This window comes from Coffea arabica, chromosome 10c (assembly GCF_036785885.1).
Source record: "Coffea arabica cultivar ET-39 chromosome 10c, Coffea Arabica ET-39 HiFi, whole genome shotgun sequence".
Lineage (NCBI taxonomy): Eukaryota > Viridiplantae > Streptophyta > Magnoliopsida > Gentianales > Rubiaceae > Coffea > Coffea arabica.
Window position 1 is genome coordinate 16,269,618 of NC_092329.1, and position 109,567 is coordinate 16,379,184.

The window sequence follows — 109,567 nt, forward strand, 5'->3', positions numbered from 1 at the left end:
TCACCTGACACGAAAAACTCATCACTATTAGAGTCTTTTGTTGCTTGGAAATTAGGTTCTTTTGTTTTTTTAGGACACACGCCACACCATCTAAAGAATATAATTCGAATCTAAGAACCACCTAGGATAATGTATCAACTGATGGATTTGTGAGAAAGTTTCCACTGATTTATGTTCAAACTCAATAATGGATTTCATTTTTTTTTCAGTCTTAAACCATCTGTCTAGATTTATACCGTCAAATATCTTCATGCTTTCTGACTTCCCATCCTACACCATCAATACTTTTTGCCAAACCATTGAAACAAAGATATCAACCAATAAATTGTTGAATTGGTAACAGTCATCAACTCACTTGATTTCAATAGTCAACCAGGATCCAACCACGAACCTGGCTCTGATACTAGTTTGTTGGGATCCAAGCGTGAAATATATGATTATTGACATATCAAGTGCACAACAATTTAATGACAAATAAGTCATCAGTATGAAGATAAACGACACATGAAATTTAAAGTGCTTCAACTCTATCATTGAGCCTAAAAAGAAACTCATTCTTTATTATGAGAGGAAAACCTTATACAAAAATATAATTTGAACCCAAGTCCAACCCTTATATACCATTTCTCATCTTCCAAGAAGTTCCTCTCACCCCAAGTCGCTCTTGCGTGCTACCTTGTAGTATGCCAACCCCACCTATTTATAAGTTACATTACTTGGCCAACATCCAAGTAATAATAGGAAATAACTACTAATTTCTAATCTCATATGAAATAGGAAATAACTCTTAATTTCTAAATTCATATAAATAGAAAATTTCTTGACTACTATTCAAGTAATTAAAACTAATTAGGAAACTAGTTATTTCCACACAAATTAAGCAATCTCCTAACAAAAATAAAGCAATCTGCTAAAAGAAACTAAACCAATTCCGTAACAGTTTGCTGCTCTCAACTTGAAAAATAAGCATTTTGACCGGTGGTCAAATCTAAAAAAGTATACTCAACTATATTCTCATGGTCATATGACCAATTTACCCATTACTAACTATTATACCCTCATGGTGCAGAATCTAAAATTTTCCTCTCTATTATGTCCTTGTTTGGGTGGGATTACAAATACGTACAAAACACATATTCTTTAACGAAAGGTCTTCTTTAGCTATTTATTCTGTGCCAATATTTAAAACTAAAATTTCTCCATTGTACATAATTGAATTGGGGAGTGGTAATGTGAACACTTGTCCCCATGAGAATATCCCTCATTTTATACCCATAAAACCCTGAAAATAACACAATTCAAAAACCTAAGTTGAAGATATAATGCACAGATTGTTGTGAGTGGATCCTGTGACAGCCCCACCTCCCCCTAAGGCGAACCAAAGGGTTCAACGGACCGTCTACCCAACTCTCGCCAGGACTCAGTCAATCACTACAAGAAAAGATGATAAAACCCACAAAACAATTGAAATAACAACAATTCCAAACTTAAACGTAACTTATATACATATCCATCTCAAAAGCAATACCACTTAAGTACAAAGGTTCTCCATTCTCCATACAACCAGCCCACCAAACACTGGAGCGAGAACCATTACAAAAGAATCAAAAGTACTAGATTGGCTAGTCTATACGGCGCTCTCGTCCTTGCACGCCTTCCCCTGTCAAGGAAAACAAAACTAAAGGAATGAGCTGGAAAGCTCAATAAGGTTCCGAACACATAAGCAAACAATAAACTCAATGCATTAACCATATACAACTAATAATTCAAGTAACATTTACAATATAAAGCGGTAACACATTCATTAGAAGGATACGAGCTCATGAGGAGCCATTCATTCATTCGTTCATTCATTCATTTTCCTTTCATTCCCTTATTCCTCCAATCATTTGAAAATGCATTTTAGTAAGTAAAACCCCTCGTTCATTCATTCATTAATTCATTTCATTCACCCCCTTCCCGGACATTGGCCAGGCTCCACCAGACTTCAAGGTAATACTCGAGTATACCAAACGTTCACCCAAATCACCTAATCGCCCGACCGAATCCGCTTCTGGCTCGAGTCGACCGGTAACAAAGGGCAGTGGCCAGTTCAGCCAAAAGGCTTACACTCATGCACAAGTAACATTTCAATCGTTCAATCATTGAAATTTCACAATCATTTAGGCTGAATGCGATAAAGTACACACTCGCCTAGAAAACTCGTTTTGGGCAATCATTGAAAGCACTTAACATGTTATCAGTCATACATACAAGCCATATAATCAAGAAACATAACAACAAGGAACACTCACCTAGTTATGCAAAATAACGTGCAAAATATCCTTCCGGATATTACCCTCAGTCACCAATGAAACCTAAGATTGAACAAGAGAACATATTACAGCTCATCTAGCTAAACAATTAAATGTAAACAAAGAAATCCAACGAGTTACGAGTAAACGCATGAAAATGAAGTTAAAGTGAAGAAAGGCATTTGGATCGGAAGATGGAAATAACTAGGGTTCCACAAACCAAACGCAAAACTAAACTCAAAAGGTTGTAAAATTTCCAACGGAAAGCACTTGACCAAAGACAAATCAAAATCCAAATCGATAGGTTAAGAAATATTCTTTCTGAATCGTTTATGTGGCTAAAAGTCAAGATATATACAAGTAGATGTTATAAACAAAAGTCTTGATAGAATCATGTGAAAATAGTTCATTTGGGCCCGGGAAAACCTTAACTCCTATCTCTTTATTCTGGTAAGGAGTGAGTAAACATTCGGCGTTTTAAATTGAAAAGGTATTATATTTTAAAATGGTAAATCAAGCATAATATTCGCCAAGCGGAAAATATATATAACCAAATAAACATGTAGCCCCTCAAACCCCCTTTTGAAAGAACCGATGACATTTTCAATGAAATACGTCTAACTTGACACAAATTACATTTCCAAAACCACTTGAACTTACTCACAATACAAGAATATAAACGGACGGCATTTTCCCTTAAATTTTACATTTTCCTCCTACAATCCAAAAACCCATTACTCATAGCAATTAATCAATATCACATGTATAATTCACAAGCAATAAAACACACTCGATTAGGCCACAAAACCTTTCAATCAAGGCCAATTAGAAACTTATAAGCCAACCATAGAAAATTCCCCAAATTAAAACCCTAATTCTGAAATTTATGCCCATAAGCGGAAATTTTCCGCAATTAACGCCGATAAGCTTCAATTAACACCATATCATGTCACCATTCCAAGACTAAACAAGAGTTATCATATAAAATCATGAAAATCACCAATAAATCAGAATTTAGCAAAACTCTACTTCCCACCATAAATCATCCACAAAATCACCTATTTAGCTACTATAAGACTCTAGTTTACCATTATTTCAACAAAAGAAAGTTTTCCAAGTAAGTTACCTTTTTAACTCAAGAAAGCTAAGAGCTTAGAACCAAACCTTCAAAAATCACTCCACCAAAAGCTTTACACCTCCTTGGTAAACACTTGTACAGAGTAGTTTGCGATTTCACCGGTTAAAACTCAGGATTTGAACCAAAATTGAAGATAGCAAATGAAGAGCTTTTGTCTCTTTTCTCTCTAAGACAACCGGCCAAGAGGGAGAAGAAAAGAAGATATTTTGGCCAAAAAGTGGGATAAGAAGGAAGGAAACAGCCGGTCAAAGCTCATGACCGACTGTGACACGTCAGAATCCGGCCGGAATCTGGCCGGATACTGGCCAGAGAGGAAATCAATTTTTTTTTCAAAACTCCACAACAATCCGACCAACAATCAGGCCAAGAACTAGCCAGATCATAGTTATTAAACCCAACCCGGAAAGGAACCCGACGAAGGAGGTGGGTCAACGGGTTACTGGTTGAACCGGTGGGTGAGTGGTTGAACCGGTGGGTCACTACATATATTTAAATATTATATTTCATAATTATTTATATAAGATATATGATATAAATTGTAATAAATAATGTCATAACAAAAGCTCATTTAATTTAATTTGTTATAAAATAATTAATTCATATAAGAATCAATCAAATATAAAGTTATTTATTAATATACCAAACTTCAAGTGTAAAATTTTATCTATATTTAGTGTAATTATCTAGCTTATTTATGAATTTTAAGTGTAAAAATTTATTAAAAATAATATTTGTCTTTAAATGAATTATGTAATATGTTATTTTTGGAATCCATTTTATAACTTATAGAGTTTGGAGGGTAATAAATTTTTATTAAAAGATTCCAAATAAATTTGTTTTAGAGAAAAAAAGATAGAATTGAAAAAACATTTATATATCATACTAAAGCTACTATATCAACATATTTGGAAGTGGTTTGGTGGTAAGCAAGCGGTAGTGTGAGGGCAAAGGTCGGAAGTTCGAGTCCCAACAACAGCAATATAATTTTTCCACAAAATCCGGTTAGTGACAAAACCGGTCAAAACCGGCCGGGTTTCCGGTTTAATCCGGTTCGACCGTCGGGTCGTTGACTAAGTCAACGGTCTCTGTGCACAAACGATCTGATTCCAAATCCGGCCCGGTCCAATGACCGGTCCACCGGTTTGACCGGTTCGACCGCCGGGCCGGGCCGGGTTTAATAACTATGAGCCAGATTTGCGGCCGGATTCGGCCCTTCAGTCTTTTCGCAAAATTTTTCCTCTTTTCCGGAATTCGATTGCCGCGCTCAACCGTACTTCTAACACATGCACATATATATCTCTCTCACTCACAAATACACATAACAATAAAGCCTTCCTTTGTTTAAAACGATTAGTTAACAAATTTTCACTTAAGAGGGAAAATGAGAATAAACAATAGACTAAGAAAATATGAAGATTCTAGGGTTCTCACTCTCCCCCCCTTAGGAAATTTCGTTCTCGAAATTTTTACTTTCATTTGCCTCAGACGAGTCCGGAACTGTTTGGTTATCCAACGCATACACCTTTGCCGGTACACTTGTTCGGTTTCCCCTTTCATTTGCTTGTTTTGATTTGGCTCCATCCCATTGCGGAGTACTACTTTCACGTGACTGTCTCCTCGGATAGTTGCTAACTTGATGCTCACCACTTCCGCAGATTAAACACTTCCGCCCTTTCCGCCAACAAGCATCCTCGGTGTGGTTGGCCTTTCCACAATAGCCACAAGTCAAGTGAGAAGTCATCTTTTGGCTTTCTTGAGAGATCTCCTCAGGTCCGATGTGGCTTCCTTTAGTAGACCTTTCATCTAACGCCCCTAATATCCATGGTGGGCAGGATAACTGGCTCACATTCTGCACTTTAGAAGGCGCCATCGTTTCACTAAACTCTTCCAATCCACTGCCCGATGCACCGCTTTTTCGAGTTTGGGAGGTCTTTATCTGTGCTTTTGCCTCCTCAATTTTTTGAGTTTTTTCAAGAGCCTCCGTAAAAGTATTTACTTGTGCCGCCGCTAATGCCTCCTGGATGTCCAAATTCAATCGTTGTATGAACCGTCTTACTCTTCGCCGTTCGGTGGCTACTAGTTCAAAAGCAAACTTGGATAATCTTGTAAATTTTGTTTCGTAATCGGCCACACTTAGCGTTCCCTGGCGTAGCCCAATAAATTCCTCTTCTCTCCTCTCTTGGACTAAAGGTGGGAGATATTTCTCGTGAAACTCTCTTATAAAGTTCGCCCATGTCCCAATAGTCTGTTCTCTTTCCCAATTTGCTCTAATTACGTTCCACCATGATCGGGCCGGTCCCTCAGATTGAAACACTACAAAGTTCACTTGCCTTTGCTCAGTGTAGTTTAGGGCTGTGAAGATATTGACCATGATTTTTATCCATTGTTCAGCTACGTCCGGATCGGACCCTCCAAGGAATTTTGGAGGAGCAAACTTCTGGAACCTTTCAAGAGCCTTATCCTCACCCATCTCAGGGTTCCGGGTTTGGTTTACGGGTATTTGGCCTTGTTGATCCACCAGTCTTGCCAAGATATCCGTCATTTGTTGCATTGCCGTCGCCATTGGGTCTCCAGTCACCACTCTTGATCCCTGCTGTTGCTCGGCTGACGTTTTCCTTTCTTCTCTTGGTTCCGGGGCCCGCTTAGTTCCACGGCCTCGACCACGTCCACGACTACGTCTCCCGTCCATATATATATATTTTTCCCTTCTTCCTCTTTTTTTTTTCCAAAAGTAATTTAATGAATAAATGCAATAAGGTGACTAAAGTAACTAAAATTGAGGCTCCAAATACACAAGTAAACATATACACACATAACACGCCACATATCAAGGAAATAAATGCTCAACTACACATGTACGTATCAAGTCAAGCAAATATTCATATACACAAGTACACAAATTGACATCATATAGTAAGAGTATACGGGCAAATCAAAAGAAAAGGTGATGTGTCATCCCAGTCTTAGCTAAGATAACCCTGTCTGGTCCCTCAAGTCACTTACTATCCCAACTAGACGTCCCTTAACCTCTGGTACTCATTCCAGTCGAACAAAGCCTGTTCATGTTTCCTAAATACAAATCTCACATACTTAACACCACTTCAACTCTGGAGTACTCGGGTACGGAAATCTGAAATAAGACAATTCACATCTCGAGCTGGCCAGTCCCAAGAGTGAACTATTTACAATCGAAATTCCTACCAGACGTACCTATTTATGGCCCTTAAATGCTATGAGAAAAATTTAAGGCCTTTAACATTCACAATTCAAAGCTTATGCTCAAACGAGCACTTAATCCTTCATACCTATTCACCACTCAGTCCAGGCTCACTCCGCGTAGAGACCACGCGAAACAGGCTCTGATACCAACTGTGACAGTCCCACCTCCCCCTAAGGCGAACCAAAGGGTTCAGCGGACCGCCTGCCCAACTCTCACCGGGACTCAGTTAGTCACTACAAGAAAAGATGATAAGACCCACAAAACAATTAAAATAACAACAATTCCAAACTTAAACGTAACTTATATACATATCCATCTCAAAAGCAATACCACTTAAGTACAAAGGTTCTCCATTTTTCATACAACCAGCCCACCAAACACTGGAGTGAGAACCATTACAAAAGAATCAAAAGTACTAGATTGGCTAGTTTATGCGGCGCTCTCGTCCTTGCACGCCTTCCCCTGTTAAGGAAAACAAAACTAAAGGAATGAGCTGGAAAGCTTAGTGAGGTTCCGAACACATAAGCAAACAATAAACTCAATGCATTAACCATATACAACTAATAATTCAAGTAACATTTACAATATAAAGCGGTAATACATTTATTAGAAAGATACGAGCTCACAAGGAGCCATTTATTCATTCGTTCATTCATTCATTCTCCTTTCATTCCCTTATTCCTCCAATCATTTGAAAATGCATTTTAGTAAGTAAAACCCCTCGTTCATTCATTCATTCAGTCATTTCATTCACCCCCTTCCCGGACATTGGCCAGACTCCACCAGACTTCAAGGTAATACTCGAGTATACCAAACATTCACCCAAGTCACCTAATTGCCCGAACGAGTCCGCTTCTGGCTCGAGTCGACCGGTAATAAGGGGCAGTGGCCAGTTCAGCCAAAAGGCTTACACTCATGCACAAGTAACATTTCAATCGTTCAATCATTGAAATTTTACAATCATTTAGGCTAAGTGCGATAAAGTACACACTCGCCTAGAAAACTCGTTTTGGGCAATCATTGAAAGCACTTAACATGTTATCAGTCATACATACAGCCATATAATCAAGAAACATAACAACAAGGAACACTCACCTAGTTATGCAAAATAACGTGCACAATATCCTTCCGGATATTACCCTCAGTCACCAATGAAACCTAAGATTGAACAAGAGAACATATTACAGCTCATCTAGCTAAACAATTAAATGTAAACAAAGAAATCCAACGAGTTACGAGTAAACGTATGAAAATGAAGTTAAAGTGAAGAAAGGCATTTGGATCAGAAGATGGAAATAACTAGGGTTCCACAAACCAAACGCAAAACTAAACTCAAAAGGGTTATAAAATTTCCAACGGAAAGCACTTGACCAAAGATAAATCAAAATCCAAATCGATAGGTTAAGAAATATTCTTTCTGAATCGTTTATATGGCTAAAAGTCAAGATATATACAAGTCGATGTTATATAACAAAGGTCTTGATAGAATCATGTGAAAATAGTTCATTTGGGCTCGGGAAAACCTTAACTCCTATTTCTTTATTCTGGTAAGGAGTGAGTAAACATTCGGCGTTTTAAATTGAAGAGGTATTATATTTTAAAATGGTAAATCAAGCATAATATTCGCCAAGCGGAAAAAATATATAACCAAATAAACATGGAGCCCCTCAAACCCCCTTTTGAAAGAACCGATGACATTTTCAATGAAATACGTCTAACTTGACACAAATTACATTTCCAAAACCACTTGAACTTACTCACAATACAAGAATATAAACAGACGGCATTTCCCCTTAAATTTTACATTTTTCTCCTACAATCCAAAAACCCATTACTCATAGCAATTAACCAATATCACATATACAATTCACAAGCAATAAAACACACTCGATTAGGCCACAAAACCTTTCAATCAAGGCAAATTAGAAACTTATAAGCCAACCATAGAAAATTTCCCAAATTAAAACCCTAATTCTGAAATTTATGCCCATAAGCAGAAATTTTTCGCAATCAAACGCAATTAACGCCGATAAGTTTCAATTAACACCATATCATGTCACCATTCCAAGACTAAACAAGAGTTATCATATAAAATCAAGAAAATCGCCAATAAATCAGAAATTTAGCAAAACTCTACTTCCCGCCATAAATCATCCACAAAATCACCTATTTAGCTACTATAAGACTCTAGTTTACCATTATTGGAACAAAAGGATGTTTTCCAAGTAAGTTACCTTTTTAACTCAAGAAAGATAAGAGGTTAGAACCACACCTTCAAAAATCACTCCACCAAAAGCTTTACACCTCCTTGGTAAACACTTGTACGGAGTAGTTTGCGATTTCACCGGTTAAAACTCAAGATTTGAACCAAAATTGAAGATAGCAAATGAAGAGTTTTTCTCTCTTTTCTCTCTAAGACAACCGGCCAAAAGGGAGAAGAAATGAAGATATTTTGGCCAAAAAGTGGGATAAGAAGGAAGGAAACAGCCGGTCAAAGCTCATGACCGACTGTGACATGTCAGAATCCGGCCGGATTCCTGGCCGGATATTGGCCAGAGAGGAAATCAATTTTTTTTTCAAAACTCCACGACAATCCGGCCAAGAACTGGCCGGATTTGGGGCCGGATTCGGCCCTTTAGTCTTTTCGTAAAATTTTTCCTCTTTTCCCGAATTCGATTGCCGCGCTCAACCGTACTTCCAACACATGCACATATTTATCTCTCTCACTCACAAATACACATAACAATAAGGCCTTCCTTTGTTTAAAACGATTAGTTAACAAATTTTCACTTAAGAGGGAAAATGAGAATAAACAATAGACTAAGAAAATATGAAGATTCTAGGGTTCTCACAGATCCAATTGGTAAGACTTATTTGTTTTGCTTAAAAAAAAGCTGAAATTCAACTTCCATTATCAACAATCTCTTATTAATAGGCAATATGTAAAATCCTCTATAATTATTTGAAAGATGCGTCATTGGCCTACTCTAGCTTAGAATGGAATAACCTTCGCTTCTTCTAAACTTTATTATTCCAAAAAAAAAAAAAACTACATGCTATTTTTGGCATCTTGTCACTTGTCAGGACCTGTTTGCAGATCAAACCAATTGAAACGCCAATTATGTTTAGATTTGTTGCTCAACTACTAACCTAGTGAAGTAATGCTTACCAAGAAACTCCGACTGTGTCTTTATGGACCAAGAACACCAACAGTTATCGGGAACAATCATTCTCAGTAATGTAATATTTTTTGAACAAGATGAACTATTTGTAAAACTTACAATAGAAACACAATTATTATATAGGGAACCCATATAAACAGTAACAAAGTATCACATATTTGTTGTAACGATGTACAAGACGTTTACATAAATTTACAAAACATTCAAAAAATGTTATACTGTTCAATGACGGTTGATTTGAACCGTCCTTGGCCCACTCCCCTAGTTTATAACTTCCAAGGGGATGAAATTTAGGTGGCATTTGGTTCGCACAGCGGAATCGGATTCGGATTCGGAATCGGATATCTTGGGTTTGGAATGAGGTCATTCATTCCAATATATTTGTTTGGTTCAAGTACCTGGAATGCGTATCATTACTATAGTTGATGTTTGGTTCATCGACTCTTTCGGAATGGAATATAATAAATATATTATAAACCACATCGTAAATGCTAGTTATTGGCTCTTTGTAAATGAGATATAAGAAATTTTCACTAATTAAATATATTAGTATAAATGTATTAGTAAATTTAGTCTAACTAATTAATAATTTCTATTAGTAAACATGTATAATTATTAGTATAATTGATAATATTAATTATATTACATAAATTAATGTACATTATATAATACATATAACTAATAATAATATTATTATAAGTTTGTAACTAATTAAATTAAATATTATATATAATATAATATAAATGTACAAATGTTATAATATAAATATAAATATATAATTATATAATATATACAAATATTAATTATACTAATATTTTATATAAATATAATATATATTACATATTAAATATAGTTATTATTATATATTATTATATTTAAAATAATAATTATAATTATAATTATATAACCGATTAATATTACATGCATGTATATATTATAATTATATGCACATATAATATACATTTATAAATATAAATATATATTATAAATATAATATTATATAATATTAATAAACTTATAATATATATTATATAAGTATAATTATATTTAATTAAATAATTATAATATATAATAATATCATTATTATTTTTTGTAACTAATTAAATTAAATATTATATATATAATTAATTATAATTATACAAATATTATAATATAAATATATAATTATAAATATTAATTGTACTAATATTTTATATAAATATAATGCATATTAATATTAGATATAGTAATTATTATATATTATTATATTTAAAATAATAAATATAATTATCATTATTTAATTTATTAATATTATCTACATGTTTATATTATAAAAATATGCACATATAATATGCATTTATAAATATACATATATATTATAGATATATTATTATATAATATTAATAAATTTATAATATATATTATATAAATATAATTATATTTAACTAAATAATTGTAATATATATTTATATAATATATTAATATTATAATAAAATATTATAATTATAATTATGTATATATTATAATATATCTAATATATATAAATATTAATTATACTAAATATTATGTAATCGGTAAAGATTTTGGAATCACACTTGGGTTTTGGACAAAACCCACCCTTTTACTAAGGAATGGAGGGATGCCAAGTTTTTAGAAATCATTCCAAGATTTCAATTCCCATTCCAGTGAACCAAACACCAACTATGGAGTTTATTCCATTCCTTCATTCCGATACCCTTTTACCAAACACCCCCTTAACTTACTTAGCTATCAAATATCCTTTGTACAGACGACAAATAGTAAAAAAGAAGCTAAGTTGCTTCTCTACAAACTCATCTACTGAAGACACCGCAGAAAAGTTTTTTTTTTTTTTTTATTCCGACTACCAAAATGATTTCAGTAGAAAATTAAAGCAGGGATTGAGGATTTAGTCCCTCTTGAATTTTGTCTTTCTTCTTAATTTCTTATCGATAAATTCACCTTTTATCACATTTCATACCACCAATCCACCAGAAGTAGTTATAGGGGGCGCCATGAAAAGAAAGTGCATCCGTTTTCCTCCTTTCAAGATTGAGAAATACCTGAATCGCAAAAGAAGATCAGCTTGCTGTATATTCTTCTTTGGATTGTTGTTTTCAACCTAAAACAAAAAGTTGAAAATAGCTTTCCTTTGTTTTCTTTTCTTGTTTGTTTAGCACTGTAAAAGCGAGATTAATGTAGAGGAATACACAGAAGTTTGGCTTTTCACGGGTTGTTGGGATCAATTTGTGCTTCCCTCCTGAAGTACCTGAGCTGCAAATATTTCAACAAGACTACTCAAAAATCACAGTGGTAAAAAACAAAAAAAAAAACTTTTTATGTTGATCAATGGAAATGATTTTCGTAATCCATACTTTAAATTGGCAATGTGATTGCACTATATTAAATCTCCACCGGATGCTACTGTTGGAAATTAGTTTGTAGTATGAAAATTGATCATGACTTGTGACATGAACTTTCTTTTCATGTCTAGAAGTTTGATTTATGAATTTCCTACAAGATTCATTGGTACATTGAAGTATCTTCTCAAGTCCATTAGTTCATTTATGGAACCACTCAATTTATGTACTTGGTGTACTAAATTCATAAATGGATATTAAGTGAAGATACATTGATATATCTTCTCAAGTTCATTAGTTCATGAAACTACTTAATTCATGAATTTGAAATACTAAATTCATGAATGGACATTAAGTGAGAATACATTGTTGTATTTTCTCAAATTCATTAGTTCATGTATGGAACTGCTCAATTCATGAACTTGGTGTATTATATTAAAAAATGGATATTAAGTAAAGTTCATGTAGTTTTGCTCTTGAATTGCCTATAAATAGAGGTATTTTAACCTCTCTTGTGGACGAATTTCTTAGAATATTGCTAAAATAAAAATTATCCAAAAATTGGTGCGATTTGAAGGGTTGTTTTGATTTAAGGGTCGCCGCAACTATGAAATGAGGCTACCAGTAAAAATAATATTAATTTAGATTTATTTTGGCCACCTTCATTTTAGTCAATTTTTTGCCCCTTTTTTTTTCCCAATGATTCGCCGCTAATCAGATGAGCGGCGAAGCATCAAAATTCCATTTCCACTTTTTGACTTTTTGTTCACATGTGCACTTTTTCACTTTTTGGTCATTTGCAGTGTACTTTTCATGCGCACTTTGTTGTTCATTGGCTACTTTTTTCAATTTTTTATTTTTCTGACATCGCAAATTTCATTTGTGACGTCACTTTTTTATTTTCCTTCCACCACAAATGTCATCAATTGGATTGCCGCTAAATTTGCCACAATATGTGGCTGGTTTTAGTTGACCATTTCCCCTTACCCCTTCCCCCTAGATTAAGCTAGATTAGATTATAGGACATCTACCGTTGCTGACAAAAAAAAAAAGAAAAAAGATTGCGGCTAAAAATTTTTTTTAGTGAAAATATTTTTTATAATGAAAAAAATATTTTAGTGAAATATTAAATGCTAAACCCTAATTAAGCCTAATTTATTATCATTATTACATTCTATAAATATTGTTCAATGCTACATTATTTATCATTATTTAAATTAACATTAACATTAAAAAATTTCAAAACTATGACTTAGTCAAATTTTATTTGTAATTTAATAGCACATTTGATTATCATCTTAATTTATAAAATTAACATAATTCTAATATTATATATTATATTTTTTATAATTCTAGTTTATAATAGGATTTTAGTAATACGATTTACAAATTTTGATTTTAAAATTACGGTTAAAAGGTTACACTGTGAGGGGTTTGAAAATTAGGGTTTCATGTAAAATGTTAAATCCTAAACCCTAATTAAGCAAGAACAAAAATAACTTTCGTTGCTATTAGGTTTTGGTAAAAAATAAAAGGAATGTATTGCTGCTCATGAGATGATCGGCGGCGCAGAAGAAAATTAAAAACTTTCGAAAAGTGAGAACAAAAAAATTCCTTCGCCACTCATTTCTTTTGCAAAAGTGAAAACAAAATTAAAATAAAAACATCGCCGCTCATCACATGGACAATATTGCAAAATTAAAAAAAAAAAAAAGAAAGTTAATTTTACCAAAGGTGCTTTTGGACTCAAAAGCTTTTCTAATAGGATAGGAGTAAGGCTTTTTTTTGGTCTTTTGTTTGAGAGATGTCAACCTGACTCGGAGTAGCAGAAGGCTTTTTTATATGGAGATAATTCGTCAACCACAAATAAAACTTCTAAGGAAACCCCAACATGCCAGAAGTGTGATTCCTTTGCTTGTACTTTGGTTCACTTCGTTAGCTTGTCCTTGAACATGAGGCATGAGACAATCGGCAATAATTGAAATAGTACTACTTTGACGTGAACATGACATTTTCGGCAATAATTGGGATAGTGATGCTTTGATGTGAACATGGATTTGTCGGCAATAATTGGAATAGTACTACTTTGACGTGAACATGACATTTTCCGGCAATAATTGGAATAGTACTACTTTGTCGTGAACATGACATTTTTCGGCAACAATTGGAATAGTGATACTTTGATGTGCTACTTTGACGTGAACATGGATTTGTCGGCAATAATTGGAATATAACTACTTTGACGTGAACATGACATTTTTCGGCAACAATTGGAATAGTGATAACATGGTTTGAGACATTATTGAGTAAATCGGTAGCTTTGATTTTGCAGATCTAAAAAGTTTGTTGTGATCTATGGTGAAAAAACTAATGCCGCAAATTCAAATTGTGGCTTTAGTTGGCCGCTTTTTTTTATAAATTTTTTATAAAAAAATTAATAAGAGGTTGAGCACTTTTTTTAATAAAAAATAATTAGAGGTTGGGATGGTAGGAAAACTATCGCCGCAATTCCCATTTGCGGTTTTACTTAAAAAATTGCTTTTTCACTAAAATGTTTTTTTCATTATAAAAAAATTTTTCACTAAAAAAATTTTTGGCCGACAGTGCACGATTAAAAGAAAAATTGACGACATTTGTGGTGGAAGGGAAATAAAAAAATTGACGCCGCAAAGGAAAATTAAAAAATTGAAAAAAAGTAGACGCAAATGAAGAAAAAGTCGAAGAATTTTGATGTAGATGAGCGGCGAAACATTGGAAAAAAAAAGGGCAGAAAATTGACTAAAATGAAGGCACTCAAAATAAATATAAATTAATATTACTTTTACTGGTAACCCCGTTTCATAGTTGCGGCGACCCTTAAACCAGAACAACCCCTCAAACCAACTTCTTGCATCTCTTTCTTGTGAAAACTAAACTTGTTATACGATAGTGTCGCGCCCCATTTTTCGCGATGGAAAAGAAAAATAAAGTGTGAGGTTTATAAAAGATATGATTTTATTTTTAAACAAGTTAAAAGGGACCTAGAATGGGACTTAAAAAGAATGCGACAATTTGGGTCCAAAATTTAGTCTAAAAGGGTTTTTAAGAAAAAACAGGAGTCGCCACTTGGTATGGAGTTTTGGTGTACCAAGTCACCCAAAAAATAAAGTAAAACAAAATAAAACCCTTTTTGACAACTCCAGGTCTTTGAAAACAAGAGAAAATGGATTCGGGAGTCACGGTTGAAGAAAGGGAAGGCAAAGATTCGATTAACTCAAATCTAAGGCACTCTTTCAACCTAGTCTAAGCTAGTTGCGAGGTTTAGTCAAAATTTTCCTAATCTAACCCTTAATTTATCACATTTGGATGTTTTCTATATGAATGCAAATCTAAAAAATATCGCAAGGGACAACATGTTCATTCAAGGGTTTAATTGAACCAATCGCATTAATTGCGAAGGTCAAAATAAATCCTCGAAGGTGTCACAAGGATGCAAATGATGAAAAAGAAAAGAAAATAAAATAAAAGAAATTAAATTATATACATATATATAAGTGATCAAAGAAAAAGGGAATGCAACATAAAGGGTACGGGAGGCAAAAAAATTCGTGACATAATTTTCTTATACATGGATTAATAGGGTATTTAAACTAGAAAGTTATAATCACCCATTTCCCATGTTTGAAAAATAATTATCCTAACATGAACAAGCAAATGAACTAGCTTAAATGGGATGCAATTCTAAATGACATGATTAGCACCTATAGCGGGTAGGGGATAATAAAATAGGGAATATCATGCAAATGAGAAAAGATCCTAAAAATGAAAATATGCATGAAAATGTGGTGAATAGCATACAATGATGAATCTAGCGCAAGATGACCTAAAGGGTCTAGCGTTGGACTAGCCCATTTCTAAAAATCCTTGCTAGCGTTGGACTAGCAAGTAAGCGGAGGGAGAAACCACAACTAGCGTTGGACTAGTGTGGTGACGTCATGCATTAACAATTCATTGCGAAACAAATAAAACATAAATTAAAACAAATAAACACATAAGAGCACGTAGCACATAACACGTAAACATAATATCTAGATGCCAAAATCCTAAGAAAAGCGGACAAAACACATAACACATAAGCCACATAAACACGCAACCTATCTATTACATCGGGGGCGCCTAACTACAATCTAGAAGGGAAAAATATAATAAAACAAATCTAATTATCCTATCTATTACATTTTTGAGGTATTTAAATGCCTCTTGAATCATTATAAAAATTAACTAAAACATATATAAGAAAATTTGAATGAATATTTAAATCAAGTAAATAAAGCATATAAAAATATATAAACACATAGGAACAAATAGGAGCACATAAGAGCACGTAATTGACATTGAAATAATAAAATAGGGGTACCTCCCGTTTGAAGTGGTGACTAAATGGAGTCAAATTGTCCTATTTATACTCACAATGAACAAAAGAATCATGGCACCACTTTAATTGAAAATAATAATAATGTTAAAATACTAAATTCACATTAACATGTCAAACGCAAAGAAATTTAAGAACATCTAAAAATTGCAAGTTGAATATGTTCAAAAATAACATAATTAGTTATTAAAGAAAAGAAACAATCATAATAAAGAGAGTCAAAATTCATCAGGGACTGAATTGCAAAGATTGAAAACTTTTAGGGACAGAAGTTATATTTTTCCAAAGTTTAAGGGTCAAAATTAAATGAAAGATAAAATTCAAGGACCAAAGTGCAATTAAATTAAGTACCTAAGTGAAAGGAATTTAAAATATTCTGGGCCGAAGTGAACTACTCCAGAGATCAGGGGCTAAAGTGCAAAATTTGATTTCTGATTGGGGAGAAAAAGGCCATTGGGCCATTATTTATTTCTTTGGGCCGAAAACTACCTAAGCCCAACAGAAAATCCATAGAAACGAGCAGGCCAGCCCGTCATTTTATCACTCAAACCCGACCCAGAAATGCATGGGCTCCAGCCTCTTAGCCCATCCGAAACCCAAAAGAAAAAATAAACCAAAGCCCATTTCCAAAACCCAACCAAAACTAACTCCTGGCCCAACCGAAGAAAAAACATTAGCCCAAACCGTTTTCTTTCTTTTCTTTTCTTTCCTTTTTTTTTTTTTTCTTCTTCTTCTTTCTTTTCTTTCTTCCCCGTTCGTTCCGTCTCTTCTTCTTCCCAGGCGAGCTGAAGCTTCAGCTGGCGGCCATGGTGGTCGCCGGTGGCGCCGCCGCCGCCGACCGCTACCGCCGGTGACCTCTCCGGTTACCAAAAATCCTCAAAATATATCCCCTCACTCGATTTTTCGCGTAGGTTCCATTTCCGGAGTTAGTTTTTACAAAAGATGATCTGAAAGTGGCCAAAAAGTCAAAATACAGTCCAGTTTTTATTTTTTAAAACACCCAAATCTTTCACCAAAAATCATAAAAAATATATTACAATACTCCTTATAACCTCTATAATACAACTATGATTTTAACTAACCAGAAAACAATAACAAAAGACTACATTAAGGCAAAACAGTCCCTAAAAATCTTTTTTTGGCATTTTTTCAAACAATTAATATGCATTCACAGACATCATTTCCTTTTCCTTCATCTAGTTCATGCCATTTCCCAAATTTCAGCAATGCAACAACAACAATACGAGGCAGCCAGCAGAAATGAGAGAAAACTAAACAATGAAGCATTGATTTAATGTGCTAGACAAAAACTAAAAAAAATACCTCAATGTAGGTGTATGTGAGGTTGAGATGGAATCGAGAGGAGTTGGGGAAGATTTTTTTTTTCTGTTCTGTTTGTTTCCTCCGCCCAAGTCCGAGAGAGGGAGAGTGAGGGGTCAGGCTGCAAAATTCCGAGAGCTTCCCTTCCTCCTCTCTCGTGCGTTTCTTTTTTTCTGCCTCTGCCAAGTGAGTCCAGAGGGATTGGAGTGCTTTTTTTTTCTTTTTGTGGCTTGTCTTTTTGGTCTCCTGAAACTAGAGAGAGCCGAGGGATGTCTTTTTGGGGGAGGAAGAGTGGAGTGTTTTTGTGTGAGTTGGCCTGTCCGATTTTTCAGAGAGAGCCGAGTGAGGAAATTTTTGTAGCCAAAGTAGCTTTTTTTGTCTGTTTTCTCCTCTGCAAAATGTTGAGTGTTGGCAGAGCCGAAAGAGTACATATTTTGAGCCCCAAAGCGCCGTTCCCCCTTTTTTTGTCAGTCCCCCGAGAATCAGGAGAGAACCAAGGGATTTTGTCAAATGGGTTTAGTTGTGTTTGTTTTTTTTTTTTTTTTCAAATCATGGCTTCTCTCTCTCTCTCTTTTTTTTTTTTAATCTGCAAAAATGAGACAAAAACATACTTAAAAATGCAAGAAAATAAATTGCTCATCAAATAGAAAATATTCGAAAAAACACAAAATTTGACAAAAATTTGGTGTCTACAGCTTGCCCCTCTTTGTCTAGAGTTTCAAAGAAACTCAAGACAAAGACGTAGACACCAAATTGCTTACCTGTCTCTTCTAACCGCACCTGAGCTAAAATAAAGAAAAGCAACACTTGGCTGAAATTAGTGAACAAAAGATGTAATGAAATTGCAAAACATGTGACCGAACTCATGTAGAGTTGCCTACGTATCCCACCATGGGAATCAGGTCAAACGTAGTTCGAATGCAAGTGAACCACAATGAAACAAGTGCATTGACCAACTGCGATCTTTGCAAAGTTGAAAAAGTTTGAGCTTCTTAGAACTTCTAAACATGAAACACAAAATGAATGAGAAAGCACAATTATTAACTAAAACAGTCAAGAAAGGTAACTTATCATAACTAGAAAAAGATACGCGGAGGGACGCGGTTACGCTCCAAGAAGGGGGATAGAAGGGTGCGCGGTGGACGCTGAGACTCACCAACAGGAAAATTAAATTTGTATTTTTGAAAAAGATGCGCGGAGGGACGCGATTACGCTCCAACAGGAAATTAAATTGTCAAGAAGGGGGATAGAAGGGTGCGCGGTGGACGCTGAGACTTACCAACAGAAATTTAAGTTGTCAAGAAGGGGAGGTAGAAGGGCGCGCGGTGGACGCTGAGACTCACCAACAGCAAATTAAATTTGTCTTTTAGAAAAAGATGCGCGGAGGGACGCGATTACGCTCCAACAAAAAATTAAATTGTCAAGAAGGGGATAGAAGGGCGCGCGGTGGACGCTGAGACTCACCAACAGCAAATTAAATTTGTCTTTTAGAAAAAGATGCGCGGAGGGACGCGATTACGCTCCAACAGGAAATTAAATTGTCAAGAAGGGGATAGAAGGGCGCGCGGTGGACGCTGAGACTCACCAACAACAAATTAAATTTGTCTTTTAGAAAAAGATGCGCGGAGGGACGCGATTACGCTCCAACAAAAATTAAATTGTCAAGAAGGGGAGATAGAAGGGTGCGTGGTGGACGCTGAGACTCACCAACAGAAATTTAAATATGATCTTCTGATTTGAATTTTTTTTTTTTTTTTAAACAGGTTGGTGGGATTGACCCGAGCCCAATTAAACACTGAAAGAAATGAAAATGCAAGTTCAATACCATCAAACTGAAAGATTAAAATGCATGTTGCTCAAGTAGTAATAAACCAAGAAAACTTACTTGGCGGACTTGCAACTCTTTTGATTTTTCAAACTTTAAAAGGAAGGGAATAATGATGATTTTTTTTTTTTCGGAAATGTATAGCAACACTTGGAGCTCAGTCCTTTTACCGTTTGCCTCAGTGTGAATCATGTTTAATTAAGCCAGTATTGTGTCACATAATTTCCTGCAAAAAAGGAAGAAACGAAACAGTGGTAATGAAAATACTGCCGCCACCATGTGATCCCTTCGCCTTGAGAACCATGTAAACATGAGTTTCAGTATCGCCAAATCGCTCCCTTAGGTTCGGTCGGTAATCCCCTTCAAAATCCTTGCAACTGTTGAATGTCAACTGACAGTACTTTATTATCACAGGACTTTCGATTTCATGACTTCCGTGGGATAAATTATAAGGGATTGTCTTTTGAATAAGACCCAAAGAATGAGAAACATTAAACAATTAATTAAAAATAAAAAAAAGTATTATGCAATAATGCTAATGTAAAATAAGTAATGATACAGAATAAATAAATTGCAAATAGAATAGTAAAACAAAATTGTTGAATTTTTGAATACAGACCCAAGGATCAAAATTTGGATTCGTATTTAGAGGATGGTCTTTGATGAGGAAAAATGTTCCATCTGACCCTTTCGTAGTCATCCATTTTGGAATTCATTGTCGGCAAAAGAACAACAGTATAAACGAGACCCAAATCAACATAGTCACCAGCTTTCAGACCTCAACATCTTCTTCTCTGCCGCTGATTCTCTTGTACTCCAAAACCCTACCTCAGCGCCCTTTCGGGTTTTCACTAAGGTTACCCCCACCCTTTTCATTTTTCAATTTTTTTTCCTTTTTTTTTTGTTTTTGTTCTTGATGTTTTTTTTTTTGTTTCTTTTTTTTTTCTCTTTTTTTTTTTTTTTTTTTTTTTTTTTTTTTTAGAAGGTGCCCTTTCAGGTTTTCACCCAGAGACATAGACAAGACAAGTTTAATCCCAACTGTATCATTGCAGTCATACTCTGATAATGAGTAGCATCAGTGAGACAATCTTCTCTGACATGTTTCAGAAAAGTTTGTATTTACATCATTTGCTAGTTGAAATTTTTTTTTTTTCTTCAAAGTACTGCAAAAGACGAAATTCGGCAATTTTGGTTCTTGTGATTAGGATCGGATAGAGTAGCAAAGGAAAGGTTAAGGCTTGAAAGGCTTGACAGCGGATCATATGATGGGTTTGCAATCATTTGAGATAGCATTCTTTCAAAACTTACCCCGATCTAGGGTGAGAAAGAGATAAAATTTGCCCCAGTTTAATTCTGACAGAATCTCTATTTTCTCTCTCTTTTTTTTTATTTTCTTCTTTTTATTTTCTTTTTTTATTTTCTCTTTTTTTAAGAAACGAATTGCCCCAGTATGGGGTTAGTGATCTTAAGGGACAACCAAGCGAAAAGGAAAATGGTTATGAAAAGTCAAAAGGAAAGAAGAAAAATTAGGGGTAGAATATCGAAATGGAAAAATGAGAGGAAGTATGCCTGAAATCCGTCTCTTGCAGTGTTTTTTTTTTTTTTTTTTCAAATGAAAAACTTTTTGCACATGTCTGCATTGATTGGTTGGGGAAAAACTTGACCGTCCATTTCCATAAGAATAAGCGCTCCTCCGGATAGCACTTTTTTAATAATGAATGGTCCTTGCCAATTGGGAGCAAACTTCCCTTTAGCCTCATCTTGCATTGGAAGAATCCGTTTCAAAACCTTATCTCCAACTTCAAATAAGCGGGGCTTGACTTTTTTGTTGTAAGCCCGAGCCATTCGTTGCTGATAACATTGTCCATGACACACGGCATTCAACCTCTTTTCATCAATCAGAGACAACTGCTCCTGACGTTCTCTGACCCATTCAGCTTCTTCTATCTGAGCTTCCATCAGAATGCGCAAGGAAGGAATTTCAACTTCTGCAGGCAGGACTGCTTCCATTCCATACATAAGAGAGTAAGGAGTTGCACCAGTAGAAGTTCTGATGGTAGTTCTGTAGGCCATCAATGCGTAAGGCAGCTTCTCATGCCAATCCGGTGTGCTTCAGTCATCTTACGAATGATCTTTTTCAAGTTCTTATTTGCGGCTTCGACGGCTCCATTCATTTGAGGCCTATAAATGGCAGAATTTCGATGTCTGATCTTGAACTGTTCACATAATCCATCCACCATATCGTTGTTGAGGTTTTTAGCATTATCAGTGATCAACGTCTCTGGTACCCCAAAACGACAGATGATATTATTTCTTAAGAAATCCGACACCACCTTCTTAGTCACATGCTTATAGGACGCGGCCTCAACCCACTTGGTGAAATATTCAATCGCCACTAAAATGAATCGATGCCCATTTGAAGCAGGAGGATCAATAATTCCGATCACATCCATTCCCCAGATCGAACATGGCCATGGAGCAGTCATACTATGCAATTCTGTAGGAGGAGCACGTATAACATCACCATGCATTTGACACTTAACACACTTTCTAACAAAATCTACACAGTCATGCTCCATGGTAAGCCAAAAATATCCTGTTCTCATGATCTTCTTAGCCAGTAGATGCCCATTCATGTGTGGCCCACAAACCCCACTATGCACTTCTTTCATCATATAATCGGCTTCCTCTTCATTGATGCATCTCAAAAGGCCCAAATCAGATGTTTTCTTATACAGCACTTCTCCATTCAAGAAAAATCTTGCTGACATCCTGCGTAAGAAACTTTTTGCAACAGAATCAGTATCAGGAGGGTAAGATCCCGTTTTCATGAATTCCTTAATATCCTTGTACCAGGAGCGACTATCAGTGACCCTTTCTGTAACCAGACAATGCGCTGGCCTATTCTGAAGTTGGATATGTATAGGTTCAATCACCAGCTCATCTGGATGTTGGATCATCGAAGACAGAGTAGCTAAAGCATCAGCAAAGGCATTACGAGTGCGGGGAATATGTCTGAGTTCCAAATTCCTGAATTTGCTAGCCAAACTAAGCAAGTTACAATGATACAACATAATTTTTGAATCCCGAGTTACCCACTGTTTAAGCGTCTGGTGCACAAGTAAATCAGAATCACTGAATGCTATCAGTTCTTTGATCTCCATGTCCAATGCCATTTTCAATCCAAAAATACAAGCTTCATACTCAGCCATGTTGTTAGTACACGGAAACTGTAATTTGGCAGTAGCAGGATAATGTTTCCCTTCAGGCGACACTAAAACTGCTCCAATTCCAGCTCCAAAAGAGTTTGATGCACCATCGAAAAATAACCTCCATCCAGGATGCTGCTCACTCATGTTCTCAACTGCTCCAACGAATAGAATTTCTTCATCAGGAAAGTAGGTATGCAATGGTTGGTAATCATCATCTCTTGGATTTTCTGCCAAATGATCTGCTATAACTTGACCCTTGACTGCCTTTTGTGTTGTGAAGACAATATCGAATTCGGAAAGGATCATTTGCCACTTAGCCATACGTCCCGTGGGCATCGACTTTTCCAACAGGTATTTCAGAGGATCGGAACGGGAAATCAGGTAAGTGGTATAACCGAGCAAATAATGTCTCAACTTCTGAGCTGCCCATGCTAAAGCACAACAACTTCTCTCAAGAAAAGAATAGTTGGCCTCATATGCTGTAAATTTCTTACTCAGATAGTAGATGGCTTGTTCCTTTCTCCCAGACTCGTCGTGCTGTCCCAGAACGCATCCAACAGCCTCATCAAGAACAGACAAATACATAATCAGAGGTCTCCCTGGCTGAGGTGGCACTAAGACCGGAGGATTTAACAAATAATTCTTGATCTTATCAAAAGCCTGCTGACAATCTTCATTCCAATCCATTGGCGCATTCTTTTTCAACAATTTGAATAAAGGCTCACAGGTAGAGGTTAACTGTGCAATGAATCGGCCAATGAAATTGATCTTTCCAAGAAAACTTTTCACATCTTTTTGACTTTTCGGAATGGGCATATCTCGAATTGCTTTTATTTTCGCAGGATCTATCTCTATACCCTTTTTGCTGACAATAAAACCCAATAACTTACCAGCCAGAGCTCCAAAAGCACATTTTGCAGGGTTCAACTTCAAATTATACTTCCTCAACCTTTCAAACAGTTTCTTTAAATCAACCAGATGGTCCTCAACCTTCTTGGATTTAATTATGATATCATCCACATAGACTTCCATCTCTTTGTGAATCATGTCATGGAACAAGGTAGTCATGGTCCTTTGATAAGTGGCTCCAGCATTCTTCAACCCGAAAGGCATCACTCTATAACAAAAAGTTCCCCATGGGGTGATAAAAGAGGTTTTCTCTCTGTCTTCTTCTGCCATTAAAATTTGATGATACCCAGCAAAACAATCACCAAAAGATTCAATTTCGTGTCCAGCAGTATTGTCCAAAAGAATATGAATGTTTGGCAAAGGAAAATCGTCTTTCGGACTGGCCTTATTCAGATCTCTGTAATCAACACATACTCGCACCTCCCCAGATTTCTTAGGCACTGGCACAGGATTCGACAACCAGATGGGATAATGAGACACCATGATTATCTTAGCATTGAGCTGCTTCACAATTTGTTCCTTTATTTGGAGACTCATTTCTGGTTTGAATTTACGTGGCTTCTGCTTTACAGGTAAAAAATTTGGATCGGTTGGCAACCTGTGAACCACTATGTCTGTAGAGATCCCTGGCATATCATCGTATGACCATGCGAACACATCTTGAAAAAACATTAAGAATTCAATCATTTCCTCCTTTTGTTTCCTATTCAAATGAATGCTGACTTTAACTTCTTTAACCTCCGTCTTAGTGCCAATATTGATGATTTCTGTTTCTTCTAAGTTGGGTTTGGGTTTCTCTTCATACTGTTTTAAATCCCTTGAAATAGACTCAAATTCTTCCTCGGTATCGCTCTCGCTTTGAATTTCAGATTGCATGATTTCAAGCTCATGAGAGATATCGAGATTGCAGCCATCGAATTCCAAAATGGTGACATCCAAAGGGTCAAAGGATTTTATTTGTGGCCATCTGAAAATAGAATAGAACATAAGTAATAAACAAATAGCAAATACTGGAGAAGCCTTTCATTTCATTAAGTTCAAAATGTATCGAGACTTCACAAAAAGATAGATATACAGACATGATTGCTATTTGAAGACATATTTAACTCAAACCTTTATTTTCATTTCAGCAATTTTCTTGAACAAAGCAAGTTATATTAACTGAAACAAGAATAAAGGTTTAAAAGATGAAAGCAATTTCTTTTAACAAAAGATCCAGACTACTGTCCTATCTGGATGTGATCTAGACAAAAGACAATCCCCTTAAATTTACCGAAATTCCCTTCGAGAGGGAAGATAATCAGCAGTCCAGTTCTGAATAGCTCCTTCGGTAATTGGCAAAAATTCTGCATTCTCTGATGGCTCCTCCTCACAAGTAGCCCCGACAAATAGCTGAGACAGGTCCACTTCAATCTCCTCCACAGGATTCTTCGTTTCAGGCATAATCACCTCCGATGGACGAGGAAAAATGTGATATAGCGGAGGGATATATAAGGCAGTTTGCTTGCCCTTCTTTTCGGCTTGTTTCCGAGCTTGCATTTCCTTTCTATCCTTAGCAGTTGGATGAAATCCCAGTCCAAATGTATCCTTCTGCGTCGGGATCTCTATTGGCTCCAAAATTCCTTGCAATTCCCTCCCAAGACCTTTTCCTATTTCGTATCCGCCTCGGATCATCTCCCTAGCCATCATAATACTGGCCTCTGGCAAATTTGATTGAGTGAACGACTTATCCCTAGATGCCCATCCTACAGAGACTATGTCAGCAACATGATGAGATGAAATTGGAGTCCCTTTTCTGTCTTCACCTTTGAATTTTGCATCAATGATCATGGTACAGTCATCCTCAGCAAATACAGTAATGAGCTGATCATTCACAATAAATCTCAACATTTGATGCAGAGAAGATGGCACTGAATTGGAAGCATGTATCCAAGGTCTTCCAAGTAAAATGTTGTAAACACTGGAGAAATCCATGACTTGGCAAGTAACTTGGAATTGAGCAGGGCCTATCTCCAATACGAGATCTGCTTCACCCATAGATTCCCTCCTTGAACCATCAAATCCTCGAACCACAGTTGCAGATGGACGGAGTTTAATATCAAAAAATCCAAGCTTGGTGAGAGTGTTCCATGGACAGATATTCAACGCTGACCCATTATCCACTAAAACCCTCGGCAACAGCTTTCCATTGCAACGGACCGATATATACAAAGCTCTGTTATGCCCGATCCCTTCTGCAGTCAGATCATCATCGGAGAAGGTAATATAATTAGCAGCAAGTACATTCCCCACAATGTTAGAAAATTTATCCACCGGAATATCTTTAGGGACTTGAGCTTCGTTCAGAATTTTGAGCAATGCTTCTCTGTGCAGCTCGGAAGTCAAGAGAAGATTCAGAAAAGAAATCTGAGCAGGCATCCTATCCAACTGCTCCACTATTTTGTACTCGCTTCTTTTCAGCATTTTCAGAAAATCTACAGCTTCATTTTCAGACACACGAGGCTTGGGTGTCGGAGATTTAACTTTGGCCCTGGATTGAACATCAATATCGGAGTTTCCCACAATTTTCCCAGATCTAGTAATAGTAGATATATCTTCCTTCAAACAATCTTTACCCCCAATTAACAGACTGGGCTCCTCGTAGTTCCATGGTACCTCTTGCAAGTTATTGACAGGCATTTGCTCTGGAAATTCGAGAATGGCAGGCTCTGATATATCCCATTCAAAAGAAGGAAGATCCAAAATAAAAGGAACCTCAGAATTGTCAACCTCGGAGGGCCCTCCTTCTACCATAAACGGCTCCTCTTTCTCAAACACAAAAGATTTTAATTTTTCCTCAGTACTATCCTTAGTTATGGACTCTTTAACAGACAGTAGTTTCCTCATCTCCGCATGGTCAGTCTCCATCACGCCAAATACTTCAGTTTCATCTACAATGTACTGACTGGGGTCGACAAAATCTTCATCAGCGATGATAACCCCCACAGTGCTCCCATGCTCAGGAAGAGGATTCTTACTAACATTCGGTCCCTGCTCTCCCTTTCTTCTGAGAAGGATGTCTCCAGAGTCAATCATGTCCTGAATTTTATGTTTTAAAGCCCAACAATTGCCAGTGGTATGACCTGGACTTCCAGAATGATAAGCACAGATTACATGCGGATCATAACCGGCAGGAGGACCTCTAGGATAGATTTTGGGAGGAACAGTGCCAATTTTTCCAGCTGCTTTTAATTGCTCATACAACTGATCAATAGGTCGGCCCAAGTTGGTGAAGGTTCGAAATTGCCTCTGAGTTTGAATTCCACTGGTTTGCAAAGGATTTTGAGAAGGGTTATTGTTTTGCAGGGTTGGTCTGGAATGGTAAATGGGACGAGAGTGATTTTGAAAAACAGGTTGTGGAGTTGGAGGTAAGGGCGAGGTATTCAAATGATTTGGTCGAGAATGATGGAATTGGGTAGTGGTGTGGTAGACTGGTTGAGGATTGGTGTAATACGGGTAAGGAAAAGAATAGGTGGGATGGTTTCTGGGTCTGAAAGACGGGCCCTGATCCCATATAAAAGCAGTTTCTCCTTCTTTCTTCTTGAATGGGGGTTTTTTCCCATTGTTGCTTTGATTTTGTAGAGCATCTAATTGCAACTTTAATGCAGACACATTAACAATCTTTCCTGCTTTGACAAATTCATCATACTCCTCCAATTTGTTAATGATAGCAGCAAATGGACTTCCAGTCATGCGAAAGATCTCTTCAAAATAGGGTGGATCGTGAGCCTTGATGAAAGTACGAACAATCTCCTCCTCAGTCATAGGAGGCTCCACTTTGGCAGCTAACTTTCTCCACCGTTTTGCGTAGGTCTTGTGATCTTCCGACGGCTTTCTTTTCGTACCCTCCAGTGTGGTTCGTGTTGGTGCCAACTCACAGTTAAATTCATACTGCTTCACAAAAGCAGTTGATAGATCCAACCAGGTTTTGACCTCTTCAGACTTCAAATTTGAATACCAATCTAGAGCATCTCCCTCCAAACTTTCCGGAAATAGACGCATAGGCAAACTCTCATCATCCACAGGTTTACCTAACTTGTTGGCAAACATTTTGAGGTGCGTCTTAGGATTTCCAGTTCCATCATACTTGCTAAATTTAGGGGTTTTGAATCCCAACGGTAGCTGAATATCTGGGAAAAGACATAATTCATCGTAGTCCAAACCACCATGCCTGCTCAACCCTTGATTCTTTCTCATAAAATCATCGAATCGGTCCAACCTTCTTAACAAATCTTTATCAATGGGTGTAGGTTGTTCTTCCATCGCCGCCTTCCCTTGAGATCCAGTATCCAGTACAAAAGGCTCTGCAGTATGGTGGTGGGGTCCCTGAGGGTTGGGGGGAATGTTCAGATTGGTTTGTGGATGGGTTTGAGGGATTTGACTACTGGTTGGGTTCACCAATACATAATTCGGATGCATATAGGAAAAGTCTGAATTTAGTCGGGTGAAGGTATTTTCAAGTGGGTTAGCGCAAGGAGGAAAGAAAGGTGTTTGGGTATTGGATGTATGGGGTGGTTGATAGTCTTGTGCAGGTGGGTGATTATCGATAGGTTCTTGGTCGTTTGGGACCCCACCACCATTGTTGCTAGCGACCAGCTGATCAATTACACGCCTTTGTGCGGCCATTTCAGCACTTAACTCATTGAACTTGCCAAGTACCTCATTTAACTGAGCTCCCAATGCTGTGAAGTCCGGTGATGTAACCATAGCAGATCTTTCCGAAGCTTCAGGCGCTGAACTCATGTTTACAGACTGTCTCAAGGCTCTACTTCGGGATCTGGTGATGATGGGGCTTCTTTGGATAGCAATTGTGAAAAATACCTGATAGGGGGGAAAAGAAACTCATTTAGGGTTGGACTTTCTGTCAAATTGCTGTGATTTATTCAAGAAAAAGAAAAAAGAAAGAAAAGAAAAGAAACATGAGTTAGTAGATATCTAAATAATTCGGATGCATGTCCTATGGGGGAGCCCTTTTCTGCCAAGGGTAGGCCTAACATGATGCAACACCTTCGAAGTGAGACCTGTTTATCAAACCTGTGTTTCGAAAAATAACTTTGCAACAGATAAGGATCATTTCATTGATGGATTTCAAAATATCATACATCATCTACATCATTTCTCGAAGTTGATTTCGTACAAGATCATTAAACTTTTTCAATCTATCTATCACAGCATCTTTTGGCTCTCTGGAATAAGGATTCTGCATGCGTTCAGTTTGATCATACAACCTGCCACACTTTCTCTTCAATTCCTGGTGTCTTTCTTGCATTTCTTCACACAGTCTTTTATTCTTCTCTGCTAGACCCTTATTCACTTTCACAGATTGTCTTAATTGTGCATTTTCTGTGTCTTTCGCCTCAATGATTGCCATTAGTTTCTTGACTTCCTCGGACTGTTCCATCAATGGTCGCCCAGCACCAGATTCTCTGAGCCACTCCTCGTATTGAGGGGTAACCAAAGCCATTTGTTTAAGTTGCGGAACATAAGCGATATCCTCATCATCGGACAGTGTTTCCCAAGCTTCGACAATTGATACTTTCATCGGAATTTTGTCTGGACAGATCCCCTTGCCAAAACTGATGGTGAAATCGGTCAAGTCAGGTGTGAGTGGTACTCCTTGAATGCGTCCTAACTGTCTGAGAAACCTTTTCGGAGTGTATGCCATGATGCCTTGAGTTCCCAATAACGGTATCAAATCTGATGACTTGGCGCGCAGAACAGGGTTAAAACAGTCGGTCCAGTCTAGTACCCATCTAATCTTTTGATCTGACAATACCCTCAAAAAGTCCAGCCATTCCGATGCACTTCTTGGCAAATTACTTTGGTCAACTCTCTTATGATGGGTAGAGATCCAATTATACCCAATCAATGGTAGACCATCAAGAGCAGGCAACTGTCTTCGAAAATGTTCCATGGCCCATATATGCAAAATTCGATTTGATCCATAAAAGAACTTTGACCCCCTTTGGCAGTTGGTGCACGCAACAAAAATGTCAGCTAACACAATCGGTACTATAGAGGCTTGTCGATCCTTAATTCCAAAAAACAAGTCAGACAGGAGTTTAGTGATTTTGAAACCAATTTTCTTATCTTTTCTAGGAAACAAATAAATCCCCGCCATCACAAGTCCATACACCAGCGGCCTCTTACATTCCCATGTTACCTTAGATGTAAATGAAAAATCCTTCGAATACTTATCAAACCCGTCTTTCATTGCGAATCTGTCAAACAAAAATTTTACATCTATGCTCTGATCTGATCCTCGCACTACAGACTCTTTTAGTCCAGTAAAATGACAGAATTCAACCTTGCCAGAAGCAATCGGAAATATCACTGCTGTACCCTTTACTGACAAATTCAGAAGACCGGCTACCTCTTCAATGGTCGGAGTCAACTCCTTGCTTCCTATCCGAAATGTTGAACCATCGGGATCCCACAATTGAATTAAAGCTTCTACCAAATATCCATCTGACTCAATGTCTTTGAAATCCCCAATTGGTCCAAGGTAGGAGGCGACCTGATTGATCTCACTAAATGAAAGAAGCCCTGGCCATCTTCGAACCTCCATTGGAACTGTTAACAGCTGACTGATTTGTTGAGGCCTGTCCATCTAAAGCATGTAATGTAGATTAAATACCTTACCTACAGGCCTCACTTCTCCAGTTTTACAAGGATTTAAACATGAATATCCCACAGAGGGTTAGTTACCCAGGGACAACAAGGTTATTATATTCCTAAAATGGGATTCCCTAAACGGCATTCCCTCTAGGGTTAATGCATGATGCCAATTTATCAAAGCGACTAAATATGCATTATACAAATGAAACATGACCTAAAAGAATCCCCTTTTGTATGCCGGGGTGAGCCTAAAATGAAATGTATTCATGCTGTAAATGCGAAACATTGAATTTAAACGTGTCATATCACATAGGGTAGGCTCTTAGAGAGTACCATGCCAGGACTCTTATTTTCTAGGGCTTATGAATGCAATGGAGACAAAAACCAAGAAAAGTTAGTTCAATCAGACAAATACACAACACATTGTAGCAAAACAATACAAAGAGAGAAAGCAATAAAAGGAAAAGAGGGGTTGGATCCCTCCCCTCGTGAATAGTGTCACTAATAGGGTAAGACAGATTCTACCTTAGGTAAACTATCATGGATGCATGAGGTATCGGCTCACTAATGCATCTAGACTCGATAGGTTTTAGGTCCCCGAGCCTTCAGACTTGGAAACCAAAGGTCATCAACCCCGAGGTTCTTTGTCGGTGGCTCGAGCGATTCCCCAGACATTGCTACGCGCACGTCGTGCCACGGCCACATGTCCAAGTGAATCTATCAAAAATCCTCAATCTTCGACTAAAAGCTAAAGGTCATCAACCCAAAGCTTAAAATGGAAGATTGAGTGACCCCTCGGATCATGCTACGCACACGTCGTGTCGCGATCACACGTCCAAGTGGGTCGCCTAATCCTAACAGGGAAGAGTGGCGTGACAAGCCACTAAAAGAAAAATAAATGAGGGACAAAAGATAAAACGTATGCACGTATGCTAGTGCTTGGTTTGGAGGGGAAGGATCGAGAACCAATGCGAGGCTCTAGGGTAATATTCCCCACCCCCCAAATGCAAAGCGCGAAACAAAAGTAAATAAATAAATCATTCATCACATACACGTAAGACGAGGAACAATTACGAGTGTGAAATGCAAAACATCCTAAAAAAGAAAAATGCAACCTAAAACATCCAAATATGATAAATATAAGGGTTAAAGAGAGAAAAGACGACTAAACCAAGTGCTTGGACTCTCTAACGTCCCCAGTGGAGTCGCCAAGTTGTCGCGCCCCATTTTTCGCGATGGAAAAGAAAAATAAAGTGTGAGGTTTATAAAAGATATGATTTTATTTTTAAACAAGTTAAAAGGGACCTAGAATGGGACTTAAAAAGAATGCGACAATTTGGGTCCAAAATTTAGTCTAAAAGGGTTTTTAAAAAAAAACAGGAGTCGCCACTTGGTATGGAGTTTTGGTGTACCAAGTCACCCAAAAAATAAAGTAAAACAAAATAAAACCCTTTTTGACAACTCCAGGTCTTTGAAAACAAGAGAAAATGGATTCGGGAGTCACGGTTGAAGAAAGGGAAGGCAAAGATTCGATTAACTCAAATCTAAGGCACCCTTTCAACCTAGTCTAAGCTAGTTGCGAGGTTTAGTCAAAATTTTCCTAATCTAACCCTTAATTTATCACATTTGGATGTTTTCTATATGAATGCAAATCTAAAAAATATCGCAAGGGACAACATGTTCATTCAAGGGTTTAATTGAACCAATCGCATTAATTGCGAAGGTCAAAATAAATCCTCGAAGGTGTCACAAGGATGCAAATGATGAAAAAGAAAAGAAAATAAAAGAAAAGAAATTAAATTATATACATATATATAAGTGATCAAAGAAAAAGGGAATGCAACATAAAGGGTACGGGAGGCAAAAAAATTCGTGACATAATTTTCTTATACATGGATTAATAGGGTATTTAAACTAGAAAGTTATAATCACCCATTTCCCATGTTTGAAAAATAATTATCCTAACATGAACAAGCAAATGAACTAGCTTAAATGGGATGCAATTCTAAATGACATGATTAGCACCTATAGCGGGTAGGGGATAATAAAATAGGGAATATCATGCAAATGAGAAAAGATCCTAAAAATGAAAATATGCATGAAAATGTGGTGAATAGCATACAATGATGAATCTAGCGCAAGATGACCTAAAGGGTCTAGCGTTGGACTAGCCCATTTCTAAAAATCCTTGCTAGCGTTGGACTAGCAAGTAAGCGGAGGGAGAAACCACAACTAGCGTTGGACTAGTGTGGTGACGTCATGCATTAACAATTCATAGCGAAACAAATAAAACATAAATTAAAACAAATAAACACATAAGAGCACGTAGCACATAACACGTAAACATAATATCTAGATGCCAAAATCCTAAGAAAAGCGGACAAAACACATAACACATAAGCCACATAAACACGCAACCTATCTATTACATCGGGGGCGCCTAACTACAATCTAGAAGGGAAAAATATAATAAAACAAATCTAATTATCCTATCTATTACATTTTTGAGGTATTTAAATGCCTCTTGAATCATTATAAAAATTAACTAAAACATATATAAGAAAATTTGAATGAATATTTAAATCAAGTAAATAAAGCATATAAAAATATATAAACACATAGGAACAAATAGGAGCACATAAGAGCACGTAATTGACATTGAAATAATAAAATAGGGGTACCTCCCGTTTGAAGTGGTGACTAAATGGAGTCAAATTGTCCTATTTATACTCACAATGAACAAAAGAATCATGGCACCACTTTAATTGAAAATAATAATAATGTTAAAATACTAAATTCACATTAACATGTCAAACGCAAAGAAATTTAAGAACATCTAAAAATTGCAAGTTGAATATGTTCAAAAATAACATAATTAGTTATTAAAGAAAAGAAACAATCATAATAAAGAGAGTCAAAATTCATCAGGGACTGAATTGCAAAGATTGAAAACTTTTAGGGACAGAAGTTATATTTTTCCAAAGTTTAAGGGTCAAAATTAAATGAAAGATAAAATTCAAGGACCAAAGTGCAATTAAATTAAGTACCTAAGTGAAAGGAATTTAAAATATTCTGGGCCGAAGTGAACTACTCCAGAGATCAGGGGCTAAAGTGCAAAATTTGATTTCTGATTGGGGAGAAAAAGGCCATTGGGCCATTATTTATTTCTTTGGGCCGAAAACTACCTAAGCCCAACAGAAAATCCATAGAAACGAGCAGGCCAGCCCGTCATTTTATCACTCAAACCCGACCCAGAAATGCATGGGCTCCAGCCTCTTAGCCCATCCGAAACCCAAAAGAAAAAATAAACCAAAGCCCATTTCCAAAACCCAACCAAAACTAACTCCTGGCCCAACCGAAGAAAAAACATTAGCCCAAACCGTTTTCTTTCTTTTCTTTTCTTTCCTTTTTTTTTTTTTTCTTCTTCTTCTTTCTTTTCTTTCTTCCCCGTTCGTTCCGTCTCTTCTTCTTCCCAGGCGAGCTGAAGCTTCAGCTGGCGGCCATGGTGGTCGCCGGTGGCGCCGCCGCCGCCGACCGCTACCGCCGGTGACCTCTCCGGTTACCAAAAATCCTCAAAATATATCCCCTCACTCGATTTTTCGCGTAGGTTCCATTTCCGGAGTTAGTTTTTACAAAAGATGATCTGAAAGTGGCCAAAAAGTCAAAATACAGTCCAGTTTTTATTTTTTAAAACACCCAAATCTTTCACCAAAAATCATAAAAAATATATTACAATACTCCTTATAACCTCTATAATACAACTATGATTTTAACTAACCAGAAAACAATAACAAAAGACTACATTAAGGCAAAACAGTCCCTAAAAATCTTTTTTTGGCATTTTTTCAAACAATTAATATGCATTCACAGACATCATTTCCTTTTCCTTCATCTAGTTCATGCCATTTCCCAAATTTCAGCAATGCAACAACAACAATACGAGGCAGCCAGCAGAAATGAGAGAAAACTAAACAATGAAGCATTGATTTAATGTGCTAGACAAAAACTAAAAAAAATACCTCAATGTAGGTGTATGTGAGGTTGAGATGGAATCGAGAGGAGTTGGGGAAGATTTTTTTTTTCTGTTCTGTTTGTTTCCTCCGCCCAAGTCCGAGAGAGGGAGAGTGAGGGGTCAGGCTGCAAAATTCCGAGAGCTTCCCTTCCTCCTCTCTCGTGCGTTTCTTTTTTTCTGCCTCTGCCAAGTGAGTCGAGAGGGATTGGAGTGCTTTTTTTTTCTTTTTGTGGCTTGTCTTTTTGGTCTCCTGAAACTAGAGAGAGCCGAGGGATGTCTTTTTGGGGGAGGAAGAGTGGAGTGTTTTTGTGTGAGTTGGCCTGTCCCATTTTTCAGAGAGAGCCGAGTGAGGAAATTTTTGTAGCCAAAGTAGCTTTTTTTGTCTGTTTTCTCCTCTGCAAAATGTTGAGTGTTGGCAGAGCCGAAAGAGTACATATTTTGAGCCCCAAAGCGCCGTTCCCCCTTTTTTGTCAGTCCCCCGAGAATCAGGAGAGAACCAAGGGATTTTGTCAAATGGGTTTAGTTGTTTTTTTTTTTTCAAATCATGGCTTCTCTCTCTCTCTCTCTTTTTTTTTTAATCTGCAAAAATGAGACAAAAACATACTTAAAAATGCAAGAAAATAAATTGCTCATCAAATAGAAAATATTCGAAAAAAACACAAAATTTGACAAAAATTTGGTGTCTACACCTTCGAAGAAAATTAAAAATAAAGACAGGAACAGCAGAAGAAGAAGCTTTCTTTTTTTGAGATGCCTGTATAGTAGAGATGAAGTAGCCATCAACAATTAAGGGAATCAAGACTGTTTTATAGTTTAATGTTCACGTGATTAGACACGTAATCAACTTGCCTTTGCCTTTAGTTAGTGGGCTACCAAGAGAGATTTGAGAGAGATTTTGCAAGTTCCTCTTATCCCATACACAAGTTCCATTAGCTTCCCCTTATCCTCTAGCTAGGGAGTAATATATAGTAGGAATGGTACATGAATTGTTGCATGAAGGAACGAAAAATAAAGACGAGTATCCATTTTGACTTTCAATCTGCAGATGCAAACCATTCGACAGTGTAAACATAAAATATTAAAATCTCGTCATCATTAGTGTAAACGACAATAGGATCAAGAACTGTATCCATATGGCTAAGCAGGAAATGGGCCAGGAATGGTTGTCAGAATATGGCTAAGCAGGAAATGGGGCCAGGAATGGTTGTCAGGAACCGTTCCTAGCAATTGACGGCCATGATTTGGCCAAAAAATTTTGTGCGACTCAAATCACGTCTTGTAACTCGATTTTCAAGCCATGTGTGGGGCCCACAAAAAAGTGTTGTAAAATTACGTCGTGTGCAAAGAAAGTTACACCGTGTGCAATGAAAATTACGCACAGTGAAAAATGAATACAACCGGCAGAAACGGTTGCACCTGCAACCGTTTGTGCCCCTTGTCCGGCTAAGCAACATATTAACAGCTTTTTAGCAATAGGATGTTGAAAAGTAGAGGTGGCAAAATGGGCGAGATGGGCGTGATTTGCTTGGGTTTGAAATGGAACCAAGTCATATGGGTTCGGGATCAATCTTACCCATATGTATTTTGGGACTAATTTGGGCGGGATCACTTTGGGATGGGTTTAAATTGATCCCGCCCAATACCCAAATCTATTTTCTACATATTTTTTTCCTTTAATTCATTTTTTATTTTTTAAAATAACTTTAATATTTTTTATTTATTAAATTTCTTTTAGTCTTATTTTGAATTTATATTTTCATGAATTCATTTTACACTCTAGAACGATCAACAGTTATTTTAAAAAGACGTAACATTTTCATAAAAATGAACATATCTTCTCCCTTATCAGGAAATGTTAAAATGTCTCAACAAAATAGAGGAAATAGTACAGTGCTTTTACAACGTCAAATTGTAGCAAGCCTCAGACCTGCAAAATCACGAACTATGCAAGTTCTTAGGACAACTACTCAGCAGCCTTGATACTCGATAACATAAAACATTTGATTAAAGTTATGCAATTGAACAGAAAATTACAAGACAAGCTCACAGCAAGAAGGGATCCTTCTTAACCACTGGGCCTTTGGCTCAGTGGCCACCACCTCTTTGGTCCCACCAAAAAATCGAACCTTGCCTCCCACCAAAAATACCACATTTCAGTGGCTTGTCTCCAAAAAATTCAGGCGGGTGTGCTGTGCACCTGTCTGGTCCGGTGGTGGTTCAGTCCCTCCGACTTATCCTTGGGCCTTCTTAGGCCCGCCCCCTTCCTCTTAGTATAGGATAGATTAGGTTTATCGTCTCCGGAAAAGAAAAAAAAAAGAAAAAAAAGAAGGGATTCTTCTTTTTGATCACCCAAAGAGAAATTGGCATTCCTAGATGTAAGTTAAGCCTATGTGAACGCTGCTTCAATTTCTTTGTGCAATATTGGAACATTTAAAATACAAAGAAAATGACAGAAGAAAAATCTATTGAGATCTACTATGTAGAAATTTTGTTAACCTCAACATTTCCATTGTTTTATTTCATGATTCTAATAAGGGGTTTCACTCTAGATACAATAAAAAGTATTAAGTGGAAGTCGTGTCAAAGTACTTGTTTATACACCATTAATTCCATTCTCAATGAGTAGGATCCGGATTAAATTTTACAGATTTCCGCCAAATGAACTCCTTGATGTTCTCTTCAGTGAAGGATGGCTGCTCAAAATCGAAAACAAAAGGCCTAGGACAAACAGGCTCCTCATTGATATCATGAAGAGGTGCCAAATATGGGTGGGGAGATATTTGGGCTCAATGGGTACCCAAGTATTTCCCAACATTTTCCATCAATTAATGGGTACAATTAGGATATATTCCATTTTAAACTCAATATCAAATTATAATACCCATTCCACCCAAAGTCCTTTTGGGTATGGATAGCTTATTGGAACTTGGGACAAATTGCCACCTCTACTGAAAAGTAACTTGATCGAGCAGGAAAAAGAAAAGTTAACCATCGGGCTTTGGTCCAGTTGCTAGAGACAGTCTCTTAGAATTTATTTTTTCTCATGTACTAATATTTGTTGTGGGATTTTATCAAACGATAAGCATGATGCCGTGCGCCTTTTAGTAGTTTTCTTTGATTTTTTCTTTTCAAGATTTGGGTATTGGGTAATTTTGAGATGTACTAGAGTTCCAAAGCTTACCCAATGCAAATCTGAAATTTTCATTTCCTTTATAATTTACCAGTACTTATTAGCTTCGGATCATAGGCATAATTAGTTTGTTATATCCTAATTAACTGATTGCCTCACTATTCAAGGTTAATATGCTTATTGAAACACCACACTTTTTTTTTCATATCCTATGGACGGTTGTGGTCCCAATCTATTACATTATATAGCATCCAATCCGAGTATAGTTAAGTCCATGACATCTAAATTCAATAATTTTCTAAACTCTTCTGGAGGTGCGTCAAAGAATTTAAGTCTTAGGATGTGTCTAATAAAACTGAAATTTGAAAACTGAAATCTGAAATCCGAATTCATTAAGTAATTAAATTGTTAAATATTAAATATGATACATTTGGGTGTATTTGACATTATGTGATATTTTGGTTAGAAAATTTAGTACTACTTAATTAATTCAAATATTCTATTTTTGATTATCAAATGCATCTGAATATATTACGATCTGAATTCATTAAACTTAAGTGCTCAATTGAATTATTAAATGGAATATTAGTTTTGCTAAATAATCCGTGCACTTGTTACGCTCGTGCCATTCATGCTTCAATTCCCACTTCCATTGTTTCGCTAGCCAACTGTTTATATGCTAAATTAGAGTGTAGTGTGGGATTTCCTCAGGTGCCTTGTCATTCAGCTCCCTGCCCCATTTCCGCTCCAAACTCACGTTTTAGTCTAATTCAATGATCATATTTCTGCAACAAATATCCCTTGCCATACTCAACCCATAAATGATGGCCCATAGTTCTACTACCATGTTATTTGTAGTTCCCAACCTGACACCGAACCCATTCAACCAGTAACCCCCTTCATCTCTAATTAGTACTCCTGCTCTTGCTTGTCCTAAACCGTTGCTTGATCCTCCATCAACATTTAGTTTCACCCATCCAATTTGGGCTTACTCCAATTGATAGACTTCAGCTCCTTCTGTACCGCTCCACAATACTTGGCGAGAGATTCTTGACCGAAATCGGCTTGGGCTGTCACTGCTTGAGCATTGATTTTATCTTAGTTGCAGTAACATAGGTTCCCAGCATACCAGGCATAATAAAAAAAGTTCTTGAATCAAACACTTGCAATCTGCGTCTTCTATCTCTACAATGTCATATTATTGTTTTAAGCTCCAATCTAGCCATTCTTCCAAATTTGGGTTCCTAATATTCATAATTATTGAATTACATTTGACCAACTTTTTTTTTTTTTTTTTATATAAAACATCATCATAACATTAAATCCATACTAATAGCACAAATTACATCAATCATACACAAATACAAATAGATCTGAAAAACAAATACTTGATATTACAAATCTAAAAAATTAATAGAATATTACACTGTGAAACTCCAATAATATCAAAAGATAAAACACTTATTGCCCCAATATCATTTATGCATGCTTCCAACTGTGTTGCTTCTTTTCTCCCAGATATACTAATTAACTAATTCAAATTTAGATGTTAAAGTGAGATCTAATGAGGCAGATATAAAAGATTTTAGATTCGACAACCAAATATGAGAAAACTTAGATCTAATACAAAAAATAGAAAAAACTACAAAAGCTGTAATTAGAAATCTCTATGAGAGGAGAAAACATCACTAAAAATCCTTAAGAGAGAATAAACTCTCACTAGGAAACTCCATGAGAGGAGAATAACATCTTTTGCAACTAGAATAGCATTGCCCTCAATTTGATGAGTACAATAGTTTCAGATACTGTCCTCATCCACCAAGCTTCACAAACAAACTGAAAAATAGTAGAACACAAATGCATCCATACAATGGTGAAGTACTTTTAAATTTCGACATTGCAAGACAAGGTATATGAACGCCTAGGATGAAATATGCAAAAAGATTCTTGAAGACCACAGGCTACGAGTCTTGATTAGGCACTTCTCTGCTGTAAAATTTTCCCACTACTCTGGAGTCCAGAATTTCAATGGCTTTCTCAGACTTTATGTTCTTAGGTGTCTTGTACTGGTTTAAAGAAGTTCCTTGAGAAAGATAAAAGTCCATGAGGACGTTGAATGTTCCTTGTTTCACAACTCTAATTTCCAAAGGACCAATGGTACTGATGCTCTGATTCTTCAGCATCTTATATTCCTGGTCCAGAGATTGTTCCACTAGACTACAGCATTTTTCCATTTTAACCTGATCAAGTTCAGGTATATCATCATTTGATCTGAGTTGAAGCTCCCAAAAGAGTACATAGTGACCAGGAATAGAAGATGTATCAGCATAGCTACTGTAATCCAAAAGAAAGAAGCCAAGTGGTTCAAGGATCTGAATTGCTGTTGCAATTGCTTTCTGGAGGTCTTGTTCAGTTGTTTTATCTGTGTGAATACTCAATACCACATTTGTCCTTTGTCCAAATTTGAATTGGGGAGTGGAATTGTGAAAACCTGTCACCAGGACAATATCCCCCATTCTGTACCTGTACAAACCTGAAAATGTATTCTTCCATCAATATTCTAGACATTAGAGCGTTTAAGCATTTAAACTGTCTAATCATCATTGGATGTGTGTATCAGGATAATAAATGTACCGAAAAACAGAATGTAATAAACCTATATTCGACAAATTTGAACATCCGAACAAGTAGTGCACATTAGATGTCCAAGGCAATTGTTAAGTAGAAATTAATGGAACTACTATCCATTTTAGAACATGATAAAGGGTTTAAAATGGAGACCAGTAGACACCTTCAAGATGCACTTCTGTGTTTTATCGAATACTTTTTCATGGGACAGACTAAGAGAATTATAGTTCATATCTGTGGTACACCACAGTCAGTTAGGGTCAATTCAAAAGTACAGTGATCTCACCTGTAAAGGTCGTGACAAGAAGTTCATAATGCTGGCCAACCTTAACATTAGCAAGATCCACGATGTGATCTTTCAAATGAGCATCTTTCCTGTTGGTGCAGTTTGGATCTTGATGATTGTCAATTGGTAAGAACTCATAGTAGGCCATGTTTGGTATAAAAGTATAAGAGACATCATATGGACTGCACAAAGGTTTCATGTTAATCCCAAACAACGCCTCTGAAGAACCATAAAGTGGTGAAACTACAGGTAACCCACCCATATAGAACTCAAGCGCAGGGATATATTGTGCCATGGACCCTGTTATAATGGCCATGACATACTTGGTCCTTGGCCAGATCTTCTTAATTATCCCTTCCCAAGACTTCTCTTGGCATACAAGATCAATTGAATCAGCCAAATCCGGCATTTGTTTGCTCAAAATCAAGGAGACAGCCCTTTTGCAGTTAGGGTCAGTGATCCAATCACTCATTTGTCCAGTTCTTATGTTGGAAGACATTTCTTGCCAATGTTCCTCGAAAAATTTGATTATCCTTAGCAAACCCGAGGCGAAAAATGTACCAACGCTTACTATCGCATCTCACTGCACAAGGCCACAAAGTAATTGACTATACAAGCTCTGATTGGTATCTTCACACAATATAAACTGAGGAAATCTGTCTTTTCTGTTCTTTATCTCGCTTTCTGAGGCTGTTCTTAAAAGTAAGCCACCAGGAGTGGCGATATCCGGGTTGATAAGGACAAATAACAGCGCTTTCCCATCGTTCAAGCCCTGGAAGTACCTTAGTTCAAAGCTATACGTTTAGCAATTTTTGTTTGACTCTTATAATTCTACTGAAGAAATAACAACTGTATATTCATTGCATTAGACTTTACCTGTTTAAAACAGTATCACAGAGACAAGAAAAAAAGGCCCTGCGCTCTCCCTCTTCAGAAGTTTTTGGAATCCACTTTTGCTTCCCACCTGAAGTGCCCGAGCTGCCAACGAAGTTAATGATTTCAGTTAAGAAAAACAAGAAATTCATGAAAAAGAACAGAAATGACTCGTGCTTCAGCATTATTGATCTCACTCCATTCAGGAGTTTCCTTTCATCTAATTAGAACGAAACAAAAAAAAAAAAAACTGCTTTACCTTTTGAGTAGCTCAGTAATGGATTCATTAGTTAAAATCCGAGATGGCTCTCCATCCAGTGCAATTCGATCGATGTAAATCTTGATATCTTCATAATCTACCACAGGAACTTTATTCTTGAATAGTCCCTTATCAGATTGACCATTAAGAAAACCTTTCAAGTAATCAGTGCTTGCATTTTTAGTTAAAATCTCCTCCAGGACCTGTTCTTGTATATGACCAGCATTGCTGGTTATATCCTCCAAAATCCTCGAACCAGCTTCAGTATCTCTTGGATCAAAGGTTGGCAGCATTCTGGTAAAGAAAAGAAATGCAGAATCTGAGTTTGGGGATGGGAAATATGCAGGGAATTAATTGATGAATAAGCACGCTCAACTACATTGTCTTGAGGAAAAGATTCACGCCATGGTTAAGCTCTTTTAAACCCATTGCCCAGGTGATCCATCCTTTCATCCTCATTCCCTTCTCCAAGATGCCTAGTTAGCGTGCTGTATGTTACCATTGTTAATTTGTAATTTTGTAAACAGAAAAACTCATTGAGTTGCTTAGTCTCCTTATGCTATGCTCATCACTTGCACAATCCAAAATCACCAAATGATCTTGAATGTACCTTCGTTCGAGCTCTTATGGATCTATATCCATGCTTGAGTTCAGTCAAAATCGAATTCAAATTGAGTTCGAGTCATTTGAGTTGCTATATGAATTGAATTGGATCTCCATATAATTTCCTTATTTAGCTTATATAGTTTTTATGTATATTTTGTCGAGCAAGCTCAATTTCGAGTTTCAGCTTGTCCTCATAATTTTCTTGAGTTAAACTCAAGCATGAACACGTTATATTCATCGAACTTGAGCTCGGACTCAACCTCAAATTAATTTTCTTTGATCTTGAGTTCTAGTACCTCAATATTTGGTCTTGATTTGGCTAATAACACCCCCTAGAGAGGTGATCCAAAATTTAAATGAATGGCACACTTCTAGTCGTAAAAGGACGCTTATTCGTATGCATCTTCCAAAATATGGCAAAAATATACTAGATACCAGTTGCATTCTGCAGTATAATTAGTAGGGCAAATTATACTTTACCCTCTGTGATTTAATACTTTTCCATGTAACCTTCTTATAGTTTCCAAGGCTATGTATAAACCCTCATGTTTGGACTAAAGTTTCAAAGCGACAGAAATGGTACTCTGTAAGGGAACCAACTCATAGGGCTAAACAATGAACTAACCTACTCAATGTTCGAATCGAGGTCGCTTGGTAAGAACTCGTTCGAGTTTGGTTAACCAACTAGTTAAGCCAAATTTGAACTGCATTTTATGCTCAATAACATTCAAACTCAATAAAAAAAACTCGTTCAAACTCGATTTGGGAAAAAACAAGCTAAGTTTGAACAAAATTTCAAACTTGTTAAACTAATCAAACGAACTTGAACATTATGGTTTTCAACTTAATTAGGTTCGTTTACACCCCTATCAACTAAAATGTTGAGATTACCCCATTTAGAAATAAAAATGTTTGAAATGATCAAAATATGTAAACATAGTGTGCATGACATTTTAGTCCCTTATGGTTTAATGTTTTCCACATAACTACCTTTTGTTTTCAAAATCTATACATAACATCCCTCTGGTTAACAAATAGTTTTCATATTAACATAGGGGTATTTTTGATATTTTAGTATGTTACAGAATGCAAATTCGATCATTTTAACATTTTAATCCAAATCATGATGGAGTTACGTATAGTTTTTGAAATGGTAAGAGGTTTATATGGAAAGTACTAATTGCAGGAGGGTAAAATGTAATTTACCCTAATTAATACTGAAGTGTTGATTTTGGGGGTTTCAAGTAAACGGAGTTTGCCAGATAAAAGGTGAGTAGTGTTTTGACTACCAATTTACCACAGCTTCGTCCTTCAACCATAGGCAACAAATATCAACAAACTTATCAGCATGATAAGTGATAACCAAAGCTCTGAAAAAACTGAACTCGAAGAATTGCATATTAAGACAGGATTAACAACTTGACTGTATGAATCGTGTTGACCTTCGACCTACAAATGCAAACCATTCAAAAAAATTGTAAATATATGGCCAAGCAAGCGTATCTCATAGGTAAAAAGGAAAACCTATGAATCACATCAGAAACAACAGGAGGAAATTAATCAAGGAAGCCAATATACCTCACCTAAAAGGAACTTGATTGCATATAATCCTACGGCGCAAATATACCTCACCTGGAAAAAACTTGATTGCACTTTGATCCCACAGCAAAAATTTTGCAGAAAATGAAAACTTTGAGACCTAATTTTTGTCGACTGCTGTTCAGTTATACCAGCTTAATAGCAAAGAAGTGGATCTCTCAATAATAGGGCATGTGGTAGACAAAGTTAGAAACTTAGAGATGAATTCGAAGAATGTCGGATTGCACATGTCTGTAGGACAGGAAATACTTCAGCCCACTTACTGGCTAAGATATCTTTATTTGTGGAGGATAGAGTTACATAGTGGGACAACTTTCCACCTTGCATTGTAAATGCTGCGTTTTGTGATATGACTGGATAGAAAGTTATGCAGGGACTAGGGAGCAGTGAAGAAGCTGTCTGACCTGGTTAGGTTGAGAAATGTAAACGAGTTTGAGTCAAGTTAAATTTTGACCTAGTCGAGACGAGTTTCAATTTAAGTTTATGAAACTCAAATTCGTGATCGAGTTTGATGAGATCAAAATATCAAGTCCGAGTTTAAAAAATTAATTATTTTATTTTAAAAAAATAAATAAAATAATAAAATATTAGGAATATATATATAATTTTACTATTAAAATAAAAAAATAATATGTATATATATTAATATATATAAATATAATCGAGCTCGCGAGTTAATGAACTTAATATTTTTGAACTCGAGTTTAACTTGGTTAGTTCGAATTCGACTTAAGTCCGATGTTGATCGAGTCAAGCTCGGACTTGAGCCTCTTGCGATCGGCTCGCGAGTGGTTCAATTTGTTTACAACCCTAGTAAAGGTGACCAATTACTAGTGATATAGGAAGTTGTTTGCATCGGTCCATATTCATCAAATGTTGGCCGGAAATTGTCTATATATACAGGGAGAGTTGCAGTTTTAGTACCCAATGTTTGGCCCATATATCAAATTAGTCTTAAATGTATCGATTAAAACAAATCTAGTCCCCAGGTTTACAATTTTAGACAGATTTATGACAATTAGCGGAAATAGACCAATGAATAATGGTCAACATCAAATTGCTGCTAGTCAACAATTTTTACTTTACACTTCTAGTCCTCAATGTTTTGATTTTGAATTATTATCTTCTTTTAAATTTTAAACAGTGATATGAAGGATTTAGTATTTAATGAGATGTAAATTATAGGGTGATAGGAATTCTAATTAAACTTCTCTTTCCTTTTCTTTTTATTTGTTTATTTATGCCAATAGTATCCCATATGTTTCTTTGATTTTGCACAATTAGTCTAAAATTTGTTAAAATATATATACGTCTTTGTTTCTCACTATTAATAATTAATTGACTGTGAGCTTTATTAATTTTTATTTTTTATGATAACTAAAAAACTTAATTGTTTCCTTTTGAATATATACTTTTTGTAATTAATTTGATTTTTTTTACATTTTAATAGGTTAACAATTGAGTTTGAAATGAAATTGATATTTTGTAGATGTTAAAATAAATCCTTTAAATCTACAGTATTGGAACATTGGATTTTAATTTATGGGAAAGAAAACAAGAAATAAAAGAAAGTTTTCTAAAGAATTCAATTATACTTCACATTGATACTTATTTTCACTAGTTTTTATAAGTACAACAGCTAATTACAAAAATTTGAAATCTACATGCACAAAACATGCAACAATTTGTGTAGTAGTAATTATAATAAAATTAAACTATAAAACTAGAATTCTCCTTTTCTTCCACTACTTTATATTTTATTTATTATTGGTATATTGTCATCCAAATTATAATTTATTTAACAAAGATATATATATATATATATATATATATATATATATATAGGCTACCATCATGCTATGTCAATATAATGTGTTTTCATGAAATTTTATAGAAATTTAGAACATATTTGTTGTGTATTTAATTTAATTCATATATTATTTTATTTTAAAAGCTCTAGTTGTAAGTAAAAACCCATGGGACCTTAATGATCCAAAATTGAAATACTAGGAACTAGAAATACAAATTCAAAACTTTCGACTAATGCCAATTTGATGTTGACCATTAGTTATGATGATTTACCGTTAGTTGACCTAAAGCTGTCTAAAATCATGAACTTTGGGGACTAAATTTGTTTTATCAAAATATTGAGGACTAATTTGGCATATAGGCTAAACATTCGGGGACCAAAACTATATTTCTCCCAAATTGATAATCCCTTGTGTTATGAGATTATTAGATCTTTCTTTACCTTATTTGCCACATGTTTTACTTTCCATTTTGAATGTATAAATTTCATTAGGTAAATTCCATTTTGACCTCCTAATCTATACCCAATTTCCTACTTCAGTCCCTAAATTTCAAAATAGAACACTTAAGTCCCCAAACTATTGAATCCATCCCAATTAAATAAAATCGTTAACAAAATCCACAAAATCGTCAGGGTTTTTCGAGCGTGCAAAACAAGCGCGGTTAGTGAGACTAAATAAGCAATGAAAACTAAAATAGTCAGGACATAATTGCAAATTAGTCTATTAGGTATAAGGGAAGAAATAAGTCAAAACTGCTTTGTTTCTTTCTTCTTCACTTTGAATTATTCGATTTGAACAGAGAGAGAGAGAGAGAGAAGGTGTGAATGATACATTACCCAATTTCTACTAACAAATACTTTGAAATGATCGTGATTGTGATTTAGAGGTGAATTTTTGTAAACATCGGAAGGAAGAGGGTTGGTGGAGAAATGAGATCGCCATTGACGAACAACAAGAGAAAGACCGATCCGAGTAAGAGAAATGATATTAGGGTCATTGTTTGCTTGGTTATTGTGAGAACCCTAGAATTTGCATATTTCCTTAGTTTATTGTTTCTTCTCATCTTCTCCTCTTAAGAGAAAATTTGTTAACTAATCATTGGAAACAATGGAAGGCCTTGTTGTTATGTGTATTTATGTGCGAGATATGTATATAAAGTATATTAGATTGAATGAGTATACAAGTTAAACTTGAAGATAGGTATGTTTCATGGTTTGAAAATGATTAAGTTAATAAGTTTTGATATAAAAGGATAAACGAATATTAAGAATGTTAAATTTATATATTAAGGTCAAACTTGATTTTAATAGCTTAAATAATAAAGTAAGAATGATAAGTGATCACTTACGAATTATAAATTTACCATTGAAATTATTAATTTGCTCAAGAAGTAGCTGTGAGCCAGGAAACAAACTCGAAGCTCGAGAGTAATTTACTTGGATAATTGGTGGGTGATTCCGAATTTGTGTGTTTAATTGTTTATGTGTACTTGAGCGACATTATGTGACTCTTCAAAGTAGGCTGTCCTACTTGAATGTCTCGTTTCCTCAGGAAAATGAATTTTTGTCTTTGAATAAGTATGTAAAAACAATTTTAAAGTTTCAAACACGTTAATCGTGCAAAATATTGAGTTATTTGACTCTCGCCAAGTTAGAATAATATTTCTTGATGTAAACTATTTTATTGTTTTAAGATTAATTCCTTGAATTTCCGATAGCTAGTTTTAAGCGTTAATAACGTTAAGTGTTAATAGGAACCTTAGAATTAAGATGAATCGATATATTTTTGATAAACCGTTACAAGTACATTGGGTACACTTAGGAGGTTAAAATCTCGATAATTGAATTTTGCGAGATTAGTATTCTAGTAGGTATTCAAATTGCATTTGGGGATAAATTTTGGAATTGAGTTAGAATCGAGGACGTAAGTGGATATTAGGAGGAAATGTGAAAGACCAATTTAGCCTCCACCATCTCAGAAATAACCATGCAACCATCGAGCTGCATTGGCCAGCCTTCAAATCCAAACATTTCATTGCTGCCGGATGCATTTGTCTCTACTCAAACACTCCCCCTTCCTTACCGCGGCTCACCTCCATTTCACCTAAAACCTCAGACCACTACAACATTCCTCTCCACCTCGTTAATATGGACCAAAGAGAGAGCTGCATTCTACATACGAGAGTAGGAAAAGAAAAGAGAGAAACCGCGAGCTGCAACATTCCTGGTTCTGTCCGTGAGTGTGAGGGAGGAAAGAAAGAGTCACTGCATGAGTTCCATCCCTTGCTGCACCTTTAACGAGCTGCAATCATCTTCCAACCCCAACACCACTACAGCTGCCACCACCGCGACCAAAACCAGGACCAACACCTCCAGTTCTTACGCGAGCCGAGAGAGGAGAAGAATTGACAGCTTGTGTGTTGCGTGAGCTGAGCTTCTAGCTGAGGTAAATTCTAGACTTAGGCCAGCTAATTATGGTTAGATGAAGCTGCTTAAGAGCTTGCATGTGAAGTTTATGCTTCCGGATGATGAAATCAAAGCATTAGAAAAATCTGATTTGGAAGGAATGGGTTTGCCGAGAAGCTGAAATGGAAATGCAGCTTTAATTTTGTTTCCCTGAGGCAATCTGAACTTATAAATGTGATTATCTAACTTAAGACAAGATGATTAAGCTTTGCATGCAGCTCATTAGCTCGGTTAAGCAAGAAATAAAAATAACAAGAAAATCTGCTGCATGCAAGATCATCCGAGAAGAGCCGAATGAATTTCTGGATTTTTGGGATATTTGTAGTTGTTAATCGAATCCGATTTTGAGCTAAAAATGTTAACTAGCTAGCTAAGTGTTTGCATGTCAGATTTGAGTACTTAACACACTAATTTAGCCGAGGAAAAATTGAACCTAAGACTAATGAGCTGCTGGAAATTTTCTTTGGTAATCCGAGAGACCTGAGTTGGAAATTTTAGATGATTATAGTTGTTGTTTGCATATGATTTTGAACTGGAAATGTTAATTGGTTAGTTAAGAATTTACATGTCGAATTTGAGTACTTAATACCGTGTTTTAGCCGAAGGAAAATTGGACATAAGATTAATGAGTTGTTGGAAAATTTTGGAAACCGAGAGGAGGAGCTGGAAATTTTCACTTGCTTCTGGAAATTTTTCTTTGGAATTAAATGGTTTAGAAATGCATGAGAAATGTGCGTTTTTTTTAAGCCTAGTAAGCTGCATAGATGTGAGACTTTTGATACAATTGATAATTTGGTTGAAAATGGTGAAGCAAGGTGCTGGAAAATCTTGTGAATTGCCGAGGGAATGAAACTGAAATTTGTAGTTGTTTCTGGATTTTTCTTTTTCTTGGAATATAATGGTTGGATAGGGCTGTCAACGGGCCGGGTCCGGGCCGGAATTCATTATTCCGGACCCGGACCCGAATTACTATGCCGGATCCGGACCCGACCCGTTTACCCGACGGGTCTTTTATTCTACGTTCCGGATCCGGATCCAGCGGTCCCGGATCCGGATCCGGGTCTACTCGAACAAATTTACCAAATTTTATAATTTCTAATAAAAATGAGAAAAAAATATATTTGTAAACTAATTTCTAACTAATGCAAAGAAAAAATCAAATAAAAAAAGAAATCGAATTAACTTTATTAAAATACATCACCCTAATCAAATTATATTGATAAATATATATTTTTTAAATTATTAATTCATTTATATCCGGATCCGGGTCTAATACGGGGCGGAATACTATATTCCGTATCCGACCCGTTTTTTTGTTTGACAAAACGGATCCGGATCCGGATCCGAGAAATGGAATTAAATCCCTACCCATATCCGCAATAATTTCACGGATCCGATCCGGATCCGGGTCTAGACCCGACCCGTTGACAGGCCTATGGTTGGATATGCTTGAAAAATGTTGTTTTAAGTCTTGTAAGATACTTAGTAGTGAAACATTTGAATTGTTGGCTATATTGCAATAAGAAATGATTGTTGGATGCTAAGGGCTAATGATTGATGAAGCCCTTGGTCATTTGAGTAAATGTTACGAGCATTACGGTTTTGATGAAATTATCTGCTGGAATTGCTTGGAGGCCTTGCATTTATTTTGTTCAATTGTGATCTGATATGAGAATGTTGGAAACCAAGAGCTAATGATTGACGAAGTCTTGGTCATTTGTTTCATTTTTTATCAGAAATGAATCTGTTGAAACCTAGGGCTAAGGATTGACAAGCCCTAGTGAGATTTCTATTTGAAATATGAGTTTGCTATATTGACAAATCTGAAATATTATGTGCTTGTGAATCGGAATCGTAAGAAATTCGTTTTGGTCCTGTGAACTTGAGAAAGTTTTACGCAAGTTATTTAAATAGATCTTTGCCCTAGTATTGAACGTTAAAATTTAGTTTTGGACGTTACGCTAGAAATTTTTGTGTAGGGATTTTCTAAACTTTGCCAACTTGATATTTCTTCCTTTAGCTTAAACTAGCCTTAGTATTTTAGAAAACGATCTCACTAGTTTTCAAACCCTAAGTTTTATTATATTTCCTTTTCTTTCCTTAAAATTTGTTCCAGGCTAGTCGTACTAGAGGAAAACTGGCTCGGCAAGATAACGTATTCCAGTAAAGTAGTTCTAGATACATCTTTAAAAAGAAAAGTATTCTATTTTAAAAGGAAATTCCCTGAAGCATTTAAGCACTTTTACTAGTTTTAATCTTAAGTAAATTGTTGAATTACTTTTGAAACGATAAACTAGTTATATACTAGATAACCCTTTATAGTTATAAACCTAGAACTTGAATAGAAAACTTATAGTTTTTAAAACTTGATTTTCTAGGATTTAGCCGAGGACGCGGATTTCGATTTCCAGCGTGAGTTGTGACTTCACTCTTGGTGAGTGTTCCTTGTTTGTTATATTTCCTTGACTTATTGGCTTGATCTTATTGCTTGATAATGTGTTAAGTGCTTTCAATGATTGTCAAAACGAGTTTTGAGACGAGTGTGTACTTTATCGCACTTAACCTAAATGATTGTGAAATTTTAATGATTGAACGATTGACATGTTACTTGCATATGAATGTAAGCCTTTTTGGGCTGAACTGGCCATTGCCCTTGTTACCGGTCGTCTCGAGCCAGAAGCGAACTCGGTCGGGCGATTAGGGACTTGGGTGAACGTTTCGGTATACTCGAGTATTACCTTGTAGGTTGGTGGAGTCTGGCCAAAAGCCAGGGACAGGGTGAATGAGAGGAATGAACGAATGAATGAACGAGAGATTTTACTTATACAAAATGCATTTGCAAATGACAGGAGGAATAAGGGGAAAATATCAGGAGAACGAACGAACGAACATATGGCTCCTTGTGAGCCGTATCCTTTTCATGAATGTGTTTATTGCTTTATTTGTGCTTGTATCTTGAATTATTGGTTATATGTAATGAATGCATTGATTTTCTTGTTGCCTATGTGTTCGGAACCTCACTGAACTTTTAGCTCATCCCTTTAGTTTTGTTTTCCTTAACAGGGGAAGGCACGCAAGGATGAGAGCTTGGCATAGAATAGTTTGGTCTAACTCTTTATTTTTGTAATGGTTCTCCCCCTAGTGCTTGGCACGGGCTGGTTGTATGAAAAATTGAGAACCTTTATATATTCGATGATTGTACTCCCTTTTGAGATAGTGATATATATATAAGTTTCACTTAAGTTTTGGATTGTTGTATGTTATTCCTTTGGTTATATTCCAGACTTGATTAAGGATTGACTGAGTCCCGGCGAGAGTTGGGCAGACGGTCCGCCGAACCCTCTGGTTCGCCTTAGGGAGAAGTGGGGCCGCCACAGTTATTATAGTAGTGTATCTAGTAGTTGGGTTATTTGAATTGTTATTGTTGTCGGCTAGGTTTTGTAGGGATATTGTGGAATGTAAAAAAGGCCAGATTGACCTTTATATTTTAGTGACAAATTATGGTAGACAAAATTGTTTAATGTCGAATATATGGGCCTGAAAATGATTTGGGGTATTTTTTAAGTCAATGTTTATGTTGTCCAAACCCTAATGTTCCCTATATTGAAGACATTGTGGTCCTCGATCCGTTGTAAAAAGTGTAAAAAAATTAATTATTGAATTACAAATTTTTTTTCTTTGAACCAGGAAATAGTGATAGTGGAATTTGGCCTGAACCTTTCTCGTTATAGACACATCATCAAGGGACCATCACAAACTTTCCTAACAAACAGTATATAGGGGGAAGGGTTGATTTTATAGATGGATGCAACCCGAAAATGTGGTCATTAGTAGCTCTAGACAAATGTGGAGAGAGGCTTGAGTATGACATAGAAGATGGTTTTGCGTGGTATTATCCGTTACCAAGGATGACATTGGATACAGGCTTGTTCTTTTGTTTGTGTGATAGGAATTGTGAGGTCATGGTGAACACATTGCCACCACATAGGGTGGCAGAAATGTTTCTTAGAGTCGGACCAGAAGGTTGTCCACAGGTTGCTGAACCCTTAAGTCAAGCTAAGGGAGATGAGGCCGAAAGGGATAAAGACAGTGATGTTATGATCATAGAAAAGGATGTCAACACTGATGAAGTGGAATAAGATGGAAGAGAAAATGTTGACATGAAGCCAGCAAATTTAGACACTAGGAAAGGGTGCAGTAGCAACTAGTCATCGAAAGCACCAAATCTATTTTCTACAAGTTTAGACAGTAGCAATGGGCCTGAAGTAGGACCAGAAACTATAGACAAGCAAGGAAAATATGCTGAAATTGGACCAGAATGTCAGGATTTTCACTATGCTGCTACTGAAGATGAATCAGAAAATGAAGACATGAATAGCAAAACGACTGAAGCTGAAATTGTGGTAGAAGAGAAGCTGATAGCAGGAGTGATGCTGCAAAGGAACCAGAAGATGTTGAAGGCTATGATGAAGCTTCAAATGCACAAGTCAAAGAAAATGATGAATGTAAAAATTGTAATGAAAATGCACAAAAGGCAACTAGCAATGAAGGTGGTGTAGGGGAAACATCGTGTGATAATGCCAGACTAGAAGAGGATGAAAATGGAGTCAATGCTGATGAGAAGTTGACAGATTCAAACTATGAGGATCAAGGGGGAGACAATGATATAGTAGATGAAACCATAAGAATTGGTCAAAGTATTGGAGGGGACCTAGGTGCCCATGAAGCAAGCCCTTAGTCAGGAAGCAAGAAAGACCCATCCATTGAAATTAATTGCTGTGATGACCCTGATATGATTAATATTGATGACATGGAATCAGAATATGACTCGAATGGTTCATTTGAATTGAAGAGTCAAAGTGAATCTGATGAAGATGGGAACAGTAAGACAAGGATGCCTAAATTTTCAGATTTCAATGACCAAACAGACATGAAGAAACCATAGTTTGAAGTTAGTCAAAAGTTCGCATCAGTCATTACATTGAGGTTGGCTATAAGAATCCAGGAAATTATGGATGGGAGAGATGTGTAATTCAAGAAAAATGATACATGGAGGGTGAGAGTGAAATGCAGAAATTGTGACTGGCAGCTATTGGGGTCTAAAATGCAAGGTGAAAATACCTTTCAGATAAAAACACTTAGTGATGAGCACACTTATGGAAGAGTGTTCCACAATAAAAACAAGACATCTAGGTTGGCCAGCAAACTATTTGTTGATGGGGTCAGGAAAGCACTATCTATGAGAATGTATGAGTTGATGATCAAAGTAACTGAGGAGTTAAATGTTGATTTCAGTCTTAAGCAAGGGTATAGAACACTTAGAAAAGTGAGAGACGCTATTCAAGGGTCTCATGACAAACAGTACGCCATGTTGGAAGCATTTTGTGGTGAATTGAGGAGAGCAAATCCGGGATCTAGTGTGCTTGTTGAGACTGATGCAGATGAAGATGATGTTTCCAGGTTTAGAAGGCTATATATGTGCTTAGAACCAATAAAGAGAGGTTTTTTAGCTGGCTGTAGAAAGTGGATTGGGTTAGATGGTTGCTTCCTAAAAGGTCCATATGGTGGGCAGCTTTTATCAAGAGTTGGAATGGATGGTGATAACAAAATGTTTCCATTGGCTTTGTCAGTCGTTGGGGTAGAAAACTATGATGACTTGAGTTGGTCTTTAGGATTGCTTGTATAAGATTTGAAAATTTCGGACTCTAGTATTTGGTGCATTATGATTGACAAACAAAAGGTAGTATTTATTAGCTATATTACCATATCAAATTTTGTTGTTATGTTAAACTATTGATATTAATGTGGCATATGTGATTGTTGTGCTGTGTTGCACAGGGTCTAGTTCAAGTAGTTAGGGACAAACTTCCACGAGTTAAACATAGTTGTTGTATCCAACACCTTTACACCAACTTCAAACAAATGCACAGAGGCCTTGCTCTTAAAAAAAGGCTTTGAAGATGTGCAAGGGCTTCATATATGACTCAATTCAAAACAGAAATGGAGATGATGAAGCAAGAATCAAAGGATGTATATGCACGGTTGGATGAAAAGGACCCCAATACTTCGTCTAGGGCTCATTTCAAGACTGGATTGGATTGCGATATATTGGTTAATAATATGTGTGAATCTTTTAATTCAATTATTTTAAAGACATGATCACTGCCTACCATAGGCATGTTGCAGACGATTTACTTATATTTGTTGAAAAGAATGGAGAAGAATAGAGAGACAATGTCCAAGCATGAAGGTTAAGCTACTTGCTTACTATTTTTTATCACAATTTTTAAAGTTACACTATGTTCAATATCTAATTTGCCCTTTATTTGTCAGGTCTCTTATGTCCAGCAATTTTTGACATTCTTGAGAAGGCCAAGAAAAAGCAATACATGTGCAGTTGCTACTATGCTGGCACAATGAAGTATCAAATATGTTGTCCTTTCAGTGCCCAGTTTGTTGTTGATTTGGGGAGCAAGACCTACATTTGTAGAAAATGGCAATTGAAGGGAATCCCATGTGGCCATGCAGTTGCTGCTATTAATAGGAGACATGCCAAATCAGAAAAAAAAAATATGGCACCCACCTACTGGAAGAGTACATACAAGAAGAGTTATGAACCTGTGTTGAATCCAATCAATGGTCCTAATCTATGGGTCCAAGTAGATTTACCACCAATAAGGCCTCCAAAATATGGGAAATCACCTGAAAGACCAAAAAAGATAAGGAAAAAGGGACCAGATGAAGATAGGAACAAGCAGTTATATGTGAATCCATCTAAACCTCACAAAGTCAGCAAGATTTGCACTAAGATGAGTTGTAGTCTGTGCAAGAAATACGGACATAATAGGAGGAGCTACCTTAAAAAAACCAGCAAACTGCTGCAGTAGAAAAGGGACTAGATGGGCATATGGATAAGGAATCTAGTGGGAACAACAAACATATGCCATCAGAAATGAAACAAGGCATACTAGTACTAGTCCAAGTACTGCTAATGTCACTCAATTAAGTACACAAGAGAGCTGCACAGCTGCTCCTCAAAATTAGACTGAACAAAAAATTGATAGAGAACAACCAATCAAGGGCACAAGAAAATGCTTATTTTGCAAGAAACCTAGCCATTCAAAGAAAGGTTGCAAGCTGAGGCAATGGATCTTTAGAAACTCACTAGACATGACTGGAGAACTTGGACTCAATAGTGTTGCATCTGATTAACCCATATGAGACAGCTTCAAAGGAAATTGAATTTGGACATGTCAGTGCTTGAAATTTACATTTGTTGCTGTGTGAGATACAAATATGTTCACTCTCCTATTAACTACTTGTTATCTCCTGACATGTAGTTGAACTCCAATATTGGTGACAAACTTTATTCATATAATCTAGGGATAACAATGAAACCACCAAACTCATACATTGATGATAGGTAGACAGAAGAGGTGGGTTCAACTAGTTGTGTCACCAGACGACTTCAACCAACCCCTTTCACTTGAAGGGGGAACATGTGTGTAAATCTGTCTACATTGCAGGCAGTAGCAGGTCATATGAATAATTCAACTAGCATTGGCCAATGTTTAGCTCTATAGCAATGCAAATGAAGTTGTGAAGTTAGAAAATTTAAATCACACAAGAAAATAGTTGTGTTTTTGTAAATGGCAATGTGCAGCTCTATGTTTAGCTGGGTTTTATGAATTTCTATTGCTATAAATTGTTCACATTATGTTTTGGGGAGTTGATGTTTTGTAAATGGCAACTGATGTTGTAAATACCAAGAAATTTCTGCCGTTGTTTTGTAAATTTGTGAAACGTCTGGTCTTTTGGTGTAAGGCTAAACATGATCAAATTCAGTCCATTTTCAATTGCATCTATTGTCTCAAACAGTTGGTGGTGTTACAAATGTTTATAGGTTTATCATTTATTGCCAAAAGTAGTTCAATAAGTTGGGAGACTTTAGTCTCTCAACTATACAAAAAAGGATAGTTCAATCCCAATGCTTCATTCGCTAGGGACACTTAGGTCCCTAAAGTTCAAACAAAAAGCACGTAATCCCCTAAACTATAAATTGTATCCAAAATTAGTGAACCTAGTGCTCCTTCAAGCATATGCTACATTACACCAGAACCGCAGCTTATACAGAGAGACAAAAATTACATCTTTTCCATCCCAATTACATAGCCCCATTGTGCATTGCATTGCATGTTGCACTATGTTATTCTACTACACCATTGCTTCTTTTCCTACATAGATGGACATGTTTCTTGTCAAACTCCAATGATGACATTTATGGCCCAAATTTGAACAAAAGGATCCATACAAGAGCAACAACCTAGTGAAGAAACAAGTACATCTTTAGCCTCCTTAGTTTTGCTTCCTGCAGCTTTGAGTTCTCTTGCAACCTCTCAATTTCAAATTTCAATTTGTTTTTTGTTCTTATCAGTCCAGGGATTATATCCTTGGACCTTTGACACATCTCAGGATCCACCCAATTCCAATACCTGCATCCCGCCGATTCTTACATTAACAACACCATTGAGAGAGTAAATACAAGTTTACTTAGGTGCATTGCATACAAATCGGAACCATAGGGGAAAAAGTACAAATAGATATAATGGAAACGGAATTACCCTGTAATTTGGACATCGACAAATCCTTCTTCTTGGGTTTAAATCTGTCTATGATGTCATCATCAATGCTTGTTTTCCACGGTTGCATGTGTCCCTAACCATCTCTCCTTTGTCTTCTTTCTTATCTTCAGATTTTTGAAAGCTCTCAATCTCTTGGTTCTTACCCCTCATTTGGATGCCAATTGCTCTCTTTTTTATTAGGGCACATCTCTTCCCTTTTATGAATTAGATCCGGTCAATTATATGACCCGAATGTGCCTGATAAAAGGAGAGAAAGTTTCCCTCCTTTTCCCTCCTTTGTGCTAAATAAATTTCTTTCTTTTTATATCTTTTCTTTGAATTTGCATCCCTGCCCCTTGGTCAATGGCTCTTGTTTTGAACGCTCGGAAAACCCTAACCATTTTATGGGTTTTGTCAACAATTTTACTTAATTAGGATGGATTCAGTAGTTTGAGGACCTAAATGTCCCATTTTAAAGTTTAGGGACTGAAGTGGGAAACCGGATATAGTTTAGGGGGTCAAAATGGAATTTACCCAATTTCATTTGGTAGTCAATTGGGGAAAGGGACTTTCTAAAATTGCTAGGCAATTGCATCATACAATCGATGACCCAAATGGTGGTGGTGAATTTGAATTGGATTGATAGAATTGCTTGTCAAGACACAATTAGTTGCACTGAAGAGAAACATTCATTTTAATTTTGCATATTATTGTATTACCAGTATTTTTTAGAGTGGGTTCACTTGGTAAGCTTTGTTCACATCATCTAAGGAAAGTTTTTTTATTCGAAGCTGATCTAAGGGAAGTTCAAATACAAGTCTCGTTACTAGCAGTCTCCCATTAGTAAGTAATCTATAAGAACCACTATAAATCACTCCATATGACATACAGAGGATTTCGAGGTGCTTCATATGACATATGGAGAATTTCAAGAAGAATTTGTCGTGCAATTTCCTAGCATTGTTTGTACTGATAAATACGTCATTAGCCTGCTCTAAATTAGAATAAGATAATATTTTTCTCCACCCAAACTTTATTATAACCAAAAAGAAATTAAGACTACATCCTTTTTGTGGCATCCTATTAGGCCTTGTTTTGATCAAATTAGTTGAAAAAAATGGTTGTGTCTGGATTTGTTGCTCTGCTACTAACTTAATGGAGCAACATTGTATTCCTACTTTATTCTAAAGAGGCTGATGAACTTCAAAGTTTATGATGGCTAATTAATGGTGGGGCAAATACAACGAATCCATTTATGTTTCGACAATCAGCTTGAAACTGCTGATCTATAGAAGAAAGTTATAATGTTTTTAATGTGAATGAGCTATGGATCCAGCCTTGATAAGTTTAAGTTAATTAAAGTAGCCACATGCAATGAGGCACAATTATAATTCAGCCCCTTTATTCACCAAGTATGAAGATCAAACCCCCATGACTAATAGTCAAAGTCATGAAATGAACTTTGGTTTGTGTTAGTAGCTGAAAAGACAATTATGCCATCAGAATTTCTAGCCTTGATAAGTTCACCCTTCTCATGCCATCGGATAAAAATAGCATTCTCTTATTGGAGAAACATGTCATTTGAAAAAGTTATATGCATGACCCCCAAGTTTTTACCCCTTGAAGTTTGCTAGTCTCAACTAAGCATATTGACAGGTGGTCAAATCCAAAGGAGTAGGCTCAACTCTGTTCTCAATGTCATAACGACCAATTTACCCATTACTAACTATTATACCCTGTCTGGGTATAATAGCAACCAATCTGGGTATAGTTACATCCATAACATCTAAATTCAATAATTTTCTAAATTGTTAACTACTAAATATGATACATTTAGGTGTATTTTACATTATGTGATAAGTGAACAACTTATCACTTATTTTTTAGAATTAATCTTTCCTACAGTTTTGGATGAATGACAACTATACAAAATCTGAATTTGAACCTAACTTTTGCACATGTGTCATGAATCTAACGGTGATAGTGTATACAGTGTATAAAAAATTTACTCTATTTTTTAGAGCATGTTTTGACCAGAAAATTTAGTACCATTTAATTAATTCAAGTGTTCTATTTTTTATTATCAAATGCATCCGAATATATTACGATCTGAATTCATTAAATTTAAGTGTTGAATTGGATAATCGAATGGAGATTTAGTTTTGCTAAATAATTTGTGCACTTGTTACCCTCGTGCCATTCATGCTTCAATTCTCACTTCCATTGTTTAGCTAGCCAACTATTTATATGCTAAATTAGAGTGTAGTGTGGGATTTCCTCAGGTGCCTTGTCATTCAGCTCCAAACTCACGTTTTAGTCTGATTCAATGATCATTTCAGCAACAAATATCCCTTGCCATACTCAACCCATAAATGATGGCCCATAGTTCTACTACCATGTTATTTGTAGTTGTGACAGCCCCACCTTCCCCTAAGGCGTACCAAAGGAGTTAGCGGACTGCCTGCCCAGCTCTCGCCAGGACTACTAAAACGGTCAAACACTAACTCAAGTCGTTCGGGAAAATATTGGCGCGCTTAATCAACCCAATAAATGAGAAACGGGAAAACAAAAGGCAAAACGTAAAGCGAATAGTGGCTGCCACGTCACAATCCGCCAAGATCCCATTGATTACAAGAAATTTCCAACAATCACTGAAAAGAGTATATACAAGCCAAGTACAATCCATTGGATAGGAATACACCCTATTACAAACCACTTTTGTATGGTTACAAGCCAAAAGAAAGCATTTAAATCCAAGTACAACAAAGGTTCCAACTATTGAGGAGCTATACAAAATCTCTCGACTAGCTCCACTCAACTTACTCATCACAGTCAAAAGTCCAAAAGATAATTCCCTGTAAGGAAAACAAAGTTCACGAAGTGAGCTTTCGCCCAATGAGGTACAGTCACGTACATATACCCAGATCACATAAACTCAAGAGCATTCAGTCCAAATACGTTCGTCAAGTAAGTAAAAGCAATAACACCCAAATGTAAGGAATAAAAGGATACGGATGGCTCTCAAGAGCCCTTTTCCTCTTTTGCCATACTTGATCTCATCTCATTGACTCTCCGTCAATGTATACCAGGTAATCATGACCGTAGACCCCTCTTTACTCCAATTATCCGTCCACCTCACTTTCCCCTTACCGGGCCCGAACACCACACAGTACAGAATTGGTATTACTCGAGTAAACCGGAATCTAGGGTCTCATACCCAAAGATTCTCAAATACAGTCCCCATGGCTTGTCAAATGTCCCCGACCAAGTCCTTACTGGCTCGAGTCCATTGACTTCCAATGAGGTAGAGCTCAAAGTAAACAGTACAGATCCAGAGTTACATTAAGGATCGGCATCCAAGCGACACCAAATCAAACACAGTCAAGAGTATTCAAGTTATATCATAACCAAACAAGTAGGCCAGAGAGTACGAGAGTGGTAAAGTACACCCTCGCCTCACCTAGTCCAAACAATCATCACAACTAGTCCAAAACACAGAATTCAAGTACAAGAAAGCCACGGAATAACAAATATGTGAGTAGTACACTCACCAAGTCAAACAAAGAAATTTCACAAGTTTTCGCCCGACGTGAGCCTCGGATCACCGGCACGCCCTATAATAATCAAGAAAGTACAATTAAGACTCAAACACGAGTCGAATACCTTTTAATAGGAACTATTAAGGTAAAACCCAAATATAGTTTGGAAATGAAAAATACATAATATTTAGGGTTAAAAGTAGAAACAACCCTAAAATTATCCATTTCTAGTCAATCTCAACCCAACTCACAAGGATCCAATGCCCTAGACACTCGGACAGCATTTCCCCTAAAATTTCAGCTTTTCCAACCTACAAGACACCAATAAAAACCATCCAACACAACCACAAGCACCCAAACAATTCATAAGGCATTCAATATACTTCATTAGGGTCACAATACCCCTCAATAATAGCCAATTAGAAGCTCAACAATCAACCATAGCAAAGCCCCAATTGAAACCCTAAATCTGAAATTTTCCGCACAAGCGGCAATTTTCCGCAATTAACTACAATTAACGCACAAGTGAGCTATAAAACACCATTTGGAACCACCAAATCAAACCCAATCATATCCATCATATGAAACCAGAAAAATTCCAAGAAAAATCAGAAAATTAGGAAACTTCACTCCAATCCACCAAATCTTCCGTACAATCACGTATATAGCTACTATAAGGCACCATTTGGCCAAAATTAGAAACAAAAGATGAGTTCCAAGCAATATACCTTAGTTCTTCAAGAAAGGTTGAAGCTTAGAGAGTTTTCTTCCAAAACAACACCACCAAGGTCTTCAAACCCTCCTAGCAAGATGATTCTACGGACTAATTCAAGAAACAATCGGTTGATTTTCAAGATTGAGCAAGGATTTGGAGATGAAAGGTTGAAGAATGTTTTTCCTTCTTGGCTGGAGAGGTTCGGCTATGAGGAGGTGAAGAATGAAGAGGTTTTGGTCAAATTTGGACTTTTATGTAATGACAAAGAAAGTTAGGCAAAGTTAGGTAAGCTTGGTCCAACCACATTTGGACACGTGGCACCTTGTTTTGTTTAGTGTTATCCTCTTGTCCCTCCAGAGTTAATCCATCTAGGTAACCTCTAATCATCTCCTAACACCTAATAATGAAATCCCTTTATGAACAATTTAACCGAATTGGTCGAATTTCTCTCACTAAATACACTAGCGGGTCCCACGTCCAAAATACGTTCCAAATTTCTCACGAACTACCTGATACTAGAAAAATTATTTAAAAACTATATTTACTGATAAAATGTTGATAAAATAAGATAATAAAGAAAATACAAGAAAACGGTGCACAGGAATAAAATAATAAATAAATTTTTTTTTTTTTTTTTTTTTTTTTTTTTTTTTTTTTTGTCTGGGTTCTCACAGTAGTTCCCAAGCTGACACCGAACCCATTCATCCAGTAGCCCCCTTCATCTCTAAATAGTCCTCCTACTCTAGCTTGTCCTAAACCGTTGCTTGATGCTCCATCAACATTTAGTTTCACCTATACAATTTGGGGCTTACTCCAATTGATAAACATCAGCTCCTTCTGTACTGCTCTATGATAGTTGGAGAGAGATTCCTAACTGAAATCGGCTTGGGCTATCACTGTTTGAGAATTGGTTTTATCTTAGTTGCAGTAATATAGGTTCCAGCATACCAGGCAAAATAAAAAAGTTCTTGAATCAAACACCTGCCAATCTGCATCTTCTATCTCTACAATGTTATATTGTTTTAAGCTCAAGTCAAACCATTCTTCCAGATTTGGGTTCCTAAATTTCCCCATGTACTTGTAGATTAGTTTCTTCCATATTGTTGATATCCAGTCATAGCCTAGCAATCCATATTTATAATTATTGAATTACATTTGACCAGCTTTTTTTTTTTAATAAAACATCATCATAACATTAAATCCATACTAATAGCACAAATTACATCAATCATCCACAAATGCAAACAGATCTAAAAAACAAATTCTTGATATTACAAATCTAGAAAATTAATAGAATATTACACTGTGAAACTCTAAAAATATCAAAAGATAAAACACTTGTTGCCCCAATATCATCTATGCATGCTTCCAACTGTGTTGCTTCTTTTCTCCCAAATCTGCTAATGAACTGATTTAAATTCAGACATTAAAGTGAGATCTAACGAAGTAGATCTAAACGATTCTAGATCCAACAACCAAATATGAGAAAACTTAGATCTAATACAAAAAATAGAAAAAAACTACAAAAGCTATCATTAGAAATCTCAAGAAGAGGAGAAACGGTCACTTAAAATCCCTAAGAGAGAATAAACTCTCACTAGGAAACTCCATGAGAGGAGAATAACATCTTTTGCTACTAGAATAGCATTGCCCTCAATTTGATGAGTACAAGAGTTTCAGATACTGTCCTCATCCACCAAGCTTCACAAACAAACTGAAAAATAGTAGAACACAAATGCATCCATACAATGGTGAAGTACTTTTAAATTTCGACATTGCAAGACAAGGTATATGAACGCCAAGGATGAAATATGCAAAGAGATTCTTGAAGCCCACAGGCTACGAGTCTTGATTAGGCACTTCTCTGCTGTAAAATTTTCCCACTACTCTGGAGTCCAGAATTTCAATGACTTTCTCAGACTTTATGTTCTTAGGTGTCTTGTACTGGTTTAAAGAAGTTCCTTGAGAAACATAAAAGTCCATGAGCACGTTGAATGTTCCTTGTTTCACAACTCTAATTTCCAAAGGACCAATGGTACTGATGCTCTGATTCCTCAGCAACTTATATTTCTGGTCCAGAGATTGTTCCACTAAACTACAGCATTTTTCCATTTTAACCTGATCAAGTTCTGGTATATCATCGTTTGATCTGAGTTGAAGCTCCCAAAAGAGTACATAGTGACCAGGAATAGAAGATGTATCGGCATAGCTACTGTAATCCAAAAGAAAGAAGCCAAGTGGTTCAAGGATCTGCATTGCTATTGCAACTGCTTTTTGGAGGTCTTGTTCAGTTGTTTTATCTGTGTGAATACTCAAAACCACATTTGTCCTTTGTACAAATTTGAAATGGGGAGTGGAATTGTGAAAACCTGTCACCAGGAGAATATCCCCCATTCTGTACCTGTACAAACCTGAAAATACATTCTTCCATCAATATTCTAGACATTAGAGCGCTTAAGCATTTAAACTGTCTAATCATCATTGGTTGTGTGTATCAGGATAATAAATGTGAAGAAAAAACAGAATGTAATAAACCTATATTGGACAAATTTGAACATCAGAACAAGTTGTGCACATTAGATGTCCAAGGCAATTGTTAAGTAGAAATTAATGGAACTACCGTCCATTTTAGAACATGATAAAGGGTATAAAATGGAGACCAGTAGACACCTTCAAGAGGCACTTCTGTGTTTTATCGAATACTTTTTCATGGGTCAGACTAACAGAATTATAGTTCATATCTGTGGTACACCACAGGCAGTTAGGGTCGATTTAAAAGTACAGTGATCTCACCTGTAAAGGTCGTGACAAGAAGTTCATAATGTTGGCCAATCTTAACATTATTAAGATCCAGAATGTGATCTTTCAAATGAGCATCTTTCCTGTAGGTGCAGTTTGGATCTTGATGATTGTCAATTGGTAAGAACTCATAGTAGGCCATGTTTGGTATAAAAGTATATGAGACATCATAAGGACTGCACAAAGGATTCATGTTTATCCCAAAAAATGCCTCTGAAGAACCATAAAGTGGTGAAACTACAGGTAACCCACCCGTATAGAACTCAAGTGCAGGGATATATTGTGCCATGGACCCTGTAATAATGGCCAGGACATACTTGGTCCTTGGCCAGATCTTCTTAATTATCCCTTCCCAAGACTTTTCTTGGCATACAAGATCAATTGAATCAGCCAAATCCGGCATTTGTTTGCTCAAAATCAAGGAGACAGCCCTTTTGCAGTTAGGGTCAGTGATCCAATCACTCATTTGTCCAGTTCTTATGTTGGAAGACATTTCTTGCCAATGTTCCTCGAAAAATTTGATTACCCTTAGCAAACCCGAGGCGAATATGTACCAACGCTTGCTATCGCATCTCGCTGCACAAGGCCACAAAGTAATTGACTATACAAGCTCTGATTGGTATCTTCACACAATATAAACTGAGGATATCTGTCTTTTCTGTTCTTTATCTCGCTTTCTGAGGTTGTTCTTAAAACTAAGCCACCAGGAGTGTGGATATCCGGGTTGATAAGGACAAATAACAGTGCCTTCCCATCGCTCAAGCCCTGTAGGTACCTTAGTTCAAAGCTATACGTTTAGCACTTTTTGTTTGACTCTTATAATTCTACTGAAGAAATAACAACTGTATATTCATTGCATAAGACTTTACCTGTTTAAAACAGTATCACAGAGACAAGAAAAAAAGGCCCTGCGCTCTCCCTCTTCAGCGGTTTTTGGAATCCACTTTTGCGTCCCACCTGAAGTGCCCGAGCTGCCAACTAAGTTAATGATTTCAGTTAAGAAAAACAAGAAATTCATGAAAAAGAACAGAAATGACTCGTGCTTCAGCATTATTGATCTCACTCCATTCAGGAGTTTCCTTTCATCTAATTAGAACAAAACAGAGAAACTGATTTACCTTTTGAGTAGCTCAGTAATGGATTCATTAGTTAAAATCCGAGATGGCTCTCCATCCAGTGCAATTCGATCGATGTAAATCTTGATATCTTCATAATCTACCACAGGAACTTTATTCTTGAATAGTCCCTTATCAGAGTGACCATTAAGAAAACCTTTCAAGTAATCGCTGCTTGCATTTTTAGTTAAAATCTTCTCTAGGACCTGTTCTTGTATATGACCAGCATTGCTGGTTATATCCTCCAAAATTCTCGAACCAGCTTCAGTATCTCTTGGATCAAAGGTTGGCAGCATTCTGGTAAAGAAAAGAAATGCAGAATCTGAGTTTGGGGATGGGAAACATACAGGGAAATTAATTAATGAATAAGCATGCTCAACTACATTGTCTTGAGAAAAAGATTCACGCCATGGTTAAGCCCTTTTAAACCAATTGGCCAGGTGAGCCATCCTCTCATCCTCACGCCCTTCTCCAAGACGCCTAGTTAGTTTGCTGTATGTCACCATTGTAAATTTGTAATGGTGTAAACAGAAAAACTCGTTGAGTTGCTTAGTCTCCTTATGCTATGCTCATGATGGAGTTACATATAGTTTTTGAAATGGTAAAAGGTTAATATGGAAAAGCACTAAATCACATGAGACTAAAGTGTAATCTATCCTAATTAATACAAAAGTGTTGATTTTGGCGGTTTTCTAGTAAACGGAGTTGCCAAATAAAAAGTGTAACTAATGTCACCAAACTTGTCAGCTATAACTTGACTGTATGAATCTTGTTGACTTTCGACCTACAAATGCAAAGCATTGAAAAAATTGTAAATTAATCAGAAACAACAAGAGGAAATTAATCAAGGAAGCCAACATACCTCACCTAAAAGGAACATGATTGCATATAATCCTACGGCCCAAATATACCTCACCTGGAAAAATCTTGATTGCACTATGATTCCACCGCAAAAATCTTGCAGAAAATGAAGCCTTTGAGACCTAATTTTTGTCGACTGCTATTCAGTGATGCAGGCACTAGGGAGCAGTGAAGCAGGAAGTTGTTTGCAGGGGAGTTGCAGTTTTAGTTCCCAATGTTTGGCCATGAATCAAATTAGTCTAGATTTGTACCTTCTGATAGCTTGTTGCTGCAGCTCAGGAAACTCAGCTTCTAAAATTCCATACTTGGAGAAATATCCGGACGCAAAGTAATTCAGCAAAGCTCCAATAACTCCACTGCCTATGAACTCAAAAGTTGACAAGCCATCCCCTTTGCTGGCTTCCCCCAAAATTTTCAGTATGACTCCAACTCTGCTGGCTGGCTGAAACATCAACAAGAATACCTCTTTCTCCCAAGAATCTGTTTCAGTATGATGATATTCCATTAGTTGTCTAAAGCTGTCTAAAATCACAAATTTTGGGGAGTAAATTTATTTTGTAAAAATATTGGGGACTAATTTGGCATATAGGCTAAACATTGGGGACCAGAACTATATTTCTCCCAAATAGATAATCCCTCCTGTTGTGAGATTATTAGTGGGCGTTTGGTAAAAGGGTATCGGAATGAAATAATGGAATAAACTCCATAATTGGTGTTTAGTTCACTGGTATGGAATTGAAATTTTGAAATGATTTCAAAAATTTGGCATCTCTCCATTCCCTAGTAAAAGGGTGGGTTTTGTCCAAAACTCAAGTGTGATTCCAAAATCTTATAATTACATAACATTTAGTATAATTAATATTTATATATATATAATATATATTTATATTTATATATTATAATATATACTAATATTTAGTATAATTATTTACATATTATATTTACATAATATTTAGTATAATTAATATTTATATATAATATATAATATATATTTATATTTATATATTATATTATAATATGTACATATATATAATATATTATAATTATAATATTTTATTATTTTATTATTATATTATATAAATATATATTATAATTATTTAGTTAATTATAATTATACTTTTTATTTAAAATATAATAATATATAATAATAACTTTATTTAATATGTAATATATATTATATTTATATAAAATATTAGTATAGTTAATATTTGTATATATTATATAATTATAATTATATATTTATATTATAACATTTGTATATTTATAGTTAATTATATATATAATATTTAATTTAATTAGTTACAAACTTATAATAATATTATTATTAGTTATATGTGTTATATAATGTATATTAATTTATGTAATATAATTAATATTATCAATTATACTAATAATTATAAATGTTTACTAATAGAAATTATTAATTAATTAGACTAAATTTACTAATACATTTATACTAATATATTTAATTAGTGAAAATTTCTTATATCCCATTTACAAAGAGCCAATAACTATCATTTACGATGTGGTTTATAATATATTTATTATATTCCATTCCGAAAGAGTCGACGAACCAAATATCAACTATAGTAATGATACACATTCCAGATACTTGAACCAAACAAATGTATTGGAATGAATAACCTCATTCCAAATCCAGGATATCCGATTCCGAATCCGAATCTGATTCCAACGTGCGAACCAAACGCCACCTTAGATTTTCCCTTACCTAAAATCCCACATGTTTTACTTTCAATTTTATATGCATAAATTTCATTTGGTGGTCAACTAAGGGAAGGAACTTTCTAAAATTGCTAGGCAATTACATCATACAATTGATGACCCACATGGGTGGTGGTGAATTTGAAATTGGATTAATAAAATTGATTGTCAAGACACAATTAGTTGCACTGAAGAGAAACATTCATTTTAATTTTGCATATTGTTGTATTACTGGTTTTAATTTAAGTCCACTGAAGAGAGTGGACTTAGTTGGTAAGGTTTGTTCACATTATCTAATGAAATTTTAAATACAAGTCTCGCTACCAGTAATCTCTCATCAGTAAACAATCTATAAGAACCACTATAAGACACTCCATATTAGGGATGCAAACCTCAAATTTTGCAACATTGTATTCTTACTATATTCCTAAGAGTTTGATGAACCTCAAAATTTATAATGGCTAGTTGACGGTGAAGCAAACAAAACAAATTAATATATGTCTCGACAACTAACTTGATTTATAGAAGAAAGTTATAGTGTTTTTAATGTGAATGAGTTATGGATCTAGGCTTGATAAGTTTAGGTTAATTAAAGTAGCCACACGCAATCAGACTCAATTATAATTTAGCCCCTTTATTCACCAAGTATGCAGGTCAAACCCCATGACTAATAGTCAAAGCCATGAAATGAACTTTGTTTTATGTCAGTAGCTGAAAAGACAATTATGCCATCAGAATTTCTGGCCTTGATATGTTCACCCTTCTCATGCCATTGGATAAAAATACCATTCTCCCATGCAAGGAAATATGTCATTTAAAGAAGTTAAATGAATGACCCCTGAATTTTTACCCTTGAAGTTTGCAATTCTTTCTCCTTTCCTTTCCTCATCATATCCCTCGTCTATGTAGCCCCATTTTAACCTCTTTCCCTATTGTGCCACTCTCCCCTTTGTTCTAGTATTCTTGCTCTTCTGTTATTATTCACGACTCAATCCTCAACTTTTCAGCCATTTATTTGTACATACTTAAGGCCAACTTTAGATTTCAAAGAGCCCAACTTTTTTTTATTTCGGTAGGAATTGTGTATTTTAACTAATTGTTGTTTCCTTTTTCAATTAGTTAGTGAATTTTAGTTTTTTCTTTTAATTATTAGTTCATCTTAGTGATTTTTTTTTGTTTTGATTATATATAATTTTAAATTTTAAATGTGCATAGTTAATTATAGTGTAATTAGTCAATTATTATATTAACAGGGTCGAATATTGTGATATGCATGATATTATGCCTAAACTAGGCATGAATTTAATTTAAAAAATAATTTAAAACTTAGGTTATTAGATAATGAAATGATCAATTATTTAAAACTCAAATGGTACCTCTTAAGGGTTATTTACTAGAAATTTGTTGCTATATATGGGGTAAGAGTTCAAAATAAAGCCAAACTCAACCATAGTAATAAATATTTCTTATCTAAGTATTTAATATAATCTGTTAATCATACAAAAGTTTCAACTAATTTCAAACTTCATTTCTATTTTTATTTTCATTTATAATTTGAGAAAGCCCTGGGAGTGGAATGCCAGCCCTTTCATTTTATTTAAAAATAATAAAAAAATAATAAAAGGAAGGGAATAAGAGCAATACCTCTAGTACATGACAAATAAAAAATAAAAAGTAAATCTTTTATGCACTAAAAGTATACACGTTTACGGGGTCTAATTGCATGTCATATAAGCAAAATTTGGTACTTAAATTTAAAGTTAGATGATGTGGCATACAGGTATACCCGTCAATTTATATATATACTAACAATGTAGGAAAAATCAATCTATAATGTGATATCCAAGTAGTTCTTTTGCGCACACAAATTTAGACCGTAATAAAATACTAAAGCTTCAACTTCAATCACATTAGCGTCTCCAAGCTCTATGAAGAAAGTAAATATCACCATACCCTATTGATCTCTAAGCGAGCCACCACCCGAGGCTCTTTCCTGACACCAGCGTCAGAATTCAATTTAAATTTGCCATTAGATGGAAGACTCTAGGAGATAGCAATGGCCTCCTTCTTAATAGGACATATACAAAAATTTAGCCACATAAAAGTTTCTTCGTCCCCTGACCAACTAAGGACCAGACAACATAAACAATTTACCTAAGAGAAATAAAATTTGTCAACTGCAAAAATGATTCTAGCAACCTGAAAAGATATTCCCAAGAATCGAGCTTCATTCCTGGCACCCCAAATAAACCATAATGCCACTATCGAAACAAGAAAGCAACCATGCCCAATATATTTTTTTTTTTTGTCAGCGACGGTACATTTGTACAACCTACTCTATCCTAATCTAGGGGGAGAGGGAGCCTAAGGAAGCTATTTGTAGAGGCTAGTGGATATATAGATCCAACTAGACCAAGAGAATGCTATGGCACAACCCTTAAATTTTTTTCGCTGCTGGTAAGGTTTGAACCTTCACCAACAGCTCAGAGAGGGACTTAAAGTCCCTCCCTGGTGGCCACTGAGCCATTGGCCCAGTGGTTACTGTGCCCAATATTTTCCACTTAGCAAGAAAGGAACCACGCTATCAATCTGGTAGAAATAAACGCACAAGACTAATGTAAAAAAACCAAATACTCTCATGTAACGATCCCAAACTGCCACCGCCATGGCGCCATAAAATATTCAAGAAACAAATGCCCAATGGACTCAGAATGAAAGCAACCAGCGTATCACGAGGCCGAAGACAAGCCTTTAGATTGCAATAAATCATTGGTGGGCAAAAAAAAAAAAAAAAACCCATTAACAACTTTTCAACTGAAGAAACTAAGTTTTCGCGGTAACTTCAAATTCTAAATTATCTTTGAGACTCATTGACACATTTTCTCTCTTTGTCTCCCAAGGTGAAGAACTCGGGAATAAACCTGAAGAAGAAATATAAGACTCAGCATTATGCCAAATAAACAATAATATCCTCCAAGTAGCCAATCTAGATATATTACTGACTTGTAAAGGATGAAAACCCCTCAAATACTTCTGATGCATCAACTTACACCATGTTGAAATATTAGGCTATAAAATCTACTATAACTTCATGCTAAAAGCATCAACAACATTACGAAGGTCACGAAAAACTCAAACCCCCTTCTTCCACTGGCAAATAAAACCTTTTCCCATGCCAATCAATGAATTTTTTTTTTTTTTCAGAATAAATGTTAACATCCCAAAGAAATCGACTGAAAAGCTGATCAAGGGAGGCAAAAACAGATTTAGAGGAACTATTGATAAAAATTATTTAACCTCTGGATAGATAAAAACTTAGTACTCCATCCCACTAGACCTGACAATTATGCCGAAAACCCAACAATCAACCCAACCCACCCACTAATTTGAGAGGATAGGTTGGGTAAGTTGGGTATCGGGTTAATTTTGGGTTGGGTAATAATAAGTAATAACCCACACATATTTGGGCGGTTTGTGTATTTGTGTTGGGCACCCATTACCCAACTTAAGTAAAAAAACAAATAAACAAATTACAAGGGATGAGATATGGGATACAGAAACATTTCATTGTTCATGAAACAGCATGAGACATGAGCCAAAGCAGGGCCTCCATGTATGGATACTTAACAAAATTATATGAGCTTAATACTTACTTGCACGCGTCAACGTTTTATTATTTTCCTATATTCAGAGCATTCCACTCCTTTTACTTCCATAATATTTTTTGCCACTTCTTATATTGTCATGCAATCAAATATAAGCCCATTTGGATTGTTATTTTTTGAAAATTTTATAAAAAAAAATATAATGTAACAATTTAATATATATATATATATATATATATATATATATAAAATAACAAAATAATTAAAAAATGCGTTCAATAAAACATAAAAAAAATTTTGGAAAAAAAATAACAATTCGAGAAAGTTTGCAAACACCACATCATATGTATGCCTTTCCCACTTCTTGTTGTACTAGTACGCCATTCCCATTCTCAGTTCTAGTAGACTAGCGCAGAGTTGGACAATAAAGAGATCTTAATTGATCAAAGCAACTACCCTTACTTTCATAACACGATTCCTTCTTCATTTTACTGCAAAATACAACTACGCTAAATCCATTTCTGACACCACTAACCCACGCCAAAAACCCCCATCTCCTCCCATATCATACATGTGTATTTTAATGTGTTTGTATGTGTAAAAATAAAGTATGTCAAGAGCTTAAAAAGTGAGTGTGCATTTGTATCTGTGAGTGTTTTAGCGTGTGAAAATATATCTATCTATGTAAAAATGTATTTATGTGTGTGAAAATTTTTTTTTTTTGCATGTGAAAATAGATTTGAGAGAGTTTATGTATCAAAATCTATTAATTAATATATTGGGTCATATTTGAGTCATGAGTTTGAGATGACCCAATATAACCCAAACTAAAATTAACTCAATCTAAAATTGGACGGGTTGGGTGTAACCCATTTAAATGAAAACCCAATATTAACCTGCCCAATCCGCCCAATTGCCAGGTATACATCCCACTAATCTTGTACATATCTTGGATAAAATAACCTCAAATATAACTTAGTTGCACATATTTTGAATAAAATTTTAGTTATATCCCTTTTCAAGAGAACACCTAAATACGTAAACGAAAGATTTTGGTGTCCAAATCCTAACAAATTTTGGATCATATGGACCTTGACCAAGGACACCTTCATAGAGTAAATAAATGACCTTTCGTTCATATTAACCTTCTGCCCCAAAAAGGACTCATATTGAAGAATAAATTGACAAGTGTCCCTCAATCGTCTTTTAGAATAAGTAGTAAATATAATCATGTCATCTACAAGAGCCAAGTAGGAAATTTTTTCACCAGCAGAATTATAAAATAACTGCTGATTTCTACTATCAAATAAATCATATAAGCCTATTTCAAGAAACTATATAGCAATGATAAACAGGACTAGAGAAAGGGGGTCACCTTGAGAAATGGCAAACACCATGGAAGGACTTAGGGATCCTTACTGCCTCTCCAGTAATTGCAACGAAAGACTAATTGCTAGATAGGATTCTAAACACCAAATAAAAAAAATCTCATTAAATCGAAATCATTATAATCACAAGAGACTTGGGGCAAATAAAAATGTAAAGCAGAACAATGAATAAAATCTCTATCATCAGAAAATAATCTACTAAAAAAATTAACCACAGATTGTTTAATATCATCCATCAGAGAAAACTATACTCAGAGTCCTTAATTCTAGCTATAAAACTAGAGCTCCTCTTTTTATGATGACGTGGCGTAGATATTCAAGTAAATGAACTAGTTCTCATCTACTGTAAGTATATAGGTTCTTATTTGAGTAAAAGGTAAATTAGGGTTGTTAAATTACTAAGGGAGAATTGTAATTTTGGTCCCCAATCTATAGTGTATGCATGGAATTATCCCCAATCTATTTTAAAAATCAATTTTGATCCCCCAATCTATTCAATTTTGCGCTAAAGTACAATTGACGGAATCTCTTCAATTTCAATCGGAACTAAGTCACGTGAGATCACGTGTCAGCACCTAAAACCCCTTTTTCAATTTTTTATTTCTAAAACACGTTTTTTCTGGTAGCTTGACTTTTGGCGTGGACACTCCTGTCCCTTCAACCAAATCAATTTCCTCCTCGTCAATTCTTTTCCAATCAAAACTCTGAATTAGAGATCTCAAGGCCAAACCCACCACCCGCTGTGCTAGGCCAGAATCAGGGCAAGATCTCCTTCCCTTCCTAAATGGAATCAGCTTTGATGGCTGAACCTGCAAGCCTTCGAATCTCTCTGGCTTGAAGCTTGTTGGATCATCCCATACGTTTGGGTCCCTGTGAACTGCCCATGCATTAACTAGCAAAATTGTGCCTTCGCGGAATATTGTATCCCCCAATTTTATAGTCATCGGACGACTCATGTGGCACTAGCATTGGTGCTGCTGGTACAACTGAAGTGTTTCTAAAATAATGTTATAAAGATAAGGAAGATTGGATAGATCATGTTCGTCGACCAATCGATCAGTCCCTACTTGAGCATCCAATTCAGCTCGAGCTTTCTCTAGCACCTCGGGATGGTTGAGCAAAAGAGACAAGGCCCATTCTATAGTCACCGATAAAGTGTTTGTTCCAACCGTAAGCATGACCTACCAATTTTAATTGAATGCTCATTCCAGTTCAACGGTGAAGAATGGCTAATAGGAAAAGAATATACTTACCAGTGTAATCCCTTTGATGATTTGGTCCGTATAATCCCATTGATTTCCAATTATTATCATCTACTCTTCTCTCTCAGTTGCTTGCTTGCTTGCTTATGAAGTAGTACTGCTGCTGCTCCTATTGTTTGTGCAGGAGAGTTGAATTGGGTTCGTCTCTAGCGTTGATTGCAGATTATCTCCATTGCTAATGGAGGCAAGAACGAGACTTGGACTTGGAGGCCAAGCTGAGCTTCTTACTCGTGCTGTGGGTTTTGGGGATTTGAAGACAGCGGCCAACAAGAGGAGTAATTTGGATTGTGAGATTACCCTTTGCATGTCTTTGTTTAATAAGACAAAAGGCAAGAGAAAGCTGAAAATATTAAAAAACGTGTTTTAGAAATTAAAATTTTGAAAAAGAGGTTTTAGGTGCCGACACGTGATCTCACGTGACTTAGTTCCTATTGAAACTAAAGAGATTCCGTCAATTGTCCACTTTAGCGCAAAATTGAATAGATTGGGGACCAAAATTGATTTTTGAAATAGATTGGGGATAATTTCGCACATACACTATAGATTGGGGACCAAAATTACAATTCTCCCAATTACTAAAACCAATGGCTTACTTTATTATCGAAACAAATATGAATTCGAATGATTAAACTAATTACAACTTATACTAGAAGCAATAAGAAAGTAAATTGCAAAGGATGAAATGATTAGGAGTAGAATCCTAGGGTTTTTGACTCCCTCATTTGCAATAGATTATGAGTGTATATTAGTTGATTACGCTCGTGACTTATGTCTTGCCAAGAATGTAATTTCCTAAAGTATTTGGACTTCGCTTCTGCCAATGAAATAAATATACCTACACCTAATCTTCACTTACTTTCATGGGTGAATAACTCGATGCAGGTTTAATAGAGGAGTGAAATCACTTGAGTTAACCACCTAAATGTATCTTTACTTTTGTAAGTATATACTATTTAAGATTCATGAATTCCTATCTTGTATTGTTAAATAACTTTCATTTCTCAAATAATAGATTGAATAGTTTGCAATTAATGATCAAAAAACTATAAAAATAAAATAAGGAATACATGAACTAGCAAGTACATAACAGAGTAATAATCAAGCTACATCGATCCATAGTCATAACACAAATAAGTTCATCTCAACCTTGCGATACAAATAACTTAGCTACTCACAGTAGATATGAAATGAAAGTACAAGTTATTCTTGCAACAAATCATGAATAAAAACAAGGGTAAAAAACAAAAAAAACCCCTGTGGTAAGTCTAATACACAGAAAAGCCTCCTGTGGTTTCAAAATATACAATACGACACCTCATACTTTGAATTAAATTGTAAAGGTGACGGAATCCGTTAAACTTAACAGAAATGACTTATTGGAACCTAAAAAAAAATTTATACCTAATTTTTATCAAATATACCTATTCTATCCCTTAACCCTCAATTCTCTCTATTTAAAGAATAAAACAAATGATTTTTTTGAGCTGCCTTTTGCTTAATTATATCAGAGCATTTTAGTCTTTTTGTCCATTTCCGTTAAGTTTAACGGATTCCGTCATCTTTATAATTTAGTTCAAAGCATGAGGGGTCGTGTTATATAATTTGAAACCATGGGAGGCTTTTCTGTGTATTAGATTTACGACAGGGGGTTTTTTTATTTTTTACCCTAAAAACAATTAAATGAAAGATGGAAGGATGAAGAATTTCTTATTCTAATAGTGGATAAAAAGCTCCCCAAACTCCTCTTGCAATCTTGTCTTCAAACACAGAAGTTATAAGAATTGTTCACCATTAAGCAACTATAAAATTTGTGGTCGAAACCAGAACAACAAAAGAGTTAAGGAAATCAAAATTTTTGTTTTGGTAAAAGAGATCATTTTTCCCGTTTTTTCTCTTCGCTGATACTACAGAACGCTGGCCATGGACCAATGCCCCTATTCTTGTAAAACATAGCATGTAGACAGGAGCTCATGTTCATTTTCCCTTTATATTTTTTCATTGTGGCATTTTTATAAATAGTTTCAATGTGTAGAATATACCATCTATCCCTAGTTATTTAGCATATAACTTAATCCAATTTTATTCCGTTTTACAACAAATTTAAGAGAAAAGCATTTCCGATGCAACAACCAGCGAGTTATGGAGGGTAGTTTTGTTTATTTATTTTAGGGATAATTTCAGAAACCTCCCTTGAGGTTTTATGAAATATCACCTAGCTCTCTTGAACTTTTCAAAATCTCACTTAACACCCTTGAAGTGATAGTAGGGCCATATGCTAATATCAAAGGTGATGAATTGTCAATAATACCCTCATATTTAAATTTTCTAAACTTGTTTTTCTTTCTCTAAATATCAATGAAATATAGGATTTAATCAATGAAATATTCAGCGCATTTGGAGAAAAATAGCTGTAGGTTCTTTTTTTTCCCTTTTTTTGTGTTTCACAACTTTATTTATTTATTTATTTGTTCCTATTCATGTAGAGTGCAAGAGAAATAAAGTAACTAAAACTCCGAACTGCAGTTTTTCAAATTCTGAGTTTTTTATAATAAAATTTTCATATTTCATGCCCATAAAAAAAGTCCGTCTATTTTGAGTAAATTCTCTGTATGATATTGAAGTTGAATTTCATCTATTGCTGAGTTTTTTTGGCTCAAATGCATGATTTTTACATGCTAATTGCCTTCAATGCTATGGAGGGTTTTATTTATAGAAATGGTTTAAAAAATATATGCTTTTACTGTCTCTCTCTATTATAGAAATGACTATTGGCTGTAACATAAAATCTTATCAATTTTCATCCCCTCACTTTTAAGATGGTTCCAATTTAGTACTTTTTTTCCTTGGTTTGTAAAATGTCCAGGTATTGAAATGTAATAAACATAAGTAGTTGGACTTACTTTTGATTCTTGAGTGACTAACGGAAGCTTGAAAGGAAATTCAACCTTGAAGACTTTATTGCAATGTTGAAATCTAAAACAAAGACTTTTGAGTACAAGGGTTGTTTAGAGTGGTTGTAAGTGATAAGAAAACTAAGACAAGTCTATGAGTACTTCTGATATTTTTCGCGATGCCTCTCTTCTGGAATTGTCTGCTATTTATAGAGGCTCTGATCTTCATTTGGTCTTCATTTCATCTGTATTTGAATTTTATTTGCCTTTATTGAGAAGTGGCCGACACCTTTGAGTGATTGATTTCCTTTTTGAAGTGGCCGTTACTTTTGAATGACTCAGAAGTCATTTGGGTCTTGTCCGCATGGTCTCCCGAAATGATCAAAAGTTGATTCGGATGACTCTGCTGATTCATCAATTTTGGCTGTGTCTTCTTTTTTCTCTTGCTTTTGCAAATAGTCCAAATATTCCTTGAGTAGTCTTGGGTCTTGTAGCATCTTTTTCATTAAAAAGTCATTTGAATTTGCCTCGGATGCCATCTCCATCTCTTTTTCTTTTTCTTTCTTTATTGGAGTAGTATTTGGAGTTGGTGCCAGAATGATTGGTGTTGATGGAGAATTTGTAGTGGATTTTGAAGTAGTGGGTAACTGTCTTGTCCATTTGAGCTTATCTCCAGTAGTCAGGAATCTGATAACATTTACTTGATCTGCAAATTCTTGGTTGAATCCTGTCCACCATTTAATTTTGAATTCTCTCACCAATGACATTGGGAGTGGTTTTTCTAACTCTTGATGTATCTTGAAACTCCAGCAAAATATCCATGGAACTTTGAACTCCATATGAAATACAATTGGTCTTGTGTATTCTTCCCCCTTTGCTCTTTTTAGATAGGTTTGAAATCCCATAAGCACATTTGGAGGTAATATGTCTGATTGTGGTCCAAACCATTTCCACCAGTGATTGAACCAAATTGGAAATTCTCGATTGCAATTTTCTTTGAATGTGAAGAACCAAGAGTGATTGAATGGTCTAAAAAGGAAAGCACGATACCATGCCATTTGTAGTCTTGGTATGTGAATCCATCTGGAATAAAATTTACTGAGAAGGATTTTTTGGAATAAAGAGAAGTCCATTCATTAGGAGAACAAACTTTCTTTATTATACATTTTGAGTGACTTATAATGTTTGGATTCTTTTTATCTGGAATAGGGAATATTTCTACAGATTGAGTATCTGTAAGAATTAATTCATAATAATCTAGATTTTTGGAAGGTTCATCTGGTTGCCAATAACATTTTGGAGGAAAGATTCTTTGAACAGTTTGGTTGAGAGTAGAGTATAAAGGTGTTTCTTGAAATCTGGTCAGGGTAATATGTTGAGTGAATGGTTTTGTGAAATAAATATTTTCTGTGGCTTTTTCTGGAGATTTTGGAGTTTGTTGAATAAATCTTATTGGAGGAAAAGTTGGAGTGCTAGCAGTTTGACTATATGTCAAAGCTGGAAAGTTTTGAAGTATTTGGAATCTATTTTGGTTTACAGGGGTTAGACTCATCTCATAATCTTGAGGAGTCTTGGGTCTGGAATTACCTGCTTTTGAATCCATAATCCTGCAAAATTAACAAATAATTCTGTTAAGGGTTTCTTTAAGCTGTCGAATTCGGTTTATAATGGGCTGAATATCTTCTGGAGGATGATTGGCTTTTTCTAGGACATTTTTGAAAATAATATTTGAATTAATCTGCCTTTTTAGAAGAAAGGCTTGTTCTTTGGGAGTGGTTGCAGCCCAGAAACTATGTCTGATATGAACTGTATCATGGTTTCGAATTTGAGAATAAGGAATAGGTTGAATAGTTTTGTCGGGATTTTTTATATAATAGGTAAATGGTCTATGGGAAATATTTATATCTCTTTTTTGAAGAATGGGGTTATCTCTTTCATTTCGTAATCTTCGAACGTATTCTTTGTGAGTTTCACGTTCCATTTCCCTATAGAAATTCTCTTGTCAAGAAGTCAGGAAGAGAATTATTCTCTCCTTTGATGAATTCTATATCAAAATCAAAAACTGAAAGAATTGCTTGCCATCTAGCAAATATTTGTTTTGAAACTATATTTTGAACATCTTTTTGTAAAATTTCTTTTGCTGATTTGCAGTCTATTCTAATCAAAATTTTTTTATAATATAAATCATCTTGGAATTTTGATATGCATAAAACTATGGATAAAATTTCTTTTTTAATAGTTGAATAATTCTTTTGAGGATCAGACCATGTTCCTGAATGAAATCTAACTAATTCTTCTTTTGAATTATCTACCTTTTGTTTTAATATACCTCCATATCCTAATTCTGATGCGTCTGTTTCAACTATCATGAATGCTTTAGGATGAGGTAAACATGGACATGGTAATGATTCAATTTTTTCTTTTAAATATTTTATTTTTTGAGTATGTTCCTCTGTCCAAGGTTTTGGATTTTTCTTTAATCTATTAAATAATATAGAACATTCTTGTCTTAATTTAGGAAAGAAATCTGCTATATAATTTAGACATCCTAAAAATCTTTGTAATTGATTTTTATCTTTTATTTCATCTGGAAATTTAGTAGCAAATTCTAAAACTCTATTAATTGGTTTTATTGTTCCTTGATATATATTATGTCCTAAAAATCTTATTTTAGTTTGAAATAATTTCATTTTTGGAGCAGAAACAACTAATCCATTTTTCTTAACTACTTTTAAAAATATACTTAAATGTTTGAAATGTTGTTCTATTGATTCTGAAAATATTAATACATCATCTATGTATACTATACTGAATGAACTATAAGGATTGAAAATATCATTCATTATATTTTGAAATTCTGATGGTGCATTTTTTAATCCAAATGGCATAACTTTCCATTCATAATGTCCAAAAGGTGTTGTAAAGGCTGTTTTATATCTATCTTTTGGATCTATTATTATTTGCCAATATCCGGATTTCATATCAAACTTTGAAAATATCTTAGCATTGAATAATCTATTAAGCAAATCCTTTTTATTAGGAATAGGATATCTAATCCATTGTAAAACTTTATTTAAAGGTTTATAATTTATTACTAATCTTGGAACTCCTCTTTCTTTTTCAGCTTGATTCATTACATAGAATGCCGCACAGCTCCAAGGTGATTTTGAGGGTGTTATTAATCCTTTATCTATTAGTATTTTTATTTCCTTCTTACAAAATTCTAATAACTCGGAATTCATTTGTATTGGTCTAGCTTTTGTTGGAATGTTTTTTTCATTAAAATCTTTTTCATAAGGTAATTCTATCATATGTTGTTTTCTATCCCAAAAAGCATTAGGAATATCTGCACAAATTTCTTTTTGAAATAATTCTTCTAGTTCTAATATTCTTTTTTGTATTTTAATATCATTTAATTGTTCTTCAATTTTTAAATAAGATTTTTCCTCTTTAATATAGCTTATTTGCTGTTGTACTCTAGTAATAGTATTTATTGTTTTATATATTGAAGATGTTTGCAATGTTTGTAATTCCCTTTGTCTTATTGGAGTTAAGAATTTAAAGGTAATAATTTTTCCCATTATATTTACTGAAATTCCTTCATTACTTACTAAAAATGGATATATTTGAATTAAAAAGGGTGTTCCTAATATTACATCATGGTTTATATTATTTACAATTATAAAATTATGTTTGATACAATATTCATTATTACATATTGATCCTTTTGTAAATTTATATTTTACTTTTAAATTTTCTCCATTTGCTGCCATTAGTTTTTCATTTGTTCTTTCACAATATTTAGTGGGGATGATTCCTTCTTTAATACAACTTATATCAGCTCCACTATCTATTAGAGCTACAAATGTTTCTTTGAAATCTTCTACTGTAATAGTTACTAAAGCAAACCATTTTTGAAATATCATTCTTTCTATAGTATTTAAATATTGATCTTCTTTTATTGGTTTTTCTGAGATTATTATTTCTTCTGTTTTTGAATTAGAGGTTGAGGGCTGATTGTTATCTATTAATGTTATTTTTGATTCTATTTCTAAATCTTTTAATTTTAATTCTATTATTTCTTGTTGTAATTGTTTTACTTGTATTTTAAGATTATTAATTTCTGATTGAAGGTCTTTAGTAGTTTCTTTTTTCATTATATTTATATTTGGATATTTATCTATTAATTTCGAAATGCTAAAAGGTTCTATTATCTTTGGCATTTTATCTTCTTGAATAATTAAACTTTTTAGTCTTTCTAAATATTCTTTTTTAGCTATGGGATCTTCAATTTTTCTATAATATCTAATAAGAATTCTTTATCTTCTTTTTTAGTTATTACATTAATATATTTTGGAATACAATTACAATTTTCTTCACTATCTGAACTAGAAATATCATTGTAATAATCATCTTCTGTACTTTGTTCTTTTTCATTTATTAATAAATTTATTAATTTATTTTTAATTTCTTCTTCATTTGAACAAATTTCTGTAATTTTTTCTTTTAATCTACATTTGTTTGCTTTATGTCCTATCTTTCCACATTTATTACATTTCAATACCTGGGTAAGAAGTGGTATCAGAGCCACACCCCTGTTTAAAGTGCATACGCATATTTAAACTTTGCATTTACATTTACTTTATTTGAATTATATTTCTATTTTGACTTGGCTATTTCATGCATTTATGTTACATATTTTATTAAACTTTTACTGAAAACGTTGGTAAGACTTGATGCCTTGTTAGACCGTTGGCAAGTCCAGGATAGGATGTTCCAGGCATAGTGCTCGGTTGTTCTCGTCGAGGTAAAAATTTAATTAAATATTAAACATGGCTGCATTTCTTAGACAATTAAAAATATGATCTAATTCAAAACAAGAAAATGTAGTACAAAGTCATGAATATCATATGCCTATAAATAATTCAGATTGGACTATTCCAGAAGAAAAAATAGAACACATTTATAGAATTGGCCCTTTAGATTTTAAAACAGCTTCATCAGTTAAAACTCATGAAAAAACAATATCTATTCAAGAAGAATATCAGACTATTCAATTACTAAATCATAATACAATTCAAAAATATTTAAGCAAAGGATATAGCTACATTCATATAGGTTTAATACAAATTGCTGTAAAACCTTTATTCCATTTAGGAGTAGATGCTCCAATATACCTAGCTTTAAGAGATACTAGACTCAAACGGTATAAAACTTCGTTACTCTCAATGATTCAAACTAATGTTTGTAATGGACCAATATACTTTAACTGTGCTCCAAATTTTTCAATAGATTTAACAGATTCCCATATTCTGAATTCTGTTATATTAGGTATTCACATGCAAGGAAATGAATTTGAAAAACATACAAAGAATTTTGCAATAATATACAGAATATATTATAGACCTCTATCTTCACATTTAAATCCAAAATTTATAATGACTCCAACTCTTAAGGAAGAAACAACTTTATTACAAGTAGATGCAGATAAACCTACAACATATACACCAAAAAGATTAAAATGGAACGAAATAACTATACCAAGTGAATTTGAAATTAAAAATCCACAAATAGCCAGAAATATAGAACAAACCACTGCAGAAGATATAATAGAAAAGGCAGATGGTAGTACACTTATAAGATTCACCTCATTAAGAGAAAGACCAGAATCCTCTTATTCATGTTTACCAGCTAGACGTTCAAATTATGAGTCAACTGAAGTTAATTTTCCTATGGAAAGTACTTCAAATTTTAAATATAAAACACCAATACCAGAAGTTATAAATAAATCAGAGTATTCCCCAACTCATTCACAAATGCAAGGAGAAATAAATGTTATAAATAAACCATATAAAATAAACCATAAATATTTACAAGAAGATTTTGAAGATGATGAAAATACAGAGAAAAGAATTTGGTTTTTCCAACTAGAATCAAAGTATAAAGAAAAATTAATTCTAGAATGGAAAAGTGAATTAGAAAAACAAAAGTTTGATTTTCCTTTCTTTACATGGTTAACATTTTATATGTCAAAATTAGGAATGAATGATATATATAATACACCTCAAATAAATGTTCAAACCAATTTATATAAAAAATGGAAATTAAAAGATGAACAAGTTATAACTTTAATACACCCTCCATTACAGGAAGTAAAAATTAATATGGGATAAGGAGAAATTATAGCCTCACCTTTTAAAAAGGGACGAGAAACTGAATCAAGTACAAATAATTCAATAAATCTAGAAGATCTTAAAAAAGTTTATCAACAAAATAATTATACAAATCAAATTTTTCATACAATTTCTCAACATATGGAAGTTTTAAATACTAAAATTGATACAATAAAGAAATCAGATTTAAAATTCCCAAATGATATTTCAACCCCTCATTTTCAACCAAGAAGCCTGACAAGAGAAAAAGAGCAAGACTTAGTACAAAATATTAATAGTCAAAAAATAAATACTACAGATAATTTATTAAATAAAATATCTAATGCATTACAAAATCTAACTACAGATTCTAAACCTTCAACTCCAAAAATAAACACATTAGACCAAATAATAGAAGAAAATTCTACTGAAGAATTAGAAGATTTATCAGAAGAATCAATAAAATCAGAAGAAGAAAAAGATATGATTTTAACCATAAAAAACCAATTTGAAGAAACAAAAGGAAATCAAATAAATAGAATAAAAAGAAAAAATTATAATAAGAAAAATAATTGAAAAATGGTAAGTTCAAAAAATTATTATCCTAAACCAAGTCCTCCAGATATTCAATATGAAGAAAGATCAAAATTTAGAACTACTAAATATGATGGAGATTCAATATATGAATGGAATATAGATGGCAAAGCAGAATATGAAGTATTAAATAATTTGCAAGAAATGGGAGTGGCTAGACTAGCTTATAAGATTAAAAATATTCAAGAAAGAAATATTGCAACATTATTAGTCTCAAGATTTACTGGACAATTAAAAAATTGGTGGGATAATGCCTTAACATTACAAGACAAATTATCAATATTAGATCATACACAAGAAATAGAAGATGATCAAGGAAATATTCAAATACAGTCAGATGCTGCAGAATTTCTAATTGTAACAATAGTCATGTATTTTATAGGAAATCCAAAAGAAGAATTAAATTCTAATAAAACGTTTTTAACAAATCTAAGATGTCCAACATTATCAGACTTTAGATGGTATAAAGATATGTTTTTAACAAATGTATTAAGAGCCCTCAGGGGCTTGGTCTGGTGGTTGAGGTTGTTGAAGATGGAGCCTCAGGTCCCTGGTTCGAACCTTGCTGCCAGCAAGTTGCTGAGGGTGGTGAATAGTCTGCGGGGTCCACTCCCTGCGGGACACACCTAAAAAAAAAAATGTATTAAGAAGATCAGATTGTAATGCTTCATTCTGGAAAGAAAGATTAATAACCGGATTACCAAGTTTATTTTCACAAAGAATAATGGATAATTTACAAAAAGAAATGGGAACAGATGTCATTTCATTCGAAAATATTACTTTCGGACAATTATTTGTTTTTGTGAAAAAAGAAGGATTAATGTTATGTTCAGAATTAAGATTACAAATAAAATATGGATCAAAAACAAAAGAAGTATGATCATTCTGTGATGCATTTGGAATTAAAAGAATTAAGTCACCATCAGCATAAAAAAAGAAAGTTAAAAAATATTCTAAGAAAATAAGATATAAAAACCCAAAGGAAAATGAACCAACTAAAAAGAGAAAATTTATTAAGAGAAGGCAAATAAAATTCAAATACAGATGAAATGAAGACCAAATGAAGATCAGAGCCTCTATAAATAGCAGACAATTCCAGAAGAGAGGCATCGCGAAAAATATCAAAAGTACTCATAGACTTGTCTTAGTTTTCTTATCACTTCCAACCACTCTAAACAACCCTTGTACTCAAAAGTCTTTGTTTTAGATTTCAACATTGCAATAAAGTCTTCAAGGTTGAATTTCCTTTCAAGCTTCCGTTAGTCACTCAATAATCAAAAGTAAGTCCAACTACTTATGTTTATTACATTTCAATACCTGGGTTAGAAGTGGTATCAGAGGCACACCCCTGTTTAAAGTGCATACGCATATTTAAACTTTGCATTTACATTTACTTTATTTGAATTATATTTCTATTTTGACTTGGCTATTTCATGCATTTATGTTACATATTTTATTAAACTTTTACTGAAAACGTTGGTAAGACTTGATGCCTTGTTAGACCGTTGGTAAGTCCAGGATAGGATGTTCCAGGCATAGTGCTCGGTTGTTCCCGTCTAGGTAAAAATTTAATTAAATATTAAACATGGCTGCATTTCTTAGACAATTAAAAATAGGATCTAATTCAAAGCAAGAAAATGTAGTACAAAGTCATGAATATCATATGCCTATAAATAATTCAGATTGGACTATTCCAGAAGAAAAAATAGAACACATTTATAGAATTGGCCCTTTAGATTTTAAAACAGCTTTATCAGTTAAAACTCATGAAGAAATAATATCTATTCAAGAAGAATATCAGACTATTCAATTACTAAATCATAATACAATTCAAAAATATTTAAGCAAAGGATATAGATACATTCATATAGGTTTAATATAAATTGCTGTAAAACCTTTATTCCATTTAGGAGTAGATGCTCCAATATACCTAACTTTAAGAGATACTAGACTCAAACGGTATAAAACTTCGTTACTCTCAATGATTCAAACTAATGTTTGTAATGGACCAATATACTTTAACTGTGCTCCAAATTTTTCAATAGATTTAACAGATCCCCATATTCTGAATTCTGTTATATTAGATATTCATATGCAAGGAAATGAATTTGAAAAACATACAAAGAATTTTGCAATAATATACAGAATATATTATAGACCTCTATCTTCACATTTAAATCCAAAATTTATAATGACTCCAACTCTTAAGGAAGAAACAACTTTATTACAAGTAGATGCAGATAAACCTACAACATATACACCAAAAAGATTAAAATGGAACGAAATAACTATACTAAGTGAATTTGAAATTAAAAATCCACAAATAGCCAGAAATATAGAACAAACCACTGCAGAAGATATAATAGAAAAGGCAGATGGTAGTACACTTACAAGATTCACCTCATTAAGAGAAAGACCAGAATCCTCTTATTCATGGTTACCAGTTAGACGTTCAAATTATGAGTCAACTGAAGTTAATTTTCCTATGGAAAGTACTTCAAATTTTAAATATAAAACACCAATACCAAAAGTTATAAATAAATCAGAGTATTCCCCAACTCATTCACAAATGCAAGGAGAAATAAATGTTATAAATAAACCATATAAGATAAATCATAAATATTTATAAGAAGATTTTGAAGATGATGAAAATACAGAGAAAAGAATTTGATTTTTTCAATTAGAATCAAAGTATAAAGAAAAATTAATTCTAGAATGGAAAAGTGAATTAGAAAAACAAAAGTTTGATTTTCCTTTCTTTACATGGTTAACATTTTATATGTCAAAATTAGGAATGAATGATATATATAATACACCTCAAATAAATGTTCAAACCAATTTATATAAAAAATGGAAATTAAAAGATGAACAAGTTATAACTTCAATACACCCTCCATTACAGGAAATAAAAATTAATATGGGACAAGGAGAAATTATAGCCTCACATTTTAAAAAGGGACGAGAAGCTGAATCAAGTACAAATAATTCAATAAATCTAGAAGATCTTAAAAAAGTTTATCAACAAAATAATTATACAAATCAAATTCTTCATACAATTTCTCAACATATGGAAGTTTTAAATACTAAAATTGATACAATAAAGAAATCAGATTTAAAATTCCCAAATGATATTTCAGCCCCTCATTTTCAACCAAGAAGCCTGACAAGAGAAAAAGAGCAAGACTTAGTACAAAATATTAATAGTCAAAAAATAAATACTACAGATAATTTATTAAATAAAATATCTAATGCATTACAAAATCTAACTACAGATTCTAAACCTTCAACTCCAAAAATAAACACATTAGACCAAATAATAGAAGAAAATTCTACTGAAGAATTAGAAGATTTATCAGAAGAATCAATAAAATCAGAAGAAGAAGAAGATATGATTTTACCCATAGAAACTAATTTGATGAAACAAAAGGAAATCAAATAAATAGAATAAAAAAGAAAAAATTATAATAACAAAAATAATTGGAAAATGGTAAGTTCAAAAAATTATTATCCTAGACCAAGTCCTCCAGATATTCAATATGAAGAAATATCAAAATTTAGAACTACTAAATATGATGGAGATTCAATATATGAATGGAATATAGATGGCAAAGCAGAATATGAAGTATTAAATAATTTGCAAGAAATAGGAATGGCTAGACTAGCTTATAAGATTAAAAATATTCAAGAAAGAAATATTGCAACATTATTAGTCTCAAGATTTACTGGACAATTAAAAAATTGGTGGGATAATGCCTTAACATTACAAGACAAATTATCAATATTAGATCATACACAAGAAATAGAAGATGATCAAGGAAATATTCAAATACAGTCAGATGCTGCAGAATTTCTAATTGTAACAATAGTCATGTATTTTATAGGAAATCCAAAAGAAGAATTAAATTCTAATAAAACGTTTTTAACAAATCTAAAATGTCCAACATTATCAGATTTTAGATGGTATAAAGATATGTTTTTAACAAATGTATTAAGAAGACCAGATTGTAATGCTTCATTCTGGAAAGAAAGATTCATAACCGGATTACCAAGTTTATTTTCACAAAGAATAATGGATAATTTACAAAAAGAAATGGGAACAGATGTCATTTCATTCGAAAATATTACTTTCGGACAATTATTTGCTTTTGTGAAAAAAGAAGGATTAATGTTATGTTCAGAATTAAGATTACAAATAAAATATGGATCAAAAACAAAAGAAGTAAGATCATTCTGTGATGCATTTGGAATTAAAAGAATTAAGTCACCATCAGCATACAAAAAGAAAGTTAAAAAATATTCTAAGAAAATAAGATATAAAAACCCAAAGGAAAATGAACCAACTAAAAAGAAAAAATTTATTAAGAAAAAAATTGTTTGTTATAAATGTGGAAAGATAGGACATAAAGCAAACAAATGTAGATTAAAAGAAAAAATTACAGAAATTTGTTCAAACGAAGAAGAAATTAAAAATAAATTAATAAATTTATTAATAAATGAAAAAGAACAGAGTACAGAAGATGATTATTACAATGATATTTCTAGTTCAGATAGTGAAGAAAATTGTAATTGTATTCCAAAATATATTAATGTAATAACTAAAAAAGAAGATAAAGAATTCTTATTAGATATTATAGAAAAAATTGAAGATCCCATAGCTAAAAAAGAATATTTAGAAAGACTAAAAAGTTTAATTATTCAAGAAGATAAAATGCCAAAGATAATAGAACCTATTAGCATTTTGAAATTAATAGATAAATATCCAAATATAAATATAATGAAAAAAGAAACTACTAAAGACCTTCAATCAGAAATTAATAATCTTAAAATACAAGTAAAACAATTACAACAAGAAATAATAGAATTAAAATTAAAAGATTTAGAAATAGAATAAAAAATAACATTAATAGATAACAATCAGCCCTCAACCTCTAATTCAAAAACAGAAGAAATAATAATCTTAGAAAAACCAATAAAAGAAGATCAATATTTCAATACTATAGAAAGAATGATATTTCAAAAATGGTTTGCTTTAGTAACTATTACAGTAGAAGATTTCAAAGAAACATTTGTAACTCTAATAGATAGTGGAGCTGATATAAGTTGTATTAAAGAAGGAATCATCCCCACTAAATATTGTGAAAGAACAAATGAAAAACTAATGGCAGCAAATGGAGAAGATTTAAAAGTAAAATATAAATTTACAAAAGGATCAATATGTAATAATGAATATTGTATCAAACATAATTTTATAATTGTAAATAATATAAACCATGATGTAATATTAGGAACACCCTTTTTAATTCAAATATATCCATTTTTAGTAAGTAATGAAGGAATTTCAGTAAATATAATGAGAAAAATTATTACCTTTAAATTCTTAACTCCAATAAGACAAAGGGAATTACAAACATTGCAAACATCTTCAATATATAAAACAATAAATACTATTACTAGAGTACAACAGCAAATAAGCTATATTAAAGAGGAAAAATCTTATTTAAAAATTGAAAAACAATTAAATGATATTAAAATACAAAAAAGAATATTAGAACTAGAAGAATTATTTCAAAAAAAAATTTGTGTAGATATTCCTAATACTTTTTGGGATAGAAAACAACATATGATAGAATTACCTTATGAAAAAGATTTTAATGAAAAAAACATTCCAACAAAAGCTAGACCAATACAAATGAATTCTGAGTTATTAGAATTTTGTAAGAAGGAAATAAAAATACTAATAGATAAAGGATTAATAACACCCTCAAAATCACCTTGGAGTTGTGCGGCATTCTATGTAATGAATCAAGCTGAAAAAGAAAGAGGAGTTCCAAGATTAGTAATAAATTATAAACCTTTAAATAAAGTATTGCAATGGATCAGATATCCTATTCCTAATAAAAAGAATTTACTCAATAGATTATTTAATGCCAAGATATTTTCAAAGTTTGATATGAAATCCGGATATTGGCAAATAATAATAAATCCAAAAGATAGATATAAAACAGCATTTACAACACCTTTTGGACATTATGAATGGAAAGTTATGCCATTTGGATTAAAAAATGCACCATCAGAATTTCAAAATATAATGAATGATATTTTCAATCCTTATAGTTCATTCAGTATATTATACATAGATGATGTATTAATATTTTCAGAATCAATAGAACAACATTTCAAACATTTAAGTATATTTTTAAAAGTAGTTAAGAAAAATGGATTAGTTGTTTCTGCTCCAAAAATGAAATTATTTCAAACTAAAATAAGATTTTTAGGACATAATATATATCAAGGAACAATAAAACCAATTAATAGAGCTTTAGAATTTGCTACTAAATTTTCAGATGAAATAAAAGATAAAAATCAATTACAAAGATTTTTAGGATGTCTAAATTATATAGCAGATTTCTTTTCTAAATTAAGACAAGAATGTTCTATATTATTTAATAGATTAAAGAAAAATCCAAAACCTTGGACAGAGGAACATACTCAAAAAATAAAATATTTAAAAGAAAAAATTGAATCATTACCATGTCTATGTTTACCTCATCCTAAAGCATTCATGATAGTTGAAACAGACGCATCAGAATTAGGATATGGAGGTATATTAAAACAAAAGGTAGATAATTCAAAAGAAGAATTAGTTAGATTTCATTCAGGAACATGGTCTGATCCTCAAAAGAATTATTCAACTATTAAAAAAGAAATTTTATCCATAGTTTTATGCATATCAAAATTCCAAGATGATTTATATAATAAAAAATTTTTGATTAGAATAGACTGCAAATCAGCAAAAGAAATTTTACAAAAAGATGTTCAAAATATAGTTTCAAAACAAATATTTGCTAGATGGCAAGCAATTCTTTCAGTTTTCGGTTTTGATATAGAATTCATCAAAGGAGAGAATAATTCTCTTCCTGACTTCTTGACAAGAGAATTTCTATAGGGAAATGGAACGTGAAACTCACAAAGAATACGTTCGAAGATTACGAAATGAAAGAGATAACCCCATTCTTCAAAAAAGAGATATAAATATTTCCCATAGACCATTTACCTATTATATCAAAAATCCCGACAAAACTATTCAACCTATTCTTTATTCTCAAATTCGAAACCATGATACAGTTCATATCAGACATAGTTTCTGGGCTGCAACCACTCCCAAAGAACAAGCCTTTCTTCTAAAAAGGCAGATTAATTCAAATATTATTTTCAAAAATGTCCTAGAAAAAGCCAATCATCCTCCAGAAGATATTCAGCCCATTATAAACCGAATTCGACAGCTTAAAGAAACCCTTAACAGAATTATTTGTTAATTTTGCAGGATTATGGATTCAAAAGCAGGTAATTCCAGGCCCAAGACTCCTCAAGATTATGAGATGAGTCTAACCCCTGTAAACCAAAATAGATTCCAAATACTTCAAGACTTTCCAGCTTTGACATATAGTCAAGCTGCTAGCACTCCAACTTTTCCTCCAATAAGATTTATTCAACAAACTCCAAAATCTCCAGAAAAAACCACAGAAAATATTTATTTCACAAAACCATTCACTCAACATATTACCCTGACCAGATTTCAAGGAACACCTTTATACTCTACTCTCAACCAAACTGTTCAAAGAATCTTTCCTCTAAAATGTTATTGGCAACCAGATGAACCTTCCAAAAATCTAGATTATTATGAATTAATTCTTACAGATACTCAATCTGTAGAAATATTCCCTATTTCAGATAAAAAGAATCCAAACATTATAAGTCACTCAAGAATCAAAAGTAAGTCCAACTACTTATGTTTATTACATTTCAATACCTGGGTTAGAAGTATCATCCATCGGAGAAAACTATACTCAGAGTCCTTAATTCTAGCTATAAAACTAGAGCTCCTCTTTTTATGATGACGTGGCGTAGATATTCAAGTAAATGAACTAGTTCTCATCTACTGTAAGTATATAGGTTCTTATTTGAGTAAAAGGTAAATTAGGGTTGTTAAATTACTAAGGGAGAATTGTAATTTTGGTCCCCAATCTATAGTGTATGCATGGAATTATCCCCAATCTATTTTAAAAATCAATTTTGATCCCCCAATCTATTCAATTTTGCGCTAAAGTACAATTGACGGAATCTCTTCAATTTCAATCGGAACTAAGTCACGTGAGATCACGTGTCAGCACCTAAAACCCCTTTTTCAATTTTTTATTTCTAAAACACGTTTTTTCTGGTAGCTTGACTTTTGGCGTGGACACTCCTGTCCCTTCAACCAAATCAATTTCCTCCTCGTCAATTCTTTTCCAATCAAAACTCTGAATTAGAGATCTCAAGGCCAAACCCACCACCCGCTGTGCTAGGCCAGAATCAGGGCAAGATCTCCTTCCCTTCCTAAATGGAATCAGCTTTGATGGCTGAACCTGCAAGCCTTCGAATCTCTCTGGCTTGAAGCTTGTTGGATCATCCCATACGTTTGGGTCCCTGTGAACTGCCCATGCATTAACTAGCAAAATTGTGCCTTCGCGGAATATTGTATCCCCCAATTTTATAGTCATCGGACGACTCATGTGGCACTAGCATTGGTGCTGCTGGTACAACTGAAGTGTTTCTAAAATAATGTTATAAAGATAAGGAAGATTGGATAGATCATGTTCGTCGACCAATCGATCAGTCCCTACTTGAGCATCCAATTCAGCTCGAGCTTTCTCTAGCACCTCGGGATGGTTGAGCAAAAGAGACAAGGCCCATTCTATAGTCACCGATAAAGTGTTTGTTCCAACCGTAAGCATGACCTACCAATTTTAATTGAATGCTCATTCCAGTTCAACGGTGAAGAATGGCTAATAGGAAAAGAATATACTTACCAGTGTAATCCCTTTGATGATTTGGTCCGTATAATCCCATTGATTTCCAATTATTATCATCTACTCTTCTCTCTCAGTTGCTTGCTTGCTTGCTTATGAAGTAGTACTGCTGCTGCTCCTATTGTTTGTGCAGGAGAGTTGAATTGGGTTCGTCTCTAGCGTTGATTGCAGATTATCTCCATTGCTAATGGAGGCAAGAACGAGACTTGGACTTGGAGGCCAAGCTGAGCTTCTTACTCGTGCTGTGGGTTTTGGGGATTTGAAGACAGCGGCCAACAAGAGGAGTAATTTGGATTGTGAGATTACCCTTTGCATGTCTTTGTTTAATAAGACAAAAGGCAAGAGAAAGCTGAAAATATTAAAAAACGTGTTTTAGAAATTAAAATTTTGAAAAAGAGGTTTTAGGTGCCGACACGTGATCTCACGTGACTTAGTTCCTATTGAAACTAAAGAGATTCCGTCAATTGTCCACTTTAGCGCAAAATTGAATAGATTGGGGACCAAAATTGATTTTTGAAATATATTGGGGATAATTTCGCACATACACTATAGATTGGGGACCAAAATTACAATTCTCCCAATTACTAAAACCAATGGCTTACTTTATTATCGAAACAAATATGAATTCGAATGATTAAACTAATTACAACTTATACTAGAAGCAATAAGAAAGTAAATTGCAAAGGATGAAATGATTAGGAGTAGAATCCTAGGGTTTTTGACTCCCTCATTTGCAATAGATTATGAGTGTATATTAGTTGATTACGCTCGTGACTTATGTCTTGCCAAGAATGTAATTTCCTAAAGTATTTGGACTTCGCTTCTGCCAATGAAATAAATATACCTACACCTAATCTTCACTTACTTTCATGGGTGAATAACTCGATGCAGGTTTAATAGAGGAGTGAAATCACTTGAGTTAACCACCTAAATGTATCTTTACTTTTGTAAGTATATACTATTTAAGATTCATGAATTCCTATCTTGTATTGTTAAATAACTTTCATTTCTCAAATAATAGATTGAATAGTTTGCAATTAATGATCAAAAAACTATAAAAATAAAATAAGGAATACATGAACTAGCAAGTACATAACAGAGTAATAATCAAGCTACATCGATCCATAGTCATAACACAAATAAGTTCATCTCAACCTTGCGATACAAATAACTTAGCTACTCACAGTAGATATGAAATGAAAGTACAAGTTATTCTTGCAACAAATCATGAATAAAAACAAGGGTAAAAAACAAAAAAAACCCCTGTGGTAAGTCTAATACACAGAAAAGCCTCCTGTGGTTTCAAAATATACAATACGACACCTCATACTTTGAATTAAATTGTAAAGGTGACGGAATCCGTTAAACTTAACAGAAATGACTTATTGGAACCTAAAAAAAAATTTATACCTAATTTTTATCAAATATACCTATTCTATCCCTTAACCCTCAATTCTCTCTATTTAAAGAATAAAACAAATGATTTTTTTGAGCTGCCTTTTGCTTAATTATATCAGAGCATTTTAGTCTTTTTGTCCATTTCCGTTAAGTTTAACGGATTCCGTCATCTTTATAATTTAGTTCAAAGCATGAGGGGTCGTGTTATATAATTTGAAACCATGGGAGGCTTTTCTGTGTATTAGATTTACGACAGGGGGTTTTTTTATTTTTTACCCTAAAAACAATTAAATGAAAGATGGAAGGATGAAGAATTTCTTATTCTAATAGTGGATAAAAAGCTCCCCAAACTCCTCTTGCAATCTTGTCTTCAAACACAGAAGTTATAAGAATTGTTCACCATTAAGCAACTATAAAATTTGTGGTCGAAACCAGAACAACAAAAGAGTTAAGGAAATCAAAATTTTTGTTTTGGTAAAAGAGATCATTTTTCCCGTTTTTTCTCTTCGCTGATACTACAGAACGCTGGCCATGGACCAATGCCCCTATTCTTGTAAAACATAGCATGTAGACAGGAGCTCATGTTCATTTTCCCTTTATATTTTTTCATTGTGGCATTTTTATAAATAGTTTCAATGTGTAGAATATACCATCTATCCCTAGTTATTTAGCATATAACTTAATCCAATTTTATTCCGTTTTACAACAAATTTAAGAGAAAAGCATTTCCGATGCAACAACCAGCGAGTTATGGAGGGTAGTTTTGTTTATTTATTTTAGGGATAATTTCAGAAACCTCCCTTGAGGTTTTATGAAATATCACCTAGCTCTCTTGAACTTTTCAAAATCTCACTTAACACCCTTGAAGTGATAGTAGGGCCATATGCTAATATCAAAGGTGATGAATTGTCAATAATACCCTCATATTTAAATTTTCTAAACTTGTTTTTCTTTCTCTAAATATCAATGAAATATAGGATTTAATCAATGAAATATTCAGCGCATTTGGAGAAAAATAGCTGTAGGTTCTTTTTTTTCCCTTTTTTTGTGTTTCACAACTTTATTTATTTATTTATTTGTTCCTATTCATGTAGAGTGCAAGAGAAATAAAGTAACTAAAACTCCGAACTGCAGTTTTTCAAATTCTGAGTTTTTTATAATAAAATTTTCATATTTCATGCCCATAAAAAAAGTCCGTCTATTTTGAGTAAATTCTCTGTATGATATTGAAGTTGAATTTCATCTATTGCTGAGTTTTTTTGGCTCAAATGCATGATTTTTACATGCTAATTGCCTTCAATGCTATGGAGGGTTTTATTTATAGAAATGGTTTAAAAAATATATGCTTTTACTGTCTCTCTCTACTATAGAAATGACTATTGGCTGTAACATAAAATCTTATCAATTTTCATCCCCTCACTTTTAAGATGGTTCCAATTTAGTACTTTTTTTTCTTGGTTTATAAAATGTTCATTTTTCTATAGCCTAAGGGTAGTAAAGGCACTAAAATAATCTCTCTCCTCAAACATGAATTTTTTAATATTACTTTTGGTTAGAAGGGTGACAATGTTACTAAAAAGTCAATTCAAGGGGTGCTAAGTGAGATTTTGAAAACATCAAGGAAGCTAAGTGATATTTCATGAAACCTCAAGGGAGGTTTCCAAAATTATCCCTTCATTTTATGTAATTTTCATTTTTGAAGAAATGACAAGCTTCTATTTCTAGACAAAAGCCCGCTTTGCTTCTCTTGAAAAAGCTTTTGGAATCATATTCACCTGTGTTGATGTCTTCTGTCAACAAAAAAATGCAATAGTTTCATTTGATAGATTTGTAATTATGAGAACCTTCCTTCGTTTGCTTAGATGTAAGATGATCTTAGGATTCCAGTTTGTAAAGAGTCCAACTAACCAAGGAGGCTTTCTAGAGATAAGAAGAAGCAAGCTGCTTATAGAGACAGCATTTTAGTTCTTGAAACTAAAATTTTGTGGTGTTCAAGTTGGTGTTAGGGGCTTATAGCGGTAGGATGACGATGATAGTTAGGACTTCTTTTGCCAATTTTTTCCTAATTTAGTAGATAATTTCATTTTTCTTCCTAAAAAGGCACTAATTGTTCTTTTGTTTATAAATAGAGTTTAGCTTGTAGTTAATATAGTACCCTAGATTGGTTAATGTTTTTTGTGCTAAAAAAAATTTCAAGCTGTAGTGCCTAGAGATATAATTGAGTTGAGTCTAGTGCAAGTATCACTATACTCGATAGTAGAGAGGTACTGCTCGAACTCAAACGAGCAGTAGAAAGTGTTCAAAATTAAACTCGAAAAATGGTTCAAAACTCGAAATTGACTCAATTATACTCGATTTTCTTGTGAGTATAATCGAGTTTGAGTACTTGACTTGACTAAAAGAGTAATTTTAGTAATTTATACAACTCTCAAGCCTAAAAAAATAATTTGTAATAACTAAATATATAATTTTTAATTAATTGCTTTGTGCTCGGTAATAAGTCAATGAACCACCGAACTTGAAAAACCAATACTCGAACTCAGTTTGAATAATTATCGAGCTACTCACGTGTAATGGTTGGGAATTGGTTGATTCGGCTAAGGACAGAAATATAGAAAGAGATAGAGAGAAAAGGTTGAGAGAAAAAAGAGGGAGCAGAATGAGTGGAAAGAAGCGGGAAAGTTGTTTTCTTCAATGATCACAATTTGCATGCCTCTTTACATTAGTATTGGCCTATTAATAGAAAGCTTCCCCCCACTAACTAATCAGTAACCAATTTTCTGCAAGTGGTAGCCGTTATAACAATTCCAGCAAGGTAATATTTGGCTAACAGAATTTGGCTAACTATTTTTGTGTTATTTTCTGCGGAGTCATTACATTTGCCCCCCCCTTTAAAACAATCCTAATCTCTAGGATTGAAGTCAGGAAATTGACTCTTGATGACTGACAGGTCTTCCCACATTGCATCATCATTTTGTAAGTCCTTCCATTGTACCAAAATCTGCTCCACCTTGTGTCCACCCCTATCAATCCATCTACGATCCAGTATAGAGGAAGGGATGATAGAAAAAGAGCCTTCCTCACTTGGCTGGGGTAGTATTGTGCTAGCTGCAGCACCTTTTGTGGAGGGTTTTAAAAGCGAAACATGAAATACATGGTGAATAGTAGCTCCTGGTGGCAGCTTGAGTTATAGGCTACTGCTCCAACCTTTTTTTCAATCTGATATGGTCCTTAATACTTCGCTGCTAGCTTCAAATTTTTTCGAACAGCCACAGTGGTCTGTCTATAAGGCTGTAAATTCAGGTAAACCCAATCCCCTTCAACAAATGCCCTGTTAGTCCTATGCTTGTCTGCAAATTGTTTCATACGGTTCTGAGCATGCAGCAAATTTTCCTTCAGTAGGGAGTTCCAATTCACCCTCTCAGATAACAAGTCTTCCACAGCAGCTACTTGGGTGTTGTCTGGTTGTAGGCATAACCGTGTTGGTTTATAACCATAGAGTGCTTGGAAGGGTGTCATCTGTAAACTCGAATGGAAATTAGTGTTGTACCACCACTCAGCTGCAGGCAAACATCTTTTCCAGTGGCCAGACTGTTGCAAACACATAGCCCTCAAGTAGGTTTCCAAACATTGATTTACTCTCTCAGTCTGTCCATCAGATTGGGGGTGATATGAGGATGAGAAACTAAGGGTAGTTCTCACCCGATGGAAAAGCTCCTGCCAAAACAAACTGGTGAAAAGCTTGTCCCTATTAGATACAATATCCACAGGCAGTCCATGCAATTTATAGATCCGTTCGAAGAACACTAGTGCAATACTCTTTGCTGTGAAATGAGACTGTCGCACCCCATTTTTCGCGATGGAAAAATGAAAGGTGTTTATAAAAGATGTGGGGTCCGTTTGGATTCTTGTTTTTGGACCTGTTTTTGAAAAACTGTTTTTCACAATCCAAATGCTACAGTAAATGTGTATTTCAAAAACAACTCCAAAAACACCAATATCCAAACAATATATCAAAAACAACTCCAAATACATATTTAATATGTTTATTTCAACTTATATATTTCAATTATGTATAGAATATATATATATTATATTAATTTAAATATATTTATTTATACATATTATAAATATTTTACTTTATATAAAATATATTTTTATATATTATATAAATTATATATATTATAAATATGTTATTATACATTTATATAAATGTTATATATTATATATATTTAATATATACATAATATATATTATATATATTGAACATTTATATAAATGTACATTTAAACATAATATATATATTTATGTATATTTATAATATACATTTATATTATGTATTATATATAATATAATACATTTATACATTTATATTAATATACATAATATTAATTACACATTTATACATAATATTAATAAATGTATACATTTATATTTATTACATTAATACATTTATACATAGTATTAATATATATTTATAATATATTAATTTATACATTTATATAATATTCATTTATAATTTATACACATTTATAATAATATACATTTATATATTTATAAATATATTTATATAATGTATTATATATAATATAATACACTTATAATACATTTATATATTTATTTATAAATATAATATATAATAAATAAATATAATACACTTATTTATTTATATATAATATATAAATTTATTTATAAATATAATATACTTATTTATTTATACATAATATATAAATATATTTATTTATAAATATTTATAATTGTATTATAAATGCATAAATGTATATAAATATATAAACATAAAAATTATAAATTATAAATTATAATATACATTTATATAATATTCATTTATAATTTATACACATTTATAATAATATACATTTATACAGTTACAAATATATTTATATTATGTATTATATATAATATAATACACTTATAATACATTTATATATTTATTTATAAATATAATATATAATAAATAAATAAATATAATACACTTATTTATTTATATATAATATATAAATTTATTTATAAATATAATACACTTACTTATTTAGAATTATATAAATATATTTATTTATAAATATTTATAATTGTATTATAAATGCATAAATGTATATAAATATAAAAACATAAAAATTATAAATTATAAATTACAATATACATTTATATAATATTCATTTATAATTTATATATTTATAGTAATATACATTTAAACATTTATAAATATATTTATATTATGTATTATATATAATATAATACATTTATATATAAATATATGAATATATTTATTTATAAATATTTAAATATATTTATTTATAAATATTAATAAATGTATTATAAATGCATAAATGTATATAAATATAAAAATATAAAAATTATAATTTATAATTTATAATTTATACATTTATATAATATTCATTTATAATTTATACATTTATAAATATATTTATATTATGTATTATATATAATATAATACATTTATATATTTTTATATAAATTTATTTATGTATAAATATTTATAAATGTATAATTATATATTGTTATAAAAATATAAAAATTATAAATTATAAAAATACTCGAAAATATGTTTTAAAAATACATCTAAAAATAATCCATAAAACATCTACAGTAAAAGTTTTTTATATAATTTTTGAAAAACAACCCCAAAAACAAGTAATCCAAACGGACTTGTATTTGAAAAACGAAATGCTACAGTGCTGTTTTTGAAAAATAACCCCAAAAACAGCTAATCCAAACGGACCCGTGATTTTAAAAACAAGTAAAAAAGGACCTAGCATGGGACTTTGAAAAATGCGACAATTTGGGTCCAAAATTTAGTCTAAAAGGGTTTTTTAAGAAAAGAGGGATCGCCACTTGGTATTGAGTTTTAGTGTACCAAGTCATCCAAAAATATTTTTTGATACAAATAAAATAAAACAAAACTCCCTTTTGACAACTCCAGGTCTTCGAAAAAACAAGAGAAAATGAGTTCGGGAGTCACGGTTGAAGAAAGGAAAGGCAAAGGTTCGATTAACTCAAACCTAAGGCACCCTTTCAACATAGTCTAAGCTAGTTGCGAGGTTTAATCAAAATTTTCCTAATCTAATCCTCAATTTTATTACATTTGGATGTTTCCTACATGGATGCAAATTTAAATTTAAAAAATATCGAAAGGAACAAAATGTTCATTCAAGGGTTTAATTGAATCAATCGCATTAATTGCGAAGATCAAAAATGATTCCTTGAAAGCGTCACGAATATGCAAATGACGAAATTAAAAAAAAAGGAAAGAAATTAAATTATATACATAGATGTAAGTAGTCAAAGAAAAAGGGAATGCAACATAAAGGATACGGGAGGCAAAACTCGTGACATAATTTTCTTATACATGAATTAATAGGGTATTTAAACTAAAAAATTATAATCACCCATTTCCCATGTTTGAAAAATAATTATCCTAATATGAACAAGCAAATGAACTAGTTTAAATGAGATGTAATTCTAAATGACATGATTAGCACATATAAAGGGTAGGGGATAATATAATAGGGAATATCATGCAAATGAGAAAAGATCCTAAAAATGAAAATATGCATGAAAATGTAATGAATATCACACAAAGATGAATCTAACGCAAGACGGCCTAAAGGGTCTAGCATTGAACTAGCCCATTTCTAAAAATTCTTACTAGTGTTGGACTAGCAAGTAAATAGAGGAAGAAGCCACAACTAGCGTTGGACTAGTGTGGTAACGTCATGCATTAAGAGTACATAGCAAAACAAATGAAGCATAAATTAAAACAAATAAACACATAAGAACATGTAACACATAACACGTAAACATAATATTTAAATGCAAAAATCCTAAGGAAAGCGGATAAAACATATAATACATAAACCACATAAACACACAACCTATCTATTACATCAGGGAACCTAACTACAATCTAAAATAGGAAAATAATGATGAAATAAAACTAGTTATCCTATCTATTATATTTTTGAGGTATTCAAATGCCTCTCGAATAATTATAAAAAATTAACTAAACAAATATAATATAAGAAAATTTAAATGAACATTTAAATCAGATAAATAAAGCATGTAAAATATATAAACACGTAGGAACACGTATGAGCACATAAGAGCACGTAATTGACATTGCAATAATAATAATAATAGGGGTACCTCCCTTTTGAAGTGACGACTACATGGAGTCAAATTGCCCTATTTATACTCAAAATGAACAAAAGAATCATGGCACCACTTTAATTGAAAATAATAATAATGATAAAATACTAAATTCACATTAACGTGTCAAACGAAAAAAATTTTAAGAACATCTAAAAATTGCAAGTTAAATATATTTAAAAGTAACATAATTAGCTATTAAAGAAAAGAAACAATTACAATAAAACGAGTCAAAATTCACTAGGGACTGAATTGCAAAAATTGAAAAACTTTTGGGGAAAAATATAATTTTTCAACGTTTAAGGGCCAAAATTAAATAAAAGATAAAGTTCAAGGACTAAAGTGCAATTAACTTAAGGACCTACATGAAAGAAATTTAAAATATTTTGGGCCGCAGTGCAACTACTCCAAAGATCAGAGGCTAAAGTGCAATTTTATAATCAGATCTTCTTAAGAAAATAGGTCATTGGGCCATTTTCTATTTTTTTCGGGCCAAAAGCCACCTACCCATCAAAACCCAACATTAAAAGACACGGGCCAACCCTCTAAATTTACTAAACGCCTGGTGAAAAGGGGTTGGGCTTGAACTCCAAACCCAGATGAAAGCCCGGAAAAATAAAACTCTAACCCAATCGAAATTAAAGAAAACGGCCCATCAGAAAAAAAACATTAGCCCAATTTCTTTAATTTCTTCTCTTTCCTTTTTTTTCCTTTTCTCTTTTTCCCTTCACTTCCAGCCGTTTCTTTCTCTTCTTCTTCGGCCAGCTTCTTCTTCAGCTGGCGGCCATGGTGGCCACTGGTGGCGCAGCCACCGGACTGCCGCCGGTAGCGGTCGCCGGCGACCTCTTCGGTCACGAAATTTCACCAAAATACACTCCCTCACTCGATTTTTCGCGTAGATTTCATTTTCGGAGTTAGTTTTTACAAAAGATGATCCGAAGGTGGCCAAAATGCCAAAAACAGTCACATTTTTATTTTTTTTAACCCCTTAAACCTTCACCAAAAATCATCAAAATTATACTACAACACTCTTACAACTTCTATAATACAATTATGATTTTAATTTGACCAGAAAACAACATAAAAAGGCTAAATTAAAGCAAAACAGCCCCTAAAATGAAGAAAATATTTCAATGCCTTTAAAGCTCAAAACTCCAAAAAATTTAGATAAGCACACATTTCCAGGCCTGGTGCTAGCTAACGGTCATCCCTTTTGACAACAACATGCACAATATTCAGCTTTTAATCTGTTTTTCCATTTCGGCATTTTATCAAGCATTTGGCATGCATTCACAGCACCGTTTCTTTTTTTTTTTCTTAATTTCATGCAGGCTTGTCCCAAAAAACTTCAACAACACCATAATAGCAACAAAAATCAGTGAAAGAAAGAGACAAATAGGTAGCCAAACATGTATTTAATCTAATAAATTAAAAAAAGGAAAAGCTGGAAAGAATACCTCAATGAGGTTGTGGTCCTTTGACTAAAATTTTGAGGAAGCTCCAAGCTCTTTGTCCAACCGGCGGCTGCCTCCTTGTGTCTGAATTGTGTGTTGAGTTTGTTAGAAAAAAAAGAGAGAGAAGGAGCCGAGAAGGAGAACCCAGGGAGTTTTCTTTTCTTATTGTGGCTTTTCTGTCTCTCCTGGGAGTCAGCTAAGAGAGTGAATATTTGAGCCAAAAAGGTGGAGTGTTTGGTTGGTAAAAATGATGATTTTCTTCCAAATGACAAGAAAGATCAATGCAAAAATATGATGAATTTTTTTTACCAAAAATGGGAAGAAATGTTGATGAGGATAGAATGTAAAAATGGGTCAATAGTGATTTTGGTGAAGCAAAATGATTATAATGATTTTTTGATTTTTTTGATTTTTGTGTTTTTTTCTTTCTTTTTCTTCTAAACAAACTTGCAAAAAATGAAAAAAATGCACATTAAAATGCAAGAAAATAAATAACTTAATAAATAGAAAAATTCAAAAAAATATTAAAAATTGACAAAAATTTGGTGTCTACAAAGACCCCATGGATATGAAATGTGCGTATTTAGTAAGCCTGACCACCACAACCATGATGACATCATGTCCCAAGGATTTTGGCAAGCCTTCGATGAAATCCATTGAGATATGTTACCAAGCTTGCTCTGGTATTGTGAGAGGCTGTAGTAAGCCAGGGTAACTAGCTTGCTTACTTTTGCTCCTCTTGCATATGTCACAAGACTGAACATATGCTTCTACTTCCTTTTTCATTCCTGCCCAAAAGAAATAACTCTTCAACCTTTGGTATGTTCCCTGATTGCCAGAGTGGCCCCCAACTGCAGAATCATGCATACAACTAACAAGTTGCTTCCTAAGATCAGTGGTAACTCCAATGTATACCCTCCCCTTGTATTTGATAATCCCTTGATGGTAGGAGTAATCAGGTGTACTAGAGCTGTCTATTGCGAGTGCTGTTAATATTTCTTTGATTTTGTCATCTCCATTGTAGCTCTCTGATACCTTAGACAGCCATAGAGGCTTGACTGTAGATATAGAGTGAATTTCCTTGTCACTTTCCTGCTTGCTTCCTTCTGCAAAACCTCCTTGCCTTCTAGAAAGAGCATCTGCAATTGTATTATCCTTGCCTCTCTTGTATTGGATTTCATAGTCCAATCCCATCAATTTTGCAAGCCATTTCTGTTGTAGGAAAGTAGTGATCTTTTGTTCTAGCAAATATTTTAGACTCTCATGGTTGGTTCTGATGATGAAATCAAATCCCAATAAGTAATGCCTCCATTTTCCCACAGCAGTGATCAGAGATAGCAACTCCTTTTCATAAATGGACAGTGACTGATTTTTTTGTCCCAAAGCTTGGCTCATATATGCTAGTGGTCTCCCTTGCTGCATCAGTATTGCCCTCATGGCTGTTTGGCTTGCATCCGTTTCTAATACAAAGGGCAAGGAAAAGTTGGACAAAGCTAGTACAAGAGCCTGTGTCATAGCCACTTGAGCTGCTCAAAGGCAGATGTAGCTGCTTCATTCCAGACGAAACTGTTCTTTTTAAGCAACTTAGTTAGGGGCTTTGCTATTTTTTCATAACCCTTAATAAACCTCCTGTAGTAACCAGTCAATCCAAGGAACCCTCTAAGAGCCTTAATGTTATCAGGAACTGGCCAGGACAACATTGCCTCTACCTTTGTAGGATCAGCAGAAACACCTTCAGTAGTAACTACATGCCCCAAATACTCAATTTTATCTTGACCAAAGGAACATCTAGACATCTTAGCATGTAAGGAATGAGTTCTCAAGGTGTTAAGAACAAGGGATAGGTGTTTAAGATGGCCATTCAGGTCTAAACTATAAACAAGAATATCATAAAAAAATACAAGCACAAATTTTCTGACGAAAGGTTCGAATATAGAATTCATTAAGGCTTGAAATGTCGCAGGAGCATTTGTGAGGCCAAAAGGCATCACCAGGTATTCATAAAGGTCAGAGTGAGTTTTAAAGGCTGTTTTAGGAACATCAGAGGGGTTCATACGAATTTGATGGTAACCTGACCGTAGATCTAGTGTAGAAAATATCCTTGCATTGTATAGTTCATCAAGCAGGTCATCAATGATAGGAATGAGAGATTTATCTTTGATGGTAAAGTTGTTGAGCTGCCTATAATCAATGCACAACCTCCAGCTTCCATCCTTTTTTTTGACTAGGAGAGTTGGAGATGCAAAGGGGTTGTGGCTAGGTTGTATGATACCAGATTGCAACAGGTCTTTGACCTGTCTTTTTATTTTTGATTTCTGCATGTGAGGATATCTGTAGGGATTAATTTTGAAGGGTTTAGCATCAGGTATGAGGGGTCTTTGATGGTCAAATTCTCTGATAGGGGGTAAAGATATAGGTTCCTTAAAGATGTCTTGGTATTGGTCAAGCAATTGAGTAATAGATTTTGGTACAGGAGTTACCCGACTATTCTGTACTCTGATCATGCAAGAGTGTTGCAAAGAAGTCCTGATTTTGTTCCTGATATACTTTTGTGGTGCTGTCCCTTGCCTCATCCTCACCTTTGCCATGTATGGATTACCTTGTAGCAACATAGTTTCACCTTCCTTATCAAAGAATAATGTCAGCTCCTTAAAATCAAAAGTGATTGGACTGTAATGTTTCATCCAATCTACCCCAAGGATTAAATCATATGGTTCTAAGTCCGACACATATACATTCTGAGTGAAGTTGTGTCCCTGCAAATCCCATTTTATATTTGGAATCCACTGATTGCATGTTAACTCCTCTCCATCAGCTATCCTCACCTTGAAAGGCTTATGATTCTGCACACCATCAGGAAGTAGTTGAGCAACGGCTGATCTAATATAACATTTGGTACTCCCCCCATCTAGCAGAATGGATAAATCGTGCCCCTATAGTGCCCTATCATCTTAATGGTATTGGAAGACGTGTGTCCTGAGGCTGAGTGTAGTGAGAAAGCTACGTCCCTGCCAGACTTGTTCCCTTGATACTCAATGATTTCTCCTTCTTCTTCATCTACTTCAGTGTCTAGCAATCCTTCCTCATATGCTAGTACTAAATGTATCTCTTTATTCTTGCATATGTGTCCAGGGGAAAACCTTTCCCCACATCTGAAGCACAGGTTGTGATCCTTCCTATGCTGAAATTCCGTGGGCGAGATTCTCTTATAGCCTTGAGGAGAATCCTTCTTAATACTATTCTCGAACACCTGAGTTGCAGGTTTCTTGTGGCTCAGGTCATTAAGGTGGGTATGTTTGCTTCCAGAAGAAATTGGTGGAGGTACCTTCACTGGTGTTTTATTTTGCTTTAAGATGATACTCAGATATTGCTCTTGCCACCTAGTCTTTTCGAATGCTACTTGCAAAGTCTGAGGCATGTGCATCTTCACAGCAGCCTTGATCTCCTCCTTTAGTCCACTCAGAAAACTAGAAACATAATATGACTTAGAGAGGAGAGGGAGCTTTACCATGACAGTAGCTCTTAATTCTTCAAACTTCTCTTGATATGCCAATACTGCTGAATCCTGGTACAACTTGTTGAATTCCTCTATCACATCTTCTCCCCTTATATCCCCAAATCTTCTACAAAGTTCTGAGGCAAACTCCCCCCACTGCACCACTCCTCGATCCTTCTTAAAGCTTTGATATCATAGATCAACCTTGCCTTCCAAATGCAGTTCAACTACATCCATTTGCTGGCCTTCTGGGATCTGGTATAGCTAAAAAAACTTCTCACATTTCCTGATCCATTCGCGAGGATTGGAGCCTCCAAAGCTGGGGAATTTTAGTTTGGGAACTCCTATTGGGAAACGACTCTTCTCTCCCAAAAAAGGATTGCTTCCTTCTGGACTTTTCCTAAGTGTCTAATGAAGACGGCGCTCAGATGAGTTAGGAGATTGGCCTAGAATTCCTTTTCCCCCCTGCAAGCTCCTCATGAAGGTATTGAACTGAGCACTCATCGTGACCATGAAATTCTTCATCTCTTCCTTTAGTTCAACATGTTTGCTTCCACCAGAGCCTTCATGTCCACGTAGTTAGATTCCATTTTTTCCTCCAAGGCTTGGCGTTTGATTGTACTGGATTCGAGGATAGCTTGGATTTTCGCATCTTGCTTCTTCAGCGATTCCTCAAATCCCTTCATTCTGGTGCCTTCCGCCATTGTTGCTTAGATTGGAGCTTGCAATTCCGAGGAACACAAGCTCTGATACCAAATGTAATGGTTGGGAATTGGTTGGTTCGGCTAAGGACAGAAATATAGAAAGAGATAGAGAGAAAAGGTTGAGAGAAAAAAGAGGGAGCAGAATGAGTGGAAAGAAGCGGGAAAGTTGTATTCTTCAATGATCACAATTTGCATGCCTCTTTAGATTAGCATTGGCCTATTAATAGAAAGCTTCCCCCACTAACTAATCAGTAACCAACTTTCTGCAAGTGGTAGCCATTATAACAATTCCAGCAAGGTAATATTTGGCTAACAGAATTTGGCTAACTATTTTTGTCTTATTTTCTGCGGAGTCATTACATCACGCTCAACTCGTCCTTGATTTTGATTGAGTGTGAGTCAAACTTTTAATCGACCTACTTGCGAGCTGCTCACGACGAGATCGGTTCTATTATATTCCTAGTGGTGGTGCAGCTAAGGTTACAAATGAATCGAACCACTCGAGTCGAGTTCCAGTTAGCCAAATCGAATTCGAATTCAAAAATATTCGCGAGCTTGAGTGTGTGTGTATATATATATATACTAGTTTTGGTGTGCCACGCAATGGCGTGGCACTGCCCAGGCTTGTGTTTAATATGTATAATTTTGGTGTTATTTACAAGGAGAGCAATGCATGGTAATGTTGATGGAATAGCGTGGTAGGGTTTAGTTATTATGGAAAAGATGTTATTTATTAAAATTTATTTTCACGTTTATTGAAAAATTGAATGGAATGCCAGCTGTTTGTGTAGATACGAAGTGATTTGGGATGTATGATGTGTCAACTGAAGGTAGTTGTGATTTTGCATGGTTGCCAAGTATTTTGAGTTTGCACGACACTTGGATGTTTATAGGTGTCGGGTGTAGCATATCTGCATGGGGGTAGCATGTGAGTATTTGTGTTTTGTAGCAATATTTTGACTGCTATAAATGTGTGTGTTTAATTTGGAGCTTTCGGGAGTGTAAAGGGAAAGTAGTTTGTCTATAGAGGTGTACTTGTAAACTTGTAAATGTGTGTGTTTATTTTTCAATTGATTTTCGCTTTGCCATAGTAGCTTCATCCCAAATGATCAGCTGTGCATTTTTTATCTGATGATCAGTGTCAAAGAAATATAATTGAAGATTTTTTGGCTGTTCACCATCAGCAGGAATGAGCTGATTTATATAGTGATACATCTGTCCTTGGATTCGAAAAATATAAATTCCTTTGTATGCTTTGCCAAGAGATTGATCTGTGTGGACTCCAATAGAGGTAAAGGCAAATACGTTGTTATAGCTTCTAACACATCGACGGAACTCTATGGCATCTTCAGTATTATCAAGATAAAGCAGCATAAGTTTCCTTAGCATCTCAGTTGCTATTAATTGAATCTCTCCAGAAGCACAGCAAAATCCTGGAGGTTCGAGACAGAAACGCTTTGCATTGCAATATTGACAGTTAGCAGTTGCTGGTAATAAGCTAGGCTCAGTTGCACTGTTATCTAATGGATCCTTCTGTTTTTTCTTTTGTTGATTCCTCTTTCGATTACTCTGAAAGCTATTACTTTGGGCCAGTAAAGATTCAGTTGTTGGGATATTATCATTAGCAGAAGGATCATGAAAAGTAGCATCTATAGATTGGTAGAAAGCTGACCTGTCTAATGCTTTCTCTGTAAGTTTCTGTCTTTTACCCTCTTTGGTCATATTATGCATCCTTGATAATGATTGACCCTACTCTTTGCCTATATTAGGCAAGGTTGTCACCTCAGCCAAACTGCTATTAGCAGTAACAGCAATATTATGGAATGTATGCCGTAACTCATCATTAGATCTCTCAGCAGAAACTGGTATATCAAAGAGTATTGATTGAGAAATCTCATCTGCTAAAGATATCTCAGCCACTTGTTGATTGCATTTATGTTGAGCATTTTGCAGAGATTTGATCAACTACAATGGACTAGTTCATTACACTGTTAGAAACTTGAGGATCATTAAAGCCAGTAAACTTTTCATAAAAAATATCAGCAGATGAAACACACTCTCTGTGTTGACCATCAACAGCCCCAACATTTGCTTGCAGAATCATATTTTCAGCAACACTAAATCCTGTCACTGCAATCGCACATACACCAGTACAAGGCTGATTTTTATTTTTGCCTTTTGCAGCATGTCGCTGTTGTCGACGCCTCCTATTTTTCTCAATATACAGGTCTTCAAGAGTTCGATATTTTCTGGGCCGTCCCATTATTGAGGAGGATAATAGAGATATGACAAAGCAGAACAAATTGGACCACAAAAGATACTATCTTGACAAGTAGAACAGCATTCAACATATGAATAAGATCAAAGCAATGAAAATAACAATGGCACAAATCGTAAGAAAAACAAGTAGACTCAAATTTGATGAAAGCTATATAATACGTAAATCTATCTGTAATTGTTGATTATAAACATTTATATGCATACCTTATAGCATCCATGACCTTAAGCAGAAAGCTCCAAACCTAATAGTACGCTACCGTACCTGTTTTTCTTCCTGAAAATCAAAAGGAGTTCATACAAAATTAATGCCAATAATAAGCATTGCTACAAATCAATATAAACAACAGAACGAGAATGAAAACAGAGAACAAGGCTTGGAAAAACTAAAAGCAAGTTATAAAATAGTAAGAAATTGAATTTTAAGATTATACTTAGCTACCCAATCTGCATGGACAAAGATGTCAGAAAAGAATCATATGTAACAGTCATTAAACGAAAAATCGATTACACCAGGGAAGAATTCAGGAAGATTCTATGAACGATTAAAAAAATACTGACTAATATGATAGAAACTTATCCCCATGCATGCAACAGATACAGAAAAAAAAATAACAGACCAACATGCAACAACATATAAAAGTTCTGTATAACAGAAACTAATAGCAAATGAATCGATAACAAAGGAGGGTGCATCAAGGCTCATGCGATAGCAATTTTGCAACAAATCAAGATATATCAAA

General features: G+C 34.3%; 4 protein-coding genes, 2 long non-coding RNA genes and 4 pseudogenes across 6 annotated transcripts; all 10 read right to left on the reverse strand.

Moving 5' to 3' along the window:
- Positions 1-21,355: 21,355 nt before the first annotated feature.
- LOC140015821 (uncharacterized) lies at positions 21,356-21,820 on the reverse strand. The gene has a single exon (XM_072068646.1). The coding sequence runs from the start codon at positions 21,818-21,820 to the stop codon at positions 21,356-21,358; it is 465 nt and encodes a 154-aa protein (XP_071924747.1).
- On the reverse strand, positions 21,820-28,650 carry LOC140015822 (uncharacterized). The gene is made up of 2 exons (XM_072068647.1): positions 25,142-28,650; positions 21,820-24,835 (listed from the first exon to the last, which is right to left on the reverse strand). The coding sequence occupies exons 1-2, from the start codon at positions 28,648-28,650 to the stop codon at positions 21,820-21,822; spliced, it is 6,525 nt and encodes a 2,174-aa protein (XP_071924748.1).
- A 306-nt stretch (positions 28,651-28,956) lies between these two features.
- LOC140016266 (serine/threonine-protein phosphatase 7 long form homolog) lies at positions 28,957-35,064 on the reverse strand. Its single transcript, XM_072069780.1, has 2 exons — positions 34,545-35,064; positions 28,957-30,517 (listed from the first exon to the last, which is right to left on the reverse strand). The coding sequence occupies exon 2, from the start codon at positions 30,515-30,517 to the stop codon at positions 29,015-29,017; it is 1,503 nt and encodes a 500-aa protein (XP_071925881.1). The 5' UTR covers positions 34,545-35,064; the 3' UTR covers positions 28,957-29,014.
- A 4,236-nt stretch (positions 35,065-39,300) lies between these two features.
- On the reverse strand, positions 39,301-44,337 carry LOC113714636 (indole-3-acetic acid-amido synthetase GH3.17-like; annotated as a pseudogene).
- Positions 44,338-59,439: 15,102 nt separating this feature from the next.
- Positions 59,440-61,421, reverse strand: LOC140016285 (uncharacterized). Its single transcript, XR_011822662.1, has 2 exons — positions 61,083-61,421; positions 59,440-60,429 (listed from the first exon to the last, which is right to left on the reverse strand). It is a non-coding gene; the product is annotated as an uncharacterized lncRNA (long non-coding RNA).
- A 1,158-nt stretch (positions 61,422-62,579) lies between these two features.
- LOC113714640 (indole-3-acetic acid-amido synthetase GH3.17-like) lies at positions 62,580-66,339 on the reverse strand (annotated as a pseudogene).
- Positions 66,340-73,134: 6,795 nt separating this feature from the next.
- Positions 73,135-73,737, reverse strand: LOC113713968 (cytochrome P450 81Q32-like; annotated as a pseudogene).
- Positions 73,738-83,947: 10,210 nt separating this feature from the next.
- LOC113713969 (cytochrome P450 81Q32-like) lies at positions 83,948-92,232 on the reverse strand (annotated as a pseudogene).
- A 4,445-nt stretch (positions 92,233-96,677) lies between these two features.
- Positions 96,678-102,548, reverse strand: LOC140015674 (uncharacterized). Its single transcript, XR_011822305.1, has 2 exons — positions 102,351-102,548; positions 96,678-97,422 (listed from the first exon to the last, which is right to left on the reverse strand). It is a non-coding gene; the product is annotated as an uncharacterized lncRNA (long non-coding RNA).
- A 1,310-nt stretch (positions 102,549-103,858) lies between these two features.
- On the reverse strand, positions 103,859-106,547 carry LOC140015823 (uncharacterized). The gene is made up of 3 exons (XM_072068649.1): positions 106,387-106,547; positions 105,352-106,027; positions 103,859-105,190 (listed from the first exon to the last, which is right to left on the reverse strand). Exons 1-3 carry the CDS (start codon positions 106,545-106,547, stop codon positions 103,859-103,861), a joined length of 2,169 nt encoding a protein of 722 aa, XP_071924750.1.
- Between the last annotated feature and the right edge of the window lie 3,020 nt (positions 106,548-109,567).

Bases quoted from the DNA above. Each gene is read 5' to 3' on its own strand.
- LOC140015821 (XM_072068646.1), bottom strand. From the start codon at position 21,820: ATGGCCTACAGAACTACCATCAGAACTTCTACTGGTGCAACTCCTTAC.
- LOC140015822 (XM_072068647.1), bottom strand. From the start codon at position 28,650: ATGAGTTCAGCGCCTGAAGCTTCGGAAAGATCTGCTATGGTTACATCA. The intron at 24,836-25,141 runs GTAAATTTAAGG...TTCTATTTTCAG, and splicing joins CCCTCTCGAAGGGAATTTCG to ATGGCCACAAATAAAATCCT.
- LOC140016266 (XM_072069780.1), bottom strand. From the start codon at position 30,517: ATGGACAGGCCTCAACAAATCAGTCAGCTGTTAACAGTTCCAATGGAG.
- LOC140015823 (XM_072068649.1), bottom strand. From the start codon at position 106,547: ATGGCGGAAGGCACCAGAATGAAGGGATTTGAGGAATCGCTGAAGAAG. The intron at 106,028-106,386 runs GTTGAACTAAAG...ATGATATCAAAG, and splicing joins GCTCTGGTGGAAGCAAACAT to CTTTAAGAAGGATCGAGGAG. The intron at 105,191-105,351 runs GTAGCTTTCTCA...GATGGTGTGCAG, and splicing joins GGAACAAGTCTGGCAGGGAC to AATCATAAGCCTTTCAAGGT.